We start from the raw sequence: 144,179 nt of genomic DNA, 5'->3' as shown, positions 1-144,179 counted from the left end.
ATAGGATCTGATGCCGTCTTCTGGTATGCAGACATACAAGCAGACAAAGTAGCCGCATACATAAGATACATAATTAATAAATCTTTAAAAATGTTTTCTTGAAATTTATCCTCTGATAACTTCACTTTACACACACACACACACACACACACACACACACTCACACACTGTATGTTGATTATATTCACCCCCATTACCTTCCCTTAACCCTCTCCTACTCCTACTGAGACTCCTTTTTGTCCCCCAAAAGCCCCCATCTGTGTGTGTGTGTGTGTGTGTGTGTGTGTGTGTGTGTGTGTGAATTTAATTAGCACTGTGGGTCAGGGTTTCTTTATTGGAGCAACTTAATAGTGGCAGCACCACTGAAGAACATGACTCCCCTCCCCCACTCCACCCCCACCCCACCCCCCAGCCATTCATTAACTGCCTACAGCTCCTCAGGGAGGGGAGGGTTCTCGTGAGCCCCTCCCCCTGCCCCCTGTCCCGGAAGGTTGACCCGTTTCATCTTGTGTAGGTAACCAACCACAGCTGCTCTGAGTTCATGAGCACAAAGGCCGCGTCTCTCTCGTCCAGAAGGCAGCCCTTCGCGGCTCTCCTCCCTCCTTCCTATCCTCCGGCTCTTCCATTCTTCCTGCCCCGGCTTCCTTGAAGTTCTCTGAGCCTCAGAGGCGGTTGGTATAGACAGCTCCTCTAGGGCCGAGCACTTCTCAGTGCTTTGGCCAGTTGTGAATGTCTACATCAGCCTCTGGCCATTGAACACAAAACAAAACAAAACAACGAAGCTCCCCGACTAAGGGCTTAGAGCAGCACCAGCCTGCGGGTTGAACCCTCTGCGTGTGTTTCTCTAATGCAGAATGGAAACGATGCCCCCGATTCCTCCTCCTCTGAAGAATTGTCGTTGATATTAAATGTTGTTGAGGGCATGTCTGTGACGCAGCTGGTGGGATTAGTTTCACGAATGTCTCTTCATGCTCTTGCTGGGAGCTTGAGTAACATAGGCCTTCCAGCCCTATCATTCCCGTTTTACACCCGTTAGTCTCAATCTAAAGCAAAAAAAAACAAAACAAAACAAAACAAAAAAACCGGAAGCCTGTTTACTTGTGTGGAAAAACCAAACCAACGACAACAAACCCCCTATCAGTGGCTTCGTTCATCTTATCAGTCAGCAAGCAAGTGTTCAGCTCAGGTCATGAAGAGTGTTAAAGACGACTAATGAATAAAGTTCAAATTCCTCAGCCAGTTGTTCAGGGCTGAGACTGGACCCAGCCTACGTCACACCCCTCACACCCCTCTCACCTCGGTCACTTTGAGCAGCTTTCCCCCCAACAGCCTGATGTTAAGAGTGGCTTCCTAAGCCAAGCATGGGGATGCATGCTTTTAAACCCAGCGCTTGGGAGGCCGCTGCAGGTGTCTGTGAGGTCAAGGCCAGCCCAGTGTACAAATCAGCTACCCTGTGTCGGGGCAATAGTTCTCACATGAGTCAGTATAGGACTGATTGATTCTTTTGCGTTCAGTCTTACAAGAAGCCCTTCCAGCACTGTGAGAGAGTTAACAGAGGGGGGGGGGGGTGCGTGCTTCATCCCCTGCGTCCATTCTAACCATGCCAGGGTGTTCGATGCATGAGTGGGTGACCTACTAACTCACTTCCTCTGCCCTGCAGACTCGGAGCTTCCCTATTTTGAGATTTCTCATTTGTAATTTGTTATCGTTGTCATCCAAACGGCAGGCGTCACAGTTGAAGACTTAAGTAACATCCTCTAATTAGACAGCCAAAGCTAGCTTTTTTTTTCCCTTGAAAAATATTGGTGTTTATACAAGGCTCTTCTTATTTCCCTCCTTTTCATTAACTCTTATTACTATATTGTTACTAATGATATTAAAAAACAGTTTTACTTGAAGGAACAGTAAATTTTCCTCCCAGGACATCTTCCTGTTGTAGAGTTCAAAATGATCACATTATTTGACTAATACCCTGAAATTCTGCCCCCCCCCCTTTTTTTTATTATCAGAAGTCACTCGTAATTACTCCATTTCTGAATGAGCACTTTCAGGATATTAATTTTTCCAGCCGGTGCTGAGGAAATCTTTACTTGTCATTCATTGTTTCCTTATATAAAGCCTTCGGGAAATCAAGTTTTACAGACTAAGATTTCCACCCGAGCAGCCAGGCTGCGTTCCCATCTCGTTTCTCTATGGATCTTGCACTGGGTTCCGAATTCATCTCGAGTTCCTGTCCTTTCTTCACCGTGTTTGGTAACAGGAACAACATTGCACCAGACGAGATCTTGCAGCCCACTTCCTTCCCCATGCTGTTAATGAATGTGTGTAGAGGCTATCGCTCTATCTCTGCTCCCCTCTGGCCTGATGAGCAACCATTCACTACTTTGTCTTTTCTGATTTCTTTACTGGTTTTAAACCCATTCATTCATTTTGAGGCCATGGATCAGCTCATTCATGGTGGATTATGTAAGAAAATCACCTTTTTTTTTTTTTTGGTTTTTCGAGACAGGGTCTCTCTCTGTGTTAGCCTTGGCTGTCCTGGACTCGCTTTGTAGACCAGGCTGGCCTCGAACTCACAGCGATCCGCCTGCCTTTGCCTCCTGAGTGCTGGGATTAAAGGCGTGCGCCACCACACCCGGCACCTTGTCTGTTAATGAGATGAATAAATCCCGACACTAGAAATTATTTCTAGAGCTGGCCAGTTCCAGCCTATTCCTGAATCACCCACTAGCCAGTAGCTGACCTGTGAGCGCTATCTCCTAGACCCTACGTTTTAAGCTTTATTTATTTTAACTTTGAGATTGTTTAATGGGTGTATTGCCTGCATGTATGTCTGTACACCACGCACGTGGCTGGCGCCCCCGTAGGTCAGAAGGAGACACTGCATGCCCTGGAACTAAAGTTATAGATAGTTGTTAGCTAGCCTCCGTGCAGGTGTTAGGGAGCAAACCCAGGTCCTTTGCAAGAACAAGGGCTCTTAACCGTAACCACTTAGATATTTCTCCTGTCTTATTAGTTTACTTCTGAGACAGGGTCTCATTATGAGGCCTGGCTGGCCTGGAACTCTCAGAGAACCACTGGGTTCTTGCCTCCTGGATACTGGGGTCAAATGTGTTGGCTACCTCCCTTGGTCCCCTCAGTTACTGGTGTTTTTGTCATAAGCCAGGAGAAGAGATGTGTGCTGACTTTTGGTATTTAAATGTAGGTCATTTCCATAGAGCTGGGCACCAAGGAGGCGGAATTATCTCCCTTAGACTGGTTCGGAGCCAAGTCTCTTTCATCAGTGATGATCTGGTTTCCCCATTCATCTCATCTTAATATTCTTGTGAGCTGAAGTTATTCGCCCAACCTCTAAATCCACACAGTAGTTTTCTTTTTTATCAAAGCTGAAGTTGTGGAAGGTGATGGAAGACTCAGAGAACCTTTAAGATTTTACTTCAGAACCAAACAAGGCCATGACAAAACCGGTCAAAAATGTGGACAACTTTTTTTTTAATCCCGAAGGCTCCAGCTTACCTATTTAGAATACCTTCAAATGCATTCAGCTCCTGGAGGAGATTGTTAAAAGCCTGGATGTTGGAGCATGAGGTAGCATATGCCCTTTGGTCAAAGTGACTTCAGGTGTCCTACAGCTCCCTTCCTTTGGAATTATGATGACATGTTCACACCTCCCCCGGTGTACTCACCTTGTCACTTTTGACTGATAAAATAACAGCTATGAAGAGAAAAACTAGGAAACGATGAGCAACTATGCACTGGTTTCATATACTCTGACTAGCAATGTGACACTGGCCCCAGAGTGGGGCTCAGAGTCCTGCAGGGGTCCTCCACACACACTGGGAAGAGGAGGCAGCTGTAGCATTATTCTGTTGCAGGCAAGTGAAGAGGAGAGGGTCACCTTGCCACATATCCCCCCCTCCCCCCAGAGACATCAGAAGAAAGCACAGCACCACCAAAGGAGGTTCTATGAGGCGGTACAGCGGTGCAGTGGTGGGTTGCCCAGAGACGCTGTCTGACTTCTGGCTAAGAGAAAAGTCTAGGAAAGTTGAGACGTGAGAAGTTGATTAGGCTGGAACCCAGTGATCCAGGAAGGCAAAGTATATCCTACATCAAATCCAAGGCCACTCCTGTATCCCTGCAGATTTGCACAGAGGGACACTCCCTCCAGAAGGCTCTAGATCCGAGGAGCTCTGGAGACCATTAGAGCCTGGAAGCTGAATAACTTACTGTTCCTGGAGAAGACAGACAAATGGTCGAGCTTTCAGGGGTATCACGATGCCTGCTGTCACCCCATTGAGAAAGGTAGGTGTTTGATAGCCCGAACCCAGGTGGTCAGTTCACAAGACAGAGGAGAAGTCTTGACCCCTCCCCACCCCCCAAATCAATCCAGAATCTCACTGAGTCCGACATCCTCAGGCACCTGAACCTGATTTTTCAGGTCCAGAAGTATACTGTAGGTGTGTGCCTTTGTGTGGAGGTCAGAGGTTGACAGGGGCCTTTGTCTACTGCTCTCCACTTAAGTTACTGAGGCAAGATCTTTCTGGATCCAGAGTCTGCCAGTTTGGCCGGACTGATTAGATTAGAAAGTTTATCTCACAGATTCCCGTCTCTGCCTCCAAAACAGCCAGGTCTGTGGGTGCACTTGTACACCTAGCCTGTAGATCTTAAGCTTTCCCGAGCAAGAGTGTTACCCACAAAGCTGTCGCTGCAGCCTCAGGAAATGGGTGATCACTTTTTAAAAGATTTATTTATTATGTATACAATGTTCTGTCTGTGTGGGTGACTGCCCACCAGATCTCATTATAGATGGTTGGGAGCCACCATGTGGTTGCTAGGACTTGAACTCAGGACCACTGGAAGAGCAGACAGTGCTCTTAACCTCTGAGCCATCTCTCCAGCTCCCGGAAATGTATTATTTTAAAGAGTTTTCTATCTGAGTATAATTTCAGACACACACACACACACACACACACACACACACACACACACACACGTGTATATGAATGTATATGGCTGAAATTATATATATGTATGTGTGTATGTATGAACCCTTGACTCAGTAACACTAATCCTTTCTTTTTGGCTTTGTCATTTTCTTTCCTTCTGTGTCCCAGAACCTTTGGAAGTAGCTGGCTCTCCACCCCTAAATAGCATATGCTTCTGAAATTGAAGAGTTCTCTTACCTCACCTAGTATATTCACAAAGTCAGAAAATCAATATTGCTAAGACACTCCAGCTACTCCACAGGCTTTATTCGCTTTTCTATTAACTCGATAATCATCTTCACAGAAAAAGAAAGCCCTGCATCTGAATGACATTTCACTGCGTGTCTTTGTTTTCCTCGAATCTGGAACAGTTTCTCAATGTTTTTCCTTGTCCTTCTCGAGCTTCATTTTTTTAATTGAAAAAAAAAAAACTTTTTCGAACAATATATTCTGATTACACTTTCCCCTTCCCCAGTCCCTTCCAGATCTTCCCCACGTCCCCACCCACCCAACTACATGCCATTTCTTTCTCTCTTAAAAAAAAAAAAAAAAAGAAAAAAGAAAACAAACAACCATCTCCTAGCCTTCGATACTGCATTGGTGCCAACCCTACTCTTACAAAGACGTTCCAAAGCTAGCAAGAATGGAGTTAAATGGTCCTCCCAAATCTCTTAATTCAAGCTAAGCTTGTCAGGAAGAGCTACAAGAGTGGCACCTACACATTGATATTAGCGGAAGCACAGGCTGCTGGATGATGGCCCAGCCCGCTCTCCTGGGCACAAGACACGGGTAGAGTGCCAACATCCTGCTCCTCCACTTCCGGCAGGAAGCCATAGCTCTAGATCTGCTTCATGAGTTGCCACATTGGCCGTGACATTACATAGTAGATGGTCAGCCTCTGGAACCCATTGAAAGTAGAAGCAGCAGCAACGGTGTGTGCACCCATGTTCTTGAAGAGCATCCAGTCATCAACAAGCATCTCAGGCAGGTTACAGCACTCGACGAGACGATTGAAGCCATCACATGTCCCCAGATGCTGAGTGAGGAATACTTCTTGTATGGCTTGGGTCTCTTCTGCGGCAGGGTCTTCACATGTACACGATCATAAAGAATTCAGTTAAGAGATCGTACACTGCACCATTCACATAATACATGAAGGTTTGCTCACTCGACTCATCCTCGTCGTCAGAGCCAGTTGGCTCCTTCCATACGGTTTTCTTGGCAACGATATTGACTGCCAGCCTGAAAGCGGACGTGACATAGTATCTTCCTGGCTCAGCCATGATTCTCACTCCAGAGCCTGATGGGAAGGACTTGTTCAGAGCTGTGCTGATTACACTGGTGACCTCTTCAAATTAAAGCTTCATATCCTCAGATCCGGGAAAGCCACCACCAATTTCAAGCAGATGCTCGCTGAAGCCAACTTCAGTTCCCATGTCAAAGACGCAGTAGGCATCCCACACAGCCTGCATGAAGGTCTTAGGATCAGTACTCCCCACCGTTCACATGGAAGCTGACATCAGTGACCTCAATATTTAGCTCTTTCACCCATTTTAAGAGAAGCCTTCGGTTTTGAGTGTGGCACCAAACTTAACACTGAGGCGACAAACTGCTTTGGAATCCTCAGCGGCCATCCGCAAAACCAACTTTGCCTTTGAGTGTGCTCATCAACTCAGTTTCACTGTCAAAAGTCATCATCTGGACTCCATTCCTGGCAGCATACTTGGTTTGAGACACTTGTTTACAAGGATTTGCATAGATAACCCTCTCTGGAGGCACCCCAAGCCCCTGCACCAACTGTAGTTCAGTCTTGCTCGCACAGTCAAATCATGTCATAATGGCTGCTAGAGTGTTCGCTGTGGCTCCGCTGTCATTACACTTGACTGCATGAAAGGGAGAGACACAAGGAAGAGCTTTTAGCCATCTTAGATACTTCTTTAGAATGGATGCCTCCAAGGTCCTTGACATAAAAAGCATCCTTATGACTAGAGGAAGAAACATCAATCATTTTTTTGGTCCAGGATATCCTTGGCAGTAAAGCCTTTATTCGAGTGTATAGTAAGTCAGACTCTTCTTAACGTACCTACAGAAAACCTAGAGATGGAATTAAGTTAGTGCCAGCTCCTCCTTACGAGGCAGATTATCCAGGAACTCTAAACACTGTTCTCCTTGGAGCAGTGGAAACGTTCTCGCGGAGCATGGCCCTACGGAGACACCCAGCCTTATGGAGCTCCTGGCTACCTGCCACTGTCATTTGACTCATCAAGCAACCCCACCCCCAAAAACCCCACCCCCCACCCCCAGGTGGTACCAAGCTGCAGCCTGTGGTGGTGGCTGCAGGGACTGACCCAGCAATCTTTTCTAATCTTCTGGCTCCTTCTCATTCTCTGGCTCATTGGATCTTCATCTAAGTTCTCTCACTATCACCCATCCCAGTAAACACTGCCTCCTCTCTCTACATTGCCCCTCTTTTTTGTTTGTTTGTTTGTTTTTTGAAACAGAATTTCTCTGTAACACAGAGCCCTGGCTGTCCTGGGCTCTTTCTGTAGACCAGGCTGGCCTCGAACTCACAGATCCACCTGCCTCTGCCACCCGGGTACTGGGGTTACAGGCATGTACCACCGGAGCTTTACTCCTTAAGTATCTTCCCTTTTCTTTCTCTTCTCCCGAGCATTGGGTGTATGCTATTCTGTCAGATCTTTTACTGATTCATCACTTTTTCTGCCACTCACCTAGACATCACTTTCAAACATAGGTGCTTCCTTCTACAAACCATCTTTCCCTTCATTGTTTGAGACTAAAGGCGTGTACCACCATCTAGGCTTTTCTTTACCTGAAATTTGCTCTATACCAGGCTTCCCTTGAACTCAGCTCTGCTTGCCCCTGTCTCCTGGATTAAAGGTGTGTTTGTATTCCAGTCCAGTCACACAGACCTAGAAGGTCTTTGGCTGTGATCGCTTGCCAGAGCAGCCATGTTCTAACTTAACATCCTTGTACAGTTACTCCTACAACATTTGAGCCCCGGTGTTGTACCAGCATGTCTTTGAGGCAGGTCATCTTTGTAGGCAGCAGGGTTTGTAGCTGGCCTGATGGCTCTCCTTCTGTGGTAGCCTGCACACTAACTTCTAGGGTCATGCATGTAGTAGTGGTGAAACATCTACTTAGGCAAGGCTTGCTGTTCTTTTTTGTTTGGTTTGTTTTGTTTTTTCAAGACAAGGTTTCTTTGTGAATCCCTGGCTGGCCTCAAACTCACAGAGCTCCACCTGCTTCTGTCTCCTGAGTGCTGGGGTTAAAGGCGTGTGCCACCATTGACTGGCAAGGCTTGATATTCTTAATGGATTCGTGTCAGTTGTTTTGTGGAATATCCCTGAATTTCTGTCCCACGTTTTTAGCCTGGGAGAAGCTGTGTCAAGATTAAAGTCTTGCTCATAGATGGCATGCATAATCATAACTGAAACTTCTATTCACAGAAAGATGAGGAAGAAGGCAGGGCTGGAGAAGGCTACACTGAAGGGGAAGTTCGTATGGTGTCTCAGGGAGACCCCAGGTAATAGAGGCAAAGCTGTGGGCCTCTTCCTGCACAGACCACAGTGTCTGTGCACACTGGCTGTGTAAGCTGGATATTGTCCTTGGCTGGTAAGTTTTGAAGTTTGACCCTTTGACTCATTGACTCTCCAAGGGATTCTTAGTTACCTACGACATCTAAAGCAGTTATTTCTTACCTGAACTATGAAGGGGTTTTAGTTGCTCCAGGCAAAGTGTGGTACATCCTTGTACTATCTGGCTGATGTGACAAGCTGCAGGGCACTCCTGCATCTACACCACTTCCTCTGAACAACTTTCCCTTATGTCTCATTCTCTCATGGGCACAGTTAGGCAACCTGGGCTGTAACTACCAGAAAAGTGTTCAGAAATGTCTTAAATGATTATATCTCTTTTTTTCATAGAGAAAAAAAATGCTTACTGTTACTCAAAAAATTAGAAAAAGAACTATAGTACAATTCAACACGTCTGCATAATAGAATTTTGAAGAGACACTTGTTCATTAATCTTCACAGCACCATCATTCACAGTGGTGGAAAAAGTGGAAGCAACCAAGTACCCATTAAAAGATGAATGGAAAAACAAAGTGTAGTGTAGACATACAACGGACCATTACTCAACTGTTAAAAAAAAAAAAAGGAAGTTCCGACACATGCTACAGTATAGATGAACTTCAATGACAACGTGCTAGATAAAATAAGCTCGTCACAAAGCACAAAACTGTCATTCTTCTTATGTGTGGTACCTAAGGGGTTCAAGTTCCCACAGAGAAAAGTGGAATGGGATCTCCAGAGACTGGGGGAGGGAAGCAATAAGGAATCAGTGTCTGATGGGTAGAGTTTGAGATTTGTGCGTGGCACATGCCTTTAATGCCAGCACTTGGGAGGCAAAGGCAGGGGGATCGCTGTGAGTTCAAGGCCAGCCTGGTCTACAAAGTGAGTCCAGGACGGCCAAGGCTACACAGAGAAACCCTGAGAGAGAGAGAGAGAGAGAGAGAGAGAGAGAGAGAGAGAGAGAGAGAGAGATTTGTACATGGAAAGATGGTGGTAAAAGCCACACAACAGTGTGAACGTACTTAGCTACTGAGCTATGTGCCTACCAATGTGAAGGTGATGACCTTGAAAACAATTTAATTTAATTTTATTTTGCATGTGTAAATGTTTGCCTCTGTATATGTGAGTACATACAGTGCCCACAAAGGCCAGAGGAGGGCGTTGGGTCTCTTGGAATTGGAGTTGCAAAGTGGTTGTAAGCTGCCATATGGTTGCTGGGTATCAAACCTGGTTCTCTGCAAAAGCAGCATAAGCCATCTCTCCATCCCCAAGATGACACATTTTATAGAAGTGGGAGGGGATGAAAAGAGAAAGAAATCAGTGAGGTTGGGGTACCCCTGGGGAGTCAGCATCTTTTTAATGTCCTTGGCTTTTGTTTCATTGTCATAGGTAGTTACTGTAACTGAAAACACCTACATCTGATGGGAGAGTACACTGGCCGGGAATTTATCCTTAAGACTCACAATCACTATGAATATGCAAATTATCTTAGCCTGCTCATGGTTAATATCTCTGGGCCCAAAGACAGGCCCTTCATTCCTACGTAACCTGCATTACGTGTTACCAGGTAGTCTGGACCAAATCAGTGTTTTATTGTGAGAGAGGGGATCCATATACATGAAGTCAGAGGGTTCTGTCCACCCAGCTTGTCTTCCAAGGATATTGCCTATGTTCAACTGAAACTATTTTGATGCTCTTACTGCCCCAAGGCTCATTTTCTGAATCTGTGCATAGGCCTGCCTCTTCTTCCTTAGGGCCAGTAGGATGCCCTGTGTATACAGACATCGCCTGCAGTGCCCATAGCAAACTCATGGTCCTCTTTGTTCAGTTGTGTGTGCAGTTGTCAAGAACTGGGCAGTTCTGTACCTTTGACTCATAAGGACACGGAAAATGAAACAGACTGTGGGAGGCATCAACTGCATGTTTTAAGAATGAATGGGTGACATTCAGGGAGGCCGAGGCAGGCAGATGTCTGTGAGTTCGAGGCCAGCCTGGTCTACAAAGTGAGTCCAGGACAGCCAAGGCTACACAGAGAAACCCTGTTGCTGGGGGTGGGGGTGGGGTGGACTGGGGAGGAAGAGAGAATGACTGGACAAACAAAGGCATAAGGTGGAGTGCTTAGAGAAGCTGCTAACCAATGTGCCAGAACTCTGAACTTAAAGTTGATAAAAAAAGAAACCAGACCTCACCACAAAGCCAGAGGGGCCAAGCAAGAGTTTTGCTGAAAGTATAGGGAGGGGTGGGGGGGGGGGGCAAGGTGTCAGAAGTGCGGAAAAAGAAAGGGAAAAAAGGGGCAAGACGTGTGGTTTACCGGCCTCACCTAGGGCTGGGCTGCGTGTCATAAACAACTCATTTTTGGCCAAGAGGGCAGAGCAGGACAGATGCTCACTGGCTACACACTGTTGTTAGCAATGGCTCAGCTCTAAATGTCTTCCGTTTTTGTGGGTTGTTGCAGAACGTAGGGAGGTGAGTACAAAGCTGTAAGCTGTTTTCAGACTTATGAAGAAATCTCCAGGTATCCTTATCACTCTGGGGCTGCAAGCGAATTCAAGGGTTTCCATCTTGTGGCCGCCTGCCACCCTGCTTTCTGGGAGGGCCCATGTGGTTGCCGTTGGCATCTTGGGGCTCGGCTGTATGGCGTGTGGTGGATGAAGTGGTTATATTGTTCCTTCCCTGCTCTGGCTTCCTCTGTCACAGACTCGGACTCTCACTTCTTTGTGTTGCAAGCCAAGAGCATCATGCTTCAGAACCCACCGGGGCACCCAGATACCGGCAAAGCTGGCAAGAAAAGTCACCCCTCCATTTCTAGGCCCAAAGTAGTACCGTGTGGCCTGAAAGCTTTGTTAAAAAAAAATCAGTTCTCCCCTTTGGGTTTTCTCATCTCTCACCATCAGGACCACACACTAGTCTAAGATGCCAGGCTATGTGACTTTTGCGTCATGGTCAAAGCAACCAACATTTCCAAACTTCTCCCATATCTGTTCAGGTCTCCTCGGAGCTAGGGCTGGTTATATGACCCAGTGAGACTTGAGGGGGAGTCCACTTTGATCTTAAAAGCCTTTAATGTCTGCACTAAGACGGATACATAAGACTCTCACCATGTTCTCCTTTGGCCCCGACACCTCCCTTTGTTAAATAAGAACACATTCCTGGAAATTCAGCAGCCATCTTGCGATCACAGAAGAAAGGTCAAAGGAGCCTTGACTGAGTTTCTGTACCAGCTGTGGACGGCGTTCCTTCGGTTCTTTCGCTGAGGGTGGGGGTGGGAACAGACTGCCTCTCTCTGTCTCAGCCACCACCTGCCAACTATTGAGGCCCAAAGCAGCTCCTCTTGGTCCCACCTTTGACTCTTGCACGTTATGTGCTGATGCTGTGACTCCATCTCACAGGGGCCAAGTTGTTCATTCACAAATCACCTGATGGACCGTTGTCTGGAGTCATCAAGGGGCAGACCTGCTTGCTGTTTGTTGTTGCCGAAGGAAAGAGATAGGTCTCCACCAAGGGCAGTGGAGGCAATGCCCACAGCTGCTTTTGCGGGTCGGTCAGGGCTGGGGCAAGTGCTCTCTGGCCTCGTGCCCCGTCTCGGGGCACTTAACTTGATATGTCCCTATAGAGAAATGTAGAGGTTTGGAGCAAGCCAGGCCGTTATCATGGCCCTCATAGATGAGATGCTGGTATTTGTTTCCAAAACACAGGACCGCGTTTCAGAGAAAAGACAGGGTATGTAGCCAGAAAAGAAATAGGAGTTTGGGTACATGTGTGGCTTACTGGAATCACTGAACCAGTGACCACTGGTTATTTGTCTCTCCTTAGGTGGATGCCCATTCTACTCCACCCAGGCCTATCTATCCATTTCTAGCCTCCTTCCTATTCCTTTAATTTTGCACCTAAAAGCCCAAAGATCTGGTCTGGACCCTCTAAGCTGTTCTGCATGGTCGCATGTGGGTGGATGGGAGGAACCATGCAGCCCAAGTGGTGCCCAATTTAGCAGCAGGGAGGAGGGTGGGAAGGGCTGGCAAAGCTCATGTGTGAGGAGGGTTGCAGATTTCTTGTCACCCCACTCACAGATGTGCAGAGATGGCACACTATCTTTGTTTTTCTAAAACCGTCTCCTCCTTTCTGAATCTCCAAACACACAATAGAGGCGGGTATTCTAAAGAAACAATTTAAATAATCACATCAAGTGAATATCTTGTCAGGTGAAAAAAACATAAAAACAGTCTTTGGTTATCTGCTTCCTCTTTTTTTTTTTTTTTTTTTTTAAGAGATGGTGTTTGGATCTGGGATAGCTATGGCTATGGCTAACATTTTCTGCGCAGACCATGAGATGCTTAGCTCCCTGGGCCCTGCTCCTAATTTCCATATCCTTGCTGAATTTCACTAGCAGGGTGTTCTGGGCAGTCCCTGTGTTTCACCTGCCCTCGTGAGTCTGCATCTGTCCCTGGACTCTCTGCCTGCACCTGCTGCTGCCGCTGTGATTCTAGTGCCTGTGGTCTGGTCCCTTCCTGCACTGGAAGGACCTGGTGCGTGTGTTCCCCGATGACTCAGTGCTGCTCTGGCTGAGACTCTGACCCCACATCCTCCATCTGGCTCTCCCCCAGAGCGCCCGCCCCCACCTTGCTCAGTGACTCACCTTTCTCTCCTGATCCCTGGCACATGGTAGCCTGTTGGTTCTCAGCTCAGTCAGCTTAGCTACTTTTCTACTGTGGTCCTCGGGGCGGGGGGGGGGGGGGGGGCATCCGGGACTTTGTATTCAACCCTTCTCCCTAAATAACCTTGTAGCCACTCCTAGGGGGCTAGGCAACGCACCAGAGGAACCCCTCCCTCCCAGGGTCCCAAAGATGGCACCTTCATGGACCCTCCACCCTCTCCCTCCTGATACAGGCAGGGTCAGGAGAAGGGAGACAACACCTCGCCTCAGATGGTGACCTCTCTTTTCTTTTTGTCCCTTCTTAAGGCATTTACAGGGACCAGCAGGGTGGCTTTTCTTTTACTGTCTGCTCCAGCGCTTCTGACATAAATCTCCATGATTAACTGATTCTGGTGACAACAAGCAAGGAAAGCAATCTGTGACTCTGTAGCATATTTTCTCTCCTACGAAGCTCCGCTGATTAAACTATTTGGCAACAACAACAAAAGTCTGAAAATTCTATTTAGCACCAGATCTTAACTTTCTCTTCTCCCATTTACTCTTTCTTTGCATTTCTTCTGTAACAAATCTAAGCATCACCAAGGCAGCTGGAAACCTCTAGAAGGGTAAGGGAGGGTCAGCATATGGTAAATGAGGAAGGAGGCCACCTATTCCGATTTTGCAAAACTGTTTGCCACCGTGCATCTCGTTACTGTTTACCATCTACCTACCACACACCATGTTCTAGTGTAGATGTTCCGTTGAGGCTTGCAGGCTGAGACCACAGCCCTGTGGGTAGACCACATCTGTCCAGGCAATGGCCGGAAGACATACAGATCCCCAGACAGGAAGCTAGAACCCTCCGAGCCACTGCTGACAAGAGGAGGAGGAGGAGTGCGTTGCCGTTCTCAAGGGGTCTCTTCAGTGCGGGCAAATTCCCCACAAACCCTGTTAGACCAGGTTCTTTGACGTCTTCTCCGTCTCCTTCTCCTTCTTCTTCTTTTTGGTTTTTTAAGACAGGGTTTCTCTGTGTAGCCTTGGCTGTTCTGGACTTGTAGACTAGGCTGGCCTTGAACTCAGAGCGATCTTCCTGCCTCTGCCTCCGAGAGTGCTGGGATTCCAGGCCATCATGCCCTTCTGGCCAGAGACTTCTTTAGGTCCGGTTTTAGAAGAGTAGCAAAGCAAAGCCTTTATAAAGACGGAATAACAGGGATAGCAATCTTGTATTTTGCTGTTTAAAAAGAATCACTATTTATGGTTTTATATCATCAGCGTTTCTGTTGTTTTAAAAAAAATAACTTTAGGGTTGGAGTGATGGCTCAGTGGTTAAGAACACCGACTGCTCTTCTAGAGGGCCTGGGTTCAATTCCCAGCACCCACATGGCAGCTCACAACTGTCTGTAACTCCAGTTCCAGGGGATCTGACACCTTCACACAGAAATACATGCAGGCAAACAAAAACAAAAACAAAACAAAACAAAACAAAACAAAAACAAATCACATAAAATAAAAATAATTTAAAAAATGTTTTTTCAAGACATGGTTTCTCTGTGTATCCTTGGCTGTCCTGGACTCACTTTGTAGACCAGGCTGGCCTCAAACTCACAGCGATCCGCCTGTCTCTGCCTCCCAAGTGCTGGGATTAAAGGGCCACCACACCCGACTCAAAATAACTCTTTTTTAGAAATTAAAAAAAGGAACTTTACAGGTGGTGGAGATGGCTTGGCAGTTACAGTTCTCAACCATGCAAGAATCTGAATCAGCAGCACCCATGTAAAAATGCCATGTAAACGCCAGGAGGGTGAGAGGGTTCACTAGTTCTGTCCTGAAAAGGTGAAGACAGGATCCCTGGGGCAAGGCAAAACTAGCCTTATCAGCAAACCCCGGATCGGCTGAGAGACCCCACCTCAAAGGATAAGGTGGAAGAGCAAGAATACGGTGGGAGAGTGATTAGAAAGATCCCTGACATCAGCCTTGGGCCCCCTCCCCCACATAGCTGACTATGTATGTACACAGGCATACTACGTACATACACATGAAAAGAAGAAAAGGGATAAAATGTTTTAAAATGACTTTTAACATCTAAAAAAAAGAAAAAAGAAAAAAGAAAAAAGAAGTGACTTTGAGAGAGGACATTACTAACACACAAGTGCAAAATCCACTTGGGACAGCTGGAAGGCACAGAGCAAAGGCCAGGAAGAGGGGTGGCCGTTGTCTGCTGCGGTGGCAGGTGTCCATCTCTGTCCACAGGGCTTGTGAGAGACAGGACTGGAAGGCAGTTGGAGCAGGCTCTGGAGATCTGAGGAACAGGATGAGGAGGCAGCAAGGCTACTTTAAGACCCTTGGAGTTGAAAAGACCCAACAAGAGCACAGTCATGCGCAGGAAATTTGAACCTGCAAGCTAACGTGCAGCTTCTGGTGGAATTCCTGCATGCTGAGGAGGAAAGGCCAGAGAGGAAGCAAAGGCAGTTGGGAGAGAAAGCTGTGATCTAACCTAGTCTTAGATGATGTGTAATGCTGTATCTATAAGCATAAAGAGACGGGTGATTTTTTTTTCCCCCAGAGGGTCACAGACATTTCCTAATATACAGACAGACTTTTAAACATTTTATACAGTTTCTTTCCCACTTACACAGAACTTGGGCTGTATTTGCCCAGCTCTTCTGTCTTGATCTATCCTGTCTTGCTAGCTGTGCTTTGTCTTTTGGCTTGCACTTTTCATTTGAACCGCCACAAATTGTGATTACTTCATTAACATGAGCCTTCAGTCGCTCATGTTTTTCCCACTAAAACACAGAGGTCATAGAATCAGGGTCATCAATTTCCTCTCTGCTGTCCCTCCAGGACCACACCTGGGTCTGACACGTTAGCCCTCAATAAACTTGACAGAGTAATAAGTGGGTGAATAAGTGAATGTGGTTCTAGGGAGAAGCGATGCCCACTCACAACACGCATGCTTTATAAGTGCCTTCCTGTGTGGAAACTTGTGGGTGGTGTTGTTCTTGTTTGTTTTTGAGACGGGGTTTCTCTGTGTAGCCTAGGCTGTCCTGGACTCATTTTGTAGACCAGACTGGCCTTGAATTCACAGAGATCCACCTGCTTCTGCCTCCCGGTGTGTTAAGATTACAGGTGTGTGCCACCGCACCCAGCTGTTTGTTTTTAAGTAAATAGAACGAGTTTACAAACTGATTACCCACCCTGGACAGGAAGTGCTCTTGGTAGTTAGCTAGCTCTTCTCCCTCGGAGGCCTAGTGTAGCATAGTGCCACCTGTTGGATCAAACAGAAAACCCAGCTTTTTATACAATCACATTTTCCTTTCTTGAAGAAACATGTAATCTCACTTGAAAACTTCATCTAGAATCTTCTTTGGACCTTAAAAAAATTTTAATATCATCAGAGCTTGGTGGTACATCCCTTCAATCTCAGCACTCAGGGAGGCAGAAGAAGGTAGATCTCTGTGAGTTCGAGGCCAACCTGGTCTACAGAGTAAGTCCAGGATAACCAGGGCTATACAGAGAAACCCTGTCTCAAAAAACAGAAAAACATAAAAAAAAAAAAAAATTGTGGCTTTGCTTTTGCTGCGTAATTTACAGTTTTCTTTTAAATACCAGCTTTGATTTACCTCATGCTCACTTTTCAGATAAATCACATTAAATTTTGAAACACCTCTTACACAAAAGTCAGCAGGGAATGAAGTATTAGTAAGATGACCTTATGTGCCACGTATGGCTCACTTGATATTTGTGGTAGAAACACCCATTTTTCCCCTGCTGTAAGACTGTTGAGCAGTCACTTCAGGGGCGTGCAATTACTACTGTAAACATCCGTTACACTTGAAAAACTATGAAAACAATAGTTGGTAGAGCCGTGGTTAGACATGAGTGACTGCACTTCACAGTCCGTCCATCTCTAAACAGTCCCTCAGCCATCTTGTCTACCTTAGAGAAATGCTCATTGACTCAAACGATGTTATCTCTGCCTCAGGCTGTGACTTAGCATGTGACTTTTATCATGTGATGAGAAAATGGAGTTGTTGGCTTGTTTGTCTTTATTTCTGGACTGGCTTTTAAACTTTTGAAAGGTCTTGTAGTTTAGGATTTGTTTTGTTCTTCTTCCCTTTTTCTGGTTACTGGTTCCATATTGGCAGCGGGATCTCCCTATGGTCCTGGTTCTGATGATCTCTCTGGGGGAAATTGTGTATGGTTCTAGGGATTGAACCATACTACGTATGTACTAGGCAAGTGCTCTACCACTGAGTTACTTCCCCAGCCCTTAGCCTGTAGAGCTTTCTCCCTGCGCGTGCGCACACACACACAATACACACACACACACACACACACACACACACACACACACACACACACACACCCTGCTTGTAGTATTTTAAAATAGCCAACCTTTATGTATCCATAATCAACCTTTTTCTTTGTGATAATTTATTTCCTGGTTGTCCTGAAACTTGTTCTGTAGATCAGGCTGGTCTTGAACTCAGAGATTCCCCCTGCCTCCACCTCCTAAGTGCTAGGACTAAAGACATGTGCCACCACACCAGGCTCATACTTTGCGATAATTTCTACCTTCTCCTTTCCTGTCTAGATATCAAGTACATATGTGCTTGGTTTTATTTTGTTTTCATGATTTAATTTTTCCAAGCAACTTAATTCATTTGAAATTTACTTCTGTATATCACTGAAACAAGCATCACAAATTTCCTCCAAGTACAACCTCAGCACCTTTTGCTTAATGGACTATTTGCTTTTCCATGGTCTTCTAGATAGCGTCAGCTGTCAACATGACTCAGCTCAGAGTTATCTGAGGGAGCCTCAATTGGGGGATTGACTGAATCAGACTGGCCTGTAGGCAAGCCTGTGGGACTATCTTCTTGACTGCTAATTATGTAGGAGGGCTCAGTCCACTGTAGGCGGTCCCATCCCTAGGCAAGAAAGCTAGCTAAGCACAAGCTAGGAAGCAAGCCAGTGAACAATTTTGCTCTGAGGTACTTGCCTTTGCTCTTCTTACTCGAGTTCCTGCCCTGGCTTCCTTCAGTGATAGACTGTAATTTGTAAGTATAATAAACCCTTTCCTCCTATTTTAGTCATGATCATACGGGGATGGAAATAAAACTAGAGCACACGGGCTGTGTTCTTTCCTTTATGATAAACAAATCAGATGCATGAATAAAAATTTATGGTTTTTATTTTGTTCCATGAGCCCCCTATGAATAATTGTGCCAATACCATACAGTTTTTTGTTTTGTTTTTGGTTTTTTGGTTTGGTTTGGCTTGGTTTTTCTAGACAGGGTTTCTCTATATAGCCTTGGGTGTCCTGGATTTTGTAGACCAGGCTGACCTCGAACTCACAGCGCATTCCATCTGCCTCTGCCTCCCAACTGCTGAGATTAAAGGCGTGCACCACCACTGCCTGGCTCATTCCTTTGATCTGTAAAGCACTATAAAGACTCAGTGTGAATCACTCATGCATGCACATCAAGTATTTTCTAAATGCTTGAACATAAGACAATTAAGGTTGGTTCAAACAGGGGAGATCTCCTCAAAATATACCAGGAAGAAGACCAGGCTCATTGAGTACAATTAGAATTCAAAGCCTTTTAAATTCATGTCAGAAAATCAGACACTGTATAAAATGTAAAGGCAAAAATTGGGAATGGCAACACATGGGCTTAAAAATACCTAGTTGGGTTGTGATGTTACATGTCTTTAGTCCCAGTACTGGGGAGGTAGAGTCAGGTGGATCTCTGAGTGTTCGGGGCCACTCTGGTCTACAGAGCTAGTTCCAGGCCATCCAAAGAAACCCTGCCTATAAAACCCAAAACCCAAAACAAAAACAAACAACTCATAGGCTCCTTAGCTAAGCCCATATTGTACAGTGGACTGTAGCATCTCAACCATTGTTGGGGAGAAGAAGTGCATCCCAAGTCCATGTTCCATGGACTGAGAAAGTGAGTCCAGGTTGGATACTAACTTCCTTTACAGCTGTGAGAAAGTTGGGCACTTGGGTGTGGTGGCATACTCCCAGCACTCAGGAGTCAGAGGCAGGTGGATCTGTGGAGACATCTTTTTTATTGCCAGTTATGCAAGTTCCAGGCCAGTCAGAACTACATAATGAGAACCTATCTAAAAAACAAACAAACAAAAAAACAGTAACAACAAAGCCAAAAAGACAAAACAAAAACAAAAAAGAAAGAAAGAAAAAGTTTAAACATGGTAAAATAGACACTTATTTTTAAAAAGTGGGGTTAAACATAAGTCTATAATCATCACAATAATCTGTGAATGTTATTTATGTTGTTGGAGAAATGATTTCTTTAACTTTTTATTGATTTGTGTGTATGTGTGTGAATTTCACATCATGCATCCTGATATCACTCATCTTCCTGTCCCTTCATATCTGCCCTCTGCCTTTGCAACACCCTGAAAAGAAAAAACTAAAATTAAAAAACAAACAAGCCACCGCCACAACAAAATGTCACCATGGATGCTGCAGTGCTCACTGCAATGAGTCATCACTCTGGCTTGAGGCCTCTGACTTCTGATACACTGTTAATACTGGATCGTCACTGGACTCTTCTCAGTTAGCTCATTGCTACCCTGTGTGGTGGAGATCCTGCAGTTTTGAGTCTGCAGGACCAGCTCCTTCACACACTTCAGCAGTTCATAGATGGGGTGGGCCAACTCAGAGCCCTGTATCTGGGACTGGGTGGAAGCTGAGTTGTTCAGCCTGCCAGCTCACCTGCACTTGTGCTATCAGGACCAGCTCTCCCATTTTGTCTAGGTGAGGGGCAGGGACTGCTCTCCTGCTCTCCCACCCTCAGGTCTGGCTCTCCTGTGCCGACACCACAAGGGCCAGATCTACTGTGCTGCCTAGGCAAGGAGAGAGGCCTGTTCTTCAAGTGCTGCACCCAGTGAGTGACAGGATCAGCTCACCCACTGTCATTCCTTAGGGGCCAGCCCACCTGCCTACTACAGGTGTCAGGGGCAGGTAGGAGGGCATCTCTTTGGCAATTACACCACCCCACAGCAGATGAGAGGTGGAGCCAGCTCTCCCACTGCAGGCGAGGGTAGGGCCAGCCCAGCACAGTGCTCAGAGTGGTCTCAAGTGGAAATACAGACCAGGGACATCCTCATGACCTTTGGTGGTAACATGGGCCTCAGGCATCAACACAGACCCCTGCTTCGATAGGACTATGGACCCAGACATCACACCCCAGCAGCTGCATGGGCTAGGACGTCATCATGGCCTCAGGATGCAGCATAGGTCACTTAAATCAGTTTTGCCCCTAGAGTCAGCATAGGCCCCGGACATCAACATGGTCTCAGGCAGCAGCCCAGGCCACTGACATCGGGATAGACTTTGGTGGCAACAGGAGTCACAGACATCCAGCACAGACCCTGGATACAGTAAGGCCTAGGACCCAGACATGGCCCCAGGTGGTTGTGCAGGCTCCTCATATCTGCCTGTTCCTCATCCCCAGTGTGTCTCCGGTTCTCTTTCCACAGTCCACGAACCACTTGGCTTTGCTTTCTCTCCCATCTGTGCCCTCCATCTTCCCCATCTCTCCATCATGTATTCACTCATCATAGAGGTGCCCGCTGCGGGCAGGAGTGGGCGCGTGGGCATCTTTCTTATGGCTGCCCTATGAAATTAAGTAATTTTAATGAGAAAGCCATACTGTCAATTTTCATTTCTTATGTTTACTCTTTTAGTGTGTATTAGTGTGTAAAAGGAACTTTTATTCGCCTGTTTCAATTGTTGTCTCTGAGGCTTAATGCCTCTGTTTGCTAACCTAGGCCTCATCCGGGAAGCTTCTAGCCTCCATAGAACCCAACCTAGGCCTAGAATGTTTCAGCCTTTGAGAATTGCTGATTATTAAGCTCACCCTTACTTGTTCTTTCTGAGCTTGGGGCTGGCTGGTTCAACTCAGCTGTTTTAGTGCAAACTCTTCTCCCAGCTGACTTATTCAGCCTGGCTTCTCTCTTCACTCCGGAATTGCTCTGCTTGGCCTCGGACTAACTCCAGCGATCTGCTCTGGTCGTCTGGCTCCTTCCGCCTTCAACCTCTCTCTGTAAAACTCTCCTGGCAAAACCACCACCTCCTCTCTCTCTCTCTCTCTCTCTCTCTCTCTCTCTCTCTCTCTCTCTCTCTTTCTCTCTCTCTCTCTGTCTCTGTCTCTCTCTCTCTCTCTCTCTGCATTGCTCCCCTAAGTAGCTTCCCTTTTCTCTCTGTTCTCGTGAGATTTGGGTGTATCTTATTCTGTCAGATCTTTCTCTGATTTGCCACATTTTCTTCCACTCAATTAAACATCACTTACGAACATGGGTGCTTCCTTCTACCGACTAACTTTGCCTTCATTGTTTGGGATTAAAGGCATGTATCACCATGTCTTGACCTAAGCTTTTCTTTCTTTCTTTCTTTCTTTCTTTCTTTCTTTCTTTCTCTCTCTCTCTCTCTCTCTCTCTCTCTCTCTCTCTCTCTCTCTCTCTCTTTTAAAGGTTTATTTATTTATTATATGTATGAGTGTTCCATCTGCACACCTGCAGGCCAGAAGAGGGCACCAGATCACATTATAGATGGCTGTGAGCCACCATATGGTTGTCGGGAATTAAACTCAGGACCCCTGGAAGAGCAGATGGTGTTCTTAACCACTGAGCTATCTCTCCAGTTCCTAAGCTTTTTTTTTTTTTTTACCTCAGACTTGCTCTGTACTAAACTGACTTTGAATTCAGAGATCTACTTGCCTCTATCTCCTGGATTAAAGGCGTGCTTGTATTCCAGCTGGATTACACAGACCTAGAAGGTCTTTGGTTGTGATTTCTTACCAGAGCAGCCGTGTTCTGAATTATAATTCCTCTGCAAGGCGCACATGTGGAAGTCATAGGTTGGTTTTCAGGAGTGGAGTCTCTCCTTTTGCCATGTGGAAACCAGGTGGGTTACCTCAGTCTTTATAAGATGGGTAGAAATTCAAGTAAGAATGCATAAGACCAGGGCTACTGTCCATTGCTGTAGTCTTGCTGAATAATTTAAAATATGCTCTTTTTTTTTTTTTTTTTGGCATGTGTATGGTATCTACATGAGGAGGCCTGACACAGACTTGCCTGCCTCCCTCTATTGCTCTACCACTCATGTACTGAGGCAGGCTCTTTCATTTGGGGTCAGAACTCCTGGATTCATCTAGCCTGGAAAGTCAGCTCACTTTTGCAGTCCTGATGGTTGGTCCTGATGGGTTCCAGGTAGGTAGCCATGTGGATTCTGGGGATCTGAACTCTGGTCTTTAGGATTGCACAGCAAGCACTTTCTCTGCTGCGTCATCTCCCCAGCACCACAATTCACTATTTATAGTGTGTAATGGAATATTTTGTTTTGTTTTGTTTTTCAAGACAGGGTCTCTCTGTGTAGCTGTCTTGTTCACTCTGTAGACCAGGCTGCCCTCAAACTCACAGAGATCCATCTGCCTTTACCTCCTAAGAGCTGGGATTACAGGCATGTACCACCACACCTGGCTTGTGTGATGTACTTTTTATACTATTTATTTGGAATACCAAATCACCAGAATTTTGTATTTGTATTAGCGATTCGTATTAGCAGGAATCGCTTTCACTTTTCTCCATCGACCTTTCTCTCTTCCTGCACGACTTCAGACCTAAGAACTGACAATTGACTGGAGTGATAAGTCTGACTGTTGTTATTTCCCGGTGCTTTGCCATCACATACACATAACATATTTAGCTTGCCTCTCCATCGGTGGATGGACATTCTGGTTATTCACATTTCTGGGCCATTATGCAAGTGTAGACATGGACACATTTCCAGACAGAGACCCAGGGTCATGTGACAACTTTGTCTCATCTTCTGAGGAACTGCTAGGCTGTCTCCAAAGCAGATCTATCATTAATGTTTCTACCAGCAATACACAAAGGTTTAAACTTAGAGAAGTTTATGATTGACTGCCTAAACTTCTCTCTGGCTCTTGGTACTGTCCTTAAACACACACACACACACACACAGAGACACACACAGACACACACTAATGTTATGTGGTAGCATCTTATCATAGTTTTGATTTGTATTTCAAGAAAATTGTCATAGCAAATGATATTAAACGTCGCATGCTTATTATCTCTGTGCAGACCTTTTTGAGGGGGGTGGATTTAGCTTAGGTGTTGGGGAGATGGCTTGGTCAGTAACGTGCTTATCACAAAGCATGAGGATCTGAGTCTGGATGCCCAGCATTCACATAAAAAAAGATCAGGGAACGACGGCATACACCTGCATCCTAGTGCTGGGGAAGCCGAGGCAGGAGGATCCCGGGGGCTCATGAGCCAGTTAGTCTAACTGAATCCGTGAGCTCTGGGTTGAATGACAGACACTGCCTCAAAAAACAACAACAACCAGAGGGGAGGACATCCTATTGGGACTCTAGGTGAGAGAAGCATGGGAGAATGGGGGAAATAGAAGGATCCAGAGGGTCCTAGAAACCCACAAGAAGAACATGATGATGGGCAGATCTGGGCCCAGGGGCCCTGCTCAAACTATGGCACCAGCCAAGGACAATATGTGCAGTAAACTTCGAACCCTGCCCAGATCTAGCCGATGGACAGGACATTGTCCACAGTTGAGTGGAGAGTGGGAACTGACTTTCACACGAATTCTGGTGCCCCATATTTGACCATGTCCCCTTGGATGAGGAAACCTGGTGGCACTCAGAGGAGGGATAGCAGGTTACCAAGAAGAGACTTGATACCCTATGAGCATATACAGGGGGAAGAGGTCCCCCTCAGTCACAGTCATAGGGGAGGGGAGTAAGGGGAAAATGGAGGGAGGGAGGAATGGGAGGATACAAGGGATGGGATAACAATTGAGATGTAATATGAATAAATTAATAAAATATATTAAAACAAAACAAAACAAAACTAACCACAAGGTAAACAATAGAAGACGGCCGACACCAATCACATGCCCTGCACATATGCGTGTGTGCACACATACGAACATAGACACATATACCCTCCACGTACAGTAACACCTCATTTAAGTGATGCTTCTATTTTAATTGGGTTGTCTTTTTGTTATGGAGCTGTAAAAGCACTGAGTATAGACGTCTTTCTGTTGTTCTGTGACTGTTTCTCCATTTTCCTTACGGAAATAAACATGCTTCAGTCTGAAGTGGAGGAGGCTGTTGATTCCATGGGAAGAAGCAGAAGAAGTGGCAGGCAGCCTGTGGACCCAGAGTGACCCTCAGGGCAGTCAGTCATGACAGGTACAATTCATGGTCTGGGCCCTTGGCCCTGCCACTTCCCTCCTACTCACACACATGCACAGACCTAACCCCCACCCCACCCCGCTTCAGAGTAGACGCTGGGTTACATAACTGCAGAGCAAGGGTGGTATGAATAAAAGGCCGATTGTTAGTAGAGGAGCCTCTTAGGTGACACTTTTCATACTTCCTGGGAAGTCACCCTTTGCCCTCACCAAAACCACTTTCAGGGTCATTGTCCATCCCCACTCTGTTCTTCCCAGTCACTTATCCAGCTCATGTGGGTGAGCGCTTGAGGTGGGGCTAGCAAGAGAGGTTCTGGAGGGTCCTCAGTTCTGCTCCTAGACAGTGGCGTTCCATTGAGAAGGAACAAACGGTTACACAACAAGCTGCTTTCTCCTGCCTGTGACCTTTACCCAGCAAGAGGCACACTTGTCAAGTCTCTTCATTAGCTGCAAAGAGTATGTGGTAAACAGAGCAAGAAGAGTCTCATTGTCAAGTTTCTAGAAGGCACCGGAACTTTTCACACAGGGCTCTTGGTTGCTTAACCAGTGGCTGGGATACAATTTTTTTTACTGTGGAAATGGGTTGCTTGATTAATTTATTTAGGTGAATTTGGATTGGCCTGGATGATGGCCAAGACCTTGTCATGTGGGGATTCCAGGGCAGACATGCTGATTCACCTATAATTCATGCCTTTTCCTACAGCGCTGGCTCACGGAGCGCTGGCTTTGTAGTTATTCTTGAGGGCAGCCTTTTAAGGGCCATCCATTTCTGCCTTTCCCGGATTTGTTTGTTGTGGACCACTGAGGGCTTTTGAGGAAGGCAGAACACACTAGAATGCTGCCCTTTTCTTCTTCCTGCTGGTCTCCGTGAGGACCTAATACTTGGCCTGGCATTGGCCATCCTCTGTCGGCAGACAGGAAGGAGAGAGTTGAGAGGTGAACCTAAAGGCCCGAGTCCTTACTTGTATAACTCCAGAAAAACACCCACTTTGGGATCCCTTGTGGCCTTTCCTCTGGCTCACTGTGCAGGGCACCCTAGCTGATATATAAGCATTTCCTCAACAGGTCAGATATAAAACAAACCCCTCAGCTAACATTGATAGACACAGTGGTTTATTAGGGTTGCAAGCAAGCTGCTGCACTCCAGAGGGCTTGCCTGTTACAGCGGCGAGGAACTGGAAACTGACATGACTGAGCATCTAGCTAAAGGCCCAGAGAAGCCCCCTTTCCTCCAAGTCAACAGCCACTTACCCCACAACAGTGCCGTATATGTAGTTATTCATTTTCTCTCCTGAAGGATTTAGAACTGAGATCACACTCTTCCTTCCTCTCTCCACCTTCCCTCCTTCCCTCTGTCTCTTCCACTGACTAAGGTCTATCAACATCCTCCATGTGAACACATCTCAGTGTGTTGGTGATGGGGTCTCTGGGTCCCCTCAGCTGGGTACCCTGTGCACTATGGGCCATGGACTCTTTGGTTCACAGCCTCCTCTTCCACTCAAAGCTGGAATCCTCTGGAGACAGGGCCAGCAGAAGCCCTTAGAGTCTAAAAAGGATTTATTATTCAGTGTCAACTGTGCTGGGACCACTGCTCTAGGTATGGGGTAAAAGATACTGTGCCTGAGATTTCAGAGCAAATACAACAGGCTGGAGAGATGGCTCAGTGGTTAAGAGCACTAGCTGCTCTCCCATAAGGCCCTGAGTTCAATTCCCGACACCCACATGGCATCTCACAACTGCTTGTAACTCCAGTTCCAGAGGATCCAACACCCTCTCACAGACATAACATGCAGGCAAAACATCAATGCGAGTAAAATAAATAAGTTATTTTTTTAAAAAAGAGCATATATATCAAAACATGCAGGATGGAGGTCACTGCCTGGGAAGATAGTTTATTTTTTAAAAAGACAATTTATGTCACCTCACTAGTATTCAGTCAACAATGAGGATGCCAAGAGGTCAAGTATTTTGTTTTATATGTGTTAAAATTTATTTACCATGCTGTATACAAGATCTCCATTCTACCGTGAACATGTTTTATTTAATTTAAAAAGTAAAGAAGAAGAAGAAGAAGAAGAAGAAGAAGAAGAAGAAGAAGAAGAAGAAGAAGTAACTGCCTAAGTGTTTTATTTTATTTTATTTTATTTTATATGTGTATGAGTGTTTTGCCTGCCTATGGGCACCCTGAATGGTCCTAGTACCTGCAGAGGTCAGAAGACATCAGACCACCTGGAGCTGGAGTTAGGGTTCTAGGAGGTAAAGTCATATCTTCTACAAAAGCAGTAAGTGCTTTTAACCATTGTAGTGGCTTGAATGTCAATGGCCCCATAGATTACTAGGTTTGAATGGCTTGGTCCTCAGTTGCTGGAATTGTTTGGGAAGGATTAGGAGGGTGTGGCCTTATTGGAGAGGGTGTGTCACTAAGGCTTGGCTTTGAGGTTTCAAAAGCCCATGCCATTTCCAATTAGCTCTTTCTCCTCATGGTTCTCAGCTACTGCTCCGGTGCCATGTCTTCCTGTCTGCTGCCATGTTCCCTAGCATGATGGCATGGACTAACCCTCTAAAACTATAAGCAAGCTTCCAAATAAACAATTTCTTCCTTAAGTTGCCTTGGCCATAGTGTATCTTCACACAATAGAAAAGTAACTAGGAACCATTAAGCCATCTCTCCATCCCTACCCTTCTTTGAGACAGAATCTTACCACGTACCCCCTGGCTGGCCTGGAACTTGCTATGTAGAGTTGGCTGCCCTTGAACTCGGAGAGATCCCTCTGCCTTTGCCTCCTGATCGCTGGTAGTAAAGGTGTGTGCTACCGTGCCTGACTATAAGGAAATCTTTAAAAAAGAAAAGGATGAATGAACAGGAATTTTAAAGGTAGCAACATCAAAACATCTACCTTGGCTCTCCTACTCAAGGAGTACCAAGGATGCAATTCTAGTTAGCAAAGGAAAAACGCAGACGCAGATGCAGATGGTCCACGGGCACCTTTTCTTGGTGTCTGTACCGTCTCACATCACATCACGGCATTCATTCTTACTCAGTAGGGGGCTTCGTATACAAATTCAAGCCATTTGAATGTATGTGTTCACATGCACCAGTGTGTGTGTGTGTGTGTGTGTGTGTGTGTGTGTGTGTGTGCGCGCGCGCGCATGCGCACACTTGTGCATGCATATGTGTTGGGAAAGGTTGTGCCTCCCTCCAGTTCCAGGCTAGAAACATATAAACCTACTTTCTGGGACCAGGTTAAACTTGATGATGTACAATTCAAGGCTGCCTTATTTTAAGTATTAAGTTAGCGTTAAACAGCCTTAGGTTGACAGTCTCAAAGGTGGGCCTCACTGAGGAAATCTGCTGACCACACTTTGCACCCATTCCCTTCCAAGTGCTGAGCAGGGAGCCACGCAGGCACAAATGAGAGAGAGGAGGTGCTGCAGACTCCCAGCTGGTACGTCAGTGACCTCTGCCGGTAGGGTTTCCCTCTCCCTGTGCACGGAGGTTAAGTGTCTCCCTCCAAGACAGCGTGATTCTATTGCCTTCAGATGGTACACTGCACATGCGCAGGAAGAGCCTAGCTCACAGGCTTCCCTGCTACTTGTGTTGGGGGCCAGGGCCGCAGCTGCCAGAAGTCTAACCAAGGCTCTTGTCTTTGCCTCCACAGACTTCCTTTCAAAGCCTGTTCACTTTCAGATACAATTACATTTTATTTTTTAAAAAAACTTTCTTTAAAAGGTTGCTTTAGAGATGGCTTCGTAGTTCTGAGTGGGCACTGCTCTCGCATCGAGGCGGAGTTAGGTTCCCAGGACCCACATCGGCCACTCACAACTGCTCGTAACTCCAGCTCCAGAGGGATCCCGTGCCTCTGACTTCCGCAGGCATTGCACACACATGCACATACCCGCACACAGACACGCAGAATTAAAAATAAAAATGAATATTAAAACAAAATTCTCCAAAAGAGAGCCAACCAGACGGCTCAGCCTGAGAATGGAATTCACTCTCTGAGCTACAAATGGTCCTAAGGAGAGAACTTGTTAAGATTCTGCTTCAGTCGGCCTACCTGTGACGCCACTGCTTACCTGCCACAGGGGGCGTGGCCCTACCCAGCGACGTATAAAAGACAGACCATCCACATGGCTCTCTCTGTACCTCTCCTCTCTACCTGTCCTCTTTACCTCTCTCTCTCTCTCTCTCTCTCTCTCTCTCTCTCTCTCTCTCTCTCTCTCTCTCTCTCTCTCGGGTACCCCCTTCTCCCTTTCCTTTTTCCCTCATGCTCATCTAATAAACTCTGTATAACATAAAATCTGCCGCCTGGTACCTATATCCTAAATCTATCTTAATCTTTAATTTTTATATATAACATTGGTGCCCTCTCTGAGGTTTTATATATAACAGAACTGATAGCTCCACGTGTGTGAAACCGCCTATGTTCCCGAACACTCACGAACACACACACACACACACACACACACACACACACACACACACACACACATCAGGCTGGCCTCTAACTCACGAAGATCCACCTGCCTCAGCCTTCCGAGTGCTGGGATTAAAGGAGTGCACCACCATGTCAGCCCGTGCTATCTTAAAAACCACCATGTTTACAACACAGCAAAACGAAATAAATAAATACTGTCAGAGTAAGGTTGCTCTTCCGGTTCACGATGGGCAGCTGTTGAGGTACCCTTTATAAATTCACAACTTCACGCTTCTTCTTGCCCCAATCCATCTAAGTCACAAATCATCGCAAAATGCTGCTGTCGCTCACGCATTGTGCCCCCATCTAAGTCAAGCAGACCTTGATTAACTGTCCAGGCACTTCAGTTCTGGGGGACTCCAGCCCAGGAAGCTAGGAAGTCAAGTTGAAGCCATTGTGACAGATCCTCCACGACTCTGCAGGGTTTTGTTTTTTTTAAACAGCTTTTTCATAAACATCTTCTCTTTATAGGGCCACACGGTGGCACTGGAAAGCCTTTTCCAGCGTGAGGTTTGCCTGTGGGTGGGGCCTCTGCAGCCGTCTTCACTGGCTCTGACTCTATAGTCAGAGCTCATTGGACCAGGGGCAAACTCCTGACCGGTCAAGAACCAATCTTCTTCGCATGGGGGTGGGGGTGGGGTGGGGGGCCGGCGAGGAACATTCCTTTGCTTGGGATGTGCCGGACTGCATCTTCCTCCCACAAGCCTTGGAAAGGAGTGGCGGCTCATCAGCAGAGAGAACAGAGAGGTCGCAGGGAGCGGGATTCGGCCACTGCGTCAAGTTTTGCCCAGCCTCCTTGGATTCCATCGTAGAGAGTTCTTCCTTTCCACCATGGCTTTTGTTTAAACAAGGAAAGTTTCCAAAGACACTGGCTTTTGTTTAACTGGCATTCAAAACAAAGAAGCAGAATTCTGAAAAGCTTTTGAGAAATCAAAGAATTTGAACGCCTGAAAACCACCAAGAAACCTCATAATGGGATGGGGTTTTGTCTAGCAGTAGGACTTTGTGTTTAAATGTGTTTCTATATTTGTTATTTTTTTTTTAAAAAACTATCTAAAATGTGTAACACAAGTAAAAAATTGAAAACAAATGTTCACTACGCATTCATTATACAGTGGCACATTAGGCAGACACTAAGAGAACAAGATGGAAGTGACGTTCCCACACTCTATTTTAAAGAAATCTGGTTTAAAGTGGTGTGTGTAGTGTACTCTATGTTACAAAAAAGGATAAGAATATACACGCTCGTTCCCACACACACAAAGAGAGATGGGGAGGCCCCTCTGGCATCCCTGGAATGTATACCATGTGGAAAAAAATGCCCTCATGTACATGTACCAAATACACAGTGGAGACATATGTGCACACAGCTGTACTAGCCTGATTTTCGCCTTTATTTTCTATTTAATATACTTTTAGAAGACACTTCTCTTAACTTTGAGAGTGCCTGGAACTTGGGTGGATCTTTATAACCATACACAAGGCTTGGGTAGCTTTCTGCTGCACATCCAATGAAAGAGCGAAATGCGGAAGGGTGTAGTTTGTGGGCCTGTAAGCTGATATCTGAAGTTGAAGGATTGTCCTGTAAGTGAACAAGGCTTCTCCTCTCAATCCTAAGTGTACATTCTCACCACCTCGACCAGGGGAGTCGTTGTCTCGGGCCTGTAGGCTCTGCATCTAGTCATTAGGGAAAATAACAACCTTTCCCCTGGATTCTTTCAAATAAAGATGGAAGGATCTGACGCAGAGTCTGCACGAGTCTTGGCTGATGTTGAGTGTTCCATCAGCTGTCCTTCAATGTGTCCTGAAAGGCTGTGATAACCATGCACATTAGAAGAGACTGTGTATCTGTTATGTTGCTGGCTGTGTTGTGTTTGAGCTCAGTTTCAGAGGCGATTGTGAGAGAAATCTCTCTGAAAATGGTTATTGTTGTTGACAGGAACATGTACACCCCCTCCTAGCTCTCTTTTAAATTCATGGCCTATTTTTTCATTGACTGTTGTTATATGTATTCCTAAATAGAACCTGCTTGGTCTGGGTACTGTTGCTTGTCTGTGTGTTTTCAGGGCTGACCACGAGATACAGGTTGACTGCCGGTGGGTGTGCTCTTCCCTGGGGAAGACCGTTCCTCCCATTCTCAGTGTCCCTTAGTTGTCTGTAGTTCTCTGTGAAGGCTTGAGGCTTTGTGGTCTTGCCCCCTTCAACTTTGGCATGTCTATGCTGTGGTCCTTGTTCGGCTCAGACTTAGGCAGTCATGTTGGTGAGACTTTACGGGTGTAGCTTCTGATAGTATTGGGAGACAATCTCACCGCCAACTCCCTGATCCTCTGGCCTCTGACACTTTTCTTTTCTCAGAGATTTATTTATTTATTATGTATACAGTGTTTTGCCTGCATGTGTGCCTACTGCCAGAAGAGGGCACCAGATCTCATTACAGATGGCTGTGAGCCACCTTGTGGTTGCTGGGAATTGAACTCAGGACCTTTGGAGGAGCAAACAGTGTTCTTGATCTTCTTGCCCTAGTCAACTGAGTGCTAGAATGTGTATGCTACTACATTGTGCTTTTAAAATGTTTTCAAAATTTTTTTTCTACATTAATTTATTTAATGACTTTGTTTTTTGGGACAGGGTCTCAACTATGCATCTCTGGCTGAACTAGAACTCACTTTGTAGATCAGGCTGCCGTGTATTCAAAGAGAACCATATGCTTCTGCCTCCCAAGTGCTTGCATTAAAGGTATTGCCACCACATATATTATTATTATTATTATTATTATTATTATTATTATTATTATTATTATTATTATTATTATTATGAGTGTGTGTGTTTGTGTTTGTGTGTGTGAGTGATGTGGTGGTAGTGGTGATGAGGCATGGCCATTCTGTTGCTGTGATAAAATACATGGCCCAAAGCATTAGGGAAGGAAAGGGTTTATTTCCATTTCCAGGGTACAGTCCTTCCTCAAGGGAAGTCAGGACAGGAACTCAAAAGAGGAAACTGGATGCAGGAACTGTGGAGGATCGCCTCCTGGCTGGCTTTCTGCCTCAGGGTCCTCTAGCTTTCTTCTGCAGCACAGAGTCCTCTGACTAGGGATGGTGGCTCTGGCCACGCCCCAGGCCCTCCCGTATCAGCCATCAATCAAGACAAGCCCCTAAAGACATGCCTGCAACCCCATCCGATGTGGGCAAGTCTTCTTTCTATGGTCCCTCTCCCCGTGTGACTTTAGTCTGATAATGAAAAAAAAAAAAAAAAAAAACCTTCACCAGCATAGGGCACAAATGTGAAGGGCAGAGGACAGCCATAGGAGTCAGCCCTCTCCTTCCACTGTGGGTTCTGGGGGTGCCATTCAGGCTTCCAAGTTTAATTATCCGCTGTGGCAGTTTTCCAGCCCCTGCTTTCCCTTTTGAGGGATGTTTTCTTTGGTCTGGAGAGCTTCACTGTGCTAAGTGCAACCATCTTTGCCACAAACTGAGAAAAGCGGTATTAGACTGAAGCCAACCTGGAGGGGAGTAAGCAGGAAGAAAGGGGGGAGGGGGAGGGGGAAGAGAGGGGGAGGGGGAGAGGGAGGGAGAAGGGGAGGGAGAGGGGGAGAGATGGCGAGAGCGAGTATACTATCTACTATCACCTGAGTTTCTGGATCCAGCTTTGCTGAAAGCCTACGATGGTTTGTGTCACTTAAGAGTGGGATAAGCTCTGAGAGGTGTCACCAGCAAACTTACTAGTGTATGAACTTGCACAGAACTAGTACAGGCTGACTGACTGCTGGATGTGGCCTCTTGATGCAATGGAGAAAAATGGTGAACGTGAGACGACGTATGAGGCTGTTGCTGGCCTTGCTGGTATATTTCTCACAACAAACTTTAACACACACACACAAACCGGTGACGCAGTTGTTACACTTTGAATCCCAAGTGTCCACCGGAGGCTGCGGTCCCTAGCTGGTGGTAGGGCAGATTGTAGGGCCTGGAGGTCGTGACCTTTCTGCATCCCAATCCAGGAAGATATGGACAAACTATGCATAAATTCCTGTGTCTTCTCTTCAGTAACGGGTCCTAGCTCCTGAACTTGTAGGCCAAACGAGATGCCCTTTCCTTGTTTCTGTCAAGTATTTGGCCATGTGATGAGAAAAGTAACCGATCCAGTAGTTTATGGTCATTCCCAAGCATTGTGCATCTCACAGAATTGTGGTGCTCTGTTTTTATATCGGTGGCAGTGCTGTAGGCATCCTAGTGCCAGAGTGACCATAACCCCCTGAGTAACACTCATAAACCCTGAGATTTGACGTTATGGTGGCTGCTGTGTCCCTAAGTGCTGAGAACTTTTCCATTCCATTATACCCTCGGGGCGGCCTTCAGTCTGTGTTCAGTACGTCCTTAGTCATATAACTCAAGGCCGTACATGTAACCCTTTCCTTACGGTGAACAGCGGCTGCTGTCTCTGGCATCTGAGAAGTTCTTGGTAAGGTCCTTCTCAGGCCCCAGGCACTCAATCCTCATTTCAGGTCTGCTTGGAAAGCGGGGCTGCTGAAGAAGAGGGTAAGGGTGGCCTTTGAAGGAAATTTAGGTGCTTTCCTCATACAAATAGGAAAGGCTCAGCAGGAAAACCCACAGGTATCCACCTCGCTCCAGTGACTTGGAAAGGCCAGCACTTTTTTTAAAAAAATTTTTTTTAAATGGACTCTTAAAAATTCTGGGGGAAATGCCTGTGTGGGCAGCCAGAAGCTGCTCAGCTCTTCAGAGAATTGGGAGCGGCTGGAGCTGTGTGCGCTGACGTACGGACTCCAGGAGGGTCTGCAAGTGGTCCCCGGGGGTACCCCCTCTATTCCCCCAGCCCAGATGTGGACAGCCAAGACCCATTTCTCTGTGGCCTTGTTGCTTCTTATTCACTTAAGTTCTCCAAGTACACTTCCTGTTAGGATTGCTAGTTCCCGCCCCTCTTTTCTAGAGAGACTTCACATTATGACGACCAACCATCCATCCCTGTTTGTTTGTTTTAGTGCTGAGAGATCGGCATGGGGGGGGAGGGGAGGGGGGAGCGGCCTCAGTCTGGGGCAAACTAGGGTGTTGGTCACCCCGGGTGGCAGATCAAATGTTCAATAGGCGGCTCACCTTGATACAGTTCCATGGAGGACACTGACTCTGGGTTCCACTCTACTGAAGGCTCCTGCGTGACAGTGGAAGCTAAACTGAGGATGGATTTCCCCAGACAGCATGCTGAGATCCAAATGGCTGTGGGGCCAACATGACTGGAGCAATGAGGGAATGACAAAAGGACAGACACACGGACATGCATACAGAAAAATCTGAGGTCAGGTGGGCTGCATGCTATGATGGAGGCACACCAGCAGCAGCCCAGAAACTCAGTGTATTTATTTTATACACCTGAATCGAGATGGATTTTATTTTATTTTATATATAGTTGAGTGAGGAGGCAGGCTTAGCTTATCCTGGTAGGAGGTAGGAGGTCGCTGTAGGGGAGCTGTCTCAGGCTGTGGACAATGGGGCAAAGGAAATTGTAGCCCCCATTTTTCTGCTTATATTATCAAGATCTGCACAAGGACAAAGGAAAGGCTTTGTCATTCCCATGGGTCTGAGGTATTGGGGTCCTCAACATGGCAATGGTCACGTCAACAGCACATGTTCATCCAGGACTTTATCCACTCCCAGAGAGTAGCAGCGAGGTCCCAGGCAAACGGAAGTAGAGGTCGGAGGGTCTGTCTCTCAACAGCACTGCAACGCAGAAACTTTCAAATTAAGCGTTGAGAAATGACTTGTGGATAGAAGAGACCATATGGCCAGGAGCCTGTACCCAGACAGAGTGAAGGAAGGGCTGGCATTTGTGGGAGCGGTGACAGCCAACCCCTCCCCAAGCCCAAATTTACAGGGACAAGAGTAGAGATAGAATCCTGTATATCATGTGTCTGGATATTTAAACGTTATACATCAGGCTAAAAGGTCTTAGCTAAACATGTTCCGCTCTACCCTTGCACATGGTTTCAGGTTGGTTGTGTGTGGGAGAGAGAGCAGCTACTCCAGAGACGAGTGAGCCTCACTCTGGCCACGCCTCGCTGCCTGTGTGAAGTGGGTAACCTTTTTCTAGCCTTTCCATTAGAGGGACAAGAATGTGCGTGAGTATAATTGATTGCCCAGCCTTTCGGGCTACGATATTCTACAGCAGCGTGCACCAAAGGAACTTGATCTCAGCAGAGACTGGTTTGTCCTGCACATTCTGACTGTCACGGGCTTCGGCCTTCTCCACATGTCACCCATTTGAGCGGAGCATTTATTTGAGTCATCTTTGAAATACCGTGGTTCTCTGGAACTCTGGCTTCTTTCTCATGTAAGCTTCGTGGGAGGCGGCTTTCATTTCCAGTTTCAGTCATTCTAAAACCCAAAGATGACCCCCGATCTCTCCTTAACCTTCATGTCTCAGAGCCACCCTAACGCCACCTCATGCTCCTTCTGCCTCCTAAGTATCAGGTCTTCTTCTGTCTCTCCATTGTCACTGCAGACAATGTAAGTCACTATCACCTTTAGCACAGTCACCTTTTTTCCCCCCCTGAGACAGGGTTTCTCTGTGTAGCCTTGGCTGTCCTGGACTCTCAGTGTAGACCAGGCTGGCCTCGAACTCACATTGATCTGCCTGCCTCTGCCTCCGGAGTGCTGGGATCAAAGGCGTGCACCACCACGCCCAACAGCACAGTCACTTCCTAGCGGCTGTTTCTAATGACCACAGTCCTCCAAGAAGGCATTTTCTACATTCGGCCACAGTGAATATATATATATATATAGGGTTTTATTATATAGTCCTGGCTGGCCTGAACCTCGCTATTTAGACCAGTCCAGGCTCAAACTCACTGGCCTGCTCTTTCCTCCATCCTCCCCTCCCTTCTTCTTTTTTTCTTCTTACCTTCCTTTGGACTGAACCCAGGGGGCTCCGCACACAAGCTAGGCAAGCACCGAGCCACATCTCCAACCTAAGTGCCTCCGTGTCGCTCTCTGTACAAGACCCAGATCTTCAGCACAACCTGAAAGGCCCTGCAAACTACAGCCCTTCATCATCCAGTCAGTCTCAAGCCCGGTTCGCCTGCTTCCTGGTCACAGCTGGCCTCCAGGGCAGACCTCAGCACACACCGTTGCCCAGGCCCAGAATCTATCTCCTGGTTAGCTGTTGCTCATCTTTCAGGTCTCAGCTTAAAAGTTACTTCTTCAAAACCTCAGCTTTCCTTGAGGTTTAAACTGCGGCAGTGGTTCTCAACCTTTCTAATGCCACAACCCTTTAACACAGCTCTTCGTGTTGTAGTGACCCCCTCCCCCATTATAAAATAATTTTTCATTGCTACTTCATAGCTGTAAGTTTGTGACCGTTATGAATCATAATGTAAATATCTGATACGCAGGAGATCTGATATGCAACCCCTGTGAAAGGGTGGTTCGATACCCCTCAAAGGGGTTACGACCCATAGGTTGAGAACCACTGGCCTAGGGCATCCTGCCCATTAGATGGCCTCCTGGCACCAAGCACCTCCTCTTCCACATGACACTTAACAGTGTTATAACAGTGTCACTTTTTTGTGCATTTACCGCTGGATCGTGGAGCCTGTTTTATGCTTCTTCTCCTGTATTATCAGTACCTAACTCAGCCGTGCCTCAAGTGACTGAAGCACACACAGCTCTTGAACGCCCACCGGATGGCAGTCTCATCTGAATATCTGACCACGTGACCACGTGACCGTAGGCAACTCCATTCTTCTGATTGCTCGGGTTGAAAATGTAGAGTTACCGTTGATTGGTTTTTCTTACCTCCTGGTACCTAAACACCACCACCACCTGTTTGGTTTCAGACTTCCCTCGGTCCCTTCCTGCTGCAGAGTGTGGCTGGCATACCCGACTCTTCACCCTGAACTTCCCAGCCCACGGGCAGCAGCTTCCCTTCTCTATATAATCCAGACAATTTGGCTCCCCTCTCTTGTTTCTCTTCCTGTGCCCCTCCCCTTGGCAGCTGAGAGCTGCTTCCAGTAAACCTGCATTTATAGATATAACTTCATCTTGCAATTAGCTCACCCTGCCATTTCAATCATCTGGTGTCCATGACTCTGACTGGGGGAAGGTGAGCCCCACCCGGCCCTCAGGCCCTAAGCGTGCCACGCGGGGCCACTCCCTTTACCTCACCTTTCTTCACCTGATATCTTCTTTCTCTGCCTGGAAACCTGAGAGGAGCTGAGTCCCCAGCCCTGGTGGCCTGGGGCCACATGGGGACGGTTCATCTCCTATCTCTCTCTTTCTCTGTCTGACGCAACTTTGAACTCGGTGAATGACCCATCCCCCAACAGATTCCAAGAGGTACCAGGTGCCTCACACAGGGTCTGGAGCCCTTAGACTTGCTCTAGCTAAGCCATGGCCATGCCAGAGCCAGTCTCCGGAACAACTTTGTTCTGGGGAGTCTTCAGATGTCTGAGGGTAGGTTCCCTCTGCTCAAACCATCAGACCCCAGAGTGTTGACTTGGGATGCCACTTCCATAATCTTGGGATTGCAGCAAAGGCTGCTAAGATGGCTGCCACTGGGTCTAAGCTCTAAATGTTTCCAAACTGGTTCTGTCCAGGTTTTTGGGAACGGTGCTCTCGCTCCTTCCCCTCCTTTACTACAGGACAGATTCAGCTGCGCTGGCTCGTCACACGCAGTTTCACGTGCTGCCTCTGCCCAGCCTCCCTCATGTCCGTATGTGGACTGCATGACAGTGGAGGCTGTGGCAATGGTGGCAGGAACAGCAGCAACAGTGACACCAATGGCTGTGTTTTAAAACTCTAATAACACGTGGCTGGTTCCCATTTTGATTTTGAGATGAAGAGGGTGGAGCCATGGCTTCACCGCCATCTTGACTGAGGCCAGTCACATGACTGGCAGCCATGTTTGTTGTGGGAGAGTTGTGGCTTCAGCGCCATCTTTATTGAGGATTACCAGGTGCATTCAGTACCTTGCTGACTGCCAAATATAGCTTCTGTCTTTTAAACTTTGGCTGTGTGGATACACTGGGACATGCAGAAAACTACAGTGGTTTATAGTGGTGCAATGTGGTAGGATCAGCAGGGTTGCCAGTCTCTCTATGAACTGTAGCTATGATTGAAGGGTTTGCTTTGATAATAGTATGATCAAATCTTTAATGTGTTCATATATTAAGTCATGCTAAGAACAATTTAGAGTAGATAACTAAAACATGAGAATTGTTTAACTCAGATTGCTTCATAGGTGATGGCCCTCAAGCCTGTCAGAGACCTGCTTCATATGGCATTTAAATGTTTAATAAAAAAGCTTACTATGACAGAGACCCCAACTTCTAGTGGTAACCACAAGGCCTCCAAGAAGATATGGGGACAACAAACAAAAGATGATTACCCCTGGATTATGGTACGCGAACCACTGGGCAAGACTGCCTCAGCGCCATGCCCACTGTTAAGGCCTGGCCTGAACTGTGGACAAGCAGGACACCTGGAGAGTTCACTGCCCCATTTTGCCTAGACGAAATAAGGTCAGTCAGTCTCCCAAGTTCCTCCTGCACAGAAAGGCCTCCCGGATTCGCTGGGCCTGGCAGCCGAAGACTGATGCTGCCTGAGGACCTGTGCCCACAACAAAGCCATCAACCCCACACGAGCCTACGGGAAGTCCATCTAGGAAGTGGGTAAGCCTCTGTCATATTAATTGATACATAGGCTGCTTGGAATATACTTCCTGCAGTAATTTACTCTTCTCAGGCTCTCTGATGGGTTTGAAGAGCAGTTTAACAGCAAAAACCAAGGCTTCTCGGAAGAGTGTAAAGTTTACGCAAGGTCTGAGGAGCTAAGAAAGTGTGTGAGGGTCTGAGATGTGTTTTAAGGTTGGTAATTGAGAGTTATGAGGGTTGCGGGCGATGCTAACGTATCCAAAATTGATCTCTTTTTGTAAACTTAAATTCTTCTGAGCTCCAGGGAGTCCACAGGCCAAATGGACTCCAGATAAGTCCTGTCAGTTCACAGTCTGTTTCCCTACCTGCCTGTCCCTGGGTGTGGGATCTAGTCTCTTCCCTGGCTTTGGGACTCTTCCCTACCCTATCTGCCAAGACCACAGGCCTAGGAGTTTGAAATGCACATCTAAAGAAAAAAAATTTGTTTCTCTCCCTAAACTCCTTAACTTCATCTTCTGCCCCTAACATATGTCTGTCCCAGCATCTTGTCAGGCCCAGGTGTTTCCTCAGGCGCTGCATCCAGAACACAGGTGCTCTGGCCTAAACCTCATAGACCGGCCTGGCTGGACCAGCAGTTTCCTAGGCACAGGTGGTCTCACAGATCCTGGACAGTAAGTAGGACAGCATGCTCTTCCTAGAAGTGGCCAATATTCCAGTTTTTTGCTCTCCCATTTCCATATTGATGCCACCAATGTCAGCAGGAAGTAGCCAAAGACAATAACTTCACTTCTTATTCTTTTTTTTTTTTTAATTTAGTTTTTCAAGATAGGGTTTCTCTGTGTTGCCTTGGCTGCCCTGCACTCCCTTTGTAGACCAGGCTGGCCTCGAATTCACAGTGATCTGCCTGCCTCTGTCTTCCTGAGCACTGGGTGTATGCTACTATGCCCAGCTCCTTTATCCACTTATTATTGACAAAAGGTTGGGATGTTTGGTTTCAAGCATCCATTGGTCCCTACCTGCTGCAGGGTGTGGCTGGCATGTCTTGTCCTCTAGCCTGAACTTCCCAGCCCAGGGGTGGGGCCTTTCCTTCACTATAAAATCCAGACAGTTTGGTCCCCCACCTCTGCCCCATTGCCTCTCTCGACAGCCAAGAGCTGCTTCCAATAAATCTGTATTTATATATAACTTTGTCTTGCAATTAGCTCATCCTGCTATTTCAATCAACAACTATTAAATCTATCTTCAAAATAAATTCAATGTCTTCAACATTGTGTGCTTCCTAATGGGAGAAGATCTCCCTACTGAGGAAGTTTTCTTGCTAATATCTACATTGTGGGCAGCTTAATTTTTTTAAAGACTAAATTTAAAAAGGGGAGAACTAGAGAGGGTAACTGCCAATCAGGACACTACACCGCAGACCTCATCGGATTCTGATTCAAAGTATAAAAAATAATCATGACAATTATGATAATGGAATTTTAAAAGATTTACTTTTATTATTGCTAGTCATATATGCCCCTGAGGTGGCAGGAAGAGAGGGTGTGTGTTCACATGAATGTGGGGTCCTGCAGAGGTCACGGCTTTGGATCTCCTGTAGCTGGAGTTACATGTGGTTGTGAGCCGCCTGACACGGGTGCTGGGAATCAAAGTTGGGTCCTCCTCAGAAGTATGTGCGGTTAAGCACTAAACCATCACTCTGGGGAGCAGATGGAGTCCTGAGGAAATGTGTAGTGTTGACATGAACACAGCCATGTCAAGGACCCCAGGGCCTCAGACCCATGGGAGTAGCCAAGGCCTTGCCCTGGTTCATGTACAGACACTGATCCTGTGTGTACAAAGTGTCAGCCATAGCTTCCTTCTCCCACATGACGTCAGGTCCATCTGCCCTGCTACAGAGCGGCCCACTGAGATTAGCCAACCCACCTCCTTGTTTGCATTGTGTTTAATAAACTCATTTGAGTTTGTGGGCTGCCGCTGGTGCGTCGCCTGCTTGAGCCCAGCTTTTCTGTGTGTTCATCACGTCTTCGGTCCCTGTTACTCCTGGGAAGGTCAAGTCCAAGGTCATGAAGGTCATAGTAATCTCACTGGCCCAAGAAAATACAAAAATTTTGAGCCTGTAGCTCACTGATTTGGCTGGGCTGGCCAGCCAGTGAGTCCTGGTGGCCGATCTGCCTCTGCCTTCCCAGAACTGGAACAGGAGGCAAGTGTGCAGCTTTTTACCTGGGAATCCAAACTCAAGTTGTCAGGCTTGAGTGGCAGGCATTTTATTGACCGCTATCTCCCAAGCTGGTAACTATTGATTTAAAAAAAAATTTTTTTTTTAGATTTATTTATGTATATGAGTGTTTTGCCTGCATGTTCGTATGGGCACCACCACACACATTCCTGGTGCCTGAGAAGGCCAGAAGAGGACATCAGATTCCCTGGGACGGTAGTTACAGATGGTTGTAAGCTATCATGTGGCTACTGGGAACTAAAACCCAGGTCTTCTGAAAGAGCAGTCAGTGCTCTTAACCCAGGCTTACTTTTTAGAATAAGCCTAGTGGCATTAGTACATATGATATGGTATGCTGTCTATGCTCTGCTTCAAAAATAACACAACAGGGAGGGAGAGCAGGAACGGGTACACTTAACCCATGACAGGTGGTGAGTTGTTGGCATTGGATTATGAGTACATGGGAGCTGCACATTTATTTGAAATTTTCCACATCCAAAGACCTAAAATTATATGTCCAGAATGTGACATGCTCTTACCATTTCTACCCTGTCCTAACGTTTTTTCATTCTCACCTTTGTCCAAGTCACCGCCGCCTCCCACCCATCCAGTCACAATCTCGCATGTGCTCTCCTGTCTCCAGCCTTGCCCTGTCTGCTGGTCTGTTCGCTACCCTGTAGAAAGAGTGATTTTCTTAAATGCACTAGACTCTTTCCCTTTCAGCACAAGGCCTCCAAAGGAGTCTCACTTTGGGATTTTTGGTCCCTTGCTGACCATATCCCCTACCTCCTCAGCTCCACCACAGCCCTGGGGGTCAGAAGAGAAGTTCAATGCTGTGCTAAGATCCAAAGAGATCTGCTATGTGTTCTTTGACTGCCTGTCCAGGCTCACCCAAACACGGGCTTTTACATCCATCCATGGCTCCTTTATTCCCAACACACACCAATGTGGACCTGATCCTTAAGGTGCGCTCCAGCACCCCCATCTTCTTTCTTCTCTGGTTTTAAACCAGGCTCAATTTCCTAATTATCTGTAGCTTCATCAGACTCCTCCAAACCCATGCTCCAGAAGCTTGTACAACAGTGGTTCTCAACCCGTGAGTTGTGACCCCTTAGTGGTCAAATAACCCTTTTATAGGGCTCGCCTAAGACCATTGGAAAACACAGATATTTATGATTCATGACAGTAGCAAAATTATAGTTATGAAGTAACAATGAAAATAATTTTATGGTTGGGGGTCACCACAATATGAGGAAATACATTAAAGGGTTGCAGCGTTAGAAAGTTTGAGAACCACAGCTCTAGAACATCCCCGAACTGCGCAGCTTTGTCTTGTCCCCTCCCTCTCCAGCTTATTATAAGCATGCATCTTGGAAGGGCTAGGAAAGTTCAAACACAAGGACTCTCAAGTCAGGCAAACCATACCCTGTCTAGCTGTGAGACTGTCTCAAAGTCACCACACAACAGGTAACGGGGTTCCCTTCAGACCTGGGGGCTAACAATGCCCAGATCGCAAAGACATTGCTAAGCACCTGGGATTCAACAGCTATGATCTGTTTCTGTGAGAGCAGAATGCTTCCAAGTGAGTATTTCACTATGAGGTGCCATCGTGGCATCAGGCTTATCCCCAGCACTCATTTACCAGCTGTCGACGTCTCTTACTCAGTTTTGTTGGTTTGTTTTGGTAGCTCTGGCTGGCCTGGAACTCATTGTGGAGACTGCTCGGCTTCAAACCCAGAGCTCTGTCTGCCTCCGCCTCCTGAGTGCTGGGAGTAAAGGGATCTGCCACTGTGTCTGGTCCCTATTTGGTTTAACATCACAGTTTATGAGTCCTAAGCATGTAGGCTCCATGAAATGTAAGCATGGAAACAACTCTAACGAATGAGTGCTGTGTGTAATAAAGCCATCACTCACAAAAGACGAAATCTCTGCACAAAGGAATCAACACTAACATACTTAAGAAAGAGACTTAACATAGGAATAAGCTATTTTAATCAAGCAAAATGAATTTATATTCCTCATTTCTAAAAATAAAATTAGACCTTTCCAACCCTTAACATCTGCATTTAATAATATCTTCTAACCAAAATACAGATGCTAAAACAGCAGATTACAATATATCTTGTACAGAATACAGCATGTTCATTGCTTACACTTACTTTAATTCTACTTGGTCGTTATGTGCTCGATGCATACTTAAACACCACTCATAACATTTTCACAATCAACAACAACAAAAAAATGTAACCAGTTGTCTTTAAATGGCTCTGCTATAAATTGTATAGAATATACAGAATTACAAAGTCAAGTATTTTATCAAAATATACACCCCCGAAACTAACACAAGCTATCAACATTTTAAATGAATAATACAATTATAGAAAATCTTTGCAAAATTATTTTTTATGTATAAATATTCTGCCGTATTTACTTTGGTCTAGAATTATCAGCATACAAGTCCACTTAAAAAATATCCACGTATAAGGGCCGAGAGACATCAGTACATATAATAATTTTGTATTTGTAGTTAAATCAAAACAATTAAATACATAACTAATTGCTTTATAATCATAACTGAGATAAAACAAATTAGTGGACACCAGATGGCCTGTCATTTAATTAACTCAAAAGTGATTTTCATAAGCCCTTTGTGACTACCTCCTTAACAAGACTCTAGTGAACAGTGTGGGTATACATATATACAATGGATAAAATAAAGTTGAGTTTGCTTGCATTTCCCTACTTTCCTCTAGTATATAATACTGTATGTAGGTGAACGTAGATGAGCAAATGAAAAATGTAGGTCCAACATTGGGGTTGTTTAACAGCGAAGTACTACAGTATAAAAAGGTCACCTTGAGTCATGTCCTTTTTTTCTAGGTGGTTGAATGTTTTCTTGCCTACCCCAAACCACACTAAGTCTTCTTCGTGGAGACATCACAATACTTGGTGCAAGAAACTGGAGTCCTCTGATAACCTTCCAGCCTTGGATTTCCATCTCCTGGATCCAGCGGACTGCAACGGCTGCCGGCCACTCTCTCCACGTTCTCAGTTTCGCTCACACTGGTGTGATGGAACGGGGAGCAGTGTGCTCTCCCTCCTTCCTAGTCTGGCCAGTTTTAACAGTAAAAACCATGAGTTCCAGCTTTCTGGGATCCTAGTTCACATGAAAGGACATCCCTTAGGGCAAGTAGACTTTTGAGGGCAATGTCAACAGTCTGCGTCAATATAAAAAAAATAATTTGGAAACGTACGTGGGGCTTTAAGGAGGGGGCTAGGTGTCTGCAAGCGTGAAGGCGGAGCCTCTGGCTTTGTGGGTGCTTCCGAGTCAGAAGGTAATGGGGGCAGAACCCTGTCCCCCCCCACATTCTACTTCCTACCCTTCAAAAACAACGCAGCTGTTGAGGCAAGGAAGGTCATCACTTCCCCTTGTCCTCGTGTCATCAGTGGGGGGTGGGGCTTCTGCTGCCCTTTAACTAGTATATACCTGTGGGCTGCAGCATCTCCAAGAAGGGGCAACGTTGAGGAATTAGGCTTTCTGCCGTCTCCAGGTGCCTGAGACTTCATGACCACAGAGGTATGCCTTGCACTCAACCTCCCGCATACTCTTTCAGTGGAATGGGAGACGACAGGATTATTTGACCCCTTAAGTCTGGGTGGAGTAGCCTCCCCCCCCAACATCCATGGCCTCGGGATGACTGGAAGACTGCAGAGAGTTCTGAAGAACTGGACCATTCTTCATTCTCTGAGGTGAGGCCAGTGCAAAGGATTATACGGCACAGGTAATCTCAGGTAAGTTCTGGGAAGGCTCTCCCCATAGATAAGGCATGACCTGTGTTTTGTGTGACTCGAGTAGACCAGTTCTAGGAACAGCTCAGCCATACTTTAAGAGAACAGCACAGGAGCCCATTGAGAAGCACACGCATGCGCATACGTCAGATTCCAAGTGCTCTACTGACTTCTACACCAGTCCTCATCGTTTTCAGGTCTATTGCTTGTTCTAATCCTCTACAAGGGACATAGACAGTTAAAAGTTACAGTGACTAATATATATGTGTATATATATATATTACAAGGTTTTTGTTGCACAAAAGTAGTTCTAGACAACGCATGAATGTCCTGTTTCAGGCTATATATTTTCAGTTATATTGACAAGCATTTTGTAAATACCCATTAATTTAACAGAGATTAATAGTGCAGGAACTGGATGGCAATAAACACTGTCATAGCTCATTTAGCATTTAACACATCTCAAAGACGCCACCTCCATGATCCGGACCCTTATTTTTTCCAGTGACTAACAACAGTTCAGCAGTCCTCATTAGTGCTCGCAAGAAAGTTTTAAATTAGGCTAAAATTCAGCTGCTTTTCTCACTGGTCAAAATACCACAGCTAAGGACTTCATTAGCCTTCACGAAATACTTGGGTCGTTAGAGGATTCAGCTGTTTTGTTTTTATGCACTCTGTGTGAAGTGAGTGATAAAACCTAAAGTAGGTGTTAGGATCCTTTTTGGAGTTTACACAAATGAAAATTAATACCCCCAAAATTCCTTTGTGACTATTATGTGAACAAAACTAACTAAAAAAAAAAATTAAAATTAACTCACAAAACAATTTTTTCTGACGACTTTCTTAACTGTCATCACTCAAAGGACATTTTCAGCAAAGGGCTGTTATCCTTTTGGTCGCTATCTTCTGAGTCAGTGCAAATTTGACTCTCCAAGAGATCTGAGTCTTCGTGGCACATGTCACCTGTTTTTTCTTGTTTGGTTAAAGTCTTGAATAAGTGTTTCTTTTGGTGCATTCTGAGGGCAGCAGCTGTTTTGCATATTTTGGGGCACTGGAAGCAGGCAAAGCCTTTCCCATCATGCTCCCGAACGTGCCTCCTCTCGTGATTCCTTTTTGTGGAAAGATATAAAAAACCCTGAAAGCAGAACTGACAGTGGTACCGCTTTTCGCCAGTGTGGATTCTTTCGTGGATCTTGAGAGTCTCGTTCAGCGTGAACGCCTTGTTACAATACTGACACACGAACTCCTTCACACCCAGGTGGATGCGCTCGTGTTTCTGTAAGTTCCCTTGCACCGAGAAGCACCGCCCACAAGTCTTACATTGGTAAGGCTTCTCTCCGGTGTGGCACCTCATGTGCATCTTGAGCGTGGAGGGACTCTGGAAGGGCTTTGCACAGAGCTCGCAGAGGTAAGGCTTCAAAGTGAGATGTTGGTGGGGTTTGCCTTCGGCTCCCGCCCCTGCTGCTTTGTCGCCGCCGTCACACAGCTCACACTGCAGTTTGGGCATCTCTTTGTTTTCTTCTTCTTCTTCTTCGAAGGCCTTATCCGGAGGCAGCTTCACCTCTGCGCGATCCAGTTCAGCTGGGTATCTGCACCTGCCGCCGCCGGGGCTTCTGCTCCCGTGCCCCTTCCTCCACTTCACATTTCTCATTTTTCTCAACTGTTTGGATTTCTTCTTGGGCTTGTAGTTGTAGTACGGGCGCCACGGCTTGTCGGTGGAATCCTGATCACTCGCCTCATCAAACGCCTCACTCATTTCTACACATTCAGCCTGGCAAAGCCCAAGGGGGCTGTCCCCGTGGGCTTCTGGGTCGCTCTCCTGAGGCACCGTCTCCTCCTGCATCTGATATTTGGGTTTCCTCCCTCTTTTGTAAAACAGCTTCGACCCAAGGATATGCCTTTTCACAATGGCTTCATTTCCAATTTTCACTGTTATTTGGCAAAGGGGCGCGACACTGCTGTTCGTGGAGGTGCCAGGCAGAGCAGGTTTTGCGATATAAGTTTCAATTTTACCGGTTTCCTCACCGGCACCTGTGGTTTTGCCCGAAGACCCTCCCTGGTCAGCAACGTGTTTTGCCTCCACTGCTATTTCTCCCTTGGTACACAGAATAGCTTTCTTTTTCTCCTTAATGCTCTTGGGTCTGCTCGAAAGTCTCCTGCTTTTATCTGCCTCAGGCTTGCTGTCCTCTTTCAGGGACTGACTAAGCTCCGGTTGTGGAGCGGCTTTGTGGCTGCTGTTGGCCGGGCTCGCAATGGTGTTGCTGTGCCTGATGACTGACGAGAACTGACTGCTGTGCACAATGACAGAGGGCACCGAGCCACTGTAGCTGATCACGGAGCCTGAGTGCTCACCGCCTTTGCCCGCCGATGAAACACTTGCGGGCTCTGCCTGTAGGTCGGTGCTGACGGGGATTCCAGTGGGAGAAACTGACACCTCAGTTGAATCCAAGTTATTGACGAGATCAGTTTTCAGTGCCTCCTTTCTCCATGGGACGGCTTCTGCTTTTTTTACTTTGGCAAAAGTGGGTGCGCCCTGCCGCGAAGGTGTTTCCACCAGGGTGGCAGAGATGGCGGTGGTCAAGGTGTTTCCGCCATCTTGGAAGTTCAGTGTGGGCATGTCAGAGCTTTGCGAGTTTGGAACGATGAAGGGGTTGGGTGCAGACTCACCCCGTAGACTGTTGTCTCGAGCACCTTCATAGGAAGAATTCCGGTAGCTCTTATAAGGTGCCCTCTTGCATTTCATAGGCAAGAGCCTGTAAAGTTTATATGGATAGACAGTAGGCTTCAAGCCCCCATTCGCTGTTTTCTTATTGATGGGGAGTCTGTGATCTATGGCATGGAAAGACTTCTGGTGGTTTTTCAGTATGTAGTAGGTCATAAACGTTTCAAGGCAGAAAATGCACTGGTACCGCCTCTCCCCAGTGTGCCAGATTTCATGCCTCGTCCTGTACTCGGCCAGTGCAAAGACCTTGTTGCAGTAATGGCAAGGGTATGTTCTTCTCCACGAGTGAACGTTTGCATGCCTTCGGAGGCTGGACAAAGTCACGTAGCTACGTTTGCACACAACACAGCTGTAGAGCATCTGCCCGTTCACAAATTTCACCATGTGGTCCGTGTCTGGCAAGACACTCCCAGCGCTGGAAAGCTCGGCAACCCTATTTTCCGCTACTAATGATTCTGGGCTTGTAAATGAACTTCCATCTTGTCCAATAGTGGGGTAGTTTTCTAAAAACGGTTGGCTTCCTCCTGGGATAGGCATGTGGCTAGACCGCATACAGATCTGTTCGTGCCGATCCAGTCTGTTAAGGGTGGTGAACTGCTTGTTGCAGTGCTTGCACACTAAAGGCTCCTGGGTTGGCTTGTGGAGCTGCATGTGGGCACTGAGCAGTGTGCTGCTGTCAAAAGATTTGGAACAGCAGCTGCAATTGTAAATGAGGGGCGGGACCTCCGCTGCTGGTGGACCAGGAATATCCGACGGCTGGTTCTCATCTTCCCTGGGAAAATGGTCACCTCCTTCCTTGTTGGGAGGTTCTGGGTGTGGCAGAATTGGAGCTGGTGGTGGACTTTTTTCTTGATTAAACTCTGGGCTGGTTACTGGAGGGAGTGGTGTATTTTCTGTAGTTGAGTCAGAATCCTGGGTTTGGGTCTTTGGCTTTCGGCATGGCTTTGCTTTTGTGATAGGAGCTTCGCCATTTTCTTTTCCCGTTTTACCGGACAGACTGCTGTCCTGTTCCCGTACAGGCTGACTCCTGTAAGCCTCGGTGATGGAAGAAACGGCATATGAATGTTCAGCAAGCGTGCGGACAGGCTCTGCTTCGTGGCAGACGTTGGTCCTCTCCTGGCAAAGACCGGCTGTCCTCATGGAATCAGACATTTTTTTGAAGCTTGCCCTCAAGTCCAGTGGGGAAAACATGTTATTACTATTTTCCGTTTCAATGATGGAAAATGCATTTGTGATCCTTGGCCCATTAGTAACAGCTGGTTCTTCGTGCCTTTTTTCATGTTTTTCTTCTTTAACCACGCCCTTTTCAGTAATGCAGACTACGTAGGGACCTGGGGAATTTGAGAAGCTGCGGTCACTCAGGTCTTCTAAGAATGATATCCCCAGCTTTTTCCCTGCAGCTGCAAGGTCAGTGACGGTTTCCTGCCTCTTGACCACAACAGTAGAGCTGTAGATGTAATTGAGTATTTCTGTAAACACCTCAGCTTTCAGGTCATCCAGCTCCAGGACGTGGCTGGAGATACAGATCGTATGGCTCCAAAAGATGTTTTTGAAATAAAGGCTCGAGGCAGCCAGGACATTGCTGTGAGCTTTAAACTTGGTGTCTTCCACAATGATGGTGACATCGCATAAGATGCCACGAATGCGCTGCTCATTTAGGATGGAGAGCACCGTGTCGCTGTGAAAGTCATCCTTGAGGTCCCTGGAAAGGGACATGACTGTCATCTGAAACAAGAGACAAATGGTCAGGGGTTTTCCCTTCAGTGGCTTGTTCATTTCTAGGCTATTTTCTAATTCTGGGAGAAAAAAAACAGTTTTTTGTTTTTGTTTTTGTTTTTTTTTTTTTTTACATGTGAGAACTCAGACATTTATCTCATCTTGTCGTTATTCCAAAGACTTGGAAGTCAACAGCAGAAGGCCAGCCTTCTTGCCCCAGATTGTTTTCTCATGCCATTGCTAGTAGCTGTAGTTGGAAATCATCCTGGGACTCTTTTCCCTGCCTTCTGCAAAGTTTTGGCTATGTGTATGTGTCCAAATATGGGGAAGGGCAAGTTTCTGTATGGCCAAATAGAAAGGGGCTCCCCACTGGACACTGCTGCATGGGGCTCTAGAGCTGAGTGAAATCTTGGTCCCTTAGAAGCGTCTTCTTTTCATCTAACTTTTCCTCAGGGAAGACAAGGTCGTACTATTTAGCCCCAACCTACTGTGCAACTTGTTACCTACACAAAGCTGGCCCTGAACTCTGAGACCCACCTGTCTCTGTCTCCTTTCAGATGTTCTCCCCGTCCATCCCAGGACCTGGGGAATAAAGCCAGGCTATCACACACGCTAGGCGAGTCATATCCCCAAGCTCTACTGGCCTGGAACTAGATAAGTAGGACAGGCCGGCACCGCATTCACAGAGATCAGCCTGCGTCTGCTTCCTGAGTACTGGGTGTAAAGGCGTGTGTCAACACACCTGGCTTCATTTGATGGTGTGTGTGTGTGTGTGTGTGTGTGTGTGTGTGTGTGTGTGTGTGTGTGTGCTGAAGACGGAATCCCTAACCTTTACATGCTGGTTAAAGGCTCTACTGTTGAGACATAACCGCAGCCTCTTCTATACGCTTTCAAAGATAACCTTGATAATTTGATCCAAACATAGTTCATAAAGCAGAAACAATGTATTAATGTACCTGTAAGCATTTCTCCTCAGTGGGTGGTACGTCTGTGTAAGGGTGTCTGCTCAAAGAAGCAGCAAGAATGGAAGGAGCCATCCAACTGGCTCTTCTCTTGTGCTTCTCTTCTGAGTGGCAGTGTGGCAGTGTGGCAGTGTGTGTGACTGAGTCTGACCCTCAGGGACACCTTCCCTCCTTGCCACACGTGGCCTGGTAAGAACTCTCTGTTTGATTTCCCCTTTATTCTAACCAGACTAGACTGGAGTTTTAAAAATGAACCCCGCAGAACACTGAGGCCAACGAAGAGGCGACGAAACACTAGACCAGGAAAGTATGTTGTCGTGAGTCTCATCCCAGCTCCCTGAGTTAGAACAACTGAAAGGCGCGATGGCTCAAGGACAGTCTAAGGATGTGACGCATGTGGCATGCCTAGTTATTCTCTTTAGCCAGACTTGTCGCCGTTGTGGAAATGTCCAAGCAGCAATGGTTTGAAGGTTTTAGTTGATCGTGGAAGAGTATGGCAAAGCCAAGAGCAGCTGGCCTATGGTGGTGGGGGGAGGGGGAAGGAAAGAAAAGGGGGGAGGGGGAGGGGAAGGGAGAGGAGAAGAGGAAGGCACCTGGGCTAGCTAGCGTTCTTCTTTCTCCGACTTTACTCTACTCAAGCTCCCAGGCTGGAGCTGCCCACACTCAGGTGGGGTTCACCTCTTATCCTTCCTGACACACCCTGAGCCCTGCTTTACAATTCTACCTACTCTTCAATCCAATCAAGCTGACAAAAAAGACTGACAAACAGAGAATGACAAGATCACTCAGCCACCATCCACGCTGTGACCCTGGGATGGCCAGAGCCTACTGATACAGCAGTGGCCAAAGCAGCAGTTTTCACACTTATCCACGGTGACAAATGCACAGCACACAGTGACCCAAGACACAAATGAGATGAATACGCTGACTTCACAAGATACAATCCGTTCTGTTCTAGTACCTTCCACTTTAAAAGAAAAAATGCAGACAGTAACTCACGGTTTTTCACTGCCAATTCATCATCCTCGTAGCTAAATGTGATACAAAACCCTGCTCTGGTCTACAAGATGTACTAACCACATGCACTGTACCTAGCCGCTCTGTGCCATCAGTATATGCAGTCTCTAGAGTGCCATACAGCTCGGCAATATTGTCTAACCGTCAGCTGCAACGTCTTGCTAGTGCTGGACTGTAGACAGCATTTAGCTCATGACACCTATTCAGTTAGACAGACCAAACGGCCACAGTAAAAACTCTTCTTAACCTTTTTGTAAAGGGTCTGTTACAAGCTGGGCCCCACCGTGCTATTTAGCTTCCTTTATACAAGCATCAGTTGATAAAATTCTTGTGTCACTTTTGGTCACAGGGAAAGGGCACCTTCCTATGAGGCTTTCAACTCCGACAAAGAAACTACATACGCGTTCACCATCTTTAGTTCTTGAGACAAGGAAGCTAAGACCTTTGCTCACTTGCCGCATCACTCCTAGCTGGGGTTTCCGGTGTGACCATTGTTTCAGTTTCTTTCTTTAACATTAGTTCTTTGACTCTGCTTTGCTCACTGTCTCTAACTTAATCTTCATGAGTCTTCTCTGGAATTGTGAGGGATCATTTCTATCAGCAAAAATGGAATTCAATCAAATGCAATCTTATGGATTCCTCGGTGCCCCTGGAAGAAGAAAGGCCTCCCTGAAAAGACTCAGGAGTCTGATGTTCATGGGCTACAGGCCAGCGGCGGTTTGGTAATGTGTCTTCTGCCTTTCTTGTGATCTCTGCTCTAGGCTCCTATAGGATATACTTTCTCCACAGGCTCTTATTCTTATCCTATTTAACTTTCTTCTAAAGACACACACACACACACACACACACACACACACACACACACGCACACACGCACACACGCACACACGCACACACGCACACACGCACACGTGAAGGAAGGACTAGGCAGTCTTGAAGTTTTCAGTTGCTTGGCAAGGATTGGAGTGCCTGTGGGAGGTTATCTTAGAGGCACTGAGGGCGGGACAGCTGCCCACTGTGGGCGGTGCCATCCTTTGTTTGGGAGAAGTGGAGAAAGGCTTCTAAACTGCAGCATGCATCCACCCTTCTCTGCTTCCTGGTCATAGAGGCAGTGGTACAGCCGCATCGAGCTCCTGTGTCGTCCATCTCCTCTATGATGGAAGACTCCTTGAACTGTGAGCTGGAATGAATCCTCTTAAGTTGCCTTTAAAATATAAACAAATAGCTGGGCTTGGTGGCACATGCCTTTAATCCCAGCACTTGGGAGGTAGAGGCAGATAGCTCGCTGTGAGTTCGAGGCCAGCCTGGTTTACACAGCAAGTCCAGGACAGCTGAGGCTAAACAGAGAAACCCTGTCTCAAACAAACAAACAAATAAACAAATAAACAAATAAAAGCCAGGTGTAGTAGTGCATACCTATAATCCCAAGTGCTCTGGGAGGCAGAGGCAGGCGGATCTCTGTGAGTTCGAGGCCAGCCTGGTCTACAAAGTGAGTCCAGGACAGCTAAGGCTACACAGAGAGACCCTGTCTCAAAAAAAAAAAAAAAAAAAAGAAACAAAACAAAAATTAGTGTGTGTGTGTGTGTCATGTGGAGGGTAGTACATGTGCTGTGGTGTGCACGTGGAAGTCAGAGGACAACTCTCTGGAACCTGTTCTCTCCTACCATTGCACAGGTTGCAGAGGCTTGCACGGCAAAGCCTTTGTCCAACGAGCTGTCTCACCAGCCCCTTAAATGGCTTCCTCACTGGACAGCAGCAATAGAATCGCGACAACAACGTGGGGCAGCACTGAAGGGGAGGGGAGCCGCTCTCGCCAGCATCTGCACTCTCTGACATCACTGCAAGCCTTCCACACTTCGTCACAGCAAGAACCTTAGAGCAGAAACCACAGGGCCCTCTGCAGACGGAGGGCCCACAATAGATTTTGGAACAAAAAAACGTAAGTCAAAGAGAAGATGAGGCTTAATTTACATGTAATTTCTAAAATATTTTCTTAAAAGTTTCATGTAACAAGTTTGCTATTCTTAGCAGTGTTACTGAGATAGAATGAAGGAACCTGAAAAGGCTAAAAAAAAAAAAGGGGGGGTGGGTGGGGAGGCTGGCTCGGCAGTTAAGAGCATTGGCTGCTCTTTCAGAGAACCCAGCCACACACCAGCTCACAATTGTTTGTGACTCCAGTGCTGGGGGAATCTGACGCCCTCTTCTGGCCTCTGTGGGCACTGGACATACATGTGGCATACAGACATGCATGCCGGCAAAGCACTCATACACATAATAAAATAATATTTTAAAGGCTAACAAAAATATTCTAGATACAAAAATGTTGGCGAGCTAATACCAAAACAATCCATAATTTGATAACTATCAATACTTGACCTGTGCTACTGTTTCCCTAAATCTGTATTGTTTAAACTTTACTTATTGTGAGTATTATTATTTTGAGCACTATTGTATTATTGCATTTCTACTGTATTATCGCTGTGTGTTGTTTGTGCGTGAGAGGAAGCACCCACGTGCAGCAGAACGTGCACAGAGGTCAGGACGCTTTCGTGGCGCCATTTCTTCTCTCGTTATTTTGTGGATCCTGGAGATCAATCAGGTTGTCATGCTGGCCTGTCAAGTGCCTTTATGTCTGTGGAGCCATCTTGTCAACCTCCAAGTTTGTATTTTACCCAGAATAGTTTTTAAAAGCACCTTTTTTCAGGCACTGGTGGCATACACCTTTAATCCCAGCACTCGGGAGGCAGAGGCAGGTGATCTGTGAGTTTGAGGCCAGTTTGGTCTACAGAATGAGTTACAGGACAGCCAAGTCTATACAGAGAAATCTCGTAGCAAGAACAACAAAAAGCACCTTATATATATATATATATATATATATATATATATATATATATATATATATATATATATATATATGTATACAGACACAGATGTGCATGAACACTTACATGAAAGTATGTATGTATGTATGTACATACACACACACACATATGAACACTTCTATTTTGCAAGCATGGATATAGAAATAGAGTGAATAATTCGGCACCCAAGAAAGGAAGCATAATTAGTAACTATGCCAGAGAAAGAGCACACACTGGGGCTAGGTCCCAGAAAGATGAATGGTCACCCCATATTTACATACATAAATATGTAAACAGAATATACAACTCTATAAAATTCAACACAAAAAATTGTGTGTTTTAACGTAAAATATATCTTGTGTGAGTATGCAGTTGTTATAGGGAAATTCTAGTTAATCGGCTTATTTGTACTCCAGCGGTTTTTGTCTCCTGCCACACTCCAGCTCTATAGAGCAAACACATACATATAGTACAGGTACGGGCACATAGGTTAGATACTTCTGATGACTAAAATGACTTTGCAAGGCCAAGTGCCTTGGTGCACACCTGTGATCCTAACACTTAGGAGGCTAAGGCAAGAAGATCATAAGCTCAAGGCCAGCCTGGGCTACATGTGAGACCCTTTAAAAAAAAATAGATCTAATAAATAAGTAAATAGAATAATAATATTATTCTGCTATACTTGCTTTCAAGATTAACTACCTTATGTCTATGTTTTCATGTGTGTGTGTGTACAGATGCATATATGGGGGATCATAGTGTGTGTGCATGTCTATGTGGAAGTCAAAGGTCGCTCTCAGCTGTTGTTCCTAAGGAGCCATCCATTTTGTTTTTTGGGACAAGGTCTCTCACTGGGACTCAGGGCTCACTGTTTCAGGCTAGACATGTCCCAGGGGTATATCTGAGTCTGTATCCTCAGTGCTTGGATTGTAAGCATGCCCAACTTTCTTATATGGGCAATGGGTATTAAACTTGGGTCTTCATGTGTGGGGGGGAAACTTTACTGAGCGATAGCCACAGCGCCAGAACTACCTACTTCATAAAAAAACAATGCAAATCTCTGCTCACGGTAAAGATTCAAACGGTCAGGGCAGCAGCAGTCCCTTCTCCACCTTGGCTTCCTCCTCCCATACCCAGAGATGCTATCAGCTCATCTTCTTTTACATGGACCACCTTCCTCATAGCTTTGGAAGACCTCTCCTTTGTGAGTGTATCATGTTTTTCTCTTCACAGTCTGCTTCTCCAGCCTGGAGCTCTCCTGCTTGGCCGACTTTAGACACACCCATCTCAAGTCATCCCTCAGCTGGGCGGCCTCTGTCTCCTGGGATGTCTGGCTGTGTGTTCATGTCCACCTGGGAGCATCTGAGAATATGTTTGTTCACACGTGTCTTTCTTGATGAGTCCCCAACGGGCAGGAACAGGTTTGCCCGTCTTTGTACTCTCTAAAGCTACAGCACAGTGCATGCTAACTAGGCTGATGATGAACAGAGAACAGCTGATGCAGATGTCTTAATACACACATTGTGCAAACAGAACTTCCCAAGGTAGAAGCCTTAAAAACTAGACCAAAGCGAACCCAATTCTACTCTACTGGGAGCAAAATTAAGAGAAAAATAAAAATTAGTTTTTGTCCACTTTACCACTGTATCCTTTAGCCTGGCAGTTTTTGAGGCATGTTTCAAGGGCCTCTGGGCTTCCTAAGATATTTTCTAAATTTGTGAGGTCAGAACTACATTTGTAATGACATAGGGTTATTGTTCATGTTTCCAGTATGTTGAAAAGCAATGGCAATGACAGGTAGGTGCTAGCACCTCCGCAGGCACTGTGCCAGGGGCACCGAATGGAAGGACTAAAAAGTAATCATTTTATAAACTTTTATCCTTGAGATTCGTGCAAGTGTGTGTGCATGTGTGCATGTGCGCATGTGTGTGTGGACGCATGAACATATGTGTTTAATCAGTTTGTGTGACTGCATACAAACACTTAAGGGTGCACACTGAAACAGAACTGCTTCTGAGGAGAGGAACCAGTTAGTTCCTCGGGCTGTGGGCTTAAGCAGCTTGGCCTTCTGCCCTGGATACCACTTTGAAAGGGCCACTGATTGACAGGCTGCAGCGGCCTACTTAGTTTCTTTGGTCAGCATTTTCTTGAAAACAGACTAAGATTCACTGTCACTTCGTGATGTCACTACTTTGTTATGAGTAATAGGATTTTATTATCACGTGAAATTTAAACTTCGGAAGTCACATTTCCCAATATAGCATGATTTTTCTCATGAGGCTGATGGTGCTGTAATGAATACGTGTTTTGGTTATGGTATAGCACATCTGGAAGTTTGGACTAACTCAGGGGACCAGTATTTTCTAATGACCAATGCATTTTTTCAAAAGGTACAAAAGAGACTTGGAGACTTAAAGGTAACAAAGTATGCAAGGTTCAGGGTCCCTGCTGCAACTAACTTTGAAGAAATCATCATGTCAAGTTTCAGTATAATATCAAAGAATATCCAGAGTTAACTAGAAAGGCTATTTTTTAAAAACTGTTGGGCAGTGGTTGTGCATGCCTATAATCCCAGCACTCAGTAGGCAGAGGCAGGCGGATCTCTGAGTTCCAGACCAGCCTCGTCTACAGAGTGAGTCCCAGGACAGCCAGAGCCACAGAGAGAAACCCTGTCTTGAAAAACAAACAAACAAACAAACAAAAAGAAACAAACAACTGCCCCCAAACTCATTTTTCCAACTATTTAATTATGTAAAGCTGAATTTCTCTTTTTACATCTTAACTAATGTAACATTCTGCATTACAACTGGTTGTAGGAACAGATGTGAAAATCTACTAAGCTGAAGTTGAAGACATCTGACAAAATTCTTCTCAGTTTTTAAAAAAATTTCACAGTTGTCATTTTAAAGGAAATGTGACTTTATCATTTAATTAGGTTGACCACAGTCATTTTACGTGAGTATTTAAATACTCGTTTGAATATCTGAATATGGTAAATAGTGGCAGACCTCAGATCAACAAAAGCGATTTGAATCTTCAGTGATAAAGAAGTTCAGGGGCCAGAGAGATGGCTCAATGGTTACGAGCCCTTGCTCTTCCATGGGAGCTGGTTTCAAGGCAGCTCACAACCACCTAGAACTCCAGGTCCAGGAGAGCTGACGCCTTCTTCTGGCCTCTGGGCACCAAGTGTACAAGTGGTACACAGACATACATGCAGGCAAAACACTCGTCTACATAAATAAAAGGGGGATAAGTATATCCAAAGGGGGGGAAAACCTTAAGTTGACTGTACTAATCATTAAGGTTTAACATCCATAATACTCTGAAATAATTTCTGCCTCCAAGAAATTATTTCATTTTACTTAAAAAAAAAAAATCACATGTAGCTGGGTGTAGCTGGGCGTAGCCGGGTGTGGTCGTGGCACACATCTATAATCCCAGCACTTGGGGAGGCAGAGGCAGGTGGATCTCTGTGAGTTCAAGGCCAGCCTAGTCTACAAAGCAAGTCCAAGACAGCCAAGGCTACACAGAGAACCCCTGTCTTGAAAAAGAAAACAAAACGAAAATCACATGTATGCCTTAAAAAAAAAAAACAAAAAACCCAAACACAAAGTGACTGAAAGTAAGGCATGAAGCAGAACCCCCAGCAGACAGGCAGGGAGACCGAGGGAGGGAGACATGCCCACAGACGCAGGCTCTCCCCCACCCTGAGGTGAGTGTCCTGTTTGGGTCTGAGTATGGCTAAGCAGCCTGGTGGACTCCAGGGCCCATCCTGACTATGCCCAGTGAAAGCCGCTCTTTGATTGGCCTGGCTGCCATCTTATGCTGTCTGTACAGTGTACTATTTGCTTGCATCCTGTTTTTGGTTTGTTGTTTTTTTTTTAAAGTCGCAGGACCTATTTTGGTCACGACAATCTTTCCAGTTCAAATGACTCTACCCACTCATTTACCTAAGACCAGGCCCTATCCTATCCAGGATGCTGCTGTTACGCCTTTGTTCTCAGGCCACAGGGGAACTCTCCTTGCCAGTGATGCAGCCACCGCTTGCCAGTATTTCCAGCTTAATCAAAGCTTCTTTCCCTCTAGCCCATTAAGACAATTCTACCCAATATACAGAGATAAACATGCTCAGAATGATAATTCCCATATAAACTCTATGACTTACCACGCGTGCTTATGAAGAGACCAGCGACTGTCGGCCTCCTCCTCTATTGCTCTCCACCTTGTGGGTTTTGCTTTGTTTTGTTTTGGTTTTTTGAGACAGGGTCTCTCACTGAACACGAAGGTTACCAACCAGCTAGACAGTGAGCTCTGGATAGTCTCCTGTCTGCCGCCCCCCCTCCGCCCCCCCCCCAGCACTATAGTTATAGGCGCAGGCCACATTCCATGAGTGTTGGGGATCCAGACTCAGGCCCTCAAGCTTGCAAAATAAACATTTTTATCCTTGGCCATCTCACCAGCTCCTGCAGTCTATTGTGTTTTATCGGTGAATCTCTAAGACATGACGGAAGAGAGTGAACCGGCTCTTTCTGGGAAGGCTGCTCTCTCCAGACAGTCTGGACCCCAGTTTTCTTAAACCTTCCCATCAGAGAAGGCCGAACCCTCCTGGCCAGCTCCCGAGCGACTCAGTCCCTAACATAAATAAAATAATAGCGTTGAACCGACAAACAACTTTCTCCCGTCTCTACTGCAAGTTGTGTTCTATAAAAAGAAACTTAGAAATCAACCCTAACTAAAAAAAGAATGCTCTGCGTGAGGATACTGACCTGGAATCCTGCAAAAGCCAAACTCACATTCCATACCCAGCTAGCGCGGGCCTATGGAAGGAAAATCCACTGTGCGGGGTTGCAAGGCCCTATGGAAATGTTCTGACAAAGGACGTTTTGCTGCAGGGAGCTGGCTGCGCCATCCCACACACATCCTCGCAGTACATTTGCTCACAGTCACGGTGACGTCTACGTCAGACCACACGTGACAGGGTGTTAGAAACACAAGCACCAGATCTCGAAAACAGATTACAAAACAGAAGCCCTTTATAGAGCAGAGCTGTGTCTAGGAAGAAGTACATCCTTTTGATTTTGCCTTCAAAACGGGGCCCAGCAGGGGCATGGTCGAGCTGTGTGTACCAGGTGCAATGCACTGAAAGCTATCAGACTCAGGGTGACACAGCGTGGCGTGGGGATTCATTTTCTTACCTGAAGCTCAGAGTGACAGCGTGAGCTGCTGAATACACTCCACACAGGGGTGGCCGGCTGGGGCAACCTCACCCATTATGGTGTGTGGGTAAACACTGGGCCTCCGGACTTGTAGTCGCGTGCACTGGGCTGTGAGAGCGAGCATTGTAAGGTTCGTGAATGATGCAATGGGCCCAGCTACACATTTTGCACCGTTTGCAAAGATGAAAGGGGAACAGGTCCGTGGGTTTCTTTTTTTTTTCTTTTTTTTTCTACCGTTAAAACGGAGCAGTGTTTAGGATGGCCCGCCTGCCGCGGGTTCATTGGGATCGGACTCGCCCAGGCACCTGCAGACTTGAGAAACCTGGCGAACAGGCTGGGAGGCTGTCTCCTAAGCCCTCAGAATGCTGTGTCCCGGTTTCAGCAAATTCCACCCACACTCAAGAGTCCCAAATGTTGAAAGCATTTTCAGTCTGAATAGTGTTCCTTAGGACAGGTTCCTGTTCTCTGAAATGTCTCACTGCAGGGATGAGCTGCCTACTGAGACAGTTGGTTTTTTGTTGTTTTTTTTTTAAAGGGCAAATACTGTTTTCCCGTGAACTTGAAGGGCGGGCTGAACGAGTGGAGATGCCCTTTCCTTTCCCACTGCTACCCCTGGGGTGGGTACAGGAAGAGCTGTCGTGTATTCTGGCTCCTGAACAAGAATCCTCACTTAACTAGTGGCAAGGACGGGTTATTCTGAAGTGGACAGAGCACCAGCTTCTGCTTTGGTCTGAATCTACGGCCACTGTTCCCCAACGGTCCCAGATTTTTTTTTTTTGCACTTGGCTCTTGGGACTCAACACACGACAGTGATATCATAGTTCATGCTGATTCTTCCTGCAAAGCAAGAAGCTAGCGGAAGGGATGAAATCACACACATACACACACTAACACAGACACACATAGACACACACCAAGTGCATCACAGCAGGGGTTCCATGATTTGTGTCACTCAGAACCCAGCAAGCACATCACTTAGTACAGAGTAGGGGTTCAACACAACCCAGCAAGTGGTGTACTTAGCACACAGTAGGGGTTCCATGGATGCTAGCAGACAGCTGCGGAACTGAACTGACCGTGAAATGCCTAGTTGACTATTGATAGAACTGCTCACTTAACCTTCGTATAGAGCACAAATCCATGCTAAAAGCCTTCTGAGGCCTTTGCTCTTCTTGGGATAAGATCCAGGATGGGTACCCCATTCTCTCCTGACTCATGTGTTCCGTCCTGCCTCACACATAGGCTCCCTTTGCCTTTCCCATCTGCCACATTTCTCCTGGCCCTGGAACCTTTAAAGTAGCCTAGTTCAGGCACTGCGTAGACACGGCCTCCCCTCCTGCCCAGCTCTGAAGTCACGGGGCGTCTCTTCTACATGTTCCCGTTTTGACTGCCCTCTGCTGTGACTTGGACACGAAATAGCTCCCATAGGCCCATCTGATGTCTCCCCTATGATCCTTGGCTGCTGGCAGGCAGTGGCCCACTAAAGGCCACGGGCTGCTGGTGGCAAGCCCCTGCTTTGTTTACTGATTCAGTGCAATGTAAAAGCAAGCAGCCCCATGCTCCTGGCCACCCCGAGCTGTCACCAGCTCGCCTGTGCCTTCCTTGCACATCCGTCCTCCCTTACATCGCTTCTTTTAGACATCTTGTCTAAAGTAATGCCCTGCCATCACCTCACTGCCTCTATACTGCTTACTTCAGCCTGCAGTTACCACATAGACTAGTCCCTAGCTATCTGCAGGCCCAGGGAGGGCCACCCTTGCCACACACAGATACAGTTTCCCTTACACGTACATCTATGACAAAGTTTTCAGATTAGGCACAATTACGTATTAACAATAATTAAAATTTAACAATTAAATAGACAATAATAAAAGTTACTTAGTACTTAGTACTAGTTATAAGTTGCTTCTGGAATTTTCCATTACATGTGATCTTGGATAACTGTAACAGTGGAAAGTCAAATTCTAGATACAGGAGGCTCCAGTTGACTCTTCACTCTTCCTCCCAGGGGAGTGAGCTGTGGAAGGGGCAAGCCTGTCTACTCTTTCTGCTCGGGTTTGCTGACTGAGTAAAGAGAAAATCATATGGGGGGGGGGGGCGGGAAAGGTGGCTCAGCCTGATGAAAATCCCAACCTGTAAAGCCTGATGTGGTGGCATGCTTGTAATTTCAATGCTAGAGAGGCTGAAGGAGAAAAATTAGGAGTTTGGGACCAGCCTGAGCTATACAGGAGACTTCATTTTAAAAACAAAAACAAGCAATAATGCAAATGCAAACTGGCTATCTCCTGCACTCTCACCTTCATCTACCCCAGCGCTCTCACCCCCATCTCCCTGGTGCTCTCACCCCCATCTCCCTGGTGCTCTCACCTCCATCTACCCCAGCGCTCTCACCTCCATCTCCCTGGTGCTCTCACTTCCACACCACACACCACTTATACTCATCATCCATCTGCTCAACAGAGTTAAGCCCTATAGTACAGCAAGCTTTTACTTCTTCACTGATGTGTCTTATGCACCTAGGATAGGGCCTGAATCATAGAAGGCCCTTGGTAAATCCTTACTAAAAAAAACTAAATAATTTGTACCAGAAATAGATACACGTTTGTAAATCAATACCACTGAAAGACAGTTGTTGCTGATTACAATTTTCATCTTCTAGATTCTGCAAACCCACTTTGTTGTCTATGATTTACTGACTTTATATGTCTGTGTGTGCCCACATGAATTTACATGCATGACATGCATGGTGGAGTGTAACAGAGGGCATTGACCTCTTGAACCTGGAGTTACAGGCATTTGAGTACCACCTGATGTATGTGCTGGGAACCAAACCTGGTTTCTCTGCAGGAGCAATAAGTATTGTTTGTTTGTTTGTTTTTGTTTTTGAGTTTTTTGTTTGTTTGTTTGTTTGTTTTCTTTTGTTTTCAAGACAGGGTTTTTCTGTGTAGCCTTGGCTGTCTTGGACTCACTTTGTAGGCCAGGCTGGCCCCTAACTCACAAGAGATCCACCTGCCTCTGCCTCCCAAGTGCTGGGAACAAAGGCGTGCACCACCACTGCCCGGTGCAATAAGTGCTCTTAACCACTGAACCATTTCTCCAGTCCCCAAATTCTCGCCAAATACCATTATTTTACTCAATTTATTCCAGGTTGTGAAGCATTCTGCCTATTCACTCATCTAATGGCCCCCATGAATGATCCTGGGATCCTGCCAGATGAAATGAGAAGATTACTACACACTGGTAAGACAGATGAGTGAACGGAGGCAATGCTCGAGATGCTTGAGACACAGAAGTGGTTATTAGCATGCCAATAGGAGAGATGGGAAGACTGGGCCCCCAGCAGTTGCTCATGGATGCCGGGGCATGTGGTTTCTGGGGGGTGGGGGGGTGGTGCTCAATCTGCTAGAAGGTACTTTTCCTATACACAAAAGGGTGCTGAGTCCCAGTTGAAAATTTATCACATTAGATCGTTGCTGAAGAGGTTTGCAGAGATGAGCCCATAAGGCTTTAAGCGGGAGGGCTGTCATAACAGCCAGCGAGAGTCTCAGGTCAGAAGACCACTGAAAGCTACTGAGGAATCTGCTGCAGAGGCCCCGAGTGAGGAGGTGGAGGATGAGAGCCAGAGTCAGCCTAGCAGCAGTCTTCCAGACGATCTGGGCATTGCTAGACAACAGGCCTTGATGATGGGTCTCGGGCCTAGGAACCCTCCCGGCAGTCCAGGCGTGTACAGCAGCTGTCCACAGGCATTTTCCAGATTAGCCTGGTACGTAATCAGTCAGTGTTTGCCCCACAGCCCAGAAAACACTCGCATAGCCAGGATTTGCTGTTCTGAAGGAAGGCATCAGGAAGGTGAGCTCGAGTGCTTCCCCTAAGCTGACAACAAGAGTGAAGAGGGCCTCTCTCATTACCCCCAGTGACGAGGAGGGACTATGAGGGTCCGACAGGACGCAGCATGACATCAACTGTAGGATGCCTGAACTGTGCGGAAGAGACAGAGATCCTGCAGGCAGAGGCCGGCTGCTAGTGTGAACCTCTTTCGTGAGAGAGGAAGAGTCTCCCAGCCAGTGAGGAGCTAGAATCTTGTATCTTTGTATTCTCACAAAGGCCTATGAGGTCACCTACGATCCAACCTCTTTCTGCCACGCTAAGCCACGCCTTTTCACATGTTGCTTCTGGATCCTGGCACACCTTTTAGCCCAGACAGCAGGCCATCCATCCAACAACCCCTTCCCTCCTCCCACCAGCTCTTGGCAGGCAGCCTCCCCCTAACCCCCACGCACCGTTTCAGTACTTATGACTAGCAAAAGGTTAGCAATGTATGCCTTACTGCAGAGCAAAGATTCTAAGAGGGCCAGAACTGTTTCCCCGTTTCCCAGACTGTCCAGCTCTGCAACTGCCACTATTGTTTCCTTTATTACAGCACCAGCACTAAGCAACTATGCCTGGTGATCGTCCCCAGTCTTTAGGGCTACAGCACTGGCAGTGTGGACATTCCTGTTATCTCCTACTATGCAACCAAGGGAGAACCACCTGTGCAAGAAAGTCAAGAAGATCCCCACAAATGAGCAGTTCTGGGGATCTGCCTGTCAGGGTACATTATGAGAGTTGGGCTGCTCAGGACAAGCCAGGGCATCCATCATCCATCATCCACGAAGATACTCTGCCCACACAAGTTTGTGGTTTTGATGATGAAAATGTCACTGTGCGTGTTTTTGGTCTCCATGACAAAAATCCCTAAGAAAACGACTTGAAGAGAGGAGGAGGCTTATTTTGGCTCATGGTTTCATGGCTGTCCATGTTTGGCCAGGCAGACGTCACAGAGGAAGAGTGTAGAGGAAAAAGGCTGATCACCGCATGGCAGCCAGGAAGCAGACTGAGAGAGAGAGGGGCTGGAACAACACAGAGCATGTTAACCTACCTCTTCCAAGTTGCCCAACCTCCTTGTTCCCACCCCTCCTAGCAGTGTGGAGTAAGCCACAGAGGAGGTCAGGGCCCTCAGGATCCAATTACCTCCCTGAAACCCATCAGCTGACAAGTGTGGCTTTACCGTGGCAGCCTTTGGGGCCCTTTTCATCCAAGCTAACACCATCACTGCTTTCATTCTAGCAAGGAAAGGAGAAATCAGTCCTTTTGTTTAAAGCTCAGGGAGTGGGCCTTTGTTTTAGATACTGAGAAACTGGCAATAGATTTAAAAATTAATTACCAGGCTGGGTGTTGTGGCGCAGAACTTTTAACCCCAGCACTCAGGGAGCAGAGGCAGGTGGATTTCTGTGAGCTCCAGGCCAGCCAGAGCCACAAAGGAAGCCTCTATCTCAAGCATTTTAAAGAATTTCCTTAACATCAAAAAGGTGCAGTCAGCAGCATGCATGTGCAGTTGATGTTAGGTGTACGTAAAGGACTAAATTTCCGCGTGGCATCCTCCCTCTGGCACTCACACAGCTCCCTGCTCCCTGCAACCACTTTTAAATTCCTTCCGACCACGGTCCATGCCTTCTCTTCTGAGGAGCAGCCCGCTTGGAGCTGCTGCTGTGCCTGTGACCTACTTCTGGGTTATGGAACTGTGGGTGCCTGTGCATACCAGGGCCCAGTGTGTGATTTATTCCGAAGACACACATGTGCCATCTCCCCCCCCCCCCGCCCCCACGACGCAAGCAACAGTAAGATGGAAAACACATGGCAGTATGTGCTTACCACGGTGGTGCTCAGCACAGGAGTGCACTTAGAATCAGATGCACAGTAGGACCTCAAAAAGAATCACTGATGCTGCGCCTGGGCTTCAGGACATAAGACCCAGGCCGGCATGCTTTGTGGGTGCTACTGTGTGCTTTGCTACCCACATCCTTCAAGAAATGATGGTGTGTCCTCAAGTCAGAAGTTGACTTCAGGCTGCTTTATGAAATAAATGACTACGCCTGCTGTATGTTTATATTGGAGCCCCCTCAGGGCAGCCTTTCTGAGTACCGCCGTGCAACGGCATTCATGCTCCTCACAAACGCATCGAAAGCCCCACTGAAAAGCACCTCTGCTGGCAGGGCAGACGATCAGGTAAATATGACATCCAAATGCTGGGCCCAATACCTAACAAGCACAACCTTTGTGCCCAGCACCATTGTAATACAGTACACACATGATCCTAATGAGCCTCACTACAATACTTTTGTCCCTTAAACTCTCTCTCTCTCTGTGTGTGTGTGTGTGTGTGTGTGTGTATGTGTGTGTGCACGCCTGTGGGCATGTATGGGGAGGTCAGAGGACAACTTTTGGGAGGCAGTTCTCCCCCCTCACCTTGTTGCAGAAGGGCCTTATATTTCCTGATGCTGCTATTTAGGCCAGCCAGCTGGCCCTTCGGCTTCTGGGCGGTTCTCCTGTTCCCACCCCTTGTCTCACTAAGATTACAGATGTGTGCCACTGCATTTGACTTTTAATGGTAGGGGGAGGGGCAGGTCCAAGAACTCAGGTATGAGACTTGTGCAGCAAGCACTTTTGCCTGCTGCGCCCTCTTGCTGGTCCCAATGGCCATCTTATCTCACAGTGATAAAACCGAGACTTGGAGAGGCAGCTGAGCTTGGAGAAGATCGTTTAGCTTGTGAGCAGCAGAGCTGGGATTCAAATCACAGACTCGCTCAAAAAACCTGCGGTTTTCATTTCAAGTTCAGGAACGTGGAGCTACAACAAAGAAGTAGATTTGGGGGCTGGAGAGATGACTCAGCAGTTAGGAGCACCTCTTTCTTCTGCAGAGGACCCAGGCTTCACTCTCGGCATGCACACGGCAGCTCACAACCGTCTATAACTCAAGTTCAGGGCGGTCTGTCGTGCTCTCCTGACCAACGAGGGCACCAGGCATGCATGTGGTACACATGAAAGCATGCAGGCAAAACAACGCATACACATAAAATGAGTCTCAAAAAAGAACGTATGTTTCCTTGTCTTCTAGGGTGCATGGAGTGGTGTGCACTGAGAACTGAAGACCCAGAGGCTTGTAGGGTATCAGCCTTCTCCCCACTGCATGTGTGGCAAACTGTAGCCCAGCTCAGACAGGCCTTCCATGTGCCTCTAGGGGTACAGCTTATACCGTGGTAGGCTGGGAGCCTCATGTTCTGCTTGGTTAGGTATCTCCCTCATATGGGGCCTGTATCCTACCAGAAAGGGGCCATTTCTCTCATGTGCTCAAAGGTACCATACGTTTCACAGGTGGCCCTGGCAAGAACATTTGAGGGAAATCAGTATTTTCCATAACATTTTAATTCCTTTTCTTAAAATATGTAAACCTAAAAGTGACATTAAGGCACTTGAAGATCACTTTCATTCCTTTTTTTTTTTTAAATCTACTTTTGTTTCAAGGCCAACCACCTATTGCTTTCTAGCACATGGGCTATCTCACACGATGGGCTGCCAGAGGAGGAATAGTGGGGATAAAAGCCACCAATCTAGGAGAGCAGAGCGCGCCTCAGTGCCTGGCAGTGTTGTACTTGCAACACATGCTCTACCAGGGGAGAATCTAGGCTGAGGCGGCTGGCACTGTGGGAGTTAGGTGGTCCTGGCTCTGTCATGACGTAAGTGAGTTTCTTAAACTCTTTGTACCACAGTTTCTTCGGGGGCCAAATAGCAGCAGTAGCAGAGCACGGACACTGCTGGTGTCTCTTCCAGGCTGGTGCAAAAGGGCATTGGCAGTCTAGCAAGACCCTTTTAAGGTAACTACTTATTAGCTGCTAGGAGGGAGGCCGAATGAGAAGAGCGCTTTTATGGTCAGTGCATTCCTGTGACATGCATTTTCCCTCCTGAGTCACAGGCTCACTGAAATCTGGCTATGGATTTAGAAATACATACCCACAAGACCAAATAGTATTACCTGTTTTGGGTTTCTGTACCTGTTTCAAGTGGAAGCAGTCTTTTCCTTTCCCCAACGCTGTCTCATTACCTCAACTATCTACTTCCATACTCTCCGAAGACCGTTGTCTGCTCTTCGTCTTCATGCAGAAGGGATTTTTAAGAGTGCAGTTCTTAGGACCTCCTAGCTAGTGCTTATACAATTTAGGAATCTAAGATCTTAGCTGTTTGGTTGTGATTTTGTGTGTGTGTGTGTGTATACATATGCACACACACACATACACACACACACACACATATATATATATACATACATACATATAATTAGCTGGTAGTTTGTTCAGTAAAATTATTTTTAATTGGGTTCAGCTTGAGGTTTAACACAGTTCCGTGTTTTGTTGAAGATTATGCTGTTAACTGCCATCATATTCCTTGATCAAAATCTTCTACAAGAGTTTGGGATTAAACAGTAATTTCTTCTTGCTCAGTTGGACCAGCCTTTTTCTTAATTGATTGCCTTTCTCCTGTGTAGGAAGAGTTGGGCCCGCCTACTGTAGTGCCTGGGCTCCACTCTAGTCCTGCTAACTAACTTCCTTGCTGTGTGACAATTTCACTTCCTCCGGCGAAGCCTTTCCCTGGTGGAAGCTTTGTCAGGGCTGGGTCTTGGGTTGTTTCACAGCTGATGACCAAAGCCCATTTCCAGTTCACAGTGGGCAACACCTACAAGATGATGCTACCACACCCCCAAAAACTACTCTTGATTCCTCACCAGCTGGCAAACCCGTTCTCTCAAAAATGTTTCTCAAAACGAGAAGGGTAGAAGCGAAAAGAAATCGCTTCAACAAAACAGAGCGGTTTTATTTAGACACTCAAAGGCATGGGAGGGGCCCACATGGAAACTCACTCTTCATTGGCCACAAACAGATTCCAGAACCTGCTCCAAGGCTGCTCCATTCTGTGCACCTTCACCGAGAGAACCATCACCCCAAGGGATCCTCAAATGCAGCCCCTGTCCCCCCCACAGCCCTTTGAGGTTTTTCCTTTCCTGATTTGAATCTCTAATTCTTTCGGCCACTCCCTTGTAGAGAGAATGCTATAGAGAAGCCGAGGGTCTCCACACAGGTCTCCAGACTCCTGCCTTCACAAGCCTTCCTGCACCAGGCTCCACAAATGGCTGTGCTGGGACTGCACTTGTTGACCTTGGAAACTGCCTGACCTCACTAAGCCAGCGTCAGCCGGTGAAAGGCGCTTGTGCTGCTTCCGGCCTGCTGGATCAGCCGGGAGATGAGCACGCAGCAGCCAGCAAATACAAGTGCAGTTGTCTGCTTTACTTCAATTATGCACTTTTAGAGGAAGGCACGTGGGCTTTGTTCTTTGTTTTTTTGCCATCTCCAATTTCCAAATGTCCAGGACTGACTTCTGCAAGAAACTCAAATTTTTCATGTTTATTCTTGATCTACTTAACTGTGTTCATTTGATTCATTCCCTTTTCATCTGCTTGACATGTTGAAAAACCTAATTCTATCTTAAAAGGCATCGGTGTGCTACCCTGCTTCCTGCTTCCACTTAGGATGGTGACCAAAAAGCATGAAGGTAGCTAAAGGGAAATGTTCTTACATGCACCCAAGTCATCTTTCTTTTTTTCTTTTTTTCTTTTTGGTTTTTTGAGACAGGGTCTCTCTGTGTAGCCTTGACTGTCCTGGACTCACTCTGTAGACCAGATTGGCCTCGAACTCACAGTGATCCACCTGCCTCTGCCTCCTAAGTGCTGGGAATAAAGGCGTGCACCACCACAACCCGGCTCCGAGTCATCTTTGAAAGTCAGTATCCTTTATCTGTGACTCCTTAGGACACATTTCTCCATCTTTCAAAATAGGGGTGATATAAAGCCTGGATCTCCTTTGTAAAGAAGGGGGCTGAAAGTCCACTGCCAGCACGTGACAGAACAGACGCCCTGCACACCATGCACTGGACTCAACACACTAAGAGCATGAGGTCAGATCCTGGCGTCAGATCCAGAAAGCTTCAGAGCTACAAGGAGGAGCCTCAGAAGGAAAGAACAAGATCTCACAACCGTGGAACTAGTGACCTGCAGCTTTGTTATAGGGGACCGAATGTAAAAACCATAACGAGCTACATTCTTTCATTTCTCTTCACCTCCATCCTCTCAAACCCAACCCCAGCATCCTTGTGGTCCCAGCATCCTTGTGCCCTGCCTAGCTGTGGAATTCAGACAGCCATCCGTTCAGCTTCCATATCCACTTACCAAGCAGAACTCCTCCTTCTCAATACTGACTCCTGCAGGCCAGAAGAAGGCATCAAATTCCAGCATAGATAGCTGTGAGCCACCATGTGGTTGCTGGGAATTGAACTCAGGACTTCTGTAAGAGCAGACAGTGAGTGCCCTTAACTGCTGAGCCATTGGTCCAGCTCGAAGAAGTATGGGATGCTAATCTTGGTTGTGTGGCTCTGGGTTTCAGAAGTGTGTGTGTGTGTGTGTGTGTGTGTGTGTGTGTGTGTGTGTATGAGAAAGAGAGAGAGAGAGAAAGAGAGAGAGAGAGAGAGAGAGAGATCTCAGTGCAAGTAAGCATAAACTGCCCTCTCCTTTTGACTAGCATGTGTGATTTCTGGATTGACTTTATGCCAGGTTCTGCATTGTCACTAGCTGCATTTGTAAGTTTTTACTGGCCAGCCTAACTGTCATCGCCATGCTACAGAGCATGTGGTCACTTCTTTCTTCTGCTGTGCCTCCCTTCATTACCTGATCATAGCATTTTGTTTAATCTGTTCTGTAAAATGACAGCAATGTCCAAGATGATTATGGTAATTATGTTAAAAATAGACCTTGGCGCAAAAAAAAAAAAAAAAGACCTTGGCAGGAAAATGTCCAGTCAATGGCATGACATATTACTATTAATGTATTTTAAATACAGTCCCTAAAAGCACGCTTTTTTGTTTTGTTTTGTTTTACTAACAAGTATCTGAGGCAATAATGATTCAAAGAAAGGGAACTGTTTCCTCCTCTTGGTCTTTTGGGTTCCTCGACTTCTTCACTCAGCACCTCCTGGGGATGCTGTCTCATGGAACAGGTGAGCTTGCGGAATCTCCTATCGGGGGTGTCCAGGCCTGAAGAGGAGGGATTCTTAAGCTTAGGGAAAGGGGGAGGAGCTGAATCCTGGGGACCCAGGAGGGGAACACCATTCAACTCGAGGGAAAGGACTAAGGGACACAGGCCGGAGATGGAATGACACATCCATAGAAGGATACGCTGGGGGTGGGAGGCAGGTGGCTGCTCCCCAGGGCCTGATGGGAGATGAGGAGGGAGAATAGCAAGGCCAATACATGAGAGCCAATGTCACGAAGACTTGGAGTTCCCTTCTTGGCCCAGCGTTCTTAACCCTGACTACACAATAGAAAGAAGAGAACGGCCTGAAAGCCACTTGGGTGGGAGAATCTCCTACTGAGAGATCAGAGAAGAGAGAGGAAGGGATAGCTGACTAGCCACTAACAGGTAGGGAATCCCAGATAAAAGGCCTAGGGTGGGAGAGGGCTAATGAGGCCCGGCCCCTCTAAGTGGCCCATGGGAAAGGCAGGTGGCTCTTTGAATCTAGACACCCATAGCGGCAGCTGGAGGAAGCAGTCCAGTGCAGTGGGATGGGGTGGGGCCTGTGATGGTGATCGTGGACTTTGTCCAAGGAAAAGAACTGCATGAAAAGAACAGAACCAAAAAGAGCTTGAGAGGAACGACAGGCTACCAGAACCACCTGGAAACCTTATTTAAAATTTTGTTTCTTGCTGCCACCCTGAACTGGAATAGCCTGAAGAGAGTTTAATAAGTGTCCACATGCTTTTAGGTCAAGGCTGGTCTGGGGCACTAAACAAGGTTCCTAAGGGCGCTGTGACAATTTAATTAGAGGATGGAAGTCCGGTCAAGGCGTTTACAGGTCCAGGCTCTCTCTGATCCTCACTGCTTTTAGCTTTGGAGATTCCTATGTTTTCCTTGGCACATGATGCAAGACTCTCACTTTTGCCTTTCTCTTCTCATGGCCTTCTCTTCCTTATGTGTGTGTCTCTCTTCGGTGTGGTTTCCTGATCCACCAAGGGTGATCTCATTTCAAGTTCCTTAATTATGATGATCTATGAGATCCTGTTTCCAAATGAGGTCCCCTACTCATCTCTGAGTGAACCTCAGGGTTGTAGGCATATCTTTTGGGAGGCCTCACCACTCAGCCCAGTAAAACCATCATGGCAAAGGTCATGGACAAATGAGAGAAGAGCATGGATCTAGGTTGGCAAGCTGAGTTCCCAACAGTCAATAGAGAAGGAAGGAAGGGAGGACCACTGCAGGGACCGTCCATATGTACAGCGGCACTCCCAAGCACTGCCTGGTACTGACTGAGAGACCCCATACAGCTAGAGTGTCAGGGCAAAGGGTACCCGAAAGTGTTACAGGCTAAGGGAAAAAAACACCCATAAATGAATAGAGCCAAAACAATGTCACCTTTAAAATGTAGGGAGGAACTTTGAAGGGCTGAAGAGGCTTAGCTCATTTTCCAAATTGGATTAATTTGGTATGAAGGTCAGATTTCCTCTCTAAAATACAGACACACCGAAAAGGTTTTCTGTCGCTTCAGACAGACGCTTCCCTTCTTGGAAACCCTTTCGGCAGTCTTCAGTGAGTCTTACTGAGATCTGTTCTCTAGCAAGCATTGCTGAACAGAGTCCAGCCCACACCCTGGAAGACCATCCCTAAACATGTTCTAGTTAGCAAGCTGGCAAACTCGTCCGCACAAGTCTGCCCCTGCTCTGCGCTACAATGTGCGTGGCAACGTTCCCCTGAAGTTAAACTCACACTTGACAGGGAAATCGTAGGTGCATCCCTCCACGTGGTGGGAATAGGGTAGCGTGGAGTCAAGGATCTCTGGTTAGGTCCCCAGTGCCAGTCCGAGGACTACACACAGAACCAACAGCAACTCTTCACTGTGGCACTCTCTGATGGCTTCTCATCCGTCAACACACCTTGGAGCAAATTCTTAGAACAACTACATCCTGGCTCCCTACTGGTGACTCCACTTAACACAAACCTTATAGCCTTATGTGTACAATAGCAGAAATGTGCCTTGATTGCTCAAGACTTCCAAAACAGCCTGATAACTATAATAAAAGCGGGCGAAGTAAACAGAGCTGACTCTGGAGCACTGTCTTAAATGTGCATTTACCTACACAAGTGGGCTGATGGAGTCTAAGGAAAGAAAGTAAGCTCCCCTGCCTCTGGTGAAGCGGTAATAGCTATGATGGGGATGATGATGAAGCCGGTGACCTCAAAAGCTAACGCTTGCTGAGCACGCTCTATGTGCCAGGCGCTTGCTGAGTGCTGTACACACATCATGACTCCTTACTGCCAAGAGGAAAGCGGGAGTCGCTAAAAGATGCTGAGAAGAAAGGGAAGGCGGTTTATACTCTAGGGCAGTAGTCAATATAGTGTTAACAGAAGGGGCGGGGGACAATTCTGATAATTCCAGGACAACTCAGAAAGTCGCTGCTTGACAGTTTAGTAAACATCCTTGCTGAGCAAGTTGCCTTAAATCACTGCTGTCAGGAGATGCCTGCTGTCCTTCTTTGCTGGCACCCATGACCTGATGCTAGGTTTGGCTCCATCCTGTTGCCTTGGAAGTGGCATCCCAGATAAGAAAGGACTTCCTCTGATGGGTTCCTCCTGTTTCACCCAATACTAGGCAGCTTAACAAAGGTTTGCACATATACCTGATGCCTCCCTGATAGCACAACCATGTGTGTTGCTTTCTGCTGCAGTTTTTTTTTTTTTTTTTTTTTTTGGAGACAGGGTTTCACTGTGTAGCCTTGGCTGTGCTGGACTCACTATGTAGACCAGGCTGGCCTCGAACTCACAGCGATCCGCCTGCCTCTGCCTCCCTGGGATGAAAGGTGTGCACCACCACCATCCGGCTTCTGCTTGCAGACTTTACAGAAAGTTATTTTGCTCACAGGAAATGGGCAAACTATATATAGAGTGGGTGATTTATATGCAGTGACGTAGAGAAGAAAAGTCAGTGGTCAGTACCGTTCCTTGGGTTTGGCCTTGGGCAACCCAAGTGAAGTGCTATAGTCGATAGGAAAAGGCTGTACAGGCTGCCACTGTGGCGATCCTGGTGAGTGGACTCACACAGTATACAGTATAATGCACAACTGACAGCAGCCTGCAGGCCGCTCTCCAAGTCCCCACAGTATGCTTCCAAAGCCCCGGGGCTGGAGAAATGGCTCAACAGCTAAGAATGGGTACTGTTCTTGCAGAGGTCCCAGGTTTGGTTCCTAGCACCCAGGTCTGGTGGCTCACAACCACCTGTCACTCTAGCTACGGAGGAATCTGACTCCTCTGGTATAAGTGGGGGCCTGAACTCACACGCACATAGCCACACACTCATATAGTCAAAAAGCAAAAATAAATCTTAAACAGCAATGAAAAGGTCTAACACCCCCTGGCTTGCCGCAGTCCGCATTCCACCTGCTCCTTATGCTCTCACATGAGCCCACATCTAACGTTCACATGGCCTCCCTGAACCTGCATGTACTTGAGTTTCAGACTGTAATCTATGACTTGCCCGTATCCAAGGTCTCCACGAAGAGGACATGGTATATGTCTGGCTGACATTCTAGTTTTTCAGCATCACCCCCGTTTGTTTGTTCCTATGGGACACTTTCTCAACACATGAACCCTGGGAGGCAGAGTGTAGCAAACTCTTTGCCTTGATCCGTGCAGCGTCGCGAGCCGATCGAACCGTCAGACGTGCCCATCCTCCCTTTAAAAGAAAGAGGCCCACATTCTCCTTCGGCGGGTGTTGTAATGGGGACCCGTAATGGCTGAGTAACACGCAGGCCTTTATTTAGCTCAGCACTGCGCTAGAGGACTCTGAGTTGACATCATCCCACTGCGTCATTGTGGCCTCCTAATATGACAAGGACAAATGACAGACAGTGAGAACCGGAGCCTGGCAGTCAGAGCTTCAAGACACCGGGGCAACACAAGAAAGCACATCCACTGAGACACAAAATCAAAACTGCTCCATGGAACAAGAGAAGCCAGTGCTGGGAGGGAAGTTTCTGCTCTAGAGATGCCATGGAGACGCAGAGCTGAGCCCTTTGTGTGGAGAGCAGGCTGGGTGGGCGGTGGCTGTGCTTTGGGAATCCCTGGAAGGCAGCTCTGGTACTTTGCCTGGCTCTGTTCTCATCTCTCCACCTTCACCTGACAACCTCGCATTTGCTAGGGGTCCCCATTGAGTGCTAGTCACACGTACGGAATTACGTGTTTGGTACTGAGCCCCAGATGTTCATCCTTTCCCTAAACACACATTTCCACCTCCCACGTTTCTCATAACTCTTCCTCCACCTTCCTAGTTCGAAGCCGCTGTTAGCAGCGCTGTGCTCGCTGGAGGGAGGCCAGGTATGCTGGCATAGACCTCTGAGGCCTTCTGGGGTTGTGGAAGCCACTTCCTCCTAGAGCTTGGGAGGCCTGAGTGATCTGCAGAGTTGCTGAGCAAGCACACCAAGAGGTTTGAAGAGGAGATACCCATGGCTTTTCTACTGTGGGAAGGCTACAGAAGCTCTGGCCAGCCTACAGATGGATGTGTAACGTAACAGTCTAGACCAAGGAAATCAATAGAGAAAAATGGCCGGGAGTGGGAGTTGGGGTGGTCGTAGACAATGTCACTCTGCCATTACTTTTATCAAAGCATGAAGCATTGGGGGTGTGACGGCAAAAGCCTCTAATCCCAGCACTGGGGAGACCGAGGCAGGAAGATCTTGGGTTGGAGGCCAGCTTGGGCTACCCTGAAAGACTGTCTTTCAGCAACAGCAAAACTCAAAATGTGTGTTTCTGGCACTTTTTGGGTACTTAAATAGCTCCCCTGTTCACAGGCTTGAGAGAGAATGTATCTACTTTTAAAAAGTTAAACTGCCCCCACAAACCCCAAGCCCGTCAAAGGCGAAAGCCCATAAGAATGCGATTTAGAACCACTGCGCTTTAAGAATACTCATCTTAAAATAACCTAGATACAGGCCACGCCACTGAGTACTCCAGTTTCTGCCTGTGCTTTCGTTTCAGAAAGCAGGCTCACGAGCTACACAATAGGCGGAGCTTCACCCTGGACTCAGCACAGAAAATGGCTACCGGGTTGGGACCTGTACACTATAACTAAGGCACCTTCTGGGGACACTCTCACTCTAGACAGAGGACCGTATTTTCCCAGAAGTAATGTAAATCTTGCTTCCAAAGTATCTGTTTGCTGAATACCGTGGCAACTAACCACCCGAGCTTTTGCTATCTCCCCAGCAAGGGAGCCCTCGTGGGGAAACACTTGTTATTTTCAATGCAAGGCGGGTGCTAGGATGCAAAGGAAGACTCCTATTTAAACTTCACAAAGGAAGAAAAACACGTTGACAAGTATTTCTTGAAGAGAAATGCAAAGTGTTTTGCCAGAAACTTTTCAATAGAAAAAAAAAAAGTCTTAAAACACACAAATCTGTCAAAAACAAAAAGCAAAAAAACAAACCAAACAAAAACCTCTTTTAATTGGTTTCCTAGAAAAACGTGAAAACAAAACCAAAACCAAATAGACAAAGACAAATGCTGAGAAATTAAGTAGAAATCAAGGCAGGGTAAGAATTCACTCATAGGTATATTTCTATTTAGAAAAGGATGCGTCTTCCGGGTGATTGACAGCACATCTGTGCAAAAATTCAACTCACAGCAAATGGGGCCGGAAGACACTCCATGATCAATAGACCTTGATAGGGAAAAACCTGAGGGTCAGGGTTGTTTTCTTCACCCCAGTTAGCACAGGCCCTGAGGACAGCCCAGGAACAGCTCCACTCGGGGCTGTCTTCAGTCACTCATGTTAGTGACCTTTCCATCATTTGCCAGGAAGGCAAAGGTGAAACTCAGTTAAGCCAAAGGGAAGGGGGAACACACATGGAAGGTGTGACTCAACAAGCACGCAGAGGGGGTGACGTGACGGTGACACTTCCATCAAGAAGGTGTGTGACTCAGCGCTGAGGCGGTAGAGAAAATGGCTATTTGAGTCACGTCGGGGACCACAAGACCAGAGGATGTATGTTTTAAACAGAATGTGTAGTATGTTCATAAAAGAGGAAATCCTCATTTACAGTCAGGAATTAATCGAGCTCGTACTAGAACCACTGAAAGGCTTCTCGGGGGGGGGGGGGGGTCACACAGGCACACGTTAAGTTTGGGGAGGCTCCTGTGATTCACACTACAGAGAGCAACAAATGGAAGGGTAGGGGGGCTGGTGCCATTAAAGGTCACCTGGAGCCTATTTTTATGTGATTTCAAATATGACCCATCCACATGGCTGATACAGGTAAAAGGCTTCTGAGAACAAACGCCATCTCTAACTGAAACAGGATGTGAATCGGCATGGCGAATGTCAGACTTATTCCTCCTTCTGCTTCCTAGGAATTGCCATCTGGTAACCCTCGCCAGCAGCTGTAGCAGTGCTCATTTAAACACAGATTCCCTGGTTCCACCCCAAACCTGCTAAATCAGGCAGACTTCTCGGGGCCCAGAAGTCTGCATCTGGGTCAGAGCCATTTATTCATTCATTTGTTTTTTTAACAATTTCCCTTAAATATTCATTTTTCTGTTTTTATGCGTGAGTGTTTTGTCCGCGTGGATGCATGTGTCACGCATGCAAGGCCAGTGCGTACAGAGGCCAGAGAGGGCTCCGGGTCCCTTGGAAATGGAGGCGCAGTCCATTGAGAACTGCCATGTAGGCGCTGGGAGACCAAACTCAAGTCCTTCCTCTGCAAGAACAGCAAGTGCTTATTTCAACCACTAGAGCCGTCTCTCTCTCCAGGGGGCCGTGGTGAAGCCTCGATCCATGCAAAACTCCTGGTCACTTCAACACATACAGCGTAGGGCAGTGTGATGGGAGAAACGAACACAGCAAAAGGAAGCAGGAAGAAGGTAACGCTCCCTGTGCAAGATTCACCTCAGCATAGCTTTACACACGTGCGCAAGGTCGCGAGAGGAAGGGAATCACCGTTTACAGCTACGGCTGGCACGGTGTATTTAGAGATCAAATTGTCACTCAAAGCTTCAAAATAGACCAATCTAAGCTTAAGATGGAAAAACTCAGGCTTACAGGGACTCTGCTAACGTCACAAGCCTGGAACATGGCCTCGCTGGTTGGGGAGGCTGGGTTTATCTGACTCTAGCATTCTCATTCCATTGTATTAAGCTCATACGCTCAGAAAAGTAAACACAGTATTTAGCAGATACACAGCAAAAGGCAAACGGAATTAAGGAACTTTTAGAAACCTTCTGCAACAACAGAAAGGTATTCTTTTCAGATTCATTCTTTTAAGAGAGATTTCTCTGATTTGTCTGCTGGTAATTGATAAAGAGTTTTACCACTCCCAAAACCACATTCAGCAGCCTGAATTTTAGTGACGAGAAGTATGTTTGGGCACATGCTAGGGCCAGCGATTTATGCAAGACCTATTCTTGATTTGTACAAGCCATAAACTTATGGAAATGAAACCGCATAATATTCATTGTGCATATGGAACTACCTTGCAAAGGAGAAAGCCCACAAACACGCAATGCCCTTGCCAGTCTCATGATCTTGGCCCTATCCCTCCCTACTCCAGGGCCCAATGAAAGCCTTGTTTCAGAGGCTTCTCGAAACGTGCTCGTCTGAGGTTCTTTGCTTTCTTGATAGGCTTCTTTGTCTCCCCAGGTCATTTCATTTCTTAAAAGGCTTAATACTCAATCACATTCCTCCTATGCGCTTATGGGAAACCTCTTCATCTTTTCCTGTATCCCAATAATTAGCTCCTGAACTGGCCTTCCCCTTCCTATGGGGCCCAGAGCCCTGTTTGTGTAAAAGGTGGCAACTTCTGTACTTTACATTCCATGCCCCTAGGATATGGCTCATCGCCTCCTTCTCAGGGTCCCCATGGCACCACGGCTCTGGGAAAGCCGTGCCAGCATCAACTGCTCCTTCTCCAATGAGACAGATGACTGCTACTTCTTCTCATTTGCCCACTTGCTACCCTGATTGGATGCCATCTACTCTGGGCCCACCTCTTTTCTTGGTGGACTACAGCAGCGACCTCCTCTCCCAGCCTCCTCTAAGCTGTGCACAAGAGCAGGCTCCTAAGGCCCGGCCATGACATTTCCCTGTTCAAAGAGCCTTAATGACACCATTGATTAACACATTCCAATTTCCTAGTTGGCATTCAAGACTATTATTGTTCAGCAACAAATATTCTCCAGCTCTAGTGTTCCCCCCCTGCCCCGCCCCACCCCACCCCCACCCCACCCTCCTCCCCAGCCACCTGTATAAGCCAGTTCTAACTCAACTGGATGCGATGCTTTTCACCAAATATGCCCCATGATTTCTCAGTCACCCTCTATCCCTATTTCAGATGCTTCCTTGAGTTATCAAAACAATTTCTTTTTACTGCCTGGAGACATAGACAGACAGACAGACACACACACACATACACACACACACACACACACACACACACACAGAGAGAGAGAGAGAGAGAGAGAGAGAGAGAGAGAGAGAGAGAGAGAGAGAGGTGTTTATTTCTTGTTGGTCTTTTCCAGTTCCATTGACAGTCTGAGAGTCAGTTGTTTTTCTGTTGAATTTTCTAGCTCCTTTGGCAGGATCACACACATAGTTAGAGGGTCATGGCAGCTACTTGACAATTATTTGCTGCATAACATTTATAGAACTTCATATGCTTCACAAACTGTGTGCACATACCTGGTCTCATTTGTTTTTATATGGGACTTATGTTGTAACAAGTGGCGGTCAGTCAGGTCCTGCGATCTGATTTCTAGTGCTTAATGCAGTTCCTGGGGCTGCCTTTTGGCTTTCTAGCCCATAAATCAAACAAAGGTGTTTGTGTTTCTTCAATCACTTTATTTTAGAACATGCTAAGTCCTCTAGTCTACAAATCTAAGAGACTGTTTTGAAATAAAAAACTTCTCTTGTCAAACTGCTTCCTCTCCCCCACATAAATAAATAAATAAATAAATAAATAAATAAGGTCTCCATTGCAAGTGACAAGAATGAAAAAATGAAAAAAATTAGATTTCAAGATTTTGAAAATGAAAATGGCAGGTCAACCTCCAGCATTCTCAAAGTTGACTACCCGTCAGAAAATCACCAACAGCTGGACAAACAATTCCTTGCTAAAAGACTGGACATAACTAATATAATTATAAAAGCACAATAATTGCTTTGAATACCCGAGAATCTCCGAGAAGTACAATAAAAACAAACAAATGAATCCAGAGGCCTTATGGTTGCATATAAATTGAAAGCACAAGCTTAATAGATGTTAAAAGTGGACAAGAATGAAAATTCTAGTTGGAAAGCGAGACCTTTGAAGCCCATCACTGTGGTCTCTCCCTGTGACAGATGGCATTGCGCAGCTACCTCAGCAGCAGTGAGAGAGAGAGAGAGAGAGAGAGAGAGAGAGAGAGAGAGAGAGAGAGAGAGAGAGCGCCATGACTCAGGGGCCTTGCCCACCAATTCTGCCTACTTCAGGTAGAATTTAGACGGCAGGCTTCCCTAGGAACAGTCATTTCACTGTGAGCTTCGAGGCCCCAGCAAAGCACTGTGAATACAGGACGCACTATGTAAAGGATGAGCCAGGTGCAAAGCCTTCCATGACCTGCCACCATTTGCACATTTCAGTCCTGTGAATCTCTTCTTCTTCGACTCTTAGGAGTACCGTTGAGGAGTAAATTATTAACACCCTGCCTGGCACATAAAGACACACAACTATTTGACAAGTGGTAGGTTTTGTTTTGTTTTGTTTTTTCAGTCACCGCCTAGGACTTCATACCCGCCCTCCAAGGTAGAGCTTAGTGCGCTGGGCTTTCCATACATCTATGTGAGAACTGCAAATATCCCCTCAGGCTTGTACCCTTTACAGCTAGCCGGGGGCACGTCCTACAGCAAGTGGAGAAGCTGGACGCAAGTCTGGGAAATACAGTCCTGCCTTGACCTCAACCCACTGTGGGCAGCAACAACAACAACAAAAAACTCAGTTAAACTCCTTGGGCTTCCGTCGTGGTGTGGGGTCCTTATGACTTGAGGAAGCCACAGATCTAGCGAGACATGTACAAAAGTTCCCGTCACAGCTACCACTGGCAAAAGGATCGCGAGACTTCGGTTGTCATGAAGCCCTGTTTCCTAGTGCTCCCTCACCACGGACACCTGGCGCACCACGTGTCCTGAACTGAGAGTCATGGAAATTTTGCAGTACACAAACCTGGCGGGTCGAGATCATGATTCAGACCCTGTCCGGAGTCTTTTCAGAAACCACCATTTTTTATTTCATGTAGACAAAGGAAAGCCGCACGTTTTAGTTACCTCAGTTAGAGCACGCCAGCCTTAACGGAGTTAATTTCTGTGCTTTGGCGGAATTCACTTCGGGATCCTTGGTTCTGGGTCCTCCATCTCCTCCACATCAGGATCTAAGGAAAAAAAAAAGTGCCGGGTTTCAGGACGAGTTTCTAGGATTCAGCATCTCAGCCACAAAGGTCACTGCAGTTAGTCTATGCGGAGCGCCGCCTACCGTAGATCGACTGCACCAAGGGCTCGAGTGGATGGGTAATCTCTCTGTAACACCCCTCAGCTGTAGGGAACATCCCCCCTCCCCCCATTTTACAGCTGCAATACTGCCCTGAACCTGTTGCTAAAGTCACACAGCTAAGTGAATGCTGGAACTCAAACCCGGGTTACCTTGAGCACAAACCCAGATTACTGTTAAGGGCAAATCAACACATTAAATTGTGGTCTTAAAGCACTTTTTTTTTTTTAAACTTCAGCAATGACCCACCAAAGGGATTCTACTAATCCGTGCTTGGTCTTGGAAAAACCACTGGTAGAGGCCTATAATCCTAGCAGCCAATCTACCGTTGCAAGTTCGAAACCAGCCTGGGCGGCATGCATGCCGAATGTTCTAGCCTCCTTAGCGATATCCTGTCACAAAACACGAACTCTGCTCTTTGATCTTAGCTATATTAAGTCGCTATAAGTTTCTCTGAAACCACAACGAAACTCCCACTCTTTCCAGCTACGAGAACCTGAGCGAGCACTCCCAATTAGGAGAATCGTTTTTTTAACCTTTCAAATATGTATTCGGCACGTAAACCCGTATCACTTAGAATAGATCATTAGAAGGAGTTTTCAATCAGGCCCTAAGCCCAGAATGGAATCCGGCACTTACCCACGGCAAAGCAGGAGTTATAAAGTGGAAGAGCAGATAGATAAAAATCTCAGGCTAACCTGCAAAGAAGTGTCTAAAGGCGGACTGTCGAGTTGTCGCAACAGACCGACGGCTGCAAGAGGAGTAAGAGGACGAGGCTGCAACCCCCTGGGGGCAGGGCCCTGCCTTTGCACGTCCGGTTCACTTGCAGGGGCTTGGTGTCGCACCAGGATCTCATCGTGATCCGGTAGGGTCAGGACGCGCGCGGCTCGGGTTCGCGCGTCAGGGGAGGGGAGGTGCGACAGTCCCCGAGCGGGTCCCGAGCCCCAGGTGCGCGTCAGTCGCCACCTCCCGCTACCCCTCCCACCCTCCTCACTCACCCACCCCGGTGCAGCGGAGCCTGGTGGGGTGGGACACGGGCACCTGCGAACGCTGGTTTGCTCCGTCCGCTCCGCGTCCGCGGCTGCAGCCCACCGGCTCCCGCCTCCCTCCCGGAGACGCGCGGGCCCGGGGGGACACTTACGGGGCTCCGCTCCGCCACCCGCGCGCTTCCCGCGGGGTCCATGGCGCTTCCGGACCCGCGAGTCCGGCCGCAGCGCCGCCCAGAAAATGGACGCCGGCGGCTGGGCCCGGACGCCCGTTCCACCCCCGGTGCAGGCCCGAGGGCGGCTCGACCTCGAGCGCGGACGCGCAGGCCTCGGGGACGCTGCGGGGCCGGGAGGCTCCAGCGCCCGGCGCCACCGCTGCAGAGCCAGGCTCGCACAGAAGGGGTGCTGCGCGGCCACTGAGCAGGCCCTGGACACCGGGCGCAGGCCTCGCGCACCCGAGTCCTGTGCGGGCTTTAAGGGCACCAAATGCTCGGGAACCGGGTGTCACCTGTGCTTTCCCGTGGCTGGCAGATTATTTCCCACCAAGGTATAAGTACTGTCTCCTGCAAGAGAGCCCATCCTCTTTCTCAGATAATGCCCACTGACTGCCCGCTGGCATCCTTCCTCCATAAACTCATAGTGTGGCGCTTGCTGCCTCACGCACACATAGGTGCAGGTGTTTGTTTTGTTTTGAATCATTCAGCACTGAGTCTTCCTTTACATTTTTCTTTGGGAAAAAAACCAAAACCAAAAACCCAACAACTTATTCCCAGGCGACACCTTAAGGTTTTGAAAAAGGGTACTTTCCTGGAATGTAGTGCTTCCCGTTATGTGCCCCAAGTCCTAATTAAACGTTAGGAATGTAATAATTTGGGGGAGCTGAGTAGATTTTAATAGTATAAGCAAAGTAAAGCACCTTAAATGATGCAGGAAAGAACGGTGTCGTTTAAAAACGCCGAGCTGTGAAGGCTAACGATTGAGCAACGTGCATACACATGTAAGGTGCAGTTTCCAGCCTTCTGGATGCCAAGCACCCTTTTATTCTCTCTCTCTCCCCATAGGCCAGTGCTCACAGATCAACTCCACTGAACTGCATTTATTAAGTGATGATTCATCTTCCCCGTAAAAAAAAAAAAAGCCTGAAATGTTTTTGTCTACATAACTGCCAATGAGAGCATCCACAAAACCTGAGCTAACTTGTTTGGTAATGGTATATTCCAACCTTAAAAACAAAACCAAAGAAACTCATGGTCTAATTGCATGTTTGTATGTTTCCATTGAGCCTTTTGGAAACTCTGAAAATGATTTTAAGACTTCAGGGGAACCTCGTACATAGGTTGGGAAGAGGCGGAAAGTTGACTTGTTTGTTGATTCCCTGTGACTGGCAGGTGGGAGGTGCCAGCAAGGCTGTTTGGCCTTTTGGGCTCAGCATGCCTGCGCTGACCTCCACGCATTTGTTGCTATATAAGGCCACTTCTCTGACCTTTGGTAGCTTTGGTAGCTTAACATGCAATACGGTTTAGTATTAATGCCTGCATCCTAGGTGGTTTTTTAAAAATTGAATTAAATATATGTGTGAAACATTTTCAGTTACACCTGGCATTCTAAATGTTCTCTAATTTCAGGCAGGTGGGAGTGTTGGCATTGAAGGTTAACTACTCAGAGTTAGGACTTGTGTTGTTGTTCGCAGTGATTTTCCACGGGTGATCTGCTAGGGTCACGTGAGACTTAGACCCAGGTCTGACTCTAGGGAACAACCTGTCAACAGTTTGTTACTAGTGAAATGTGGCTCTGGCTTTTTTGAGAGTTTTAGCATGTGAATGCCCCTCACCTCTGCCAGGGCATTCGCCAACAGTTGCATTTCTTTCTTATTGGAGCCAAATGTTTCTCCAGAAGCAAACAGATTTCCTCAAATTGTTATTAATAACTAAACTATCACAGGAATGGCCTGAAATTTATGTAATCACTAAGTCCCTCAAAACTTTCCATCCTTCCTCATAACTAGGCTCTCTCCCCATCATCCTTCTGAGTATGGGGAACTATCTGGAAATTTCCAGAAACATCCCACTTTATCATAAGTATGCTCTTTTCTGAAAAGGTTTTCTTTACAATTTTCCTTTCTAAAATAACTATGTGTGGTGTTTTCTTTGTAACAATTTCCACTTCAATACATTTTAAAAGGAAAAATCCAATCTAAGACTTCTTTAAGTTCTTAAACTTTAAGTTCTTAAACTTCCAACTGCTGGGTGTGGTGGCGCACACATTTAATCCCAGCACTCGGGAGGCAGAGGCAGGCGGATCTCTGTGAGTTCGAGGCCAGCATGGTCTACAAAGCGAGTCTAGGACAGCCAAGGCTACACAGAGAAATCCTGTCTCGAAAAACAAAACAAATAACAACAACAATTAATAATAATAATAATAATAATAATAATAATAATAATAATAATAATAATAAAAACTTCCAACTGCTCTGCTTTGCAGGACAGGACAGCGCCTCTGCCTTGTCCAGGAAGCTATCTTTGTTTTCTGTCTCACATGATTTCTGTTATACTGCACGTGCTTTCTGATTAAGGACATGGAGCAGTTTTACAGACTGTCCCTTTTCTTTATAGGGCTTCAAGATAGCTGCTAAAAAGACTAAAATGTAAAAAAAAAAAAAAAAAAAAAAAAAGACTAAAATGTTGCCTCTTTAAGCATATGCAAGGCATCCTCCACAAGTCAGCCCTCCTACGGCCAGACAAACATCGCCCCTCCTCAGTTCTATCTCAGGTCTTCTCTCTTCTGCTTTTTTCTTTCCCTTCAAGCACTTCAGACCATCCCTGAGGGTCCCTGTCGTTTTCTGTCACCTACACCACGTTCCTGAAAGGCTTCTGGAGATGGACCACAGCCTTAGAGCTGAGGTGTCAACTTTCAGATCCCTTTGGGTACTGGGTAGAGAAATGTGTGAAAATGCACATCCTAAGTGCTGTGACCCTGGCCCGTCGGGGGTGGGGGTGGGGGTTGGAGGGGTGTTGGGGGGAAGGGGGATGTTCCCGTTCCACCCAGAGGGGGAATTGAGAGCTGAGTGCTGTGCAGACCCAGGCTAATTGGTGGTGGGAATTGGGATAGCTCAACCAAACCCCAAATCAGGCTTTTCACAAAAGACCTATGAGATGTTGTCTCCCCTTAAAAAAAAAAAAAAAAAAAAAAAAAAAAAAAGGAAAGAGTCTGACCCTGACCAAGCCCCTAGCCTTAAACTACCAATTTACAGTATATCTCTGTGACAAGAACACAAGACACTGGGCCAGCCAGTCTCTGACTGGGGGAAACTCTGTGGTGGGAGCATTTCTTCCAACATTTTTTTTTTTTTAAATAGCCATAGCAAGGATCAAAGAGAAAGGGGGAAGCAAGTGGAGTAATACAATTCAGTGTGTATGAGATGAACTGTGTGACACTTGGAAGTGTGCTTGACTGTTTAATGACCTAATTGGACAAATTTATATGTTGCCTATGAGAGGTAATGACACTTGACACTATGGTATGGCCCCACAGTGATATATACTTTCAATACTCTACAGTTTAAAACCTTTGTTTTCAGAGAACTATTGCAAGTTTGCAGGAGAATGACAAGGACAGTGACATGACAGGCCTTTTTTTTCTTCTGCTTCTCTCCTTAACCTTTGAAGGTTGCAGAGATTACCTCCTTCTAGCCCCACGTAATTCAGCATTTCTTTCCCAAGACAATTTTTTTTTTCTCTTAGAATTGTCTCTTTTCGAGACTTTAAAAGAAAGTTTGAGGCAGGCCTCTGTGAGCCCCAGGACAGCCTGAGCTACATAGTGGTGAGACCCTGCCCAGAAAAACAACAACAAAAAGATATGAGGTGTGGGGTTTCGTTTGAAACAACGAAGGAATTGGCATGAAGGAAAGGGGATGTTTCTTAAGCCTTTTTGCTTTTACGTATGTTCAAGATTTTCAAAGTAAAGTTTTAAAAGGTTGTGTTTGTGGAAGATGTTCAAGTGGTATAAGATGGTTGTGCTGTGATATCAGACAGGAAAATATGCAAAGTGTGTTAAAATCTTTACTGTGTGCAGATAAGAGATTAAAGTGGTAGGTGTAATCCATTAAGATTCTAGCTCTTCCATAGTGTGTATATCTGAGTTTTCTAAGAAAAAGTAATAAAATTAAATAGAAAAAAATTTCTGGAAATTGGGACTAGTGGGATGGCTCTGTGGGTAAAGGTGCATACTGCCAAGCCTGATGATCTGAGTTCGATCCCCAGATCCCCACAAGTTATCCTCTGATCTACACCCCCTGCACACACAGAGAGAGAGTTTAAAAAAAAATAGTATTAGAAATTAAACAAAACATGTTGACTTAATCTGGCCAATTGATCCCCAGAACAGATTACAATTTACAAAATAGAATCATCATCTATGCCTGTAATACCAATACTCTAGACACCAAGGCAGGAGGAGGTCCATGAGTTTAAATACAGCCTGGGCTACAAAGGGAGACCCTATTTCAATAAAAGGAGGAAGGAAGGAAAGAAGGCTCTATCTTCAAACATGAATCTAACCTATGACCTATGACCTATTTTTGTATGGCCTAGGAATAGCTTTATGCTTTTTAAGCTTAAAATATTTCTAAATTTATCTGTATTCATACTATATGTCTCTGTTGGGGTATATGCGCATTGTATAGGTACCTGAAGAGGCCAGAAGCATTGGATGCTCTGGAGCTATAGTTACAGACAGTTGTGAGCAAGATGGGTTTCTGAGAATCCAATTTGGGTCCTCGGCAAAAGCATCGTTTTCTCTTAACCAACCCAGCCATCTCTCTAGCCCAAGTTTTACATTTTTAAGTGATTGGAGGGAGTGTCAAAAGAAGACTATTATATGACAAGAAATCATATGAAATTCAAATGTCATTGCCTATAATAGTGTACCCCAGAGCGGGGCGGGGGGTGGGGGGTGGGAGGGAGATAGAGACAGAGGCAGACAGAAGAAGAGAGAGGGAGAGGGAGAGCCAGAGGAGGGTTTGTCCTCTTATATAGCCCTGGGCAGGGCCACGCCCCCATGGCAGGTAGGCAATGACAGATATCACGTGTAGGCAGAATCCTAACAATAGAGACAGAATCACAGCCATATCTATTATAGTTATTGTGGTTAATATTGCATTTTATTATATTTTGTTTTATCGATACAAAGTCTGTGGAATTTTGCTTTCTTCTTTGCTACATAAATACCTGAAGGATATCCTCAGCTTTGCCTCAATTCACTGTTTTTGTTTTTTGTTTTTTGTTTTTTGTTTTTGTTTTTGTTTTTTGAGACAAGAGTCTCACTGTAACCCTGCTGGCCTGGAACTCACTATGTAGACTAGACCAGCCTTGAGCTTTCAGAGCTCTGTCTGCCTCTGCCTCGGGACCATGTCCAGCTTAAATCAAATGTCTGGGGGCGCCTCTGATGTAGAGTGAACCAAAGTGGAGTCGCTTACACTAAAGCCCTGAATTACTAAACTTGAATTAGGTTGGCGTTTGACCTTCTGAAAAATCAGTAGATCATCCAAAAGTAGGCCAGCTCCGGTGGTCCGATAAGGAAGACCCCCTGCTTTAACCAGCATAAGGGCCGAAACCTGAAGAAGTCCAAGGTAAACCTCTGTGTTCTGCTCACGCTAACTCAGAAAACTTGGCTCCTCTGCCAGGCCTACCAATGGCATCCCGTGCTTTTTATAGGTCATGTGTTGCCTGGTTCACAACCTTTAGTGAAAGTCAACTCCATCTTTAAGCTCAATTTGTTGAAGTTTTGTTAATTTCTTTATTTTGGCATTGCTGGAGTCTGAACCAAAGGCTTTATGTGTGCTAGGCAAACACTCTACCTCATATTCCTAGTAAAAAAAAATTTTTTTAGTTGGCATTAAAAGAAAAAAAAGCCCCAGCTACTTTCTATGTGACATTTTAGGGGGGGGGTGGGGGAAGAGCTAAGCTTCCCTGTTAACCGAAAACAACTGGTTTGGTGGAAGGAACACTAAACCCAGAGGCAAGCCCGAGTCTGCAGTGGACTCCCCAGGCAACCTCCAGAAGGCACAACTTCTGTGGCCTGTTCCCTCAGAGAGAGAAAAAGAACCCGTGCCTGGGGGCACGGCAGGTCTGGTTTGAATTGCTGTAAGAGGCAGGCAGGAAACACAAGGGAGGCTGCGTCCCAAGTGCTGCCATGCCAGCCTGTCCTGGTTGTTCTGCAGCCTGAGAGAGTCGGACAGTCAGAGTATCCTCTGGGGATGGGCAGGGAGCACGGACCACACAGGTTGGGAAAGAAGAAGGAAGGGCGGAAGATTGGGGGGGGGGGGGAGCGCTGAGGGAGAGGAGGGGGAAGAAAAGAGGAAAGGAGGGAGAGAGGAAGAGAAGGAAGGAGGGAGGCTTTGAGGGAAGCCACAGGCGGAGAAGCATGAGTTTGAGAAAGACAATTTCTTGGGCTTACAGCGGGTGCTGTTCGCCACGGTCACACCATTTTGTGAAGCCCCTGTTTTGCTTAAATAGTGACAGTTCTCAGAACTAAAGTAACTTGTTTCTCTGCATTCTTTTTTGTTTTGTTTTGTTTTTTTTGAGATGGGGGTCTCTCTGTGTAGCCTTGGCTGTCCTGGACTTGCTTTGTAGACCAGGCTGGCCTCGAACTCACAGCAATCTGCCTGCCTCTGCCTCTCGAGTGCTGGGATTAAAGGCGTGCGCCACCATGCCCGATGCGTTTCTCTGGATTCTTACCCTCCTTGTCCTACCAACCCTCAGTAAATGCTGACCAGCTGACCACCGCAGGAGAGTTGATTGCTTGCAGACATTTTTAACCCATTGCTTGCCTTATTTTTCTAGCTACCCTAGCACTGGCCAACCTCAGGCCAAAAATAAAGGACATTTCCCACCCCCTTCCCCATTTCTGCCCTAGGGCTCCCCCAGTCTGTGAGTGGAAAGCAGGCCCTGATTCCTTACACTACACACATCCATCCAGGCCTTTCCCCAAATAAAGTCTGCACTGTCGTTGAGTCACGGGTCCCTTTGCCTGTCTTTCCTTCTCCCACACCTTTCAGGGCGGGCCTATAGCAGTCTGACAGCATTTGGGCACAGCACCTACTAGATGCCCTCTCATTTTGGGTGAACTTTGGTGGGGTTCAAATAGAACAATAGGGGGGTCCTCTCCAGCGTTCTTAGCGCCAAAAACCGAGCCTTAGGATGAAACTGGAGACTTTGCAAGGCCTCAGGATTCATCACACTTAAGGGGATCAATTAGTGCGGGTCGCCCAATAGGCAACGTGGAACGGTTAAGTAACAAGGCCAATGAGATGTCCAAAGCTCAACAGAACCACAGAGCACTCGGTCTCCACACAGCTGGCCTACGGCCTGCACCCGAAGGCCTTCCAAGACTCCTTTCTCTCTAACCCTCTCCACCCTCTCTCCCTTGTACCTTGTACCCCTGGCTTCAAAGGCAAGCATCCTTTCCTGCCTGTCCCCACTGCCTGATGGCTGCTCCCTTTGTCCCCACTTTCTAGTCTGCACCCCCACCTGCCTAGGTGCTGCCCTTTCAGTCTTCCACTACCCCTTTTCACTTCCCAGATGACACCCTGTTCCTGCCACCTGGGTTTCCCAGTACCCTGCACACTTTTAAGAATCCATAGGGTAATTCCTCTCCCTGTCCCTACTAGAAAAATCCTCCTTTCCCCCTTTCTCAGTTCTAGAAATAAAGGAAAAAAAAAAAAAGAGGGTGGGATGGGGTGGGGATTACAAGGGCACTGCCCTTCTGGGATTTAACCACATTCTCAGCTGGTGGCTTTTGTTTTCTCCTCTCACTGGTTTGTAAGGCCCTCAGGCAGGCACTCGGGCAGCAAGCTCAGTGAGGCCTTAATTAGAGCAAGGCCTCAGACCTGGTAAGGGATTTTAGGATGCAGAAAGGAACAGAATTTCAGAATATCCATTTGGTAGCAATGAGCAAGGTAAAGATGTTGTTTTATTTTGTAAAGCACACAACAAAAACCTCCATGCATTCGTGAACACAGGAAAGTATTTATACTGGCATTTTAAAAAACAAAGCAGTTCTAAATAACAAACCCCCTCTGCCGCCTAACATAGTGAGAGCTGACAAATACCAGTCTCCAACCCTTAGCAGAAAAAGCCGCCACAGCAGCAAAGATGCCATTAAATGAAAAAAATGCAGAATCAGCTGCAAGACCAAAGAACAATTTTATGGTCACTGAGACGTTTTAGGCCACATCGGTGACTGACGGGGCTGGGGATCACCTAACAAAGAGTGATTTAGGAACTAGGTTCAACTTACCTCCTACCCAGAAAGCTTTTCTGCAGACCTGTCAGGAGGCAGGCCTTCCCAGCCCCCCTGCTGTCAAACAGGCAAGGTGAGAAAGCAAAGAGCATCTTGCCTGCATCGCAAATTCAAATTTTTGCATTCAAGGGCTTCTGCTAAACTAACATCTGCTCGTGAATTCTAAAGTGGCAGCCGTTATTGAGGTCACTTGGCAAGGTAGGCGGACCAGCTTGGAGAAGGGTAGCCAGGCACACGGTGGCTTATTAGGAGCCCACCTCATCTTAGCAAGGTGGTGAGAGAGGAAAGACAGAAGAGTCCAAGCAAAGACCTGTCCTTGATATTGGCGGAGCTGCCTATAAACAGAAAGGTGGATTTTAGGGAACAGTAACAAAGATTCCTTTCTGTATCAGGAACGATACATAATCGCTCCTGTCCAGATCATTATCCGGCCTTCTGTGAGAACCTCAACAGAGTCCCGTGCCGGCAACTGTCCGGTTCCATTCTGCCTGGCTAAAATCGCTGTCAGCTACCTGGTAAATGCTCAACAAACACACCAAGATGCGAACCACGTTGCTGAAGCATCGCTTCCTTCCGTTCACGACATGCAATTTTCTACAACAAAGGACCAGAGAGCAAGCTTGTCCTACAGTAGGAGGTTTAAGCATGAGGGCCCAGCCAGGCTGCCTCTGTTGTACTAAGTGCGCTGGAAGTGAAGGCTGGGTTTTAGGAAGGCTTTTTAAGAACCTTACGGAATTTAGCTTGGACAGCAGATCATCCCCAACCTCTGACTCATCACCCAGCTAACGAGGTAGGAAGAGGAGAGGGTTGGTTTCTTAAGACCTTTCTTAGCCCCATTAGTATAACAGAGAAAACGCGTCAGGAAAGCCAAGGCAGAGCCCCAGGGTTTTAGGCATTTCAAGACAAAGATTGTTTATTAGCCAATTGAAATGTAGACCTGTCCACCATTCTGTCTTTGGTGTGTCGGGTGGAGGGAGGAGTGAAATGGAAGGTCTCAATGTTTTGTCATGAGCTTAAATCCCGGAGTCCTTAGGAAAAAGCAAAACAAGATACTTCCCAGAACATTCCTTTCTCCAAGAGGCTGGTACTGAGTTGATGTTGGGTCTCTGCCAGGATTGCATCACTCCTGGGGATGCAATGCCAAGAGCTCTGCTCCACCTTCCCAGGTAGATTCGGGCCACTTCCGGGGTCAAAGGCACCCGCATCTGGTGTCTTGTCAGGTTAAAAACCAGCCACGGGGGGGGGGGGGCGGGCGGGGGGGGCCTGGGCTGCCTTTTCACTTCGGGAGGGAGCAACAGTGACACCTGGAGCCTGGCTTCAAGAGGCCGAAGAGCCCACACAAAGAAAGATGCGGTTGCAGTGCGCGCTGGTGCACTCCGCTGCAGCTCCGTCAGATCCTTGCCTGGGTGGGTCTTGCATCCCAGCTCCACAGCCGCAGGAAGGCCTTCCCAAACCAACCATTCCAAAGTGGTTCTCTCTACACACATCACCCTTGCTTCTCTTTTTTTTAACCGTCAGTTTTTCTTCGTTAAGTGGTTTTGACACAGCCTCACTTGCCCAGGCTAGCCTGGGACTCACCAACTGCCTCCCCAGTCCCAGAACTACAGGCATGGGCCACTGCACGTGGCTCTTTTTCCTTCTTGTTCTTGTGTTTGTTAGTTATTTGCATGGATGTTTGTTTTTTGCCGCTTCCCCATGGTCTACCCGGCCATATTAAAGCAGGACCGTGAAAGCAAGCTCTGGTCTGTCCTGTTGGTTATTGTATTTCTAGCTTCTGGAATATGCCTGGTAGACAGTAGATGCTCAGCAAATATGCTGAGTGTTTAGTGAACCTTGGAAACTCAGCTGTTAGAACAACCGATGTGGGACCAGAAACTCAAAGGCTTACTTAGCATGATTTAGTAATCAAGAGGAAGGTGCTAGGTTATTTTCTAGATGTTTTTCCCCCACCCCCCCCCCACCCCCCTCACAAATAAAGCAATAAAGGTGCTCTAAGTCTAAGCCATAGCCTGGTCACCATTCTACCCACAGGGGACTCTCAGGAAAGACTGAGTTAGAGTCACCTTAACGTAGAAGGAGGAAATGAAGCCTTGTATTCCCGCCGAGTTTTTAAAGCTTGTGAAAACATATCTCTATTCCCCAAAGAAAAACAAGAGTTGAGAATTTTAAACTATAAATCATTCGGGCAGAAAACCCACACATTTGCCCATTTCGTTTTGCTGAGAACAAAGCAGTTGTTTGCACACGCTTCCTGTCACACCTGCTCTGGCCTGCCCAGCGCAGACACCTCAGCTAAAAAGTGTAAATGGGTTGAGCCTACCTAGTCAGTTAAACATGGAGAAGGAGTAAGTGCCACTTGCCCTAGTTTCGGCTAGTCGAGGAAATCCAATAATAAATGTAAATGGGTAAGTTTAGAAAAGCTTTGTGCCTTGCAAACATCGCACTAAAGCGAAGTAATAAATAATAATTATTCTTCCATTCACTAGTCTATTTATTAGAGTGATAATGGTGCAGTGTATTTCCCAACAGTCTTGTTTGGTTTTCTGGCTCTGTGAATTGTATTTAAAATTCTCTTAGGCATGACTAAGAGCAACACAAATGAATAATGTCACTTAGAGAAATCATTAGATATGAAAACCTCCACAGTGACGCAGCCATGCTTAAGGTGAGAACAAAAGGATCGACATGCTATGAAGGTGGGAATCCACCAAGCATCCACCGCTAGGACAGCAACAACTGCATCTCACCCATCTAATCTTGTAATTAAGATTTTTAATTCATTTAACGTGATTAATTCGCACTGGCCTATCAGGACGGAAGGCATTCTGTCAGGATCTTTCTGGACAGCAAGTGTTCTAACTACAAATGCTGAGCTCACTATTATTTGTCCGAGAGCGAGGGACAATTAGTCCCGAGCTTTACTGCAATTGTTAATGCTGCTGGTCTTAAAAATAAATGCCCTTTACTGAATCAGGCTTCTGACATCTCCCTTGGGTCTGCACTCTGATGGATACTAAATTCAAAATGTACTTAGTCGTTTCAAGACACAGGCAAGAAGCAAAATGGCTCCCAAGCAGATTTAAAAAAAAAAAAAAGGTGTTGCAGGAAGAAAGCTACTCCATGGCAATCCCAGAGACCGGGATCACCTGATGAGTCATGCTCTAATATGACTGAGTCCCAGAATGAGCCCAAAGACAATAATTTGGCCTCAAAACAACCTAGTAACAGTAAGCAACAACCACATTTGAACTCATAAGAGATTTGCCTGTGCAGATCGGACAGCAGGAAACGAAACAGCCTGCTGGAAACAACAACCATTTACACATACAGCTCTGAATCCCAAACTTCTTCACCTGGGAGCATCTCCCGGAGGTTTCAGGTACTAGCAACAGCTGCAGAGGCTCTCCCGTGAGGGCTCAGCCTGCTCTTGTCATAAGGAAGGCAGGCTTGAGTTTGGGGCTAGCTCCACCCTGAGCTGGGAGGTTGGTTACCATGGAGGGCTGAGGATGTTAGAAGCAGAGGCTGGGTGGTAGGATTTCTGAAACAGCTTTTGTTCCAGAGGAGCCAGTGAACTCCTGAGCCTGCAGGTACAGCTCTCTCCACAAGCCTTGGCCGGCAATTCTAGAGCTGACTGGAGAGAAACCTTAATTCAGGTCGAACTGAGCTAAAGGGGCAAGAGAAGAGCTGCCACTGAACAAGCCTCCGTGGATCTAGAAGTACAGCTGACGCAAGGGTTTGAAGACCGCATTTAAAAAAAAAATTGTCTAAAGCCAGTTCAGGTTCTGTGTGAGAGGACACAGAGCTGTGAGACTCTTTACTTGTCACGTGTCCCCCTTTTTCTAAGATACTCTTGTGCATTATCTATTACTACATTTTAAAATATGAGTCAGTTACCAAGGAAACAGGTTCTGGCCCAGTGTTAATTTGAAACTAAAATATTTTTTTGAGGGATTAAGCTCAAAGGAAAGAATTCATGAAATGATTTTGAAAGATGCCAGGATTTGGTACTTTAGAGAGACACAACAGTATTTCTGCAACGAGCCATTCTAGGGGCTCGGCTTCATCTAATGGAGCTCCATGTCTGCTAAGAGGGCCGTGGAAACTTAGCATTTTTCCCTTTAAAAATGATAACACCCCGCCCTCTGCTACATGCACAGACAAATAGTGGATTTGCCATTGTATATGGCAAAAATATGATTTTTTGAAAGAATGTAACTTTTAATGGTCATCTCTCATATAATACAGTTAAAAGTCCGCTTCTTAAGGATTAAACATTTTTGATAATTCCTTTACAGCTTATTTACGCTCTTTGAAATTGTCTCTGGAAACCCATTTGGTTTTTAGTTTCAAACTAAAATTGAGCCAAATCACCAGACTTTTCAAAAATTTCTTTTGTCTAGTGGCGCCACACCTATCATACAACTGAATATTTTTTTTGAAAAAGAAATCATGTCATTTTTACAGCAGCATCTCTTTATAAGTTTATGCTTGTGTCTATGTAGTATTTGATGGGAGAGGCTGTTCAGTTTAATGCCACCCCCAAATATTACAAGTATCTTAGTTTTTATTTCAAAAATCACATTTTTATGCATCTAATGTTTTTCCTGCATGGCTCAAAAAAAAAAAAAAGCTATAAAGCATGCAAATTCCAACCTACCTGTGCGCACCACTCAGGGCAGGGTTAGCATAACAAGACACTCGGCCATTTTTATGTAAGGCGATGGAGACCAACTGATTTCTCCGTCTTCTTGCTCACAAGTTTTAGATGCGATTGTCACACACACCAAAAACCATACGCAGAACAGCTTGAATGCACTGTGATCACGAGGACTGAATTTATCAACAGCAGAACAGGACTTGAAAAAAAAGAAGTTTCTCATCCAAGGATTCTCGGAGGCTGCAACCAAGGAGGTGGTGTGTTGGATTTTTTTTTTCTCCCTTGCTCCTCTGAGAGTTCAAAGCTCAGAGCTGACCACTGCAAAGGCCACTAGCACATTTACTGAAAATCAAGCCACTGATACTAGCACGGAAAACACAAATATGAGGACCTGAGTTGCTTGCACGCCGATGCAGTGCCCGTGAGTTAAAAGCAGAGCCCACCTTGCCTCCTACCTGCATAATAAACATGTAAGTTTCAAGTGTTTAATTTGATATTCACATTAATTAACAATACAACATACATTATTTAAAAGACAGCAAATGCAGGAAGAAAGGGGAGACACCATCTGTTAACAGAGTTTTGTTGTTCTTGTTTGGGTTTTAGGGTTTTGTGGGATTTATTTGGCTTTGTTAAAAAAAAAAAAAGACATAATCTTATTTTGAATGTGATGGGAAAAAAAAAAAAAACAACCAAACCTGCAGAAGCAAATGAATCCGAAAAGAAAGATGATGTCGAAATAACGAAGGTTGTAATGAGGCAAAAAACAAGTCTTCGCGACCAGATGACATGACATGGAGAGCGAGAGCGTTTACATACCCACATCTGAAATACTAGGCAACGTGTAATGAATTCTACACAGCATGCACACACAGCACAGCACGGCTAATCCTGCCTGCCATCTTAGGCTCACACAGGCAAGATACGCGCTGCATGCAGCACACGAGCGAGCGAGCGTGAGGGAAAAGGGGGAGGAGGCACAGGACCGGCTCTCACCTTTAAATGCAGTATCTGATTAATGTTGTAAGTGACATTGCATTTCAGCCTCAGAGTCTTGGTTCAACTGGATAGGAGGGAACAAAGAAGAAATGTCATCAACTGGTGATGCAGGATGAGGCCAATCACTAACCACTGTTTAGCAAACTCCAAATTCTGCAACCAGGCAAGAGAAGGCATTTCATGCACTTAGGCAGAGCGGCTGCACGATGAATGAGTCCTCCTGCTTCTGAAAACCAAACAGTCCTTTTTTTTGCTAAGGAAGAAAAGCAGCTGGGATGAATACTGTCATGTCCTCTTCTTGGAGAAAGCTTGCACTACAGTATGTATCTGCTCGGGGATGCATTTTATAGACTGTTAATTTCATAGAACTGCTAACAGCAGCAGAAAAAAAAATAAAAAAATAAAATAAGCCTTTTAAGCTACTGCCAAGTGAAGACGAATTCTGATATGAAGAGAATAGCATTTGTAGATTGTTTTTTTTTTCTTTTTTTCAAAACCCTAAGGTGCCGGCAGGCTTGTAGAAGAATGCATGATCAGTTGTCTGTATCCGTTCTATAACCTTTAACCACAGGCAGCGTAAATGTATCCGGCTAGATGTATCTGCAGTACCGAACAGCAGATACCGCTGCAGACGGATTGTATGAAGATGGAAGCGAAGCCAAATAAAATCAGTACAGAAAAAGACATTGATGTCAGGTTCCTTAAGCTGTACGGCTGGCCTTCATAAACAATTAAAGCTATCTTTAGGACACTGACCTAAATAGCAGTTAAGATTTACAGCAGCATACTGTACGTGGTCCAAACATAGAAAATGCAGAGTGATTTGTCTTCCCCCTCCCCCCCCCCACTCCAAAGCGAACACGCCAGTTATAGGAATACCGAAAGGCTGTGGACAGCACATACTAGCCAGAAGAGACGGTGTGCTGAGAGGCAGTGTCCCTTTGTTTTACTTTGAGGCTTATTTTAGCTACACTTGCACCACAGCACTGACATTAGGAGGGCAGGGCTGATGCGCGCTGCTTTCCATTTTTATGAGTGAAATGTTTCCCGAAAATTAAGTCTCATCTACTCAGACACCGAATTTCATGTTGTCTTCAGCCCCTCCTCCCCCACTGCTCAGGAGTGATGGGACCTGGTGTGGCTGAACGTAATAAACTGGGACCGCTTTCTATAAACTCCAGTTCATAATTATGAGGAATTATTTTTTAATAAAAAAAAAAGCCTTCAAGAATTCTTATGCACAGACCTTTTCATTCCTTCCCCCCTCTCTCTCTCTCACACATATGCACATGCATGCACGTATGTGCACACACACACACACACACACACACACACACACGTAGCTCAACTTGCAACGAAACGTACAACATGTGGGACAAACACTGTTAAATGGCTGCTTATTCAGGATTTAAAAGAAACACCTCATGAGCAAATACTATTTTGCTACAAAACCAGTGTGATTACGTCTCTAAAGAGGAAAACCGAGTAGCTTGGTAGGTTTTCTTTTTAAGATCCTATCAACAGATTAAAAACAGAAAGAAAAAAAAATTTAACATGCTGTATAACAAGAAGTCTTTTATTTTTAGAAAGCAAAACAGATTCTTCCCTACAAAGAAACCATACCCACCCAACCCTCACAGCCATTATTATAAGCCAGCGTCTTTACGAAATTCTTGATTTTTAAATATATAATCTTTACGTTTTCCTTCTCATCTCTCACACAGTCTTTAACTGTCTATTGCATCACCAAACCTGCTAATGTTAATTAATTTTAACAAGGCAACCATGAATTAATATTTTCTGGGTCTGCCGGTCTTCTAGCGGCCCCACCTTCTATGAGAACTGCCTGAAGATAATGAGGTTAGCAAAAAAAAAAAAAAACATTCGTGTGCCCTAGAAATTGCTTAAAGGAGAAAACACATCTGGAAATCTCAGCTTGGGTACTAGGCTTCACAACTGGATTGTTTCCAGTTTGAATTCCGTCTTCTTCCTCAGAGCAGAAGTGGTTTGTAGCTGACTGTCTGGAAAGCGTGCACACCCGCCCATCTCTAGCCCATAGGCTTTATCCTATCAGTGGGGTAGGCTATTGGGATGGGGTGGGGGTGGGGGTGGGGGAGGTCACTACCTGATCTTCTTGTGGAAGCTCACTTCTCTCTCACGGAGCACTCCAGAAGTGAATGTGGCTTTAATGAAAAACGGTAGCTCTTGGTCTGACACCCGTGGAGGAGCCATCTTCCCCACCCCCGCCTTCACTGCTCTCTAAGCTCTGGCTAACATTGACAGCGACAGAAAATCAGAATGGCGTGTCCTTGTCCTAATTCTTTACTAAGGGGGTCTGGAATTAGACTGTTATGCTGAGTTACAGGCACTAAGGTAACTGCCGTGGTTAAGCAGGGAACCCTCCAGATGAGCTGAAGAAGGTCAAAGGAAACACGTTTGAAATTGGTCTTTGCTACTTTGTGGGTGCTTCTTTTTCCCACCCTTTATACCCTGGTTTCACCCCTGTAAGACTAGATAGGATAGAAACAAGGATAGAGGGGAAAAAGATTCCTGAATCTACTTTATTTCCTTTTGTTTCTTCTTTGACCACCGCTACTAACCAACCGCAACCATCCCCCCTAACTGACCAACAACCACTCACTTACCCCACTGGGGTCCTTGCGTTCATGTAACCTCTGAAAAGTTTCCCAGAATCCCAAATGCCACACAATCACAGAAATTATCTGCAGCTGACAAAACAATGCTTTAGCTAGAGCACGAGGCAGACCATGGTCAGCCGCTGCGGACAGGCCGAAGCCGCTCCAAATCCCCACGCCTGGCATTAAAACGAAAGCGCCTTCCTATACTATTTCTGTATTTTGCAAAGAAGCCAAAATTCCAGAGTTCTCAAAAAAATGTCAGTACGCACCTTGGCATGTGACACTCAGTGTCTGTTGAGAGAGTCCCCATGAATGACATCTGAAGGCTAGACATTCATGTTACACAGTCACGGAATATTATTAAGATGAGAATTCAGTGGTGACTGCGTTGAGCCAAGTCATGTGCCTCCTCTTGTCTGGGATAATAAATGACAGTGACAATGACCGTCACCCATCCCAGGCTCCCTGGAGATCCCGTCAGAGCAGTGGTTCTCAACCTTCCTGATGCTTCCTTCGTGCCAACCTTTGACTACAGTTGCTCATGTTGTGGTGACCCCGACCATAAAATTATTTTCGTTGCTACTCCACAACTATAATTTTGTTACTGTTATGAGTCATAATGTAAGTATCTGGTACACTACCCCTGTGGAAGGCTCCTTTGGCCCCCAAAGGGGTTGAGACGCACAAGTTGAGAACCGCTGCTTTATATGGAAGGGTGGTGGCTGTGGCTGGGCCCCATACTCACACTTCTTATAACCAGTTGTCAAGGCAAAGGGTCCCCACAGCTCTCTGTGGGGTGTCCTGTTCACTCTTGCTGCCGAAATGAGCAAAAGGACATATATTGGATGTTATTTTGTGATGTCCCAAACCAGCACACCAGCGAGCAAATATGATGTATTTACCAAACCTACTTGGGTTAAACAAACATGAATTGTAGCTGTAAATACTTTGAGGAATGAGGCTGGGTAGATGCTGTCAACTAATAAATCTTGTTTGGCACTGGGGGGAAAAAGCCATGCTCATGCCTGAATTATTTAAGCTTTGTCACGATTACAAGTGGCAAAGATACGCATTCACTTAGTATGTTAAAAAAAAAAAAAAGAATTGCTTGTCCCTTATCCTCAGGGCATATGGAGAGAGGGGGGGGGAGAGGGAGAGGGAGGGAGGGAGGGAGGGAGAGAGAGAGAGAGAAAGAGAGAGAGAGAGAGAGAGAGAGAGAGAGAGAGAGAGAGAGAGAGAGCATCCCTCTTCCACAATGAAAATTGTAGGCTTTGATAAGTCAAACACAAGGTTCCCAAAATAATGTGGCAAGAGCAAGCTGGAGGACAGAGCAAGGCTTGCACTCTTGCTTGCTCATGGCCTCTGCACTTTGCAGGCGGAGCTAATTTTATTTCCAGGTCTGTGGGTTAAAGTTAAATTGCTTGGCTTATGCAAAGTATATAATTCAAGTCTGAACAGAGCTCGACTCTTCTCATTTAAAAAAACCATCAAGTCAGGGCACTGAGTCCCAGAGGAATCCTTGGTTTATAAACATTTGGATTGGTTTGCATGTTTCTTGATGCCACTCACGGCTTTAAAAATTACAGCTGGCTTCATTTTGTACCTAATCTACATATGACTAGGTGAACTCATTAGCCATTCAACTGGATTTTAAAAAATAAATGTTTACCATGCATACTATTTTTATTTAAATTCTTAAAATGTAAAAGGCAGAAAAATTTTTTTATGATGTTGGTTATATTCAGGCTTGGAAACAATATGACCATTCTTTTTCTTTCCTTCTTTAATTAATTATTAATTAATATCTATGGTCTTTGAGACAGAATCTCACTGTGTAGCCCTGACTGGCCAGGAACTCACTATGTAAATGAGTCTAGCATCAAACTCACAGATACCTGTCTGCCTCTGCCTCCTGAATGCTGGGATTAAATATGTGTGCTGCCTCAACCTGCAATAAAGTGATTTATAATAGCTTTGGGGGCTCTGGAGAGACGGCTCAGCAGTTAAGAACACTGGCTGCTCTTTCAGGGGACCTAGGTTTGATTCCCAGTATCCACGTGGTGGCTCACAACCGTCTGTACTCCAGTTCCAAGGGACCCAATACCCTCCTGAACTCTATGAACACCAGGCACACTTGTGATACCCAGACATATATGTAGATAAAACACGTACACACTAAAAAAAGAATCTGAAAAATAATGATGGAATGCTATTTTAGCTGGCATTTTTGAGGAAGCTCATCATGTTTCCAATGGCTATATCTTGTCCAGAGATCTGGGCAGGAACTTCTATACGCTGGTCAAAGATGAAAATCATACTTAATATTTTAGCTCTGTTATCTTAATAAATTCTGAGCTAGCACTACTATACCTATTCTATAGTATCGCTGTCATCAGTGATCATCAAAGATCTTGTTGTTGTTGGGTTTTTTTTGTTTTGTTTTGTTTTTTGTTTTTTGTTTTTCAAGACAGGGTCTCTCTGTGTAGCCTTGGCTGTCCTGGACTCACTCTGTAGACCAGGCTGGCCTCGAACTCACTGTGATCCGCCTGCCTCTGCCTCTCGAGTGCTGGGAGTAAAGGCGTGCGCTACCACGCCCCGCTTCAAAGATCACTATTAAACAGAGATTGGAGTTCAAGTTTGAGACAGGTTGACTGAAAGCCTGGACCTTTGCCCAACACCAAGAGACGAAAGTGCGTCTCATCTCCAACTGTCTCCAGAAATCTCCCCACTGGGATGACATCCTGGGGAAAAATTTCTCACGGAGCACCCTGGTCCCCTATAGCTGTGGCTACTCCTGTTTATATGAACCAGGCCCAGGGAATTGTGGGTACCTAAGCTGTCACCAACCAGAAACAGCCTAAGCCCAGGCATTAAAAAGAGATGGGAAGAAAAAAAAAAAGTAGTACATGTTGGGAAATTAGGAGTAGAAAGCAACAATATTAGAGGGTGGTTTGTTACACCTTGTAAATATTTCATGACACAAAGTAGGTGGGAAAGGCTTCCATTTCTGCACAGCTAACATCTCCTTGAGGGAAGTTCAGGTTTCTATATCACACCTTAGGCCTGGAGTGTGGCTCAGTTTACATAAGGCTCTGAGTTTGACCCCTAGCACCACATACATACAGATTTGCCCCGAATCACACCCTTAATAATTTAGTTCACCCACTCATTATACTAAAATTTACAGCTGACTTCTGACTTCCTTTTATACGTACTGTGTTTAGCATTTACGAACAAGCTTGTTATAGACTACCTGGCTTTTCGAGTAAATTAGCAATGAAGAAAAAAGTCGGTTATCAAGATCTCTGGAAGAACAGACAGTGCTCTCAACCGCCGAGCCATCTCTCCAGACCCGAAACATGAGGTTTTTCAACAAAGAAAAAGTGAAAGCTGGTACGATGGAAGGGGGGGAGGGTCGTGCACCTCAACCCAAACCTGTCCAACTGACACCCTCTGTTGGAACCCCCTCAACAGGTGCCACTGGCATGATGGACATTGCTATGTCAGCTTTGGCAACTGCGTGATCTTGGCTTTAGTTTCTTAGTGCATTTGAAGGGTGATATTTGAAGAACAATATTTAGCTGACCGTGAGTCCACTCGGGTCAGTGGCATTCCCACACCATGCCCATCTGCCACTGACCAAGCAGACAACCAAGATGATAGGCTGGTCTAGACTCTGAACTAGAAAGATACTGACTGGGCAGGAAGGCTAAGACTCTCTTCCCCTCCCCCCCCCCCCCAAGAGAGAATGATAACCAGGAAGAAAAAGGAAGGTGGGGCTATAAACAAGATTTCCTATGGATGTATAGCATAGAATCATCCCTTCCTGATACTCCCAGACTGAACCTAAGAGTGCACTGGTCTTTTCTTCTGTCAGATAAATGAATCTGCAGCTCAGAATCTCATTTTAGCCAGGGCAGCTCACCCAACATACTCCATTTTCCTTGGACTGACCAAAAAGCACATAAGCATTTGCCGTATTGAAGTAGCCATCTTTACTTGAGACTCTGAGGGGTCTTTGTGTCTCCCAGGGCACCTGGGGCTTTGCCTCAAGCAGTGGAAAGACTCATTAGAATAAGAAGTTGACTCCTAACTCAGGTCCGTCAGATTCTTTCCCTCACGACCAGTGGCATCTTCAGTTTTGGGGATAGCAAGACACTTTCTAAGTTGGGGAACTTTCGCCCATGAGCAAAGGAATGGCTCTCAAGGCCCGTTTGGAGATCTTTTAAAGGTTTCATCAGCCACTTCTCAAGAAAAGCCCCAAGATGTCTGAGATGCTGTGAAACTTGCCCTTTTGGGGACTGGGAAAGGGGAAATGGAAAAAGGGTGGCCTGACAAGACCACCTCTGCCTCCAAAGAGAGTCAGTCTTCCCACCTGCCCAGGCCCTTGGGGCCAGAGTGTGTGTCACAGAATTGTAGGACGGGGAAGACGCTTTAGAAAATGTCATCTAACTGTCTCAAGTTCAAAGATAGCACAGTCATGCCTTAGGACGCTGGCAACAGGATAGAAACAGCACTCCTTACACTCACGTGCTCGGCCCTTTGTGATTCTGTAGACTGGTTCCTTTTAGAAGGAATTCCAGGCTGTCACTTACTTACTGAGCTGCTGCAGACAACATGAAACTGATTAGACGCCAGAGGGAGAGGGGTTTATAGCGTGTTTCTCAATTCCCTTCTAAAGCAAATATATTTACATCTTTCAAAAGCTCAGCTAAAAATAACTTTAAACAAAATCATAAGTATAGGCTCAAAATTCCCTAGGCCCAAGTGCCTGTGATACTTGGGTAGTATCAGAGAACCAGGCTTAATCGCTGTTAAGTCAATCATTCTAAATTTAGCTGGGTGAAGTCACCTTTCTTCTATTTGGTTTGCAAAGAAACATCTCATGAGTTAGCACGAACGGCTAAAAATAAGCTGCAAGTTTCATTTTCTGTTGTTCAGCATGGCTTCGAGACCAAACGGAGCAAACCTAAGAGATCGTTGATGGTAGAAGTCAGCTACTTCAGCCAGGCGGTGATGGTGCATGCCTTTAATCCCAGCACTCGGGAGGCAGAGGCAGGCAGATCTCTGTGAGTTCAAGGCCAGCCTGGTCTACAAAGCAAGTCCAGAACAGCCAGGACTACAAGAGAAACCCTGTCTCGAGGAAAAACAAAAACAAAAACAAAAGCCAGCAACTCAAAGATCTCCTTTCCTGTGTGGATGACCAACTCACCACCAGGCCTGAAAAACCTCACACCTTTGCCCTTCTCATGGTCTTGGAATCACACACACACACACACACACACACACACACACACACACACACACACACAGACATAGCATGAAACTAAGGGCTGAGGATGGCCTGACAAGACTGCCCCCACCTCCAAAGAGAGCCTCCCCTTCTCCCCAAGCCCTTGGGGGCCAGGGTGTCTTTCACAGAATCGTAGGACAGGGAAGACGGTTCGGAAAATATCATCTAAGCCATCTCAAATTCAAAGATAGCACAGTCATACTTAGGACCGTGACAACAGGATAGAAACAGCACTCCTTACTCTCCTGTGCTCCGCCCTTTGTGATTCTGTAGCCTGCTTCCTTTTAATGGGGGCTGGGCGTGGGGGCCGGGGCTTGTATGCGGATGTGTCATGACTTCCGCACAAGATGTCATATACACTTTAGCCCAGCTCTGCCTGAAGCTCAAGTGCTGCCGGGAGGCCCTTCTTGCAGCGCCAGGAAATAAATAAGCCGTGCCACGGCGACAGGCTCTGTGAGGTGTTGAGTCTCCCTTGACCCAAATACGCATGTTTCTTAAGCAACTCCATACTGCAGACCCAGGCAACTCACAACAAGTTCAGTTTCAAAACCGTCTTTTTCCGGGCCAAGTCGGGCAAAAAGGTGTTCAACAGCAGTCAGTGCCTATGCCTCAAAGGGAAGGCAGCCATTTTCACTGGAGGGGTGGGGGGTGGGGGTGGGGTGGGGTGGGGGGTGGCGAGCAGCGCCATGAAAAGCAAGCTCTCAGCTATAAAGGCGATTGAAAGGGGGCGAGGAAGGGTTAATCTCTCCCCATTAGGGAGGGGCCGTTGGTGGAGGTGAGGAGAATAATCTGTAAGAAGTGCTGAGCAGACAAAGCGCGAGTCCTGGAGATGGAATTACGGTGCAGGCCTAGAAGGATGATTGTCCTGATTGTCACTGTGTGACCATTTCTTATATCTTGGGGTCTTTACCTTGCTTTGAAGTTATAGCCTCAGGGGAGGGGGGTGTAGGGGAGGAAGAGACCGTGTTCACACTGAGTGTAGGAATATCTGAGCTGTGATTCCAGAGAGCTTGGCTGTCCGGTGAGGCCACAGCTAATTAACCACAGACTAGACACTACCCAAGTAAACAACAGGAGAGTAACTTCCCCCAGGGTCCAGGTGCTTTTTCTTTTTTTTTCATTTGGAAAAACCTTTTAAAAGAGACTTATTGCCATGGTGATGATGATGATGATGACGATGATGATGGTGATCATGATGACTATGTGTGTGTGTGCATGCCCCAGGAGCTCAGAAGCGTGTTGGAAGCCTTGGAGCTGGCCTTACAGGAAGTTGTAAACTGCCTGATATGCTGGAACTCATCTTGGGTCCTCTACAAGAACAAGTCAGGCCCCTAACTGCTGAGCTATCTCTCCAGACCCTATTTTATTTTAAATTATGCATGCGTCTGCATATGGTATGTGCTCCTGGAGGCCAGCGGCATCGGGTCCCCTGGAGCTGTAGTTATATGCGGTTGCCAGCTGCCCAAAATGAGTGCTGGGAAGAAAATTTTAGTCCTCTGGAAGAGCAGCAAATGCTCTTACCTGCTAAGCCACATCTCCAGCCCCTTATTTGGGGGGGTGGGGGGGGGGAAGAAGGAAGAAAGTTTAAAAATAATATTTTCTTTTTTGGGGGGGGTGGGGGCGGGCAGTGGGGAGGAGCCACAGGAAGTTACAAGCCAGTGTATAAAGTGTGCTGAAGTACACCTGTGCTCCCAGCAGAGCCAGGACACTGGGGAGATACTGGGCTCAGGGTGAGACCTTGCTGGGAGTGAGGAAATGGATACCACACTTACTATAGAGGGGAGGGGTTATCCTCCAAGGCGTCTTACAGACTATAGGACACAGACTCTGTGAGTTGAGGGGGCGGAGGCTCATCTGATTTCTCTGGTTTTCACACGAACGTCGTGTGTTTCAAAAGCTCTGTAACACGCTTTCACAGAAAGTGTCAGCACAACCAGGACACAGAAGCCACCCTCATGGCTTCCTTTAGAGTCACATCGCCTGCCCAGTGCAGGACCCTGGCAGCCACCGAACACATCTCCCTTCCTGAGACTTGGTTCCTTTGACGGTATTCTGTACAGGACGTAACCCTCTGAGACGGGCTTTCCTTTCACCCTCGGGAAAGCCCTTCCGCGCCCTTTTCTCGGATAGGGTTTCACACTCCATAGTTGGATGTCCCATTGGCTTGTTGAAGACTGTGTGGCTGGCTTTTAGATTTTAGGTGTTGCCTGCAAAGCCACAGATGTTTACATTGCAGACCATTGGGTGAGTGTAATGCTTTACTTGGTAAGAACACTAGCGACTGTTTCAAAGTATGGCTGTACCCTCCTACGTCCCCACCAGAAAGGTACAAAGACATCCCGTTTTCTCATGCCTTGGCCTGCACTTGGCGACAGCAGTATTTTCTATTTGAGCCGTTCTGGTAGTAGATATATAGGGGCTCCTTTTGATGGACTGAAATAAAGTTGGGGGCTACTGATCCTGGGTAGGCTGTGTCCCTAAAAAGTGCTCAGTGTTCCAGCCTTCCTGTCTACACGGCAGTTGATGCTGCCTGGCATTTAGATAGTGGATGGTCTCCCCACGTGGGGTGGGTCTTCAAGTTTGCCCTGTTGCTGCTGGCTACAGTGATAGGATATCCCCACCAGGGACTGCTGAGCCTCTTTAAGCCACGCCCCCTTCCTTGAACCAGTGGCACCTGCTTCTATAGGGCAAGGACGGTGATACAAATTCATGGGAAAGGGCCAGAGTTTTCTTGGGCTAGAACCTTCCTACAGCTATGGTCATAGACTGTATAGATGCCCATTTTCACAGGGGAGGTGGGGCATGGAGTCAACACAGCCAGGTAAAAGTCGGGCCGCCAATAGTGCCTGCCGATCAGAAGACCCACTGGACACGTTTTGCCTTTGGACTTACTGCTCTGTGACCACATAAGACTCTACAGAGAGGCACAGAAGACCTTTCTAGATATCATGGAACTCTGGTTTCTCTCTCCTACTGGTTAGGTATGGAAGCACCGTTCTCACCAGCCTCCTAGCATGCGGACCCAGTCCTTTGAGTGACCAGAATGTCATGTGAATATCAGAAGATGCCTCAGTCAAGAGAGCTTTGAAGAGGAAGCAAGAGAGATGGCTAGGTGGTTAAGGGCATTGTTCTCACAGAGGACCAGGGTTTGGTTCCCAGCACCCACGTGGTGGCTCTCAAGCATCACTAACTCTACTAACAGAGGATCTGACCCACTCTTCTGCCTTCCGAGGGCAGCAGGCACATGGTGCATGTACGTACATACATGCCAGGAACGCCCATACGCAAAAAATAAAATAATTCTAAAAACGGTTGTTTATTTATTTGGAGACAGGGCCTTATTATGTAGCTCTGCCTGTTCTGAAATTCACTGTAGACCGTGTTGCTGGTTTCAGACTCAGAGATCCACCTGCCTCTGCCCCCCCTGAATGCTGGGGTTAACGTTGTGTTGTTGGGGGGTACATTGTGTGAAGGTGTGTCTCTGTGTCTTTGGTTGCTGATGGCTAAACCGGCAGAGAGCTAAGAACTAGCCAGATCTTGGTATTGTTATTTCTATGGCCCATCACCAATGGCTGGGCAGAAAGTGGAGGGTAGACCTTCTGAGAGAAAGAGGGGGCTGAGAGAGAGACAGAGACAGAGACAGAGGGGGACCCGGGTGGGGGGGGGAGGGCACTGAGAGAAGAAGGCAAAGATGGGAGATTTACCAGTGGAACATGGGGGAGAAAAGACAGACAGACATGACCAGAAGCAGAGAACTGGAGCTCGCCACGGAGCCGGATATGGTGCCAGGATTAGTCAGATTAATCTAGATAGGCAGTTAGGAATCTGCCTAGCTTAAGGGCCTAAGCTTTAAAATATTAAAAAGCCTCTGTGTCATTATTTATACCACTGGCAGGCCCAAAAATCCTGCTATAGTGTGTGCCGCTGTGCCTAGTAGTAAAAAAAAAAAAAAAAAAAAAAAAATTTTTTTTTTTGAAGAAAATTTTGCAGGACAACAGGAACATGAGCCTCACATGGAGTAAACATAGTGAATCGCCCCAGCCATTCCTGAAAATGCCAACTGAACCCCAGGGAGACTGTAAACACCACTAGAAGCTGTGCTTATCTGAACTTGTACCTATAAACTTGGACTAGAAAGGCAAGAAAAGAGAGTTAGGGACAGGGCTGGGGACAGCCATGATATGAGGGGACATGCACCGAAGCGGAGTCACTTGGTCATAGCAGCGGCTCCTCTGCTGTTTTGGCATGGAAACAGGCACGACTACAGTGCTACCACTGGGCTCTCTTCTTTACCAGCTGACAGTGTGGACATGGATAGGCACAGGGGAGCTACATGGAGGTTCGCGGTATCTGAATATGAACAGTGGACAGCAGAGCAGTCTGTAGAGTCAGAATCTGAAAGGCAGACGGCGGTGGTGCGTGCTTGTAATCCCAGCGTTCAGGTGGCAGGCGCAGGTTCTGCCTGAGTTCTCTGAGCTTGGGGCCAGCCTGGTCTACAGAGCAAGTTCCAGTACAGTCAGGGCTATACTCTGTCTCAAAAACAAACAAACAAACAAACAAACAAACAAAGGCAAAATCTGGGATGCATCCCTTTGGCAGTTGAATTAGGGGAATGAGAGGAAGTGTAGGGCTGTCGGAGACCATCACGTGACTGGTAGATGTGGGTTGATGGTTTCTGAGGGTTTTACAGACGCAACGAACGGGCCACTGTGCTTCCTCTTAGATGATAGAGTTTTGAAGTTTTGGTTGTGTTTGCTCACCACGTTCTCTGCTGTGACTCCAAAGTTTCCACTGCTTGGGTCCCTGCTGTCTGGCCCATTGTGAGAAGGCCTGCTCACAGCACCTTTTAGACTCCACGCACATCTTCCCTGGTTGGAATGTCAAGACGTTCTTCCTCGGGATGGGGTCCACACTAAACCCTTGCTTCATCTTCTCTTCAGTCCATGTCTCCAGACCTGAGGTCTGCCCAGCACTTAAGCTTGGCACCTGCCCTGATGCTGTCATGCTGTCCCGGTTTCTGTCCCTAGACCCACCATGGCGTAGTTCTGAAGGAGGAGGGGATCTTACAGATGCCCCCTGCATAGCTGCTTTCTGTCTTCCAAGTCCACTTCAGGGCTCAGAGATCACAGGGGTCGGTCTGGCATCACTAGGTGACCCAAAAGGATGACCTGGGTTTCTCTGATGTCCAAACGGTACACGTGAGTTCTGAGATAATGACTCTACCTATCAGAGAACAGATACACTTTTTTGGGGGGACGCTTGAGGACTTAGCCTTGTTGTTGGTTCCTTCTGTCTGCTATCAGAAGGTTGGACATCTTTGGGTCGTCTGTCTTGTTCACCCTCTTGCCAATAAATCTGCTTACTGCACTGCTCTCATATTTAAAATAACATTTCCTGGGTCCTTATCTGACCATCATCTTTGTGCTGTAATGTATCAGCTGAAGAAAAAAAAATTCAGAAGCCAAAAAGAATTTTTAAGTTATTTTCTCATTTGGATGTGTGCTACAGGTTGGGTGCAGCTTTTTCTTCAGAGCTTATGTGCTGGAGGCTTGGCCCTCATGGTGGCATTGTTGAAGCACTGTGACCTTTAAGAAATGAGGCAATTAGGCCATGGCTCATTGTCCACAGAAGGGATTACCATAGGTCTTGTGAGATGGGATTAGTTTCCATGACAATGGTTGCTGTAAATAAGCCTGGCCCCTCTCCTGAACCCCTCTTCTCTGTGTAACAGGTGCTCCCACCCTTGTGATGTCCTCTGCCCAGAGGACCTCATCAGAACAGAGCAGATGTTGGCACCATGGTCTTGAACCTCTAGACCTATAGCATAGATGAATATCTTTTCTAGTGATATTTTTATTTATCAGGTGTTTTATTATAGCAATATAGAATATGACAATATAGTAGCTCAGGGCTCCCTAATTTTCTCCGTGTAATAAACGCCTATGGAATTGAATATGTATCAAAATAGATACAAAAATATGATCAGTTCTCAGGTTTTGATGTGTATAAGAAGAATAGGAAGGAGGCATTACAGTGTATATTCCTGATATTTAAAAGATAGCAGGTGATACTCAAGCAAGGTTAGCCAAGTGTCCATAGAGTGATATGGATAAACCTAAAACATCTGGGACTGTGGTCACAGCTGTGATGTCACTGAGACCCTCAGCATGCGTTTTCATGTGAGAAACCAAAGGGGACCAGGTTCTAAAATAGATACCAATGCCTTCGTGGAACAGGATTTAGCAATTGGTAACTTTAAAAAACGTCATTGAATGTCACATTTAATTTCTGGGGGTTCTTTTTAAATTGTCCACAAGGTGCCCATAAACACCTATAGGAGTGTTTATGCATTTCTAACAGTGGAGTACCAGAGACAGTCAAAACATCCATTTTTTTTTTAAAAAAGGGCTAAATAAAAATATGCCTGTGCAAAGAAAATATTAATTTAAAAAAATCACGTTGATATCATATATGTATAATAATATAAATGTATATGTAAAAAAAGAAAAACAATTTAAAAAGAAAAACATGTTGAATTTCAAAGAATACTCAGTGAATTGCAAACAATGTTAAGAGGGAGACAAAAGCAACAACGAACAAACAGCAACAAAACCTAAAACTAAAACATCAACAAAGCCCAAAGTTTGTCTTCTATAGAATGGAGAAAGGAATTGAAGTGTTGTAATGCGCTTGGAAGTCCAGCCATGCATGGCCCAGTGGTTGATAGAGGACGTAAGCTGCTCCCAGGGGAAACCTTAAGCTACCCTTTTGCTTGGCAGCCTTGGTAAAGTCAATGGGAAAGGTTTTTCCACTGGCTACTTTCTTCCTCCTGTGATTTAGGAGGATATAGCCTGTGAGATTCTGGACAGAAGGGTGACCCCATCACACCAGACAGACTGACTGCACTCTTGCATGTAGCTTCCGAAGACAACCCAAGGGCAGTGCATCTCAGATGCTTAGTGTTCAGTGTCAACTTGACGGGTTATAGAAACATTTAGGGCTCAGGCTTTCAGGTTTACCTGTGAGAAATGACCCTTTAAAAGTTAGCCTCTGAGGATGCCTGTGATAGGATTTATATTGAATAGGTTCATTCTTGTGGGAGGGCCCTTCCTCACTGTGGGCAGGACCGTTCCCTGTACAGGAAATGAAGAAGGCAGGCTGAGTATGAACGGTCTCTGCTTCCTGCTTGTGGGTGTGCCGTGTCCGGCTGCTTCAAGCTCTTGCTGTGGTCGACTTTCCTACCACACCGAACTATCCCAGACTCGTGAAGCAAAATAAGTCCTTTCTTCCTTAAGTTGCATTTGTCAGGGTATTTTACCATAGCAACAGAAAAGTTAACTAAGATTGCTTCCATGGAGTGGATATCAAGCCGCCTTGTTCCAATGTGCCGGGGGGACCTTGGAATCCCAGGAGTCATCTTTTGGCACAGAGAGGACTCAACCAGTTTTTCTCCAAGATTTCAGTGAAGCTGGAGGTCTCTGGCCCACAGTCAGACTTTACCAAGGGCTTTGAAATAGTCGTGCCTCAGGCAGGGCAGTGGTGGCGTACACCTTTAATCCCAGCAGTTGGGAGGCAGAGGCAGGTGGATCGCTGTGAGTTCGAGGCCAGCCTGGTTTACAAAGCGAGTCCAGGATAGCCAAGGCTACACAGAGAAACCCTATCTCAAAAAAGCCAAAAAAAGCCAAAAAAAGCCAAAAAAAGCCAAAAAAAAAAAAAAAAAAGAAAAGAAAAGAAAAGAAAGAAAGAAAGAAAGAAAAAGAAGTAGCCATACCTCATGCTTTGGTTAGGCATGTTGCTAAGGATCATAGAGGAAAGACGATTCAGAGGGAATTTTTTGTTTTTTCAAAACAACACTGCTTCATAGCAGTCTCCAAAGCAGAGGCAGCAGCAACCATGACCATAACGGTGGCAATTGTTCTCACAGCACGTTGCCTTAGCCTTCACGTGGCCCACAGGACTCTGCACACAGAACCTTGCTCACTCTAAGAGTCCCAACACTGCAGGGTTTTTTGTTTTGTTTTGTTTTGTTTTAAGTACTATTTTGGAGGTTGGAAGGAACTTTGAAGTTCTGGTAAAAGCCAGAGGGCTTCTTGAGTTAAAAACAAAACACCAAAGTCTTTTGTGTGGTGTTTTCCAAATTGATTCTTGACGAGAAGTAGGGGATTTCAGCGTGAGAAACGACAAAGCCCAATTAACGATGAATTCTTAGCTTTCGCAAATATGACGTGGGCATGTTGCAAAACCCTCTAAAAGGGGTAACAGGGCATCCGTATTGCTGAGCCAGGAAGAAGGGAGCTAGCGCTTCTGTGCTCTGAAAACTACAAAACCCCTGAGGTCAAAATCACCAGTGGCCCAGCTGTTGCCCATGTGAGGCTGCTGTGTTCAGCTTGTCAGAGTTCGTTGTGGATAAACAAGGTCAGGCAAACATCTCCAGGTGACCTAACTCTGCACAGACTGTGGTGCCTCCAATGTGAATTACACAACTCACATATAATTGAAGTGGAAAAATAATAAACTATGAGATTAAAGTGAAAAAAACTTATGAAAGTCTTTCCCTTCCCTCCCCCCACCCCCGTGAGATTTACTGCGATGCCATTTAAAAAATATAAAATATTAAAGTATGAAGTATTTTATGTTTGTGCTTGTACACAATCCTGCCTTGTTGGTGACAGCTCTGGGGTCACCCCGCCTGCCGTCCTGACAGTGTCAATGCTCATGAGGATCTATGGCTTTCTTTCAGACACTACATGCTTAGAGTAGTGAGATCCTGGTTATTTGATTTGGTGGTCACACCTGTCCCCATCATGCAGCACAGCTAGAAATGTCACAGATGACTCCTGCATCAATTTGGTATGATATGTGCTCAGGGGCGGGGGGGGGGGATTGTCATCGTTTGAATATGAAACGTCATCCTCATGGGCTCCTGAGTTGTACACAGGGACCTGAGTCGGTGATGACACCAGGAGGTGTCAGTGATGGCGTGTCCTCACAGCTATACTCTACCCTGATCCCTTCGTCCTATAGTCATCCCCGATCGCTTTCTGTTTCCCATGTACCATGAAAATCTCCTCCACCACACATTGCTGCTGCCGTGATGTGACGTCTGCTCAGGAGTTCAAATCACAACAGCTGTGGCGTGGGTCCTCTGGGACTATGAGCCAAGGTAAATGTACCCTCCTCTAGTCACTCTGCCCGGTACGTTGTCACCGTGTGAGGAAGTGACTGATGCAGCCCGTCTCCAGAGTGAGTGGACCATGACCCCGTCCTTCCTGACTGTGGCCTTTGGCTCTGCATTTCCTGAAAAAACTCTGTTAAGCTGTGACTTTCGAAACTTTGTGCTTATTCTTAACTCACTCATTCGGGTGCCTGTTGGAAGCAGGAGGTACAGGCCTGCACTCAGCATACTTCACTCTTGACTCTCTCATCATCCCAGCCAGGCCCGTGACTCAGTAGACACTGACCCCTCAGCAAGGCTGCAAAGTGTACTTTCAGAGGTACAAGTCTTTTTGAGAGAGAGAGAGAGAGAGAGAGAGAGAGAGAGAGAGAGAGAGAGAACCAATGTGTTATTTCTTCAGTCCACCCTGATGTGAAGGGACTAGCTAACTGGCCAGGAACAGACCTCCCCACACAATGGACAATGCTCACTCTTCAGTGTCAGGACGTGGAAGCCAGGAATATCAAGTCCGGTGGCAGCGTATAATCTCTTTAGATAGATACTGACCGCAAACCTAGATAACTATGCACCATGCAGCCCAAGCCGAGACTTTACTGGAGCCTTTTCCTGACATTTACCAGCGAGAAGAGAGCTGTACAAAGACTGGAAGTGACCGAAAGTCTACACACAATGAGAGAAGATGCTCCAAACAGAGACCGTACCTTTCCCTCTCATTGTACGAGTAAATGCAGGTCATGGTTGTGGGAGCAGAGTCCCATTGAGAAATTCTCTCTAGTTTGCTTGACTTGAGAATATATAAGGAACAAGGCCAGAAAAGACCTAGAACAAGAGATGGAGGAAGAAAAAAAAATAAGGGGGGGGGTTGATGCTCTTCCTGTTTTACTGGCCACTGGCAGCAGGGCCACGTCTTAACGTTTACTCCCTATTCAGAGCTAGACAACAGGCAGCACACTCTCCACAGTGGTGTGGAGTGCGGGGGACTGACTCTGATGTGAACTCTGGTGCCCCCTATTTGACCACTTCCCACTTCCCCTTGGTGGGGAGGCCTGGTGGCACTCAGAGGAAGGGGAAGCAGGCTATCTGATGAGACCTGATAGGCTATGGTCATATGGTGGGGGAGGGGGGGAGGGTCCCCTTCTGTCACAGGCCTAGGAGAGGGGAGGGAGGGGGGAACGGGAAGATACAAGCGAGGGGATAACAATCAGGATGTAATCTGAATAAATTATTAAAAAAAAAAAAAGAAGTTAACACAGGGAAGGAGCTACCGATGCTGCAGTTGTCCCGCCTAATGGTGAAGAACACTCCCACTATTTGCTGGCTGTGTGAACTTAGGGACGTTATTACATTTTTTTCTCTGCTTTCATTTAATTTTCTGAGACAGTAGGGGTGATATAGTACACATTTTATAGGATTGCTCTGAGGATTAAATGGCTTAATATGAGCCCGTCACTAGCCACAGTGCCTGGTACATACTCTGTAGGCTTAGACATAATTTCCCGTTATTGTCGCCGTCGGTTACATGAAAATGTGTACAAATGGTGCGACTGTCTATCCAAGTAGCTTTTGTTCACCTCCCACTTCAAAAAAAAAAAAAAAACAAAAACAAAACAAAACCAACACCAGTATGATGATGACATTACTTATAGTCGTGACTTAATCTGTGAAAATCAGAAGGTAGATATCTGCACAATAAATGCAAAATTATTTAACAACAACAGCAACAAAAAGATTAGAAAAGACAGAGGCATTGTGGGAATTTCTCTCACTGTATTTTGCTCACAGGGCCAGATAAAACCTGCAAGCATCCTTTAGGGAGTTCTACATATCCCGTAAGTTGTTGCCGATGTTTTGAGATAGGGTGTTGTTGTGTATTGTTTGGCCTAGAGCTCACGGTGTAGACCAGTTGACCTTGAACTCACGAGCAGCCCTCTTGCCTCTGTCTCCTACCTGGGCTTAGAAGTATATGCCTGGCAGTCTAAAAAATATTTATTTATTTTTAATTTATATATATGCATTTATTTGCCTGGATGTATGTTTGTGCACAGTGTGCAAACCTGGTGCCCAAGGAGGCCAGAAGAAGGAAATGGATCCTTTTGAACTGGAGTTACAAATCGTTGTGAGCGCTTGTGTATGTGCTGGGAACTGAGCTTGGGTCCTCTACGAGGGCAGCAAGTGAGCCACCTCCCTAGCCCATCTTCAACAGCCCCTTGCCTTACACAAACACACACACACACACACACACACACACACACACACACACACACACACACACCACACTCTACTGCTTTCTATCTGAGCATTTCCAAGTTTTTGCATTCAGTGCCAAAGGAAATTACCATTTCCCCAGAAATTCTCCACAGTTGCCTCTGGGGAAGTGCTTTGTCATTAGCTATAGTCATGCGTCTGGGTTTTAGCCAATGGGGTGTGAGGAGAGATGGTGCGCCCCACTTCCGCCCATAAGAACCACCCACAGACATTCTTCAGGTGCTTTGCCTCTTGGACTGAGGAGCAAACATACGCCCTGGTGACTTCTGGAAACCACATGCTGCAGTCAGCAGAGCCTCCTTTAAATGTTGAATTTTTTGTTTTTGTTAGAGATCAAACCATGGGACTTAGGCACATCGGGCAAGGAGTCTCCCACTGAACTACATGCCCAGCCTTGAGTATGAATCAATGCAGGAGAGAGACAGAGTCACTCACAACTACCCTGCATTGCCACACTCCCAAGATGTAAACACTATTGTGTTTAAGCCGATATGTATTTGGGGGTCTATGATAACATTAGCCCGTTGTGACACGTGTCCCCTTTCACACAGCTGTTGTTATTGTGTGCAGAAGTATCTGTGCCCTATACCCTTTTCTTTATTATTCTTTAAAAAAAAAAAGTGGAATTAGAGACTTCAATGTAGGGACTCACCAGGAACAGATGACAGTCACTGAAGTATTTGTCACACAGCACTCAGATCTTTCTGCCAGAGGAACAGTAGTAGGCTGGCACAACGTGGATCCGAGACAGCCCAGTCTGTAAAATTATATTTAAAAGGTAAAAGACAGGACCTACAAAACATATATTAAAATTGTGGTAATTAATCTCAAAGGCCATTTGTTCACAATGGATTTTGTGTTTCCCAGTAAGTGACACACTTCTTTCTGTATTGCCTAAAAGTAAAACCCGTTTTGTTTTGCTTTGTTTTGTTTCCAAATATACTCGCAACCAAATTGACGTATGAAGGACGGACTTAATGCGCTGAGGAAAAGGCACAGACAATAGACTCTCACTCAGGAGGTGACTTGAGAAGCCAGAAGAACAGAGATATAGCTCTATGCCCGTCTGCTCTGCAGTTCTCACACGTGTGAGAGGAAAAAAAATGCTTTTCACAGAAACTGAAATGTCCTGAGTAGAAACGTCCAGAATTCATAAATGACAGATTATGCAAAGGCCTAGGGGGTTTTAGATGAAATTAAAACAGACAAACTATGTTTCACTTCTGTGCTTAACATCCCTGTGGCAGCCTACCTAAGTGAAAATGAAAAACTGTAAACAGGACAGCCCTGAGATAACGAATGTACATCATCCTGAGAGCGGACCATGCTCAAGGCAGGCTGTGGACCCTCCCCTACCAGGGTTGCCATTCTCCCCCTAGGCCCTCAAAGTGTGAAAGAATGCTATTTGATTGACTAAGCGCATATGTTTGCTTAGAATGAGGCTTGTTTTTTAAGTCTGATCACCCCATAGAGGATCTAGGAAGCAAACAGTCTAAAACCCCAAACAAATATTTTGGCCTTCTGGAAACAGGCCTTCTTTGGCTCAGGATGGGAGAGAAAGCAAGAAGCCAGAATCCAGGCTTCTGCAGTTTTGTTTGGCCCTGTAGGGAAGAGAGGGAGCAGGCCCCTCTGAGGCTGTATTTAGAGGGTGTCCCAAAGGCTGTCCCCACTCCCTCCTCTGGGTTGGGGCCTGTAAGGCCTAGCTCTCAGGAGCAAGATGGCGCCCACAGTGTTGGGCCATGACTGAAGGGCTAAGGGCGAACCTTCACTTACTCGGAGGTGCTGGCTCCTCGGAAGCCCACACGCTGCCCACTCCCTGGGCTCACGAGCTACCACGGCATTCTTCCTCTGGATTCCTCAACTCCTGGTTGAGATCTGCTCCACGTAATTTTCTCATGATGTCATTCATTCTGACCACTTACAATTGGAAAGTGGGGTCTACGAGAAAAGCCCTCCTTTAAGGCTTAAAAGAGAAGGAAAAAAAATTTAAGGTGGGTTGTGGGGAGATAGAAAAAGCACAGCAGTGACCTCCCCGTTTTGAGATTTGCTGCCGCTAAGAGAACCACTCCCTGGCCAGGTTCCTGGCTGCAAACCGAGGCCAGTGGCAGGGCGTGGGTGACGTCAGGGCCAGGCCTGAGTCATAGCCAGTGGCCTGGCTGCCCTGCCACTCGGAAAGGGACAAAAGGAACCTTTGATGTTCAGAGGCCCTCCTCTCTTGCAGGCTGGCTGCACTGAACAGCAGGCCAGAACATTCCAGCTGTCTCCCCGCCCCACCCGCCCTTCCTCCTTCCGGAACAATCCCAGACAGATTCAACAAGGCCTCTCAGAAGGGCATCGCCCTCCTGTACAGCCGAGGCATGACCACTCTCCGTAACGGAGAAGCAGAGAACAGGGTTTCCCCCCAGGACCCTCTCACTTCCCCTCTGTCACGTGCCTTTTTTCCTGCAGTGCTCACCTTAGCACAGAGTCCTAATGGTGTTTAAAGACATGGCAAGATGGACCCACTGTCATCATCCCTGGGCAGCCCCCCAGTGCTTCTGCATGTGCTGTGGAGGCAGGCCTCAGCTCTCTGGTCTGTTCCTCCCGGGTCTAAGTGGCTTTCCTCTTAGAAGGCGTAGTACCCAGTACCTGGCACAAAGCCCACTAAGTACACCATGAATGGATGGATGGATGGATGGATGGATGGATGGATGGACGGACGGACGGATGGATGAAAACTTTAAAATAAACTGAAAACTTATTGTGAATGTTTAAGCTGGACTTTGCTGCTTTGTGGGGTTCTTCTCTTTCTACCCTTTATCCCCCCCCCACCCCGCTCCCATTTCACCCCCTATCATTAGATAGGAGAGAAAGAACAATAGGGGGCAGGGAGAGAGAGAGAGAGAGAGAGAGAGAGAGAGAGAGAGAGAGAGAGAGAGAGAGAGAAGAGAGAGAGAGAGAGAGAGAGAGAGAGCGCTGAATCTAATTTTTTCTTTTTTCTTCTTTGAGCATGACTACTAACAAATTGCAACCAACCCCTGTGCCCCGCCCCCGCCCCCAGCCCCAATGACCAACAACCACTCACAACACCTATCGGGGCTACACACACACACACACACACACACACACACACACACACACACACACACATCCTCTAAAACTTCCCAGAATTCCAAACATCACACAATCTCCGAAACTATCCGCGACTAGCGGAACCACGCCTCTGCTAGAGCACCAGGCAAACCATATCAGCTGCTGCGGACAGTCCAAAGCGGCCCCATATCCTCACACCTGAGATGAAAACAAAAACAAATCCTTGTATTTCTGTGTTTTTAAAAGAACCCCTAAATTCCAGAATCCTCACTACACCATAGTACGGATGTAACGACAATATTTCACGTATTATTGTGACAAAGCTGTGTTTCCTACGTCTATAGATGAGGAAATGAGTTCTGGGAGAAGTGAAGGCACGACGCTCTAAGTCTCACAGCTAATCTGAGGCAGAGCTTGGGCTGCCAGACCTTACGTTCTCTTTCAGCCTCCACATTGAAGGTCTGGGGTGAATGACGGAACGCTGACTGATGTACCTTCCAGGAGAGGAAAGACAAGAATAAAGAAGGGTCCTGAGACCTGACTCTCCAAGAACATGGCAGAACGATCAGGTACGTTCTGTCTAGGTGAGGTGGGCCTCCTGTCCTCTTAATGGGCCAATGCCACAGCTGAGGCTGGACCCGTCTGTCCTGAGAAGCTGGAGCCACAAAGCTGGGACAAGGGAGAGAATCCCAGTGGCCGAAGCTCTGACGAGAGGTGGAAGAACCTCAGTGGACTGAGCACCTCAGAGGAAGCCGTGGCCATCTTGTCGTTGTCTTCCTTGACTCCTTGTGCAGGGATGAGAGGACTCATGAGATTGAAGGGATGAGTCTGGACTGATAGGAAAGCTAAGCGGGAAAGGACACAGCAGGTGTTCTCGAGCACTGGAAGGCCCCGGATGAGGAGTTGAAACAACTGTGGTTTTGGAGGATGAGAAGGAGCCTGGTGCCTTTCTTGTTATCTCTGTCACACTGGGAATGGAGGCCTGACTAGGACATAGCGGGAGCCCCTGCGGTGCTTTACTGTGCCAAGGCCGGGGGGAGGGGGTGGGGGTGGGGGGGTGGGGGGTGGGGGGGTAGATGCGGGGGAAGGCAGGAAGAGAGCCTGCTCAGGAGTTGGGCCCCTGTCAGGGTGAGCTCCTTGGCACCTTCTCCTTGGTGGCTTGTGATCCTGTCTTGTACTTTTCCACGACTCTCAAATGCCTCGTTTTAAGAGGAAGACAAAAGCCAGGCATTTCCAGCCCCTTAGGGATAGGGACTGGAGACTTTGGTCTCAGTAATGTGGTTTCATAGCATTTCCGGGAGGGAGGGCAGGTTCTGGTCATGGAGACCTCTCTCCATGGCTCACAGAGTCAGGGGACGTTGTGTGATTACCTTTTCCTGAGACCTCAGCGGTTCTGTGACTCTCAGGGATCCGCCTGTCGGGTGGAGTTTGGAGCCCTAGGCAGGTGGAATTAGCAAAGAATTTCCGAGAAGCCACTTTTTACCAAAGGAGCATCTCTGTCAGCTTCCCTGGCAGTGCCCACACAAAGCCTGATCTGAGCCATCTCAGTTTCAGGCTTTTATGGCAGAATGTTTATTTTCCGTCTCTTCCCTGTCTACAGAAATACCACTAGATGCCGCGGCCCCCCCCCCCCCCCCCGTTCTGTTTCCCTGGGGGCTTGGTGGACTAGCTCACTCCACAGACACTGCTCTTTACTTTTTAAAGAAGATTAGAGGTTCGTTATTTCCCACTGTTCCTAGTGACAATGCAAATAGAAGAGGGACAAAAACAAAACAAAACAAAACAAACAAACAAACAAAAGCAGAAATGATCAGTAAACTTAAGTAAGCTGGTGATCTTTGTGTTGCAGATGCTGTGGTTAAAGCTAAGGGGTGGGGGGGGGAGGGGACGCAGAGAGAGAGAGAAGAGAGAGGGGAGAGAGGCAGGGAACTGGGTAGACCATCCACTTGGAGATACAGAGGAGTGGCCCAGAGAGCTTTCCTTGTTCGTACCCTGTGTGGGAAGCCTCCTTCTTGGCTATGATAGTATAACTGTATATTGCGAATTTTCTGGAAACCCTTTAAGTTTCAAAGAATTCCTCAGACCTGTCAATACTTGCCGCCTCCAATTGCTCTCACTTCCTTCAGTCAAAAACACAATTAAGATAGAATTTGCATAGCAAAAAGTTCACCCACTTAAGGTGTGTAATTTGATGAATTTTAGTATATTTTCATCCTCACAATCTACATATACAACATTTTGTCACATATTCCCTCCCGAAGAGCATTACATATTTTAGCTACAGATGCCCACCTGTGTACCCTCCAGCTCTAAGGATTTCCTTCCTCTGGCATTTCACACAAGTGGAATTATGCAGAACATGGCCTGTCGTGATTGGCTTCTTTCACTTAATGTAATGCCTTCAAGGTGTGTCCATGTTGTAGAATATTTCCCTGCCTATTCCTTTTAAGTCTGAATAACATTCTACTGCATGAATACAAGACAATTTGTTTATTATGTTTGAATCAGTTGATGGAAGCGTGAATTGTTCTATCTGTCTGTTTGGCTTTTTTTGTGCAATACTAAAGATTGAACCTAGAGTCTCACACAAGCCGGGCAAGTGTTCTACACTGAGCTATATCCCCAGCATAAAAAAAAAAAAATCTTTCTTTTATTTCAAGCTGGTCTTGAATTCACTCTGTGTCCCAGGCTGACTTTGAACTTAGATCCCTCCCACACCAGCCTCCAGAGTAGCTGAGACTGCAGGTCTGAAACACAGGTACAACTCCCTTGTAAACTGTCTTGAACAATATTGCCATGGGCATTGGTTGTTGTTGTTTTGTTGTTGTTGTTGCTGGTGGTGGTGGTGGTGGTGTGTGTGTGTGTGTGTGTGTACACATGCGTGAGTGGACACATGCTTAAGCTTTTGTTTTTCTTGGACAGATACCAAGGAGTATAATTGCTGAGCTGTGTTAGTTACTTTTATTGTTGCTATGAATCTATAACAGAAAACGTTTTCAAAGAAAAGATCCGCTAAGCCGGGCGTGGTGACGCAGAGACCGGCGGATCGCTTTGAGTTCGAGGCCAGCCTGGTCTACAATGCGAGTCCAGGACAGCCAAGGCTACACAGAGAGACCCTGTCTCGGGGGGGGGGGGGGGAGAAAGAAAGAAAGAAAGAAAGAAAGAAAGAAAGAAAGAAAGAAAGAAAAGGTCCACTGTGGCTTATAGTTTCAAAGGGTTCAGCCTGTGGTTGCTTGGGCCATGTACTTGTGTAATAACTGGGTGCTAGGAACATGTGGTGGGCAGAAAGCAGAGAGAAGGGAGAGAGAGCCTGGGAGAGTCTCAGTTGGTCAAGTGTTCACTGTGCACACATGAGAACCGGAGCTGGGATTCTTAAAACCAAGGCAGGCAAGCGTGCAGCCACCTGTATATCCAGTGTTCGGGAGGTAGAGACGGGACATCTCTGCGGCAAGTAGCTGTTCAGACTAATTGGCACTGGCAAGCTGCAGCTTCAGCGAACCAATAAATGAAATGGAAAGTGATTGAGGAAGACAATGTCAACTTCAAGCTTTCATGTGCCCGTGCACATGTGCACGTGAACCCCGACATGTGCTCACACACATACACTACCATGTAGATACACATGGAAAAACAAAACCCAAGATAAATAAATAATAAGTAAACTTTTTAAAGAGTGGAAATGAGACGTGCAACAACAAAATAGCCCCAGTTTTCCACCCCTGTTGACCTATTTCCTCCAGCTGAGACCTACCTCAGAAAGTTCCCAGAACCTCCCAAAATAATGCCACCCACTGGAGCCCTATAGCCCATAGAAGCCTGTGGGGACATTTGATTTTCAATCCATGACATAGACGGGGCGGAAACACTATGTTTAACATTTCTGAGGAACCGCTGAGCTGTTTTTGCAAAGTGCCACCACATTTTACGCTCCCACCAGTCATGTGTGAAGTTTCTGATTTCCTCATATCCACGTCACCAGTCTCACTATCTCCTTCTTAGTACAGCCATCCTGGTAAGAGAGCCACGGTGTCACCTTGTGGCTTTGAACAGCCTTCACCTAGTGACTAGAGGTGTAGAGTACCTTTTCATGAGCCAACTGGCCATTTGTATACCCTCTCTAGAGAAATGTCAGTTAAAATCTCTTTGTACCTTTTTATCTTTGAGTGTCAAGGCTCTTTACAGTTTAAGTTTATACTGGATGTAAATCTTTTATATTTCATATTATTCCCCCTACCTATGGGTTGTTTCTTCACATGCTTTAAATTATTATTATTATTTATTATTATTATTATTCATGTGTGTGTATGTGTGTGTGTTTGTCTGTGTGAGTAAATGTTATGTGTGTACAGATGCGTACAGAGGCCAAAGAGGGCATTAGGGTGAGGTTACAGGAGGTTTTGAACTACCTGATAGGGGTCCTAGCAATTAAACTCAGGTCTTCCAAATAGAGCAAAAAGTGCTTTTAACTCCTGAGCCATCCTTTGGCCCATCACATGCCTTTTTAAATTTTTAGAGAGTGTTAATTTTGTTTTTATTATTTATGCATGTATAATCTGTGTAAGCATATGTGCACATTTATGTGCAGTGTCCATGGATGCCAGAAGAGGGCGTAGAACCCCCTAGAATTGGAGTTACAGGCTGTTGTCAGCTGCCCAATATGGTGCCGGTTAGTGACCGCTAGTCTTTGTAAGAGCAGCGACCTCATAGCTGATAGACCATCACTCCAGCCCCATGTTCCTTCACACTCTTCTTGTTATCTGAAGCATATGCGCTTTACATTTTGAAAAAGTGCAAAGTCTTGCTCTCTCTTCATCACTGGTGCTTTTTGCCAGTCCTTCATCATGACCTTGGTCTACCCCAAGGTCATGAAGGTTCCCACTGGAGTCTCCTCTAACAGTCTTGTTGCTCATTTCTTACACTTGGCTCTAGGAGTAGGTTTAGGTGGTCCGAGGTGGAATTCCAAGTCCAGTGCTTCCATGTGCCTGTCCAGCCTTCCTGGCATAGCTTATTGAAAAGACTGTTCTCACTGGGTGTCGTGGCGCACGCCTTTAATCCCAGCACTCAGGAAGGAGAGGTAGGCGGATCATTGTGAGTTCAAGGCCAGCCTGCTCTACAGAGTGAGTCCAGGACAGTCAAGGCTACACAGAGAAACCCTGCCTCAAAAAACCAAAACAACAACAACAAGAACAACAAAAGCACAAAAAACAAAAAAAAGAAAGAAAGAAAGAAAAGATGGTTCTCACAATGAGCACATGCCTAAAACTGGCCTAAAATGGGAGCTTATTTAAAACACAAGCTAGTCCCTCCCCTATCAAATTGTCTTTACTCCTTTGAAAGAAATCAGATCGGCCATGATATCAGTGATTTTTTTTTTTTTTTTTTCTGATCTCTCGGTTCTCCTCCCATCGACCTAGCTGTCCTCACGCCGGCACCACGCCGTTCTGATTGCGGCAGATGACCCTGCACGCACAACGCCCTAGGCTTGATCTTTTCCGTGCTGGGAAAAGGAAGCAAGATGGAGACGCGGAAGGGGGGAGGGAGGGGGAGGGGGAAGAAAGGAGGGAAAGGAAGGAGAGAAAGACAAAGGTGGCTAGAGATCCTGTTCTTTTACTGAGTCATTTAGTAACTCCTACGAGAGCGGAGGACAACTGCCGCTTTCGTCGTGAAGGGTGAAACTATGGGCTTCAATGATGGGGTGCATCAGGAGTGACGGACCAGAGGCCACTCCCCTCCTCCCGGGGCTCCTCTCAGTGGTCTCCTAATTCCCATAACGTGTGCCCGGCTTCATCCCGATTTTCTATCTTCTGAGACTCTCACACACCCCATCTGATTTTCTTCTCTCAGCTACCCCAAGAGGTGGATGATCGGATTCAAATCTCTATTTGACCCCATATCTCACCGAGTGCCCTTAGACCAGTTACTAAACGTATTAGACTCGGCCTCCTTGGCTCTGTTATATGTACAACCAGAGAGGCTGAGCAGCTTACCCAACCCCACACAGCATGGAATTGGCAGGGTCAAGAAGGAAACTAGGGTCTTTACCTCCCAGCCTGGATGCTCCATAGGCTCCACTCATGGAGATTCCTTTTATTTATTTTTATTTATTTAATTATTTTTAGAAAGATGATTCATCTGGCTGCTTTAGGAAGACTGTGTCTGCTGTGTCTGAAAACATCAGGAAAACACTAGACAGACAGACAAGGCCTCGTGCCTCAAGGTGAAGCCTTATTAGAGTCAACACGAAAGACTGTTAAAGGCCGAGTGTGTGAAGCAGGGGGGGAGGACTAAGTCCCCACCTGCTCTTGCTGCCCTTTTTGTCCTCTGTACGGCAGAGTGTCCCCTCTAGTGGCTTTGGTGGAAATAGCCTTTATAAACAACTTACAGTTTCAGCGTGGAGGAAGGCAGAAAGCTGAAGAAGGTTCTGGGGTTCTCTTCCCTCATGAGAAACGGAGGTTCTCCAGCAGAGATGAGTTTCATCTCCTGCAGAGTGTTATGACAACGTTCGGGGGCAAGATGTCACGGCACTGCTACATCAGAGCCAGGGGTGGTCCCGCCCACAAAGATCCCTGTGACCCGGTGTCAGTGATGCAGATGTGGAGGAGGTGATGTGCCCTTCCTCAGACTGGTGGCTCCTTTGCAGCTTATGGAGGCTCAGGCTGAGCATCCAGTTTCTTTTTTAGGAACTCTTACAAATAGCCGGGTGGTGGTGCCACATGTTTTTAGTCCCAGCACTTGGGAGGCAGAGGCAGGCAGATCTCTGAGTTCGAGGCCAGCCTGGTCTACAAAGTGAATTCCAGGACATCCAAGGCTACACAGAGAAATCCTGTCTCAAGAAATCAAAAGCAACCAACCAGCCAGCCAACAAAAAGCTCTTACAAATTTGTATTCGAATTGTTAGAAATCCAAAAGTAACCCAGCAATACACACTGCTAAATAAAAGCAATATAATACAAGAATTCCTTTTTCCTCATCCCTTTCTATAATTCATATTAGCATCCTTGAGAATTCATGACATTGAACTATATTAAAATGCCAGCTGGAGACTATTTTGACCAAAATGGCAACATCCTTTGGCTAAGATGCCCACCTTTTCTCTGTGCACATACTGAAAAAAGCGTTGAAGTGCATACAAGGGAGGCTTTGACTGTTGGAATCAATAACACTTTACAACACTCTCACATCTCACTGAATGAATATCCCTTCAGATCAACGATGTGCTCTTTCCATACGGTTTCAGGTTGCTAGGATGCTCAGCCCCGTGGAGTCAAGATGATCCCCGACGGGCATTAAAGACACAGAATTGGATGGTGTATTTCTGGCATCTCGCTGTGTGGAGAGTTTGGCTCAGGATTATAACCTTCTGTAGGGAGTGCTAACTAGAAATTTAAAAACATTATTTTGTCACATTTATTATTTTATGGCAAAAGGTGAGTGATTGGTAGCTCACACACTTGGAAGGCAGGAGGATTACCATACTTATAAGGTCAGTCTGATCTACATAGTGAGTTGTAGAGCAGCCTGGGATACCCAGTGAAAGCTTCTCTTAAAAAAAAAAAAACTTTAAAGAAGAAAAGAACAGGAAAAAAAAAAAAACCCTGCTTATAAGAAACAATGTAATATCGTCTTTCTGTTGATTGGGGAGGTGGGAGTTATAGTAAATTTATATAAACCTGAAATAAAAAATTTAATATGTATTTTTCTTATTTTATGGTATGGGTATTTTGTTTGCGTGTAGATCTATGTACCAATGAGTTGCAGGCTGAAGCAGAAGAGGCCATCAGATCTCCTTGTAACTAGAGTTACAGAGATTTGTGAGCTACCATGTGGGTGCTAGGAATTGAACTTGGACGCTGTAGAAAAGCAGCCAGTGCCTCTAACCTCTCTCTCTCTCTCTCTCTCTCTCTCTCTCTCTCTCTCTCTGACCCATAAAGAATATTTTGATGGAACAAGACTGACTGATATTGAGAGTAATACATCTTGGTGTGACTAATCAACAGTTGCGACTGAAAACTAGGTTTATTTCTTGGAGATAAATTTATCTATCTGTCTATCTGTCTACATATATATCTATATCTATATCTATATCTATCTATCTATCTATATCTATATATCTATATCTATATATATATATATATATATATATATATATATATATATATATCTGCCAAACACTCTTTAGTAAATGTCCTTTCATGTTTTAATTTCTGTTGAATACACTATCAAACGATAGGGCTTTTTTTGTAAAAAATAAAAATTTGTTCTTAAAAACATACTTTAAATTTTAAATAGATAATTTCCTCCAAAACTGAAATAAGCCATACTCCCTGTCAAAGTCGAAGTCTTCCCTGTCATTTTAGGTGTCACTGGATACGGTCATATTTTTAGCTTCACAAGCCTGATGGGTTTATGTGGCAGTTTTATGACTAGGTTTATGTCTAGTACTTTGGACCACAGGCTCTGAAGTGAAGCTCGCCGAGGGAGAGAGTCTGCTGCCTGCGGACTAATGTGTGGGCTACGATGCTGTGGCTGAGAATTTTGACACTCTTCTCACCTGTGAAGAGGCGGTAATAAAGTCCCACCATAAGAGCTGCTGTAGGAACGGAGTGAGTTCATATGCGGGTGAGGAAAGTGGCTGGATTGGGAAGCCCTCACTAAGTGCTAATGCTGTAGAAGTGTTTGAATGGAAAGCTCTAAGCGTATGAAATGTAGATCGATTTGAACAGAGTTTTTATACGTTTAGAGACCATTTGTGTGTCTTTTTTTGTTTGTTTGTCCCTCCTTATCTTTGTTTGTCCCTTATCAGTTTGTAGATTCTTTTTACTATTAAGACTATTTGGGCACATGAAAGATATGTAATTGAAAATACATTCTGTCCTCTCTGGTCTTTTGACTTTAAATGTAATACATATATTTAAATGAGCCATGTATTAAGTTTGTATGTAGTCACTTCCCTTAATGGACTCTAGGTTTTATTTCTTTGACCTTCCATGTTAAACAAATATATTTATAGTTTGGAAATGAATTTGTATTGTTGTATTTATTTTGTTCCACTTTTTATACCTTATGATTATTATGGGAGTGAGTATGTAAGCAAGTTTTCTTCCTGTAAAACATGCCTCATCTGAATGCGGTGCCAAACTGCTCTTCCGTGCTTGGCTCTAAGCGTTCCCGTCTTCCGTTCCTCTCTTCTCGCTCTGTGATCTGACAGTGTCTTCTCCTCTGTGACTAGAATGACAGTTGGAGGTTACTGATGACCTTATAAAGCACATAGCGTCACAGGTCCTTTGGGCCTTCATTTTCTTGTCTTCACGGTGGCATTTGATTCTGTTAGCAATGCCCATCTTCAGGAAAGACTGCTTTTGCAGGGCTGAAGACGGGTTATTATGGGGCCTCTTTGTCCCTTGCAACAAATAGCATCTTATGCCCAGCCTTCTTTTCTTTCTTGCTGGCCGTGCTCACAGCTTCATAGGTGCTGACAATGGCAGAGGTGTCCTTTCTTATCCTGCCCTGCAGCCAAGGCATAGAAATGCACTGTGGTCCAGGACGGGGGCACGTAATAAGAGGTCTATTAGGTTATGCAGAAAACGATTCCTTCTCTTCAGTTGCATGCTTCTGCAATCAATTATATTGAGATGATGCCTTGGAGAGCAACAGCATCTTGCAACAAAGATAGGGGAACCCTAGGCATAAACACCTGTACACTGAGTTAATGGAGAGACCTACAGAGGTCCTGGTCACATGGTGAGTCATGGTCCAATGTCAGAGCAACCTATCTCCAGATCTCCTGACAAGACAGCATGCCTCTGTTGTTTAAGCCGTTGTGGCTCAATTTTCTTATTCACAGCCAAGGGATTCATCGCCGAGCACTCATGTGACCTCAGAACAGTTACTGACTGTTCTCCTCATTGGTCTCATTGGCCTCCCAGCCCATCGCCCCACTCGCACCCTTCTCTCAGCTGAGCTGGTTTGGAGAATTCTAGCTTGAACTATAGTGATATACCATGCCATACATGAGATGTCCAGAACAGCAAAATTTATAGAGAAGAAAATAGAGTGGCAACTTCTTAGGGCTAGGATGAGACGGGGACTTGGGAAGACGACAGCTAAAAGGTTTGAGGCTTCTTTTTGAGGTGGTAAAGATGTTCTAAAATTCACTGTGGTTATGATCATTGAGGTCTGTGACTATTCTAAAAGCCATTGAGTTATACCGAGTTATATGCTTGGAAACAGGTGCTTTTATATGGCATACTGATCCTGTCTCGGTATCATTTGCTTGTTTTGTTTTTATTCTAGTTACTTTCTTGATGCTATGATAAATACCATGACTGAGGCACTCTATAGAAGGAAGGGTTTATTTGGACTTACGGTTCCAGAGGGCTAAGAGGCCGTCACCATCATGGTGGGGAAACACGGCAGGAGGCAGGCATGGATGGATGCTGAAGCAGCTAAGAGCTCACATCTTAAACAGAAAGCAGGAAACAGAGATGACTAATTTGAAATGGCAAAAGTCTTTACATTCTCAGCTGGGCGCAGGGGTGCACGCCTGTAATCCCAGCACTTGGGGAGGTACAGACAGGTGGATCTCTGTGAGTTCAAGGCCAGCCTGGTCTACAAAGCGAGTCTAGGACAGCCAAGGCTACACAGAGAAATCCTCTCTTGGGGGGAAGAAGTCTTGAAATTCTCAAAGTATCACCGCCCCCCTCCCCCAGCAAAACCACACCTCCTAAGCCTTCCTAAACAGTGCCAGTAACTGGGAACCATGCTTTCAACTATATGAGCCTGTGGAAAATAACCTCATTCAAACCGCCCCATTCTACTCCGTGGCCCCTGTAGGCTTGTAGCCATATTATAATGCAAAATACATTTAGTCTAACTTCAAAAGGTCCCCACCGGAGGGGATGATCCAGGAAAAGACAAAGGAGTAGAGATCAGAGTGGCCACTACCTGACTGTAAGGCAGCCTGTGGAAGACAAAAGCAATAGAAAACTATGGAGTTGGACCTGGGGCATAAAATGGATTTTAGTGTTGGGCAGAGAGGCTTTCTCATGAGGAAGCTAGGATTTCTGCGTAAGGATTGCACACTGAGAGGAGAGGACTGGTAGAGAGCCCCTGTGGGAGACACTAACTGTTAGCAGCTCTGTGGGTTAGGGATGCTTTCTTTGCACTAGTGCTTATGATATGTTCTTAGAAGTTGACTTTGAGCTGCAAGCATTGGGCGTACTGGGCATGGAAACTTCTAAAATAGTTTATGCTTTGATGTAATTTAATTTACATCATTAGCAAAAGGGAATAAAGGAAATATTGATGTATGAAACCAACAAGCCTGGCCACATGGTGAGAAGTCCTGGTGTGGGTTGAAGGAATTTGGAATAAGCTCAGACAGTATTGACTTCATAAAGAGGCTGCAGATTGCTGCAGACGCTGGGTGATGGGCCTGTTGTTCTGTTTGGTCACACTCGCAGGAAGAGCAACAGCGGTGTCCTTAAGACTAGTGGAGCCCTGGACAGTTTCCAAGAAAGCACCAGAGCTGCTGGAAACACGAGTGAGCCAGGACTGTCACAGGACACCTCCGAAAGCCTCAAAGCCAAGGTCATGTGTTCACATATTCACTAACGCGTTTATGTCTGCTAAGGCTTGTATGAAAGGATCCGGCTTGAACAAAGTGTGCCACCGTTTCTGTAAGTCTAATGGTAAAGACAGGTGTGAGACAGATGTGCACAAACAGTGGTAGCTCAATCGTGTTCTTTTTCTTTTCTTTTCCTGGTTCCCGTCCCCACTGCCCCTTCTTTCAGTGAAACAGACACTGGTTGCTTTTGGAGGTGATGTGTTTGCAGATTTCTTTCAGTGTCAACTTTTGTATTTTGGTTAGTAAAAAGAGAGATCATTCATTTTAGTAAGACGATTCTAGAACTCCACATCTTTCTCTACCTTCTGGAATGTGTGGGTTGGAAGAAGGCTCTCTGGTTTGCCTGAGGGTGGAGGTCAGCCTCAAGCCAAGGGTTTAGCATCCCCTGAGAAGAGAGAGAGGCTTGAGAACTGGGCTGGAGGCCGAAGGCTGGACTGCATAAGAAAGAGGGTGGCTGGACATGGCGGAAAGCCAGCCGGTAAGCAGCACTCCTCCCCGGTCTCTGCTTCAGTTCCTGCCTCCAGGCTCCTGCCTCGAGCTCCTGACCTGGCTTCCCTCAGTGATGGCGTGTCACTTGTAAGCTGAAGTAAGCTGTTCCTTCCCAAAGTTGCTTTTGGTTGTGATATTTCTCACGGACACAGGAAGAAAACTGGGACTGTCCGGGCTGTGACTCCAATGAGCGCAGCAGCGAACGGCCTTGTTCAGTGTGGCCACGCTTCCACAGAGGATGCAGAATGGCCTTGTTCAGTGTGGCCACGCTTCCACGGAGGATGCAGAATGGCCTTGTTCAGTGTGACCACGCTTCCACAGAGGATGCAGAATGGCCTTGTTCAGTGTGGCCACGCTTCCACGGAGGATGCAGAATGGCCTTGTTCAGTGTGGCCACGCTTCCACAGAGGATGCAGAATGGCCTTGTTCAGTGTGGCCACGCTTCCACGGAGGATGCAGAATGGCCTTGTTCAGTGTGGCCCTGCTTCCCCCGGGAGGATGCAGACTCTGTTCACGTTGTGGGGAAGATGGTGCATTTTGTTTGTTCTCTGTTCTTCTCCCTATTTCATATCTCATGTCTGGAATCCATTTCGCTTTAGGTTCCTTCCCGGCTTTTCTCACCCATGTTCACCCTCCTCACCCCAGTTTCACGCTGTTCCTCTGCCAGTCTAGGTAACCTTCCTTTTAGGGGACCGTTTGTGCCATTCTCACTTTTTGATATATTTTCCCTTGGGCTTGAAATTCTCCCATCTACCTTTTCATCTGCATATGTTCACTCTAAACATGCCGAATCTCACTGATTCTTATACAGAGTTCTGAGTCTGAGGGTTCCAGTTATCAATTGGCCTTTCCATAATCTACACATACCTTGTGTGTGTGCGTGTGCGTGTGTGCATGTGTGTGTGTGTGTGTATGTGTGTATTCCCAGCTAACCAAGCGATCCCTCCCATACTCCATTCAAGTCTCTGAATTAAATGGTACCCCCCCATTGTATTGATCAGGGTCCTCTAGGGGAACAGAACTGATAGAAAGAATCTGGCTTGTAGTCTGTGGCCCAGCTAGTCCGACAGTGGCTGTCTACCAGCAGCAAGTCCAAGCATCCAGTAGTTGTTAAGTCCACAAGGCTGGGCGTGTCAGCTGGTCTTTAGTGTACCCCCGAATCCTGAAGTAGCAGGCTCTAAAGCCAGTGGAGGATGAACACGCCAGCGAGGCTGAGAGCAAGCAGGTAAAGAGCAGAAGTGCCCTTTTTGCACGTCCCTTTTATAGGTTGCCACCAGAAGCTGTGACTTAGACTAAAGGTGGATTTCCCCACCTCAAAAGATCTGGAGTAAAACTGGGTCTTCCCACTTCAAATGGTTTAATTAAGAACAAAGTCCCTCACAGGTGTACCCAGCTGCTTGGGTGTTAGTTAATCCCAGATGTGGTCAAGTTGACAATTGCCTCAGAGGTGAAGAACATTTGTCTTTTCACAAAGGACCTGGCTTCAATTCCCAGTACCAGGCAGGCATGTGCTCAGCAGACATATATGCAGGCAAAGTGCTCATACACACAAACATTTTTTTTAAAAAAATCTAAAAGAACAAAAAGGCATCACACTCTCCGTGGTCCCCTCATTTCCCCTGATTTATTTCTTTATCACTTGCTATCTAACATATGTAATTATTATCCATGGAATTAGAAAGTAAAAGCAAGGACATTTTCTGTATTTCTAAACCTAAAAGTCTTGCCAGGCATAAGTGTGTGTGTGTGTGTGTGTGTGTGTGCGCGCGCGCGTGTGTGTGATGGGTGCATGTGTGTGTGTGATGGGTGCGTGCGTGCGTGTGTGTGTGTGGGTGTGTGTGTGTGATGGGTGTGTGTGTGTGTATGTGTGTGTGTGATGTGTGTGTGTGTGTGTGATGGGTGCGTGTGTGTGTGTGTGTGTGTGTGTGTGTGTGTGTGTGTGTGTGTGAGATGGGTGCGTGTGTGTGTGTGTGTGTGTGTGATGTGTGTGTGTGTGTGTGTGTGTGTGTGTGTGTGTGTGTGTGTGATGGGTGCGTGTGTGTTCATGTGTAGAAGCCAGAGGTCAACTTTGAGCTTCTCCCCCTATGGCTCTTCATTTTATGATTTTTTTGAGACAAGATCTCCAATGGAGGTCATCCTTTCTGCTAAGCTGGCTAACCAGTAAGCGCCCAGGACCCATCTATCTCCCCCCAGCCCCACCACTGGGGTGCAGACATGTACCACCCATACAACTTTTACATGGGTGCTGGAGGCCAGAATCAGAGTGTTTGCTGTGACAAAACACCACGACCAAGGAAATTTAAAAGAGAAAGCATTTAATTTGAGGCTCACAGTTTAGAAGGTGAGTCCATGACCATCACGGTGGGGAGCATGCCAGCAGAGAGAGAGAGAGAGAGACAGAGAGAGAGAGAGAGAGACAGAGAGAGAGACAGAGAGAGAGACAGAGAGACAGAGAGAGACAGACAGAGACAGAGACAGAGAGAGACAGAGAGACAGAGAGACAGAGAGAGGCATGGTGTGGCAGAGAGAGAATGAGTCAGCTGGGAATGGTGTGGCTTTTGAAAATCAAAGTCTACCCTCAGTGACACACCTCTCCCACAAAGCCACACCTCTCAATCTTTCCCAAACAGTTCCACCAACAGGAATCTAGAATTCAAATATATGAGCATTTGGGGGTCATTATTATTCAAACTACCACAACACCCTTAACCAAGATATTAGTTACATATAATTGACCCTGAGGTCAAGGAAAATTTACCTACACGTCTCTCTCTCTCTCTCTCTCTCTCTCTCTCTCTCTCTCTCTCTCTCTCTTTCCCTCCCTCCCTCCCTCCCTGAAGTTTTTTTTGAGGTCCTATATCAGCAAATAATAGAAGTAAAATTAAAAAGAACAAAATTAGGCTCACAGAAGCAGTCAGATCTGGGGAAGACCCTGGGTTTCAAGAGCAGTTTGCCCAAATTGAGCAAGGTAGGTCTCAGATGCACAGAGGACTTGGCACAATGCCTGCTATATAAACCCGAGGGCTAGAGTCATGTAAAGGTTCTCACAACGGCAAATGCAGACTCCAGGGAAGGAAAAGTCTAAAGAGCCTTTAGGAGGAAGCTAAATCTGAATGACTCTGCCACCACTCTACACAGCAGGTTTTCACAGTCACAATAACCTCTGTGTCCAAGCACGTGTGTGTGTGTGTGTGTGTGTGTGTGTGTGTGTGTGTGTGTGTGTGTGTGTGTGTGTGTTTCACATGTGGAGATGAGACGAGGACTACAGATGCCTTGCTCGAGCACTTCCCACCTCATCACCCTGTGGCAGTACCTCTCACGGAACCCGGGGCTAGCCTGGTTTTGTCCAGGCTGCTGCAAGCAAGCCCCTGCAACCCTTGTGTCAACATCTCTCCCCACCCCTGGACCAGTGCTAGTGTTAAACATGTGGGAGACATAAGGTATGCTCTGCTTTACAAGGCTGCTGGGGCTCCAAGCTCAGTCCTTCACACTTGTTCAGAAAGCCGTTTTACCCGCTGAACTGTCTCCCAACTCCACAAATGTGCTATTTATCCATAAGGAGTCTTCAGTTTCCTAATTATTCTTTTTTCATTCCATCCTGTTCTTTTATGGTACAGTGTCTTCTTAAGTTTCTCTGAGGATGTTCACTGGAAGTTTCTTCTGTTTCCTGTTTCTACTTTTCATTTAAGTCATCTTTGTGTTTGTGGTTATATGTTCCTTTTTACCCATTTTTTAAATGTTGTGGTCCTTCCTCAAATACATGGTCATTTCTGTTACTTAAAAAAAAAAAGAGAGAGAGATTTGTCTTTATGTGTTTTAATGTTTTGCCTGTATTTGTGTAAGTGCACCACATGTGCACAGTGCCTGCAGAGGCCAGAAGAGGGCCTGAGAATCCCCATAGACATGAAATTACAGATATTTTTGAGCCACCAAATGGGTGCTGAGAATTGAACTTGGGTCCCCTAGGAGAGTAATCAATATTCCTAACCACTGAGCTGTCACTCCAGCCCCATGGTTCTCAACCTTCCTAATGCTGAGACCCTTTAATACAGTTCCTCATATTGTGGTGACCCCCAACCATAAAATTGTTTCACTGCTACTTCATAATTGCAAGTTTGCTACTGTTATGAATCACACTGTAATTACTGTTATGACTCACATTGTAAATATCTGCGTTTTCCAATGGTCCAAGGTGACCCCTGTGAAAGGATTGTGTGACCACCCTAGAGGGGTCATGACCCACAAATTGAGACCCTTCAGTTATTTTTGTTTTTTATTTATTTATTATTATGTATACCATGCTCTGCCTGCATGTATACCTGTCCGCCAGAAGAAGGCATCAGATCACATTATCGATGGTTGTGAGCCACCGTATGGTGGCTGGGAATTGAACTCAGGACCTCTGGAAGAGCAGGCGGTGCTCTTAACCTCTGAGCCATCTCTCCAGCCACTCCTCATCCCTTCAGTTGTTTTTATTGAGGTAAGGTGGCTCTAATTCAGCTACACTTTCTTTTGTGCTTGGGTGGGGCTTGTTGATTGACAGCTTTCCTATGTGGTGATTCTCTTCACTTCTTACTTTCTGTATGAATCAGGCTAAGGATAACAGGTCCTGCTTTTGCTGAAAATCACTACCTCCTCACTTGAGCCTACAAGGCAACTAAAAGGGGCACAAAAAAGCTCCGTCTTTCTTTTTTCATTTCTTATCTTCTTTACTCTGGATCAAAGGCCAGACTCCTGTCCTATTCTGCATGTAAGCACGCCATTGTCTAAAAAACAAGTGACACCGGCCAGTGGTGGTGCATGCCTTTAATCCCAGCACTTAGGGGGCAAAGGCAGGTGTATCTCTGTGAGTTCGAGGACAGCCTGATCTACAAAGTGAGTTCAGGGACAGCCAGGGCTACACAGAGAGACCCTGTCTCAAAAAACAAACAAAAAACAAGTGACATAAGGATGTTCGGCCAAAGTTTATCCAACCCTTTTCAGACTAAAGACAAAGATAAGACTAAGGTTTGTTGTTGTTGTTTTGGTTTTGGTATTGGTTTTGGTTTTTTGGTTTTTCGAGACAAGGTCTCTCTGTATAGTCTTGGCTGTCCTGGACTCCCTTTGTAGACCAGGCTGTTCTCGAACTCACAGCAATCAGCCCGCCTCTGCCTCCCGAGTGCTGGGATTAAAGGCATGGGCCACCACGCCCGATCTAACTAAGATATTTTACCATCAGTCTTTACAACATCATTCCAGGTCCCTCAATGGTGCCCGAGAGTCTCCAGTCTCTGTCCCGAAGCTGAAGTCACCAGATCACCTTTATTAAGTGGAAGCAATTTCCTTATGTCAGGCACCGAGGAGCAACCTTCTCACGAGAACTGGCTCCCCCTCTCTAGTGATAAAGGACTCCTCCAGAGAACTCTTGCAGAATGAAGCCGGAGGCAGCCCACAGATTGATGGAGCTGGCTGAATTATGCATGTGCAGCATACTTTTCTCCTTTACCGAAGGTTCCGGTCAGGTCTGAAAGAGCTGAGTGCTTCATCTAATCTTCCCAGAATTCCCTCCATCCCCATTAGTACCTTTCCACCACTTTCGGGGCTAATGGACGGACCTAATATGTTGGGACTCCTCGGGTCCAGCCACTGGCTACTCTAGACTCACTTTAGTAAGCAAGTGAATGCATGATGTACTTGTCACATTGTCACGAAAAAAAAATCTCTTGCTGCTTTTACTTTGATAAGTAGATAAAGACCCAGACATTGAAGAGGGAACTTCACACACCGGCATAAGGAGTCTTATCTTCGAGAGGAGAGCGAGGTGTTTGAGGCTCCCCCTCTCCATCTGGCTGGGTGCACGGAAGTAGAAAGAGTCCTGTCTGGCTGCCAAGTGGTTGTCAAGAGGTCAGCTGCTCCTCTGTGCGGCGTTACTAATCATGGTGGAGCCGGCTCCGTCGTTCACTCCGGCTGATGTTTACAGATCGCCTGGGCTCCCACAGGTTTTACGGTGAAAGCCGCTCTGGGTTTTAGCCTCCGAGCCTGACTCACACAATGCAGGCTTGGCATCCTTCTTTCTGTCCACCGTCCACCTCCAGACGTTCTTTGAAGCCATTCCTCGGCTGTAACTCTCCTTCTCAATGCTCCGTGCGTATCATTTCCCAAAGGCCTTTGCTTTATTATTTTAGTGTCATCTTGGTTAGGAGAAATCAAGCACGTTTAATCTGCCATCCTTCACCAAATACTTAATTTACTCTCTGGGTAGGTACAGCTCCGGGGTCCCACGTTTGAAGTCCTAGCTCTTTCACGGTTTTTTTTTTTCTTGAAGCTGTAGGTCCTTGGCATTTCCATAAGATGAGGCAAGGTGGTCCCAGCCCAGGTGACCTGCTTTAGTTGAGAGCCCTTTAGAGATTGTCTACGAATGAAAACCCAACCCCCCCCCCACTAGATACAGTCTTTCTGAGTTTGCAATTAGCAGCAGAAAGGTTTTTAGGCAAAGGTTCAAGCAGGATGATACAAGGAGGGGTGGAAACAAATGGTTTACGAGGAGGATATCATCACTGCCAGGATCTGAAGTCCTCAGTGAGCATCCCTTTTACTGTAGCTGTTATGGGATCATTCCTCCGTGCCACTGCAGGAGGTCAGTATGCACACTAGCTCCTGAATGGATGTACCTTCTTCCTCGAAAATGGAGTACTAATTCCGTTCTGATTAAGAGCCATTCACTGGCTTCTAATTCACCATTGTGCTTGCAATAGGAACATGCTGGATAAAAGATAGCGGCATTCATGAGCATCTAGGCATTTAAAATATTTCCTGTCAGCTGGGTGAACTGGTGCACGCCTGTAACCCCAGCACTCAGGGTGGTGCAGGCAGGTGGATCTCTGTGAGTTCGAGGCCAGCCTGGTCTACAGAGCCAGTCCAGGACAGCCAAGATCACACAGAGAAACCCTGTTGGGGGATGAGGAGGATGTACTGGCAGTTGACTAACTATAACTTCAACAAATGAAGACCTACCCTTCAACCAGCTAGCCAGAAATAATAGTAAATTGGTAACTACATCCCTAATTAAGAGATATGATAACAGCTGTCCATGCTTTAAAAAAAAAAGTCATTATAAGAAATAAATCATTCTGGGTAATTATCCGTATTCGGTGTGCTTAGAGCTCATCAAAGAGCCACAGGTCAGCGGAGGCACTAGGGCCCCTCCCCCCAGCGGGCACCTGGCACCTGGCACCTGGCACCTGGCACCTGTATTCTCAGAACTCTCAAGAGTTAGAAAGTTGTCTGCAGTCTGCTACATGATGGAGCCTATAATCAGAAAATCGGGCAGTATCCAGCCTCAGGATGTCCATCAGGTCAAGCTGTGCATCCTGACTGATAGGGTGGGGATTTAGAAGTGCTTTGGACTACTGCAAGTACTCTAACTCTCTGGAGAAGTTGAGGAGAAGACAGGGATCCCCTGTGGCTTTAGAAACCAGTCTCTGGCTGGAGAGATGGCTCAGGGGTTAAGAACACTGTCTGTTCTTCCAAAGGTCCGGAGTTCAATTCCCAGCAACCACACGGTGGCTCACAATCATCTACAATGAGATCTGGTGCCTTCTTCTGGCCAGCAGGCACACCTGGGGCCAGAATATGGATAAATAATAAATAAGTCTTTTTTTTTTTTTTTAAAGAAAGAAAGAAACCAATCACCCACCAAATCAGCACTTCTGCCGCCTTTCCCAGCATTATTTGTCTCTTTTCCACCTAATGCTGCAATAAAAAAAAAAAAAAAACTGTTGTACTTCCACAGGCCGAGGGTCGTACTCGTCAGATATGTGCCAGTCACCATTTCATCAGAGCAGCCGTGATCACTATGCACGTCGTCAAGACGGAATTTAAAGTGGAAAATTGGTCACACAGATGAGAGAGAAGCAAGAGAAGCTCAGACTAGTGGCAGCAGTGAGTCACTCCCAGTGTGCATGACAGGACCGATCAGAGGGGTCCACTGGAGTCGCTGAGAGCAGCTGTCAGGGTAGGTTTTGCTGGCTGGAGCCACTCATGGCTTAGTAAGACACGACCGGGCCTTTCCCTCCCTCCCTTCCCCCAGTGGCTCTCATGGACTGAGTCTAGCTAGAGCCTCCCTGGCCTGCAGGAAGCCTGGGAAACCTTTCTGCAAATGCAGAGCCATCAGGAGAAGCATGAAGAATGGATCCAGAAGCAAATGGGCCATGGCCTGTGCGTTGTATTGCGCACATTATGGACATTCCCTTAGGTTAAATATACAGCAAGACACTATGCATAATGCAAATGTATGTGCATGCTTCTGCGGCTCTCTGCAGTCAGTCAAATGGGCCATAACCCCATTGATAATATGGCTGTCAGTTACATGCTATTTAAAAATTTTACCAACCAGGATGTTTACTGGCCATTCATCTTTGAACAGAAATGTATTTCCATCTTCTGATTTTATTTCCGGTCGTAACACAAGAAGTATCTGATCCCAAATGCACAGCTACCATCCGCATAAATGCCACACAACCCCCACACGTACAACTTCGTCGGTTCAGCCTCTAAACCAAGGCCCTCTAAGCCTAGTGACATTTTGGGGGGGGGGGTCATTTTCACAAGAAGATAACGGAATACCTTTTTGAAACCCAGGCTTCACACGTGAAAAGGACCGCCCTTCGGTTCTCTCTGTCTCTGAAAGCTAATGGAGAAATGGTGCGCTGGCTATTTTCCCTCAGCCTCTCCACCGAACGAAGACGCATTAGACGCAGACAGCACCTTCGTAGACTCTGAAACCTACGTGGCCCATGGAGAGGCTGGAATTTGACTTCCTTAGCTGAGAGATGCTAAGCTATCAAGGAAACGACGAAGGCAGCAGATCCTCAGTCAGCGTGGGCCGTCTACAAAGCCCGGTGGTCCTGCAGGCAGAGAGCCAGGCTGCACCCCACGCCCCCATGGGGACTGACCGACTTCTGACTTTCCTGAGTCCAAGGGTGTCCCTTTGATCAAGGAGACTTTAACTAAAAAGAAAACGGAACCCCGAAGCTCTAGGTTGTACCAGGGCATCCTCTTCCGTTTGCAGCAGGGAGGTTACATCTCGCGAGAACAAGAAGAAGCCACACACTCATCCTAAATAACGGTAACGAAACTGAGTAGGAGGGAGAAAAGGAGACTATGTAATAAATGAGAGGAAAAGGGGAGAACGAGGATACATCCCCCAGGCAAATGATTAGCCCTTATTCCAACGTGGTTAGGCCCCACCGCGTTCCAAGGACAAGCATGGAGAAAAATCTCCAGGACTGTACAAATGACTATAGCTCAGCTCAGTTAAAGCAGTCTCCAGGGTGACCCGGACAGTCAGGTATTTTGAAAGACCCTGTACTTTTCAGCATGCAGCAGTATCGGGAAGCCCCCGGTGAGCCCTGAGCACAGCGTGGCGGCGAGGAAGACAACAGCAATTCTTGGCAGAGGCATGGCTTTCCTAACTAAGAACCCTCAGAGCAGTGGAACCCAGCAGGGACTTGGCAGTGGTGATGGCGGTGGTGACTCTGAAGGGCTGCAGCAAACAGCATGTGTCTGCGGTCATTTGTTCTTACACACAAGCTTTTATGTGGGCATATTTATTTTATTCTCTCTCGTGTGTATAACTAGGAGAGGAATTGCTGGGTCATATGGAAGGTTTCACATTCTAAGGAATTGCCACACTCTTTTCCCCCAACAAGCTGAACTGTTTTACAGCCCCACCAACAGTGTACGAACCTTCGTATTTTCTCTGTCCTCGGCAATGTTTGTTACTGTCCTTTATATTGCAGCCACCCTAGATAGGTGATTGTGGTTGGCATTTCCTGGCAGTTAATAATTTGGGCATCTTTTCTCATGTTTGGTAACCACATTAAAATTTGTGTTTTATTTGTATGTGGGGGGGGGGGAGGGGTGTGAATCACAGGACAACTCAGAGGTGCCAGTGCTCTCCTGTCGTGACGATGGAGTCCTTGGGATCGGGACTGAGTCATCACTTGCCTTTACCCCCCCACCTCCCCACCTCACACCAACTTGTATATCTTCTTTAAAGAAAATCTATTTGGGTTATTAACTTTTCTGTTCCTGAGCTATCAAAATGAGTCTTCATAGATTCTAGAAACGAGTCCTTTTTAAGAAATAGTTTGCAAATGGTTTTTCCTATTCTGTGGGCTAGTCTAGGATGCGCCCCCCCCTCTCTCTCGTGTGTGTGTGTGTGTGTGTGTGTGTGTGTGTGTGTGTGTGTGTGTGTGTGTGTATTCAGGTTTGTACAGCTGCATGTGTTAACATTAGTGTGTGTATTGCTTCTCCAGTATAGCTGGCCAGTGAACCCCAGGAATGCAGCTGTCTAGGTCATCTTCCCATGAACCCCAGGAATGCACCTGTCTCAGTCTGCCTTCCCATGAACCCCAGGAATGCACCTGTCTCAGTCTGCCTTCCCAGGAACCCCAGGAATGCACCTGTCTCAGTCTGCCTTCCCATGAACCCCAGGAATGCAGCTGTCTCAGTCTGCCTTCCCAGGAACCCCAGCAATGCACCTGTCTCAGTCTGCCTTCCCATGAACCCCAGGAATGCACCTGTCTCAGTCTGCCTTCCCATGAACCCCAGCAATGCAGCTGTCTCCATCGTCCTCCCATCGCTGGCATCAGCGCGACACCACACCCCTGTTATTTTGAGATTTGGGTCCTCATGCTTGCAAGACCAGCGCTTTAGCTACTGTGACATCACTGGGGGCTCGAGGCTGTTTCTTAATTGTATTTTTAACCACAGTTTCCTGGATTCAACTGAATCCTCATAGGCTTCTGTGGCACAGTCTTTAACCATCTCTTAATTCCCAGTCAACTCCAAGTTCCTTACAACAAATCCAAGTGTCACTTGACTTGTTCTATGAAAACTGGGTTCTGGGGGTTCCAGGCACTGCCAGTTTGGCCCTGCTGCTTCTGGCCTGTGGTGAAACCGCATGTTATGGTGGGAGGTGTATGGTAAAACAAAACTGCTCACGTCATGGTGAGCAAGTGAGCAAGAACAGGTGGGGGTTTTCTTTCCCCTTCAGCTCTACACCTACAGTGACCAGAAGACCCCCAGACATCCCCCCAAGTAGGCTGCACCTCCTAAATTCCACTCAGTAGTCAGCACATGGGCCTTTGTGGGACATTTAACATTCAACTTACAGCAGCTTAAGACTCTAAAGTACAAATGCCTTCCCCCCCGCCCCCGCCATGTATCTCTCTGTGTGTATACGTGTATTTACATATATGTGCATACATGTGTGTGTGCATAGTTGTACATGTGCATAAAGGCCTGAGGCTTCCTCAGTTGCTCTCCCTCTTGTTCACTGAAGCTCTAAATTGAATGCAGAGTTTGCCAGTATAACTGGCTCAGCTACCTAGCTTGCCCCCAGGGAACCCACATCTCTACTTTTTTGAGTGCCCACTCACATAGGCTCTCAGAGGTCTAAACTCTGCTCTCATGCTTGGGCAGCAAATACTCTGTCTACTGAGCCATCTCTGCAGCCCCTCAGTGACTTTTAAAAAATAGATTATTTTCTTTTGTCTGTATGGATATTTTGCGTGTGTGTGTGTGTGTGTGTGTGTGTGTGTGTGTGTGTGTGTGTGTACACATACCTCAAGCATGCCTAGTGCCTGCAGTGATCAGAAAGGGGCACTGGGCCTTCTGGGATGGGAGTTGGAATGGTTATGAGCCACTCTGTAGGTACTGAGAATCAAACCTAGGTTCTTTGCAAGAGCAACAAGTGCTGTAAGCCACTGAGCCATGTCTCCAGCCACCTCTGTCAAATAGTTTTTAAACCATAAAAATTTAAATACAATTACAAAACTTTTCCTGGCCTCATTTTTTTTTTTCATTTATGAATTGGAGAAAGGTTTTGGCATCTGTGCTTGATCAAGTTCTAAGCTTACTGCTCTAACATTCAAGAAAATGAATGAGAAAACTTACAGATATTCCTGGCAGCATGCAGGGCTCAGAGAAAGACACTTAGAATAACTGTCTGCATTATGTTTTGCCATGTTCCTCCCAGCACTGTGGCTCACATGTAATAATTAATAAACTAAATCCCAATTAAACCCATTAAGGCCCACAGCTATAAAAATCATTGTCTTAGTTAAGGTTTCTATTGCTGTGAAAAGATATCACAACCATGGCAAATCTTGTGTCTGTGTGCTGGCACATGCTTTTTTTCTTTTCTTTTCTTTTATCTTTTTGTTTGTCTTTAATTTTATTAATTTATTCATATTACATCTCAATGGTTATCCCATCCCTTGTATCCTCCCATTCCTCCCTCCCTCCCATTTTCCCCCTACTCCCCTCTCCTATGACTGTGACTGAGGGGGACCTCCTCCCCCTGTATATGCTCATAGGGTATCAAGTCTCTTCTTGGTAGGCTGCTATCCTTCCTCTGAGTGATGCTTTTTTTCTTATCGTGCATAGGTGATGCTTTGCCAGCATGTATGTCTGTGTGAAGGTGTCAGATCCCCTGGAACAAGAGCTACGGACAGTTTTGAGCTGCTATGTGGATGCTGGGAATTGAACCCGCGTCTTTTGGAGTAGCAGCCAATGCTCCTGACCACTAGGCAATCTCCCCAGCCCCGATGGCAATGCTTGTAAAGAAAAACATTTAGCTGGGGCTGGCTTACAGGTCCATAGGTCTAGTCCATTATCACTATGGCCAGAAGCACGCAAATACGCAGGCAGACATGCTGGAGAGGAAGCTGAGAGCTTTACACACAGATCAGCAGGCAGCAGGAAGACAGAGACACTGGGCCTTGGTATGGAAGTTTTGGCTTCTCTGTTATGTTATGTAAACATGATTTGTTGTTGTTGTTGTTGTTGTTTTAATCCCCAGGTGTGGGATGTGGGATCGTCCACAGCAGCAGACTATTTGCCTCACGAAGCTCTGAGAAGGGCGTGGCCTTTGCCAGCTGCAGTTAGTTTAATTTTGAGGACTTTGGAAAGAGGATGACAGAATTGGGGGGGGGAGGGGGAGGGGTATTCTCAGAGAAAGAAGAGGGTGGCTGGTGCTTCTTTGCAACCCCCCCCCGCCCGCTCCCACCCTCACCTTGCTGCTCCTGGTTGCTGTTGATGCAATGTGACAAGAAGTTGGAGATGTCCTGAAACAAAGGTTGGCCTTGTCCCCAAGGAACAGCGACCCTGAACAGCAGGAAGTAGTCAAAGAGACCTATGCCCTTTCTCCCCACAAACCTTCTTTCTCTTTTACCTAGTGTTAGAGTGTTGGAAGGGATTGGAGGGTGGAGATGGGAGAAAGAGATTTAAGAAACTAAATTAGAATAGATAATAAAAAAAAATACACCAACAGGGCCTGGCTTGAGCATTTGAAACCTCAAAGCCCACCCCTCCCCCCAGTGCCATACTTCCTCCAACAAAGCCACACCTCCTAATAGTGCCAAGCATTCAATCCTACGGCCTCCATTCCTACTTAAGCCCTCACAATCATCAAGATGCTATGATCCAAATTTACATCCCTAGATTCTCTCCCCAGTGGATCCACTAGCTGATTCAGCACTTCCATCAGTAGGTCTAACAGGTGTCATGGCTGTGCCAAAAACCAGAACCCTTGGTTCCTAAATTTATCCCCCCGTTCTGTGTACCATCCCAGGCTTTCTAATTTTAGTAGGTGGCCCTCACCTCCAGGAAGATGCTCTGGCAAAATCCTAGGAATCAAGCATTAACTGTTGTTCTTCCTTGAAGCTTATTCAACTCCTCAAAAAGCCTTGTCCTAAGGCTGGGGAGTGAGTAAGCTTCCTGGGCAAGCACAAGGACCTGAGTTTAAGTCCCAGCACCCATGAAAAAAGTCAGCATTGAGCACACATTGCCTGTAACCAGAGCTGTGGAACGGAGGCAAGCAGATCGCAGCTCAGTGGCCCGTCAGCCCAGCTGAAGTGGTGACCTTTCTGTTTCCATGGATGACCCTATCTTAAAGGAATACGGTGGAGAATGACAGTAAGGTACCAACATCTTCCTCTTGTCTCCACATTCATGGGGGGGGGGGGGCACATGACCTGCAAACCCATGGGAGGGGGCGCCCACATGCATGCACTCCCCCTGCCACCTCTCCAGA

General features: G+C 46.4%; 2 protein-coding genes, 1 long non-coding RNA gene and 1 pseudogene across 6 annotated transcripts; 2 read left to right on the top strand and 2 right to left on the bottom strand.

The window, feature by feature from the left end:
- Positions 1-5,509: 5,509 nt before the first annotated feature.
- On the bottom strand, positions 5,510-6,983 carry LOC311580304 (ornithine decarboxylase-like; annotated as a pseudogene). Its single transcript has one exon. The product of its transcript is annotated as an ornithine decarboxylase-like (transcript).
- Positions 6,984-42,809: 35,826 nt separating this feature from the next.
- On the bottom strand, positions 42,810-80,484 carry ZBTB38 (zinc finger and BTB domain containing 38). Of its 3 annotated transcripts, none has more exons than XM_084751741.1 (2): positions 80,381-80,484; positions 42,810-49,076 (listed from the first exon to the last, which is right to left on the bottom strand). In XM_084751741.1, exon 2 carries the CDS (start codon positions 49,074-49,076, stop codon positions 45,483-45,485), a length of 3,594 nt encoding a protein of 1,197 aa, XP_084607867.1. In that variant the 5' UTR covers positions 80,381-80,484; the 3' UTR covers positions 42,810-45,482. The 3 variants fall into 3 exon arrangements, with proteins under 3 accessions (XP_084607867.1, XP_084607866.1, XP_084607868.1); XM_084751740.1 differs by lacking the exon at positions 80,381-80,484 and adding an exon at positions 69,217-69,297; XM_084751742.1 differs by lacking the exon at positions 80,381-80,484 and adding an exon at positions 58,674-58,880.
- Positions 80,485-81,374: 890 nt separating this feature from the next.
- Positions 81,375-141,295, top strand: LOC311580318. The gene is made up of 4 exons (XR_014773425.1): positions 81,375-81,465; positions 112,213-112,322; positions 118,430-118,553; positions 137,871-141,295. It is a non-coding gene; the product is annotated as an uncharacterized lncRNA (long non-coding RNA).
- LOC311580309 (uncharacterized protein) lies at positions 81,748-86,517 on the top strand. The gene is made up of 2 exons (XM_084751782.1): positions 81,748-82,133; positions 82,648-86,517. The coding sequence occupies exons 1-2, from the start codon at positions 81,828-81,830 to the stop codon at positions 82,687-82,689; spliced, it is 348 nt and encodes a 115-aa protein (XP_084607908.1). The 5' UTR covers positions 81,748-81,827; the 3' UTR covers positions 82,690-86,517.
- Positions 141,296-144,179: the final 2,884 nt, after the last annotated feature.

Source organism: Acomys minous (assembly GCF_964271855.1).
Source record: "Acomys minous genome assembly, chromosome: 13".
NCBI lineage: Eukaryota > Metazoa > Chordata > Mammalia > Rodentia > Muridae > Acomys > Acomys minous.
Note: the sequence above shows the minus strand (reverse complement) of the source record. Positions and strands in the feature narration are given on the sequence as shown.

What these genes read in the sequence shown, in the direction of transcription:
- ZBTB38 (XM_084751740.1), bottom strand. Translation starts at nt 69,282, where the DNA reads ATGCTGGAATTTGATGCCTTCTTCTGGCCTGCAGGAGTCAGTATTGAG. An exon ending in AGAAGGAGGAGTTCTGCTTG is followed by an intron (nt 49,077 to 69,216) that starts GTAAGTGGATAT and finishes CTCTTGTTTCAG; the next exon opens with ATGACAGTCATGTCCCTTTC.
- LOC311580309 (XM_084751782.1), top strand. Translation starts at nt 81,828, where the DNA reads ATGGACGCCGGCGGCTGGGCCCGGACGCCCGTTCCACCCCCGGTGCAG. An exon ending in GCAGATTATTTCCCACCAAG is followed by an intron (nt 82,134 to 82,647) that starts GTATAAGTACTG and finishes CTCTCCCCATAG; the next exon opens with GCCAGTGCTCACAGATCAAC.